This window comes from Xiphophorus couchianus, chromosome 7 (assembly GCF_001444195.1).
Source record: "Xiphophorus couchianus chromosome 7, X_couchianus-1.0, whole genome shotgun sequence".
NCBI classification, from domain to species: domain Eukaryota; kingdom Metazoa; phylum Chordata; class Actinopteri; order Cyprinodontiformes; family Poeciliidae; genus Xiphophorus; species Xiphophorus couchianus.
In genome coordinates, this window is record NC_040234.1 from 26,547,200 (window position 1) to 26,669,095 (window position 121,896).

Below are 121,896 nucleotides of genomic sequence, written 5' to 3' on the forward strand. Positions count from 1 at the left end.
AAAAAACAACAGAAAAGTGATTTTCCTACAGAGAGTTACGGCAGGATCAGCAGATATAAATCTATCTCCAGTCTACAGTGTAGTTTTGGTCTGCTGACTTTGCAGCCAGGAGGAATGCGTGTGTGTGTGTGTGTGTTTGTGTCGGGGGGGGGGTGCGTGTGCATGTGTGTGTGTTTACATCATCTTTCTGTGTGGCTCACTGTGTGTGAGTGCGTTCCATCTGGGTGGTCAGCCAATACATTAATGAGTGCAGATGTAAACAACAACCAGTTAATGAGGCACGGTAGCCATTAAGCTGCTCTTTATTTCTCCAGTGATACATCAGAATGATAACCTCAGCTGCTGAATCACTTCATGTTTATCTGGCAGATCTTTTCATATCTTTGCAGAGCAGCTGGGGCTGAGATTTTACTTTATGGCTCCTGTTAGTATGAAACAGGTAAAACCAGAAGGGAAGAGTCCCAGTACCTTTAAGAAGAGCAAAGCGGAGGCTTCTGATGTGAGCTTAGAGGAAGTTAAGTCAACTTATTAGTGTTTTATTCAAATTTCCCCACTTACAAGGAAGACGATTGTATGTTTCATTGTAGATACACCTAAACCAGGGGTCTCAAACTCCAGTCCTCGAGGGCCGCAGTCCTGCAACTTTTAGATGTGCCTCTGCTGCACCACCTGAACAGAATAATTAGGTCATTAGCAAGACTCTGGAAAACTGATCTACACAAGGAGGAGGTAATTAAGTCATTTCATTCCAGTGTTTTGTACCTGTGGCACATCTAAAAACTGCAGGACTGCAGCCCTCGAGGACTGGAGTTTGAGACCCCTGACCTAAACTGACTGAAACAGAATAAAAAATAAAACATAAATCCAGAAAATCACATTTTGTGATTTACAAATAATGACATAAAATAAGTATTTGATACAATAACTTCATATTTGGCAAAGAAAGCTTGGTTTATAATTCAGAGGTTCTAAGTTTCATGTTCTTGTTCTTCACCATATTTGCACTCGTTGCTCCAGCAGGGACTCCCGCTCCTCCATTCAGATCTTCTCCAGATCTTTCAGGTTTCGGGGCTGTCGCTATAGGCAACAAAAAGTTTCAGTTCCCTCCAAAGATTTTCTATTAGGCTATGTTCACGCTGCAGCCAGAAGCAACCCAAATCCGAGTTTATTTTTTCTTTTTTGTGAAATCTATTTTTTTTTTTAGCGCGATTGTTCAAACTTCCATATATATGCGACTTGTATGGGTTCTCCAGTGTGAACTGCAAACGTCTGGAAAAGTGTCCAGCATGCGCAGTAGAGGGCGCAATAATGTCACTCATAGAGAGCGTGCTCACAAAACCAACCGCCATTAAAAAGAAGAAGAAGTGCTCAGTGTTTGTGAAAGTAAACATGGATGCTAATGGTGGAGCGTCTTATGATTTTGAAGTTGTTATGTCACTGGAGCCATCACATGATCAACTCATTCTTCACTATAATCCGTCATGGTTGTTGTTTTTCTTTACACTTGTGCGTATCAAGACGCAGAATAGTGACATTTGTCGAGTATCGGTGACGTTCATGTCGGATGAAAGTGACCTGGACCTTCAGACTCAGCTCACATTCGATAAGATCCGATATGGATCAGATGTTCAAGTGGTGTGGGTTGGATTTGAGAAAAATCCGATCTGTGTCGTTCAGACTATCATGAGGAGATCAGACGCAGGTCACATTAAGGCAAAATAAACAAAACAAAAAAAAACAACAACCTCAGAATCAGGTCAGTTCAGGCTGCAGCGTGAACACAGCCTTAGTTTCTGGTCTGGAGACCGGCTGGACCGCTCCAGGACCTCGACGATCTTCCCACAGAGCCACTCCTTAGTCGTTTTGGGTCACTGTAATGCTGGAAGGCACTACACATTTCCAATGCTCTTACTGAGGAATGGTTGTCCTCTCCTTAATCCAGCCGACACTCATCCTGTTCCCTTTTGCAGAACTTTAACCCCAAAGCATGACGTTTCTGTCCCTTTGCCTCGCAGTTTTTTATGGTGTTCTAGGGATTGTTCTCATCATTCTTCTCCCACATGACTTTCTGCTATGCTTCATTAGGATCAGCCAAATTGATTTTCTGTTATTATTGTTAATCCTGGAAGAAAACCTGTTAGGAGAGTGAGCCTTCGGTGGAGGTTCATCCTCCAGCAGGGAAAGAACCCTGAATGCTTTAAGTGAAATCATATTCATGATGAATCTCTATTTTCTGTTGGTCTATTGCACATGTGTCAAACTTAAGGCTCACTCAGCTTTTTATGTGGCCCTCTAGACTCCAAGTTCCATCAATAACTTTAACCCTTTTTAACAAAAGGGTTAAACAAGGATAATAAAACCGAGATGCGGAAGTACAACAGTGAGACAAAGAAAGGAAATTCTTAGTCACGCTTTCTGCAAAAATACCCAAGCAGAGCCTAAAGTGTGTGTGAGACGTGGATCGAGGCGTTCAAACAGCGCTGCAACCCAGACACCAGATTTTCTCTGAGCTCTAAGAAAATAAAACCTCACCTTCTCGCTGTTTGCACCATCCCAGGTTTGAGATGATGTCAGAGGGTGACGCTGTGAACGACGGGTTGGTTACCCCTCAGTGAAAAAACTCAATACAAGTGAATGATGTGGCAGTCAGACGAGGCTGCTGCTGAGCCTTTGCCAGAGTGATTTATCAGGTGGAATCACATCAGTCAAATCCCAGCATGCTTGCAACTGGTTTTCTTCTTTTTTGTTTCAAAATTGCAAGATTATAATTTTTGCGCTAATGCGATTATCACAAACAGAAACAGACGTTTTGAATGCACTATAAAAGCCAAAGGAACACTTTGGTTTTTATTTCTCTGGATTTGAGGGTTGATCTTTGGCTGAAACGGATCCATCTGGTGTTTTGTTCATGGGATGAGGGCTCGTCTGATGTAACGCAGAAACTGCTTTCAGTCTCTAAACTGACATCTTGCTTTATCAGTCTGTCTACGTTCCGACTCTCCCCTATGACCATGAACGTTTCAAGGCAGAAATAAATCATGGATTCAGGAAATGAAATTTGGCTCCTGCACAGGCTGGCCAGGGTTCTGTCTTGGGAAAAGGTTGAAGAACATCATCTGGAGGCTGCTTGTTGTCAGGTAAGGTGGTTTTCTGGCCACAAACCACCGGCAGGAGAAATGCAGTGGAATATGCAGGAGGTTCAATGATTCACTTGTGGCCTGGGAATAGCTTGGGATCCCAAAGTAATAATCTAATAATCGTCATGGAAGAAACTGGAATGGATGGATGGACTGTAGCACAATTTTTATCCACCTTATTCCTGTCGCTCAGAGTAATCGTCTCTCTAACACTCGATAACATAGTAGCTTTTTTTTTTAGTAGATAAATGTCAAATATGACTTAAAAGAAATTTTACTTCCTGATTTAATGCCTCGCTATCATGAGCTCAGCAGTTCCACCAGGTGTTTGCTGCTTGCTGCTTGCTGCTGGCTAGTCTGAAGGAGCTGAGGGGAGGGCTTGCTCTGTGTGGCAGAAGCCTGGGAACTGCAGCCCTGAGGAGGAGCTTCATCCTTGAAGGCGGGGCTAGCTCCACCCAGGCGTTTTACACATCTGAATGGTTGCCATGGGAGATTAAAGAATTTCTCAAAAGCATGAAAGAATCAAGGCAACACTCCAGGTATGTTTCTGGTGAGGGAATAACATTATAACATGATGTAAAGCTCATAAGGTCAATTTTACATAATAATTCCCCTTGAACATTACGAGGCGCGTCAGTGATTGGTGTCAGTGTCGTGCGGAGGAGTGTCATAACGTCTTTGCATTGTTGTGAAGTACAGGACAAACTGTTCAACATTCTTTTAACCACAGGATATTTTACAACGTTGGCACTTTACTATTAAAACTAGGTGCTTCTCATGCTATGGGTTTTTTTGAGCCAAATCAACAGAGACTGTCTATAACGTCTAAAGGTCACAGGGCCACACCCATCCACCCTGAGAGTTGTTCGGGTTGTTCTCAGTCCAAGAATGCTTCCATCATGTGAGGCGTACTGGTCACGTTTCAAGGCGTGGACGTACGATCTGAAACTGCCCAGGGAGAAAAGTTAAAGCTGCACTGTAGACGTTTGGAAGAACTCAAGGCCGCCGCCGCCGCCTCCGCCGCCTCTGATCTGTACTGCTGTGTTTTGATTCACACACTTCTCTTTTGATCAACTTTATCTTTTCTCTTGTCTTCTCGAGTTGTAAATGAACCATGACTGTCGTTTGGGATCTGGTCAATAATTGCTGTTTTGATTTGAACCTGTAGAACAGGTTTCTCCAACCCCAGTCCTCTAGGGCCCAGTCCCAGTCAAATAATTAGGCCATTAGCAGGACTCTGGAGAATTTGACTGTATATGAAGTCATTTGATTCAGGTGTATTGAACCAGGAACACATCGAGAGGTTGCACGGCATGAGATCTGGCAACTGAAAATGCCATTTTCAGTTGCCAACTCTTACAAGTTTTCTGTTCAAGATCTGTTTCTCTTTCCAATAATTCCTGACACCAGGCACTCATAGAGTTTATGCAGAGCGTCCGTCTTATTCAGCTGGCAGAACACATGCTGACCCTGTTCCAAAAATAATATCCCATCCTAAAATCATTGACGTTCAAAATGGTATTGCAGTTGGAATAACAGCCCAGATGTACACAACTGAAATGCAGCAACAGGACTTCCAGAGTTTGTTGTTGCTTTGTTCTGTCCAGTGGGAGCAGTAATGTCACTGCGTTGCTTTGTTTAAACCCTCCAGACTCTAATGAGGGTCCGTTCTGGCATCAGAGCATCTTACAGTCACACAAGATGAGACCACGTCTTGCTGGAGGGATTCTCCTCAAAATACATTCATGTTCCTTTAAAATGGGGAGAGAAAAAAGACAAAGACAGAGTAACACTGTTTGTTCTGTAGCACAGTTTGAGGAACAATCAGGAACAAAATTGCAGCTGACTTGATGGATCTGCTGGATTAAAATCCTTCATTTATTTATTTTTTTAGGTTTGACATAATTTCAGAAATCTCCCATTTATATTTTGATATGGATGATTTGAGGAGTATTTCATATTGTTCGGTCTGCAACTCAAATATGTCAGCACAACCTATAGACTGTGATCACGTCAGTCAGAAATTGGCTTCTGTTCAATTTCACCAAAAATATGAATTCCATTTCACACAGAAATCATTTCTAACAATGGAACACTCGATACAGCCCTTCTTGTCGAAATGAGAGGAACCCTGATCTGCCATCACAGGAAGAGTTTCTGACGTCCAACCAGGACGGACCTACAGGAGCCGAGCGAGGAACTCGGGGTGAACCTCATCCAACACAAACACAAACTGTTGACTCTCACTCACTCATCCAGCCCCATTCCTATCTGAGTTCAGCAGTGGACAGCCTGACAAATGGCCACAATTAGAGCTTTCTCATTAAAGTTGTTTTTAATTCAGCCTTCCCATGCAGCATATCCATCATCTCCACAAGATGACCGCATGTGTTTGTTTGCATTTGCATATTCTCTATGTGTGCACTTTGTCTCTTCAGAATAACATGAAGAAAGAAGGATAGACGAAACTCCCTGTTCTTCTTCCTGGCAACATAAAGCCGAAAGCTTTGGTCTTTCTGTGAGTTATTTACATCACCTTACCTTGTCCTTGCCTCACACAGGTATTCATGTATTTTGAACCGTTTTGTGTGTAAGGTTACAACAACAAAAGGGTTCCATAGCTCACTGTTATGCAGATGATAAATGAATCTATCTGTGCTTAAAAATGCTATCAAACAAATCATTACAGACTTCACTGAACTGGTTAGCCTACATGAAAACGTCATCGAGCTGCCTTCACCACTTTGATATTAGGAAGTAGTTGTAGTTTGTTTAGTAAAGGAAGTAGTTAAAACGTTTCTAAAGCATCTTTTCTTCAATTTTGATGAGCGCATATAATACTCATGCACATTGTACTATAAAGAGCTTTTCTGGGTGTAGTCGTTCTCTGCTTACTCAGGTATATGAAGATCATTTTAGTGTGACCTTCCTGGTAGATTCATCAAAGTAACCTGCTTTGATGCAACATTGGGTGAAGAGGATATTTTGTAAAAGTACAGATGATGTGGTGAGGACAAACACATGGTGCTCAGTGTGTAAAGAGAAGGAAGGAAAATGTAATGTAAGTTTGTTTTTTTTTTACTCAGAAAGTTCAGCTTGAAGGCTTGTCAGCCTTTACATAAATCATTCATTAATTCTTTTATTAATGTAGAATTTCATAGAATGCACCTAAAGTACATTCTTGTTTAGAATAGATTCTTTTCCCAGGGTGGTCATGACCCTGGATCCCACAGGTCAGGCTGTTGTATCGTACAGCATCAGCTGTACATATGCTACATTCTGTTTCAACTTTATCAAATTATTCTCATCTGGTTTACTGGTTTTCCCTGTTGCTGGGAAACAAACTTTTCCATTCAGTTTTCTGTGATTATGGTGGTACAAAGCATTCTGGGAACAAGCAGCTTCTTTAGCGGTGACCTCTGGTGGCTTCCCCTCCTGGAGGACATGTCTGTCTTCTGGATGTCTGTCCAGTCAGCGGTCGTCCCCAGGACAGTGTCCTGCTCACCCAAACTGAGAAAACATTTACAGATTCTGGTGTTTTAGGTTCATTAACTGATTGGGATGTGAGACGAGTTATGAAACGAGTTATTAAACATGTTCTATTTGTTCTTCAGTCCAGTCATTTAAGCCCTACTCAAAACTGGGCTATTTGACTATTTTAAACCTTTCTATAAATATGGAAAAAAACTATTTCTATAATATTAGCTGAGTCAGACATTACAGTTAATTCAGTTCAGCTCAATTCAAATTCAATTCAAAAGTACTTTATGAATCCCAGGCAAAAACGGCAGGTTGTCATTATTAACCCTCCTGTTATGTTGCGGGTCATATTGAGCCGTTTTAAAGTTAACTTTTTTTTTTAAATAGTTGGAAGCATTTTTTTTGCATGAAACTTTTTCTATTTGTCTTAATAGGTGCACTCTACATGTAAATTGAAAATGTATTCAAAAGATCAATTTCAAGGAAATGATTGTTTTTTTTGTTTGCAGGTTTTCTTCAGTTTACATAAAAAATGTAAAATCAATTTTTTATGTCCAAATGAGTAAATGAGCAGGTTGTCGTCATTGATCCTTAATTTGCAAGAGATAAAAAAAACATCATTGCACAAATATTGATTGAAATGGTTAGTAATCAGCTATAAAAATCTTTTGGAGGATTTTTTTGGTTTCTGACACTATTAAACACTCCGCGGGTCAAAGTGATCCAGGAACATTATTGCTGTACCTCAGAAACGAACATAACAAGAGGGTTAAAACCCTGTCATGTCATCGACCTGCTCCTGCTCATGAGAACATGTTCAAGCTTTAACGTTGCCCGTAGCAACCGGCTTGTACACACATTCCTCAAGGTCAACACGGCATGAAGCAATCTCTAGTATATAGAAGGAATAATAATAATGTTTCCTGTTTGAACAACCCTTATTACCACATAGTTAGCATTTTGGCCTCGGGGCATGTTCGCTGTAATGTTGTGACTTTGATCCCTGAGCGTAATAAGTACTATCACTGACGCAAGCATCAACGTAAACAAAACAGGTTCTCAGTCTGACAGCTCCTGCCTTACCTTCACTTCAATGCGTTTCAGCAGAGTTCCCCATGTCACGCTTTTATATGCGTAACATTTTCCGCTGCAGAGAAGGAACTGTTTGCAACGGTTGCCAAGAAACACTCTTGTACACGCAATCGTCAAAAATAAAAAGGAAGGGCTTTTTAAATTCCAACTTTTACCCAGTAGGCAGACATAACATAATCTGGTCCTCCTCAAAGTTTTAAAATTAGATCAATAAAATTTTATTTGGAATTCTAACATCATTATACAAAGTCAAAGCCAAAGCACAAAATCAGTGAGAGGAGAACAAACTTTCTTGGTGGACGACTCTTACTGATTCTAACTGAAAGTGTTAGTAACAACCAGGAAGTGCCAATCAAATGTGTTTCAGTAACTAAGGGTTACGGTGAGCAAAAGCAATGATAAATCCGATATTCTGGCAGATTGCTGGTTTGACGTTGTCGGCCCAGACGGTTGGCAAGCTGCTCAAGCGATGACAGGAGTGTTGGTTGTGCAACCTTTGGGAAGGTAAAAATCTCCATGAGCTGCAGTTTTGGTCTGAAGTTTAAATACACCAATCTGTGCATGAATGGCATTGATTTGTTTTGACGCTCTAGTGTGTGTGTGTGTGTGTGTGTGTTCTTTTTTAACATTTTGCATCCTGGGTGGCATATTTATACAGCAGAAAACTGCAATCATTTTCAATGATAAAAAAGTAGGTGTGCAAGTTTTAATCTAGTTTTCTCTGATCTGTGCATTGGGTTAAAAATATAAATACCTGCTAAAAAATTTGCATCCATGCTCACCGATATTGGGTTAAATCTTTTTGAGCAAGTTGCAGCTAGACCACACACTTTTTGTCACCATCAGCAAGTCCTGGCAGAACTCTTGGTGGGTATTTTAACCTGCAAAAAATTTGATTTGGTAGAGTTCATGATTCAGTGTTCCTAAACAAAAAACAGTTTTTAAACAAAAAACAAAATTACTCAACGACGCTGAGGTCTGGGCTCTGGGATCGACGTTCCACGAGTTCAGCCTTTTCCATTGTAAAACCAGTTTTGATGTTTCCACAAAACATTTCACCGGCCCTGAAGCTGGAGGATCTAATCGGCTCTCTGTCAGCACACAGGACGATCCCCGGCCCAAAGCTCGTCTCTGGTGCCAACTGCAGTCCCATAACCATCAGACGACATCTGCGAGAGAAAGGTTTTGAGCAGGGATGAACGACATTGGATTTTTTTAGTTGATATCCGATATGCTGATATACTAAAACTCATTTGGCCGATAACCAATACCGATGCTGACATTTATCCAAAGCTTGTAGAACGGACTGCTGGTGAGGCTTTTTTCTTCTCCACGGTTAACTGCTCTCTTCCCTTTAGGCCACCATGAACTCATCGTAATGGTCAGAATGGTGATTTTTGAGATGGTTAATGAGGTTCCAAGTGTTGCAGGACGTCGTTGTCGCTCCTCCTCGCATCGCTGAGCAGTTTTGCTATCAGTTTCCGACAGTTTGAAAAACGTCCATACCGCTGACATTTTCACCTGGTCCTGCTCTCACGCTGTCATCAGATCCGGTTGGGGCGCGTGATGTCATGACTGCTGTGCTGCAGGCATCATTGGCGCTGATTTGTCATCTAAAAACAAAGCCTTTGAGTTATTTTGATGGAATGGCCAATGTCAGACATCAAATGTTACAGCTAATATCTACTGATACCAATACCATGCCGATAATATTGTGCATCCCTAGTTTTAAGAAGAAAAATGTCTTCCAAGGCCTTTCAACGGCACAAAATTGCCCATTTGGAGTTTGGATGAAAGCACCAATCATGGGACCCGGAAAGGTGGAAGAAAGTTTAATACTCTGAAGAGAAAAAATGTAACCTTGACAAGGAGATTCCACTTGAGAAGTTTGCTACACGTCTCAGTGAAGAGGTGGCCACCATGGCCTTATGGGCTGAGGGGTTCCCATCAAAGGAACAATGGAGCCTGTTGCAAACCCGACCAGAACTTTGGGGCCGGGTTGGGCCAGAACTATTTGAGTGATGGTCGGTTTTGGGTTAGACTCAGACTTCTGTGGTGCATTTGATAGGCTTACAATACATGCAGTGTATTGTAAGCCTATTTCAATTTAGTCATTGTTTGCAATAAAACGAAGACTCAGATTTTTTGATTTTTTTTGTCTCACTCAAATTTCTTCTCTTTGCATCTAGAAACTCTACGATACAAAATGTAAATTATTGCCATTTTCCATTTTCCAGCTGGTCTTAAAACATATTATGTGGAGTGTATATGGCAAAAAAAAGTTCTCAGTCCTAATCCTTGGGGAACACCTGCTGCAGAAGTGTGACCAAGCCAGAGATGTCACAGCAGAAAAACTATTAAGCCAATAGCAGCAATCTGAAGGTCAGAGCATCAGCCCCCTCTGGAGGAGCTGCAAATATCAAATATGAGATTTAGAGTATAGCTAAATACTGAACTCTATAGTATAGTATTTAGAGTAAATCTCATACTCTAAATATGAGATTTAGAGTATAGCAGCAAGGAGAAAGTCACTGTTCTGTTTGCAGTTTGACACCAACAGGTGGTGTGTGGAGGAAAACTAAACCTCCAAACCATGAAACAAGGTGGTGGCAGAATCATGACCTGGGCTTTCTTTAGCAGGAACAGGGAAGCTGGTCAGAACTGGTAGTAGTATGAAGGATGGAGCTAAATAAAGGACAAAAACCTTTCACTCGACGAAAGGGAAGAATTTCTAATCTGATGCATATCTAAACACAGCATGGACACACCCAGGGTTATCACACCAGCCATGTCATGTCCCCTTTATTTTAGGAAATGCGTTGTTTCGAGGAGGAACCTGAGCCCAACAGGCCAAACTGTAACCTTTTTTGAGGTCAACTAAGACGTTGACTCACCCTCCAACTTTCCCTATGTAAAGCCATCCCAGCCTGTCTGTCTCTCTCTCTCTCTCTCTCTCTCTCTCTCACACACACGCCCTGCTCGCTCCCTCCAGTCAGACTCTCAAACACAAACATATCTAAGGAGACACACGTGGGCGGGTTGACGCCACGCTGTCTGCAGCGCGTCGAGGAGTATTGTTATTAACTGCAGTGTGAATAGACGCTGCAGCACATCCCTCCACTCTCTGGCTGCTGCAGGGCTGCAGGGCTCGTCTTTCTTCTGCACGCCATAATTACAGTCTTAGCAGCGAAGGCGCACAGGCAGCGTTGACCTCACCTCACGGGGGCAGGAGAGGTGCAGCACTTTGGTTTTTACATGTGATTTCTTATTTCTTTTTTTTCCTGTCAGTCTCTGTTGAGCACATGATTCTCACTGAGCCATTCAAACAGTTTGCGAAAGAACAGCACCGATGATTATGTCACAGAGGACATCCACTCCGCGCACACGATATCCTCACCTAGCTCAGGCTGTCGTTACACGGAGCCGCTTCTCAGCGCAGCCGTGTTTTGTTGCGATGCAGAGACCCTTACCAGAGTCTCTGACAGCGGCGCTTTGTGGGACCAGGAAAACATTTCAGGCACATGTGAAGTACTCTGCAGGCGTACGAGCCCATACGCCTACAGAATGCAGAGTGCAAGGCTGCAGGATTTGTTCTATGCTAGCGTACGTAGACAAAAGGAAAACCTCTGGTGGATAGCGCTGTGCTGCTTAACCTGGTCAGCTTGAAGAATATATGCTACATGAGAACTTTGTTTATGACACATTACTGTTTTCTATGAGTTGGGAGGAAGTTAAATGTCAAAAGCGAATGGGCCTTTTGATGACGTGCTAAAATCACAGTGCCACCCAGTGGCCTGACATGACAACTACAGCCTCTGTGGTTTCTTCTAAACTTGGAACTTTACCCCAATCGATATCCGAAAACACTATGAGCAAATGGGTCAGGTCTTCTCTGACTCGTTTAAGGCTACAACTTTACACATTTAATTTGTTTTGCACAAGAAAACTCTTTTTTTGCATTTTGTTATTCTACAACTAAAAAGTAGTGTATAATTGTGAAGTGTATGTTTTGTCATTGTGCAGCTGAAATGTGTAGTCAACAGCTTTTCTTTTCCAGCTTCCATGTCTCTAGTTAAATCATCCCCATGGTATGATGTGCCATACATGTTTTGGTAAATGTCTTCTTTTTTTTTTTAGGTGATTCACTGTCAGTTTTCTAGTGAACATAATATTTTGTCTGTAAGCCAAAAAGTTCAGTTTTGGTCTTGTGTGTCCTGAACACCTTCTTCCTTCTTATCTTGTGGCTGAAAACTGAAAACTGGACTTGAAAACTTGACACATAAATGGACTAACATCTCTCCTGTCAACAGATTCCCTCAGCTGAGCTGCGGATTTCTGCACCTCTCCCAGAGTTAACCATTTCTCTGTTGGCTACTCCTCTGATTGATGTTCTCTTCAGTACCAAACGAGGCCAATTGGTGGCAATAGACTTTATTTAGGGGTACCCGAGTGGGAGACGAGTGAATGGAAAAGCACAACACACTTTCTAGATTTCAATACGAAAAAGCTGCACTTAGAAACCTGCAATTTTCATTGCACTTTATAACTGAGCTCTACTTTATGTCGGTCTGTCACATAAAATCCTAAAATATACCGAGCTTTATGGCTGGAGGCTGATAAAAACCTGAAAAGATTTATTGTTTTTTTTTTTAAACCACCTTTCTGTTTTAGCATCAACATATCCACGCATTAGGAGGTCAGTTTCTCCAGATTACCGTTTTTCTGCACCATCTTTTCCTAAAGGTGTAAACCGACCTTCAGCTGTTCCACAGTATCTCATCTCCCCAAACTGACAGCAGATGACAAATGACCTTCCTTCAGGGCGACAAGTAATAGTTGCAGATTTTCAAAGCATAGACTGCTCTTCCTGCGATGCAACTGTTTTAACCACAAGAAGACAAAAAAAAAAGTATTTGAGAGGAATGATTTTTTTTTTTTTTTTTAATGCTTAGAGTCCTTTTTAACTTGGATCTGGAGCTGCAGTATTGGCTAATAGACTCGCACAATTTAGTTTCAAGAGACGTATAATTTGCGCTCACACTGGCTGTCTCTGGCTCTCCCTTCGAAAAAATCTCTCCCCCCCCCCCAAAAAAAAGACCAAGTAGAAAATTTGCAGTAAATAACAGCGGTGGTACAGTAAGGCAGGGTTTCGCCCGGCGCACTCGGAGGTGAAGAGAGGGAGGGGGAGGAACGCTGGCATCGGATAAAAGCCGGGGAGCCCGCTGGGATGTGTAATAAGTCTCCACACATCAGCATGTTGGTATAATAAGCTGGATCTAGAAGCTGGAAAAGAAAGCAGGAGGAACATGCCGTAACACTGCACAGTGTGTCAGACCTGCTCGCTCTCCTCCATTTGTGTTGCTCCTTTTGTCGGTGGCGCCTTCAGGCTCCACGCAGCGACTGCTATTTTCCAGCTAGCATGAGACACGCTACAGCAATAAATTTGCTTTGTCGTTCAGCACAACAACTACCTCTGTGTTTTTCAAATTATTATTTTTTTACCAATAAAAAATATTGTTTTTAAAAGTGCATTTTATAGCAAGCTCAGTCAGTCAATGTTTGGTTTAATCTTTTATTAATCCACCAAAAACTAGGCATTCAGTACCAACTATAGGACAGGCCGTTTAGAGCTGCAGTATGGAACTGTTGTGAAAAATAGATTATTTTATTTTTTACATATTTGTTAGAACGGTCACTATGTGTTGACAGTATGAGACAAATAATCTGTGAAAAAATAGAGCTCCTCTGCTTTCTCCTGGTGTTAACTGCAGATACGCATTACTCAGTCAGAAACAACCAATGAGAGTCAGGAGGGGGGCATTAGTGCTGTTAATCATCCTCGTGCATGCGCCACTCATACCTCTGAGCAAGTCATGAATGCTAAGACCAGTCAACATGGCCACCAACGATGATGGACAAACAGTTTTCCTGCAGCTGTAAGGTGCTTCTCCACCATTAGCACACTGAGCCATGGTTACACAAGGATGATTGACAGCACTAAGACCCTCCTCCTGGCTCTGATTAGTGTATTTCTTCACTTAGTACTGGGAGCACTGGGAGAGGGCAAAACAGATCAACTTTTCCGCAGATTATCTGTGTCATATTATTGTGACAACATAGTGACAGCTTTAACAAATATGTTAAAAATGCAAATATTTTTCAAATAAAAGTTACATACAGCTATTTGTTCAAAGCTGGTTGTCCAACATTTCAGAATTTTATCTGTAAAAATATTTCATGTGTTTTTCTTTCACCTCACAGTATTGTCCTGCGTTTGTTAGAACTGTCATATAGAAGTGTCAAAAATAAAACAATTTCAGGTTTGTGGTCATAATGTGAAGAAATTCAAGCGGTGTGAATGTCTTGACAAGATAATTATAGTTATATATATAGTTATATATATATTTTTTTAAAATAATAGTTTTGATGACATGGCCATAATCTGAAAACTTGTCAGTCCAAGGATTCTCGTGTCCTGTGTGGTTATCCACCCTGGGATCTCTACAGAAACAACAGGCTGACGTTTCCCCTGACGACTTCTTGGAATCAATGTGAAATAATGACATTCTCACGTAAGTCAGAGCTCAGCTAACACGGCCTCCATATTTAACAGGAACTTTAAAATCTGCTCAAAATCTTGTAAGAAGCCACAGAAGAGAACTTCTGTCGGCAGTAATGTTCAGCTCTGGTGAAGAAAGCTGAGTCTTCAAGAGATTTCCAGTCGTCAGACAGATAGATCTGATAATTAGATTGAAGAAAAGGTACACGGAGAAATGTTCAGTTTATGATTTATAACACAATAATTGCTGGTTATTATTTGATCCAGAGTGACTGGGAGACAAATCTTGAATGCTGCTCAAGACAAAAAGGAGGCCCTGATGTTATCTGATTTTGAAATGAGACGACTGCAGGCTGTCCAGAGCTTTATGACAACATGTCATCCTGTGACTAAATGTTGAAAAATTGACTGAGAATCCTTTAAAATGGCAACATTCCAAGTACAGGTCCCTGTGGAACACCATCATTAAATGACATGGGGTCATTTATGTACAAACTGGAATCTCTCCCATAAATATGTTGTTGTTTTTTCCTTTGATCTTGGGTTATATGTTTAAGTTTTCAAGTCTGTTTGCTCTGAAACATCCAGAACAAACCAACAGGATTTTTTTTCTCAGACTGTTTTGGGTCAGATCAGCAGTACTGTGCATAGATATCAATCCCAATGGGATCTGTTCTTAATAGCTTAAGGCATTTTGGTGCGAGTACAGTATTTTCAATATATTATGCAAATGTGTTGCAAAATCAATATATAAAATGTCTACCGCAAAACAACTCAAAAATCAATAACAGCGTCTAAATTCTTCTGTCTGTTAGGACAATTACAGTATTTTAAATATGACTGTTTGAACATTTCTTTCTTACAGTGCTACATTTAATGGTCATTTTTTTCTCATTTATGTAAGGAAAAAATTTGGATTTGATTACAAAACCTATTAAATGAGACATAATAAATAAGCTCAGCTCATTTCACTGACTTCACAAAATATGTTGCTTTAAAAACCAACTGAAAAAGTAGAAGAAAAGTTCTTCTAAAACAGAGAAGGGACGCAAGTAAATAAAAAAGAAGAAGCTAAAAGTTTAAATCACACCAGTGAAAAATTATAATTACAATGTAAATGAAGAGAAACACATTAGAGATAAAAAGCTGCAGAAATTTATTTCTGTAGTGTTAAAAGCAAAAGTTAACTGGTCAGATGTGTTGAAAGGAGAAAATGCAGTGAAGGATACACTTATACATCTGTATAAAAATGTCTCCCCCTTTACTCTAACGCCCCTGAATTCAAGGCCTTTCAGTGGAATTTCGTCTGAATTGTCAAAAGCGAACCGTGTCTCCTTTAGGCTTCTCACTGCTGACCGAACACGACTGTGATTTTAACTTCTAGGGAAAACTTTACTTCTAAAACAATGCAAGACATTTTTCACTCTCTGTGTCTAAATGTCTGTTTCCAGAACTGCATCGTTCTGACTGGAAATCATCAGCTTTTTTAAATAATCAGGGTTTTTTTTTTTGTTTTTTTTCACTGACATCACCTCCTATAGATTTTTTTCTCTCTCTCTAGGATTTCTCTAGGCCTTCACACACTCTGCAAAAAGACAGACATTTATTATTTTACTCAATAGCAAAGTTCTGACCGGTGAGGACGTCACATCGTTCAGCAGAACTAAAGGACACAACTATCTCCCACTGCATATTTCTCTGTTGTGCATTTGCATTTTTTAAAGTTAACCTTTTGCCATTTTATGTTGGGACGCTCTTTTTTTCTTTTCTTTTCTTTTCTTTTTCTTCGAAGTACAAAAAGTTCTGAAGAAAATCCTTTTATTTGGTCATTTGTGGGCTTGAATTTTCTTTTATCGGAGCGTTTGTTCATAATCTCCAGACAAAGTCTTTTGTCTCAGATGCTCAGAACGGTGACCAACACTTGGTTCTGTTTCATTTATTTTCAGCTTTTCCTGCTAAAACCAGGAGGGTCAAGGCGAGGGCTGGGAAGGAAAACATTTCTTATTTTTCCATGTCACAAAATGGACGATTATAGATTATTAAAAAAAATGTTCATTTCAATTTAAAAGCCCTCTTAGTGTTTCTTCACAACACAAAGGCCCTAAATGAACCATAACTTAAGAAGAAAACTGGGGGCAAAATTCCTTTATGCATTTTCAGATAGCATACTCTGCTGGAACAAAATAGTTATGCAAATATGTAAGTATATGTTTAACCATCGGTTTGAATTTAATTACTTATTTATTTATGTGCCCTTCAGCTGTTTGACAGATTGCTGCTCTACTTTTAATTAGTTAAATGCCAGCAGTTTGCTCTCAGGCCTCCATAATGGGCCCTGGTGGCCTGTTACTGCAGCTCCGTTATTGGAAAGAAGCTGCTGGTGAATTTGATTAAAACCTGAAGGAAGCACAGGATTAGAGATTGGATACATTTATAATCAATTTGACAAATTTCCTAAGTAATTTATGGAAATCTACATGCACCTTCAGAATAATGCAAAGGGAGATTTAGATTTATTTATTTATTTTCTTAATTTATTTATTCATTTTTTTAAAGCTGAATTTGAGAAAAGGCCTACAGTCAAGGGATTCCTCTGTGACTTCAGAGAAATTACAGATTTCGGGCTTTCAATTAAAAAAAAGAACAAAAAAAAAACACTTTGAGTTTCTCTATAGAGCATCGATGCAGAACCACAGGCGACGCGCTGAACGTGTGTGTGTGATGTTACATATAGCCTCAGTGCATAACGAGAAGGCTTTTATTTTTTGCTCTGAAATTGAAAATAAATGTGCTAAATCATGAAGGAGACTGTTTTCTTAGAAAATATTTTCATATTCTCGTTAGGCTTCGCTGATCAGATTTTCTTTTTCTCCTTTTACTCCTAATTCTTTAAATCTTTAAAGTACAAAAATGCGAGAGGAGAAATATCCTAAACAGAAAGAAAAAGAAAAAAAACACGTCGGTTTTAATGCGCCGAATGTATTTATTTACCTACTTATTTATTTAGTACCTCAGTCAATGTGTTGTCGATTGTGCAGCACTGATCCCTGAAATAATTTAGTCGACAATCAGCGCGTCTCAGCGCCGCATCCCGCCGGTTCGGTGCTGCGTGTAATTTGTTCTCTCCGGTGACGCGCTGCAGCCAATCAGTGCAGTGCATCTCTGCGCGTGGAGACGGAATATACATGTGTAAACGCGCGCGCGTGTTTGTGTGGCGGACTGGGCTGTGATGAAGAAGAGGATCACACGCGCCAGTCCTCCGCGCGGCTTCAGTCCTGTTTACAACACCGGACGAAACGAACGTCAGTGCAGTAAAAGTTGATTTATTTTTTTATTTATTTTTTTTTTTTTCTCTCACCAGCAGAAGGAAACTTAAGAAGGATTGCTTGGAGCTCCTCGTCTGACTGACTGACTGCTGCTGCTGCTGCTGCTTGTTTTGATCCAACTTGCACTACTTGACTGGACGTAATGGCTTTTCCACGCAGAAGGTTACAGGAGCCTTCAGCCGGGATATAGCGGAGGACGGAGCCGCTCAACGCCGCAGCTGTAACCGCCTCGTTCCCTCAGCAGCTCGGCTCGTCGTTAAACAGTTCGTGTTGATGAAACTCTGCTGAACATCTGAGCGTCGGTGGACCGTTTATGATGCCTCCCGCCTGGAGGTAGCTCTTTTTTCTTTCTTTCTTTCCTTTTTTCTTTTTCTTTTTTTTCGCACCGCATCACAGCCCCTCACACCAGCGATGACTATGAGCTCTATATCGGACGCGTTAGTCTCGGCTGATCCTTCAAAGTCGGCGTTTTTGGAGTTCGGCGGCCACGGCTACCCGGGACACCAGCAGCCCCCCTCGGGCCTGGCCCACAACCATTACCCGGTCCACAGTCTGCACGCTGTCGGGGGCCACGGTCAGCACGACGGGCCCTTCGCGGCCGGAGCCTCCTCGTACGGCCGCTCGCTGGGTTACCCGCCTTACCACGCTCCGGTGAGCTCGCATCATCCCGGGACTTACCTGCCCTACCAGCACGGCGGCCACGGCGGCGCGCTGGGACACACGAGGCTAGAAGACACTGGTAAGTCCTGTGTGTGGCTTATGTGTCTTTATCAACATTTTTGCATACACACACCCACGCGCACACATTTATGAGAAAACTAAATTCTTCCTTATAAACATAAAATTGGATTGAACATTGAAAAGTAACAATAGGATTTCTTACAGACATAGTGGGTAAAATGGAATAAATAATAAATTAAGTACACTATATATAATAATAATAATACTAATAATAATAATAATAATAATAGTAATAATAATAATAATAATACTTATTATTATTATTATTCTGCGCTGTATAAAGGCCACCTTATAAAAGTCTGGCGCTCTAGCATGTTGACGTTAAGCATGATGCCATGGATAGGACATGATAATAATAATAATTATTATTATTATTATAACAATGGTGGTAGGGTAAATGAACAAACAAAAGGCTTGCGGGTCTCCAGTCTGTACACCATGACAGCAGGCCGCAGTGGAGCCCGGTAATTGGATCCACACACAGGTCGGCCACAGCGCCGTGTTTAGGGGGCTTTAAGGCGGGTAGAAGCTCTCCACACCAGGCTTGCGGTCTCCCGCAGCGGCCCTCATATTCCTCTATCATCATCCAGTCCATCATCTTCTACCCGCTGAGTGATGTGGCCGGCTGCCTTCATTTGATTTAAATTAACGCCGACGAAAAAAAATTGAAAACATTAATATTGTGATTTTGTATTTTTACTATTATTTTTTCTTAGTTCTTCCACAGTCCCACGAAGAGCTAGTAGCCTGACATGATTATGAATGTGCCTTATATAATAACTAGGCTGCACCCTCCAGGAAATTCAGCTGAATAATCACGAAAAGTCGCCCCCCCCCCCCCCCCCCCCCCCCGAAATTACATCGATCAATGAAAAGTAAAACTATAGGTGTTTATTAATACATCCATTCTAATCTTTGGGGCGATCAGAGGGTCTCACCGAAATCAACCAATTTCTTCACGTTGTTTTGGTCAAATTTGGACCAAGTATGGAGCATGTCATGTATGGTTTCTGGCCTAAAGAAGCAGCAGAACTGGTCAATCTGCAAAAGTCATAAAAGAGGCGCACATGAAAGTCCTGGGTATGTAGTAAAAAAAAATAAAAAATAAACATGAGTAATTCTGCGTCTGATAATATCCCATGACCCTTGTAGCTGAAGTTGAAATTCAAAGTTAAATAAAATGTGACATTTATTTATTTCACATTTTGACATATTGCAGTGAAAAACAACAACAATAATAATAGCATTAATAATAGTGATACTGTATTTAAAAACTGTATTTATGTTCATTTAATTTACATTTTGGACTCATCAAAATATTATTTTGTAAATTTCAAAAATGTAAAATCACTAGAAATCCAAATTTCTAAGTAAAGATATGAGGCGATTTGACAGAAGTATTAAAAAGAATAGAAATATTTCCTCCTGATGTGAAAACGTCAAGAGTTTATCAGGATTTCATAAATTTGTAAGGCACTAAGCAAGATGCCTGACCAAGAGTCATTTGAGGTTTTCTGGGAACAAAACGTTTTTCATTGATCTCTCTGTCTGAGTCACTGTGATCTTTGGACTCAACGTAAAATAAATGAAACTGACAATTTTCTAGAACAGAAAAAAAAATAAAAATTATGCAAATGTTTCTATAAATGACCTATATCCTGATATAATTGATATAATTGTTTCTTTTTGTATTTTCCTTTCATATGTGATCATCAGGTCTGTGGAATCCTGAACAAAATCTGTAACCACACTAAAAAAGAAAAAAAATTCAATCGAACTGAAAATGATCGGCTTTAAGGTTTTCCTCTAAATGAGAAATGGAGTTGAGGATTTTGCGAGGCCGCTCTTTGTCTCCTGGTCTCCTGCCCATCGCCGCAGCAGCTCGGTTACCCAATCTGACCTCTTTTTGGGGCCTCGGCTCCAACGCAACTGTCCTCTCCTCCCACTGCAGGCGTACAGTTCACGTCATGTAAACGGATCCTGGGAAGACGTGCTCAGAGCGACTTTCTACGAGGAACGCAAAGTAAAGAAGGAAAGCCCTTCCAGCTGAGCCGTGTGTGTTCTCGGTATTTGCTTGGCACACCGTTTTTAAGAGGATCAGCAGGATTCGTGGTCCATATGCTCTCCAAAATATATCTTCTTTAAACATTCTTCAAACATGCATAAGAGCAGAGTTTAAATCAGTGTGACTGTATTGAGGGCTGAGCAACTGTCTGGGCAAACACAAGATAACCTAGAATTTATTTATTTTTGTTTAAAGTTTGGAATAAAATGATAAATATAGTTAAAATCCATGTAGGAATGTGATAAGTAAAATAGGATGGAAGTTTCTTAAAATATAATAATGTAATGCGTGATGGTTGAGACTTCCATGATACAACCTCGAGTAAAGATATCAAAAACATAAAACAAATTTATCTCGTTATAAGCGAAAGCAACAATTACTGCTGTTGTGGATAAAATAACGTTCTGACTATTACAGCTGTGATAACGTTACCGTATATTTATTGTTCTTCCCGTTGAGATAAATAGGGAGTATACATAAAATCTCCCAGGGTTTACACAGTTCTGAACAGGATTATAACTTTTTGTCATTCTGGGTGATATTGACTTAAAAAGTTAGTATGATATTTTGTGCTATTTATTGATACGACAAAAGTGACAATTGGAACTGATTGTAATAATGCTGCTCCCGACATAAAGAAGTGTGATTAGCATCACTGATCTGCACACAGTGACTGTATTTAATCATAATTTTAGTTTATTGATATTTATTGACGCTCTCATGGAACAAAGGGGACAAAACAGTGAAATATATATTCCCCTTTAGAGCTTTCAGCCACCGCTAATTGCAATATATTATTTTTACAATAAATCCAAATTCCTGACACCATAAGAAACGTTTCATGACGATGATGAATCCCTGTTCGTACTGTGAGAGGAACCCTTAAACGCCCCACCAGAAGTTATCTGGTTAATGCAGGATCTTAGTTAGCACAAGAGCCTGCAGTCGACGGCTTAACAGTCAAGCCGCGTTCGCAAATATGCTCACACACGGCTAAATTTGTCGCCATGGAAACAAGGGTAATTCATTTCGATTCAGTCACACACAGATTCCAACCGATCCCAGTTGTCAAAGAGTGCAGCATGGTCAACCCATTATTCAAAGTCGATTTAAAAAGTCTTTATCGCAGGAAACCCAGCAGATTGTAGCAGCTTCTTCCAAGGTTTTATCTGGAGGAGTGCAGAAACAAGTGGGGGAGGGGCAGCACAACTTTACTTAATCCTTTACATAACACAAAAAAAAACACAAGTGAGTTCAGCACTTTCTCTGCCACGTCATTCACAGGATTTTGAGACATAGGAACAATACGACATGAAAAAGTACGTGTGAATCTATAAAGCCTTGATATGCCTTCAGAAACAGATTATTGATGTTTGGTAAATAGAACAGATAGAACAGACTCTGGCAAAAATACTTGAAAAAAAAAAGGTTTATGTGGCACTAGAGGCCTTTACTCATTAATAACTGGACAGGCACAAGACATGATAATAAAAGAAATACATTTTGTTTTTATGAGGCTTTTCACTTCACACACATCAAGTAAAATGACAAACTCAATCTAAACATGTCAAACAAAATCTTAAATATGTTAAAATTTTATGTTAAGAAAAATAATAAAATAGAACAGAAATATCCCTTTTGTTCAACAGTGGAAAAATTCAGGTGTAACAGCAAAATCAAGATATAAAGATTCACACAAAATATCAAAATAGTGGTAAATTTATGCTTATAAAAAAACATTATATATATATATATATATATATATATAAAACGATTAACAATAATAGTAATGTAATGTACAAGATTATAACATAAAGAATCAGACAGAATCCCAGAGATGTGCATCCGAGTAGGATGACATTTTACATGTGCAAAATGCACATGTGCATTGAACAATAAAAAATTGTTGGCTGTTTAGTAGACAGGATATCAGCGCAGAGCAGAAAAACAGATGTGAAATAACAGCAGAAATGTTATTTAAAAATGAGTAAAAACCAGAGTAAATGATCGTTCTGATGCCAGCATGTATGGAAACAGTTCTGAGGCAAACGGCCCGAGCCAGAACCGGTTCCAGAACAGCGACGTGTTCAGGGTGAGAAGTGGCGGCGTGCAGCAGACACACTCTGTGTGTGTGTCGGGTTCTAGGGAAAGATCTGCAGGGTCAGAAGGACACATGACATCATCAAGCCTGAGATGTTTTCATCAGCAATTTAAGACTTTGAATTTAAATATAAGTACATTTGTGTAAAACTTGTAGGCAGGGATTTATATAGTTACATTATTTTAAACTGGTAATTCTTAATATTTCCTAAATGTGTGAAAGCATAGCTGATAATGGTTAAAGTATAATATTCTATCAAGGTGTAATGAAGTATTCTGATTTAGTAGTGTGCTGGATCATCACAAAGATAATGTGTGTTTTTTTATTATAGCTATATAGTTTATTGATATAGCGCAAACTTACAACAAATGTCATCTTCAGGCACTTTACAAACAATAAATCATTTTGATTAAGTCACAAACATTCCTATTGATCTTAGTTCTCAAACAGCACAGTGTGCTGAATTAATTACTCAGTCAATTAAAACGTTTCTAAGGAAACCCATCAGATTGCATCAAGTCGTTTCTTTCATATTATTATTTTTATATATACACACATTGCCTGCTTTGTGTTTAAGAAACATGATTAACAATAATAATAATATATTAGTAACCGTATCTATATGGACGGTTGATGTTTAATTGCTTATGGCAGTGAATTGACTTTTGAGAGAAGAGGTTTTTTCTTCCAACTACTCCTTTTCATTCAAGATGTTGTTTATGTCAGCATGTGATTCAAACTGTAAGTAAGATAAATAAATAAATAAATAATGGTTCAGTGTATCTCAAAGATTGCTAGTCCGTTTAAGAAGCTTCATTCATTTTAGTTTGGAGACTTTTAATAAAAAAAACAACAACATATTTTTCTACCTCTCCAAATTGTGAAACATTTCCATATTCTGCCATTGTGCTTTAGTTAACGTTTCTTTTTTCTTTTTATTTTTTTTTGCATTTGCTTTGCGTCGTAAAGCTAAAGCTAGTTCCAGCTCTCCTTTGAAGTGAGGCATATTAAGCAAATTGCTCTCTTCCCTTTCGCCTCGCAGAACACGAGAAGCCCACAGCGGTGATAGAGAACGGCGAGGTGAGGCTGAACGGGAAGGGGAAGAAGATACGGAAGCCCCGGACCATCTACTCCAGCCTGCAGCTCCAGGCCCTCAACCAGCGCTTCCAGCAGACGCAGTATCTCGCCCTGCCCGAGAGGGCCGACCTCGCAGCCAAACTGGGCCTCACACAGACCCAGGTACCTGGAAACACGTGCAAAATATGGACGCTATTTATATTCGCTGTATCATTGTTTGCTTGCCCTCTTAAAGCACAGAAAATGAACGCAAAAGCGTTCCCAAACACATTTTTTTAGAACAGCTCTGATGCCTCTGACAATTCTACGTCATTTGTGTTGTGAAGCTGCTCACACACTGCAAAAACACAAACTCTTATCAAGTGGTTTTTGTCCCTGGTTTCTAGTGGAAATGTCTTATTACACTTGAAATAAGATGAAGATGACTTACATGTATCTTTTTAGCAAGATATAGCAGGTTGTTTTTAAAAACACAATTCCTTAATATCGATGAAAAAGTTCTAATTCCATCAGCAGATAAATTTACTTATGACAGGACAATTTTCCCATGTTATAAGTGAAATAATCTTCCGATGGAACTAGTACTTTCTCATCAATATTGAGGGTTTTTTTTAAAGAAGCTTCTGTATCTTGCTGATAAGTTACTTTTGAGTTAGTTTTGTCTCAATTCATCTGCATTAATATAAGTGCACTAGCAGCTAGACAAAAAATACTTAGTAAGATTGTGTGTTTTTTTCCAGTGCATTGAAGGATTTTAACCCTCTCCCTCAAATTAAAAAATAAAAAGTAAATAAATGAAACGAGATTTCCTGTATGAGCTTATATCAATCACGCCTTTAATTGTTTCTTTTGTTCACATTGAAGCAAATCAAACGCCTAAATAGGCGGCGGCACATTCCTCCACAGGTTCCTCCCGCTGGAAATAGATACTGGTTCTTTTACTTACATAAATGTAACATGTCATGGGGCGTTCATGTTCCAGCGTAAACAAACCTTGAGCTTATCTCCAAGCAGGTTTATTAGTCAATGGTTTGATTTCAGTTGATTTTGTGGTCACTGTGTGGTTTGGCTCAAAGCTGCAGCAGAACTGCAGAGAAGATCGTCAGGCAGGACTTGAATAGTTCTAGAGTCAGAAAAAGAGGCAGTTAACATCTCTGCAGACCCCACACATGCTGGACGCAAGTTGTTTTCATATTCAGGCCGGCGCTACAGAGCTAGCAAAAGCTAGCCACTACGGAGGCAGTTTGTTCCCCCAGGCTGTCTCTGTGATGAACTCAGGGTTCCATGCATATTTACACTAATTACACCTTCTGCTTTTGTGAAAACGCTGCACATATACATATTTACAATGAAGAAAAAATGTATTTCCTTACTTTTATTTACTTATATTCCAAATGTCTACATTGAGAGAAAGCCAAGTCAAATTTTAAGATAGGATTTGAAGCAGATTATTTTCCTCTTAAAGTCATGTTTTCTTTTGTTTATGCTTTTTCTTAACGTATGAACTCACACTCGCATATTTGTTTCTGTTAAAAAAGTCAGTAAGCCACTGAACCATGTCTACTCCAGGTTATTTTATTTTAAAAAATTTTTTTTTTAAATTTGATATTTTAGTATGCTAGGACAATTCAGACCGTCCTGTGGTGCAGTGGTTAGAGCGGGCGCCCCGTATACGAAGGCCACTGACATCAACGCGGCCGTCTTGGGTTCAAATCCCATCCTCAGTTCCTTTCTTCTCTCTACCCTAAAAAAAAAAAAGTTCACGTTTCCTCTAAATGTTCCCCACACCCAGGTATAAATTAACAACTGTAATTTAAGATACTGGACATTTACCATATAAACCTTTGTGCTACCATTTATGCTGGATTACCTGCTGTAGGCGGGTCGGCTGACTGCCTGATGCAGTCGTTACTAACAAAAATGTAGAGCAGACTGAAAAACCTCTTTTTAAAAAGAATATATCGTTATAACATAACATTTATTAAAATATGTATTTTTTTTATGGGCTAAAATATAGAATAAACACCTGCTAAATTATGCAGTAATTTTCTAGAGCAGCACTGGGAGTTAATACGTCAGTCTGTCTGCATCCGGCTGCTTCATGGTTTACTTGTCCTCTGTAGCTTTAAAATGGCGTCACCTTTCCGTGGCTCGACTGTTGGTGTTTTCAAGAGGGAGAAAATCTCTGAACTCGCTACTTTGTCCTTCTTGGAAGCAATGAAACAAAATTGCTACTGCCTTACTGTGAGCCAACTGAGCCACTGGGTGACTGAGCTCCCCAGAGCCTCGTCTTTCATCACATGAAAAGGTCTTTAAACCACAGGAACAGTTTTGAAGAATTTCTTTTGGTAGTTTAGAAACTAATAATAATAATAATAATAATAAACAACCAACTAAAATATTATGAAAGTAGTTTAAAGAAGTTGCTGTTTGTTTGGGATGGTTTTTGCTGCTTATTTTTAAGATATTCGAGAAAATACTTTTTTCTATTACTTAATGATTAGGGTTGTAAAAAAAAAGAAAGAAGCACTTGCTGCTTATCGGTCTCGTATTTATCAGTATTTATAAAAACCCACAATTGCATTTAATTGTTGAAAGATTTAAAAGGAACTGCCAGGCAGAGATTTTGTCGATATTGTCTCACAGCTTTAATTAGAAGCTAAAGACGATTTTTAACGTAAATTAAAAAATTAAATTAAACAATTAAACAACTTCTTAATGGTGAACTTCGTCTTGTCACAGACCAGGCAACTTGTTGTTTTGTAATTCTGAATTTTATATGGTAAAAAATAATAAGAAAAAAATAAGAAACAATAATAATAAACTTAAATGCTTTAGGTTATGGCTTGTAAATGACAGCCTATATATTCCCTTTCATTTCCTCTAAAACTAGGAAGGCTCTACAATGCAGAGGGCTCCAAAATGTATTTAACACATACAAATTCAACAGGCTGCAGATTTAGCATTAATCTCCCGAATATTCTCAGTCTTTAAAAATGAATGATAATTCCACAAGTAGTGAGGAGACTTTATATCTGCAGTTCTTTGTAATTAAGAGTTCCTGTAGCTCAGGGCTCTGCAATCACAAACCAACGAGCTGCTTTCTTGCCTTCAGTGCGGCTGAATAAACGCCGTTTAGAGCCACAAATCTCACATAACCTTTTGTGAAAAGATAACATAAAAATATTTCATTGAATATCTATAGTTGAAAATTTGTGGTCATGTTTTTAAAGAACCGCCGTTTTAGTTTGCTTTGAGGTTTTAAAACCAAGAAAAGCGTAAAACATTTACAAAAAGAGGATTGATACATTTTCTTCTATGGAATGTTGATGTTTGTGGAAAATGATAAAAATAAAAAAGTCTCCAAAGTAATGATGGGAAAAAAGTAATAAATATTACCCGTACTTGTGTCAGTCTGTTATGGAAATCTAATGCTAGATTTGTTCCATGCAAAAGTAAAAAAAAAACAACAGCTAAATCTGCGTTTGTTATATTTGTATTTTTTTAAAACAAAACATGCTGGTTCTTCACTTTTTTGGGGTTAAATTATTATGAGCCACTGCGGAGAGTTCATGGAGCCTCCTGCGGCTCTGGAGCCACAGTTTGCGGGCCCCGGCTCTGGCTTTAACAGGCAAAATGGCAACAGCCACAAACTAAACTCTCGAGTTGAAAAATCCATCTGTGGAAGCGTTGACAGTTTATGGGTGTGACTCGGTTCTTTGAACAGTAACTTCATTTGAATAACTCCAGTGGAAACAAACAGTAACAGAGCTGTATTATTAACATGACCTAGCATATTACTATATGTTATTATATAGTCAAAAAAAATCATCAGTTAATATACATGTGGGATGTTTTTTGACACATGGTTAGGCTAACATTTCTATCTACAGTTACACCAGATTCGTCAATAAAAGTGAAAGATCTGGTTCTGAGCTGAGAACAGGTGTAACATTAACTTGGACTGAGTGGGAGTACTTCAGCTGCTACACGCGTGTGCGTGTGTGTGTGTGTGTGTGTGTGTGCGTGTGTGTGTGTGTTAATGTACTGGCTACACATTGCACTTTGTGTCATCAGTTGAATGGTTTTAATCTCCAATGAATGAACAGCCACAGATATGTTTACACTGGGTGAATTAGATGATCCATCGATTTGCCTCTGCCTGTTGTGGTAATAAAGCTCTGGGGAGGCAGCAGTTCGCCTGTAATTTACACGTCTACTGAGGAAGCAGTCGTAGAAAGTGGACTGTAACTGACATTGGCAAAGGTTTGATAGGAGTTTAACTGCCATGCTATTAAAAGGAGTTATGAGGATTATCGAGAATACAGGCCCAGTTTTTTTAGAAAGGTTTTTTTTTTTTTAAACGGGCAATCATGCAATTATTTTGCCACGTTTTTACATCGTGACATAAGAATGCAGTGTATGATATTATCGGCGAGCAGAATTTCTGAAATATGAATGAAACATCATGAAAGCAGGAGGGTGAGGCATTCTTTGTACTAGTTTATTAACCTGTGTGGTTCACATTTACAGGAAAAAATGTTTCCCACTAAAATCTTCACACTGCTCAGCAACAGGCAGACAAACCAAATCTGCTCCCCTGTCACTTTGACAACGACGCCTTGCAATGAAGAACTAAATCGATTATGATCACCCAGAGGGTAAAACTGGGAGAACTGAAACTGAACCTCAATTTGTGGCGACCTGCTAATCGGGCTACATCTTTGACAAGCTAATGTTTCCCTTATGCAGATGCGTGTAAGATAGCTTGCTGAATTGTTAACTTGCGTCCTCTCTTTTGCGATATCTCTTCTTTAAGAAAACAAACAGTTCAACTTCAATTATAGAGTTTTGTTTTCCAACCAAATTAATTCAAGTTTCTTATCTAGCCTCAGACACTTAAATATGAAAAAATTAAGCTTTTTTGTTAATAATCAAGTCTTTCAAAATGACTAAAAAGTGACAATTGTGCAGAGTGTAAAAATTTACAGTGTCACAATTGACATCACTGTCTTGTTTTTAACCTTTGTCTATTCGCAGTTCAGTATTTGCTAATTCACCCATCGGCAGATTTTTCTGTCAAGAGTAAATTTGCCTTTTTTTCTTTCTTATTACTTCATTCTTTCTTGCCTTCTTTTTCTTTTTTCTGCCTTTTCTGAAATATTGAAAAGAAAAAATAAGCCTTAGAAAGTGAAGAACAGAGCTCCAATGCTAGCTGACATGCTATTGGGTGGTGTTTCCAAAGCAACCAATCCAGTAGTGCCATTCATTTTTCTTTGCAGTAACAGACTGTCCCCATAAAAAGCAGAGATAAGGAAGGTTGTGGTGCTTTCCATGATACGTATTAACACACTATACACATATTCAGGTACGGTTGGTGTTTGAATGATTAAAATAGGCAGTTAAAACTTAGTCTCAAATGTTAATTTTTTTCCTTGAGTCTTGATGGGTTCAGAAAGCCTCGGTGTGTGCTGTGTAAGGCTGGAGGTGGAATTTTACCCACTGAGAGAAACTCACAGAGCAGTTTGCTGATTGGTGTGAAACCGATTCCATTTCAATGAACTGCATGGCTGTCATTTGCTTCCATGATGATTTTTACTATATTAGAACAAATCACAATCTGGATAAAGTTAAGTTTATGTTTAGAGGCTTACCTTATTTTGAAAGATGAGTATGCCTTTTATCCAATGTTTTTGTTGCTTGTTTTTCATGTTTCTTTCTACAAAGTGATCAAAAACTTCCGTGCTGTGGTTTTTGTGGACGTTTTACTTGATCTAAGTCTAATTACATTTTAAAAACTGTATTATAAGAAAATACAAGTTAAAAACATTATTTTTAGCTACCCTGCATGAGCGGTAATTAGTTATTCATTCCAGTATTCGCTATCGCATAAGCAATGTTGCTATTGTGTAAGAGAGCAGGAAATAGGGTTTGACTATATTTTTAAAACTAAATAATTAATTATTAATATAATGTTTTCAACTGTTTTTAGCATTATGCATCAGAAGTTGGTACAGTTAATTTCTCACAGGCTGTTTACATTTCCAAACCCAGTGTGTTCCATAAAACACAGATTTCAAACACAACACTGGGCTTGGTTTAGTCTTCCTCACACGGCTCAACATGTTGTAGGAAATACAGTTCCTTTTAAAACAACTTACTACACCTTGTGTTTCCTTTCACTTCGCTGACACTGAAAAGAGCGAAATGCATTTTTATTCTTCTTCTCTCAGTAACAACTTCCACCGAAAAGAGTATTGTGGTTAATCTCACCTGGTAATTCCTATTTATGGTACGCTTACAGATCAGAAAACGATCTGAGTTTCCAACCCATCCTCACTCCCTACTCGTCATATATTGACGCTTGTGCAGGTCCCTCAGCGTCACATGTTGACGCGTCAGGTACACCCTTTGCGTCAATAATTGAAGCGTAAGCCTAACCGTAACTTTTCCCCTAACCCTGCCCAGATCGTCGTTTTTTGACGCTTAGGGAGCGCCCTTCGCGTGAATTGTTGACGCAAAGTGGTTTCCCGACACGTCAACATGTGACGCTGAGGGAACCTTCCAAAATCATCAACATATGACGCTTTCCCAAATCGTCAAATATTGACGCGAAGGGGGTACCATGTGACGCATGGTCAGAACTCGTCCCAACTCGTCAATATATGACGAGTAGGGAGTGAGAATGTATTGGAGTTTCAGTATGAGGGTCGGTTGTGCTGCCACCTGTTGGTCACCAAGGGATTTCAGAGGAGGCTCAACTCCAGTACGCTTAATTTTACCAATTGTTGGAGCAACACAGATGCATGAAAGTTGCATTCAACTAAACTGTCCTTATTTGTCATAATAGATGCACAACTAACTAGCTTTGAGCATTTCTGGTGTTTGGCCAGTACCATAGCAATAAACCACCAATGAATATGACAGATTTTAATTAATCTCTTGATAAATAAAAATGAGCTTCAATTTTGAATTTTGCAATTTTTGTATTTTCTCTTCTGATGATTTGTATTTTTAAAGAGCAATTAAAAGCAGCCTGAAAACTGATTTTGAGACTTCATGATCCATTTTATTTATGCTTTCAATTGTGTGTGTGTTTATTTATTTCTGTTTCATTCAATATTTGTGGTTGCTGTAGTTTAATTTAAATATTGAAAATATCCTCCTGTCCCAGTGTTAAGTGTTCTCTACAAAATGAAAGTTTATTGGTCTTCGAGAGATCAAACTGGAAAAGGGCCTCAAAAGAGCAATATTGTCATTAATTGCGATAATTACGTGGACAATTTATCGTCCAGTAAAATTTATGATTGTGACAGGCCTATTAACCGTCTCATATATTTTCAATAAACAGATCGACAGCATTTTGCTGTCTCACGTGAGGAATAGCTACTTTATACTTATCTGGTTTGTGCATTTTTACCTCCCTCTTCTCTCTTTACCTCCTTGTTGTTGTTTGCGACACACACATCATCTCATTATTTAAACAAATTGAGTTTTAGAGATGCTTAGGCATGATAAACAAACACATTACAATTTTAAAAAGCCCAGCTGCTCCACCTGTGCACTTGAACCTTACATGTGCACATCCACGAATCAGTCAATCTTTACAAGCCTTTGTACAAACTCTTTCCTCTCCTTGTGGTCACATGGTCAACTGTAATTAGCTCAGTCTGCGAATGTTAATACTGTCTGTGTGTGTTATGTACCGGCCACATTCTTCTCAGTACCCTGGAGCCCACACAGTAACACACCAATACAAACATATGCATCTACTTAAATACATTTAGCCCGAGTGGATGCTTTCATACACATATAAAGAAACACACACACTTGGAGATAGTGATCATACACCCCATCGCCATCCCTCCTCCATGCCATTAGGCCGCCTGCCAAACACTGACCACTTTCCACTGAAATCGCAACTGTTCCCAGACGCTGCTGAGAAATGGCACGTAGCACATTTCTGATGTTTTTTTTTTCTTTTCTCAAAAATATATTCATCATGTACATATGCACACACAGGCGCACCCCCACACGCGCGCACACACCCACACACACACACACACACACACACCCACACGCAAACACTCATTCATGTAATTCTGGTTTATGACACCATTATGACTTTTGGGGTGTTTATGGGGACAGACCTCTTTCTCTCTGTCTCTCTCTCCCTATATCTCTCTCTTTTTCTGTCACACACACATGCACCCCCCCCCACCCCCCCACCACACACACACACACACACATACAAAAGCAAGTAAAGGTTGCTGAAGATTGTGGAATATTTTGAATTTAGTGTGATTCACTGATGGTTCTCATACACACTCAAATATACCTGGAATGCCTCTGAGCTACACTCCCTCGTTAAAGTTGTGCACTGCAAAAACACAAAATCTTACCAAGTATTTTGGTCTAGTTTCTAGATCAACAAAACTAACTGTTACAAGTAACTTTTTAGCAAGACAAAGGAGCTTGTTTGAAGTAAATAACTCCTTGATGTTGATCTGACAGTGGAACAAGTACTTTTTCATCAATATTACAAAATTATTTACTTAAAATAAGCTCCTTTATCTTGTTGAAAAGTGACTTGTAAGTTAGTTTTCCCTAAAAAACCCCTCTTGACTAAAAACCCAACTGTTTGGAGTTGCTTTTGAAACATAATCAATGAAACATTAATCAACATGTGTAATGATGGCACTTGACAGTTGTTGGCTGTGTGCTCTACAACTTTGTATTTTTTTGTGTGTTTTTATGATGTAAAGCACTTCGAACTGCCTTGTTGCAAGAGATGAACTTGATTGATTTATTGATCTAATTTCAAGTACAATCAGATCTCTGCACCAGAAACTAGACAAAAAGACTTGGTAAGATGTTATGTTTTTGCAGTGTGGTGTTGGTAGTATTTAGTAGTTAACCTCCCCTGAATGCTGTCAGTTGTCTGCTGCTTTGTGAATATGAGAACCATAATCACTGTAGAAATCCTCGCACCTGAACTGTTTTCCCTTCACAGGCTGTTGATTGACTGTTGGCTCAATAGACTTTCTTCACTTGCTTTAGGTGTTCACTCACTGCAGTTAAGACATTTCATTAACTGCTGACACTCATTAGTATCTCTTTATAATTGCAATGTTCTAATTCTTATGCAAACACACAGTGAGCTTTAAAAGCAAGTCATGATTTGTTAGATTCACTTCAATGCGCAAAATGTAGAATCTGAATAATTTTGGAGATTTTAAAAAGCAGAGGTTGTTTTTCAACAACATGTGCTTAAATCAAGTTGGGTCTCTATTTTTATGGAGTGGTTATTGTACTTTATGTGTTTACCATCATGCAGTTTAACTTCAGAAGGACAGTGTGGTCAGCAGATACTCTTGAGGAACAGGGATCTGTCAAAGTTTTACTGTCTGTGATTTTGTGGCTAATTAGCTCAAATGCTGGGTGTGTAAGAATTGTTCTGTTTTGATCATCAAATAAAGGGATCATTTTTTCCACATATTTAAGTCAATTTAAGAAGTCAGAGGTTGGATTGGATTTTTATTTTATAGGATTAAATATTTGCTATAAAAGCACTTCAGACATCAATATAAACAGCCATAAACTCCCACTGTAACAATACCAAGCAACCCCACTGCCAACACTGTTGTCTACTTTATTCCTTTGCGCTTTTTCCTCTTTTTCTTGTGCCAGAAAATGTTCTGCTTGAAAAAAGTTTCACTTATGAATGTCAGAATCAATTGCAGACAAATGTTTGAGCTGTGCTATAGTTGGCGATTTGTTTATTTACCGTAAGAGGCTATTGTAATTTGATGCTTCACTGGCAGGCATACTGGAACAAAAACGCGGCAATTATGTTAACAACAGCATGACTGAATAATCTTTGACCACAGAGAAATGAATGGAGTGATAATCAGCTTCATTATCTGAAGGCTGATATTCTATCTCTAGCCTTGCTTTTCCTTCTTTTAGTTAGAACCAGCGTATTTCACAAACCTCAGTGCCAGCATACATTAAAGCTAAGTGGTAAATGTTTCAGAATTTGTAAATGCAGGTGTTTAATACTGTTGCTTCGTATTACACCTGTTAGTCAGGGGTAAGATCTTTACCTGGGTTCTATATTTTTGGATATTCTTCCACTAGCTTCTCAAAATAGTTCCCTTTATTCCTTTCCTCCTCACAGAACTGACTTTGTCAACCTTAAGCCACTTTGTCACTAATTTGTGGCACAATTAGGGTCACACTTTAAGTTCCTAGCTGATGTCTTGAGATGTTGTTTCAATATTTATATCTAATCTTCTGTCCTCATGATGGCTTATGTTTTGTGCCAAGTGTCACTGTGGTGCTCATTATAACAATTGACTTTTAGTTTCATCAGATAACAAGGAAAGTTTTCTACAATTGAAGGTGATCGTCTCTGTGTGTGTTTGAAAACAGCAGTCTGGCTAATCTGGCTGAAGATGGCTAATGCACAAATGAGCAAGGAATAGTAAAAAAAAGGCACATTTTTTGAAAAGGGTTTTCAAAAACTGCAAGAGGAAATTTTATATTATACAGACCAAAGGCTTTTTGGTGCCCGTCACCCCCAAGTCCCCAGAAAAGAAAAACTAATTAAGTATTAGTCAGTGCATTTCTCTTTATTTGGTAGTGGAAAGTTAAGGCACACAAAGACATTTTAGTGATGTTTCCACATGTTGTATTTGTTTGATGTCAACCCCTAAAACAACAAAAAGGTCTAACTTTACAAAGGAAACTGACTCATTTATTCATGACAAGTTTTGTTGTCCCAAGTGAGGTTAATTAGGGGGAGCTTTTGAAAACCAAGAATCCTCAAAGTCTGCAGAAATTCTTCCCATTAAGTTACATATTTTTTTAGATTAACAGTTTAGCTCTGCTATTCAAAGTAAATCTTGTTTGAAGCAGGATAGATGTAACAGGCTGGGCTTACGGTCATTTTTCATCATAAAAACGGAGCCAGCGCTCGTCATACAGGGAGCTCTGAAGTTATGACTGATCATTTTCTTCTAAGGTACTTTGAGCCCAGCAAAAATTAAATACGCAAATATCTTTAGGAACTTATTAGGAATAGACGTTACATGTTCAAATCCCAGTTGGGTCAACAAACACCAGAAAGTCACTTTTCTCCGGTGCCGATAACCAATAACAAAAAAAAAAATAAATGCAAAAACATTTTAGTGACCTCACAGAGCATAAACCAAAGAACAACATGAATTATTTCGAAACTGGAATGGACAAACACTTTTGGTAGATTCTATTTAGTTATTTTTTGTAGTTAGCATTTTTCATGTTTTTCATTTGTAAAAAACAATTTAGTTTTGCTTCAGTAGTGAGTAACTGCATGTAAAATGATGCTTTGCTACAGTTTTTTCTCTATAGCAGTAAAATAAATATTTTACTTTTGTGTAATTTCTCACAGAAAATTACACAAAGTTGTAATCTTTTTAACATGTAGAGCATGCGTTACACTTTTTTTTTTATTATTTCCATAATTATGATGAATTTTCATGAACCTGATTTTTTGGTACCTCATGGTGATTTTTCGGCACACTGTGTAATTTCCGTGGACTTTTGGAAGAAAATGATTTTCCCAATTAGGCTGGAGCCGTTTATTTTTGTTTCACTTTTATTTCCTTTTAGTTTTTTACAGAGTTATGTAAAGGCAGAGTTTCATAAAATATGAACATAAAAACAGGCTGGAAAATGAATGCTGAATGAGAAAGAACGCGTAATACTAAATGCCTCGTGGAGTTACAGCCAATAAACTGTGAAAAGTATAAACGCAGGTCTTCTCAGAGCTTACATTTTAAACCTTTGTTCTCAGCCCATTTCTTTCTTCCTTTTTTTTTTCCCCCAGGTGAAAATATGGTTCCAAAATAAACGGTCAAAGTACAAGAAGATCATGAAGAACGGTCCTTGTGGAGCCGAGGGAGATCACCTCGCCCCGCCGCCACCAGCCTCCTCCTCTCCATGCTCTCTGTGGGACATCAGTATGGCTGCCAAAGGCCCGCCTGTCCACTCTGGAGGATACATGAACAATTTTGGACACTGGTACTCTGGACATCAGCAGGACACCATGCCAAGGACTCAGATGATGTGACTGACGGAACAGATGCCAGACCTCTTGGATCAGTTGTGGATATTATACCAGCATGCTGAACTGGAAAGTACATGGCTACATGTGCGTTACATTGCTTACAGTCTGAGCCACTTTGGAGGTAAAAATAGTATTGAGTGGCACATCCTGCTCTGCCTAAGAAGACATATTGAGCAACTTCTTGCTGAACACTGCAGCCCTGCCAACACAGGACGATTAAAGGAGTTCAGGAGCTGCTGAAGTGTCCCTTTGTAGCTGTTGCTGAAATACACTTATGGACATGCAATGTGTGTTTTTCCACCAAAACGTATATAAAAAATAATTGTTTTTTTAGGGCTTTCTAATATTTTTTTTTAAGAACTGTAATAATTCAGTTAACCTACTTGTTGCGGATGTGGACAGTTTGAAGAGCTGAATGAAATAAAGAGTTCATGGGGAGCTGAAGTTTGAGCATCTTTTTTTGTTTGCTTAAAAATCTGACATTTATTGAATATTGACCCGTTCAATAAATGAAAACATCACTGAAAAGCCAATTTATTTCAGAAACTTTATCATTAAATGTAACACATTATATAGACTAGTTACATACAGACTGTTTACTGCTTGCAGTTAATGAAGATGTGACATTTAAAATGAAAACATTACAATAAAACCAATCAGGAAAACATTTTATATTACAGCAATTTGGGTTTAATAAAAAAAAGTACATTTAATACTTAACAAAAGATTGTTTTCAAAAATGTACTTTTGATCTGACAGAAAGTCTCATCAGAAACCATATTCTAATTTACTAAATATTACTCTAATCTCTTAACATCCATCATTTTTACTCTGTATTCTAATGGGTCTTCTTGTTTGATGGTGAGTATCGAGCTGGAAAATAGACAATTTAATAACAATTTAATGTTTTATTTTTCCTTTTCATTCTGCATGGAACTTTAACAATGTTCTATCAGACATTTCTCTGTTTTCTCAGTTTCTTTTCAGATACTGCAGGGCGTGATTCTCTCTCTGTGTTTCCAGTCATACGTATGTAATGTCACGACGTGTTCAGTGGAAGTCGTTCTCCAGCCTTTGAAATAAAAAAAATAAAAAATCAGTGCTTTGCTGTCTGAGAGAGGAAATCGCTCCTGTAGCTTCAACCTCGAATTAGAACCTAAATACTGTTTGCTCTGCTGCCTACTTCCACCAGTCAAAGAACATTTCATCATAGTTCAGTCAGACTGAAGTTTCTGTCCAAAATGAAAAGGTATTTTCTCAAAATAATGTTTTATTACCCTTTCAATTATTGTGCTGCTGTTTACAGTAAAATCATCTAAAGCTGCGTTACGTTATGAGATAATGAAGATGAAACATTTGAAATCCTTTGAAAAAATACACGATTGCTTATACATGTTGGAATACTGGATGATATATTGAGGTTTTTATTATCCTGCGCTAAAACCATTAATCGCATTAATCATGCTGAACTGATTATTGTGATCGATTAATTGCAAATTGGGGTGTACAGACTAAAAAAAAGAAAAAGCCATTTGCTGAAAGAGCAACAGTTTCAGCGCAGTAATAAAGTCAAAACTCTGCAAAAATATTTATACATTTTGCATACAAGATAAAAACTATGTTTTCTCTGTACATCTGTTCCACCCAACACTCCTCAAGAGGCGTTTTAAGCTTCACCTGGTTCAAATTTTGCAAAAATAAATAAATAAAAATCTCAAACGAAGCACGTTTTGTTTACACAAAAGGTAAAGGTGAAAAGTTTTATCCTCAATAAAAATCAGACAATATTCAATCAGATGACAGTAAAGTAGCTGATATGTGCTCCAGTTCATGTTTGAATGTTTTACTTATTTCAAATCCTCTTTTACACGTAGAAGCATCGGATGCAGACATGAGAAACATTTTGTTCCTCAGTGTTAGCTCGGTTGGTTCTCCGGTGGCCTGAGGCAGTTTTGTCTGAAGTCATAAATCAGAAGATGGAGGTCACGTCTCTGCACCCAGGCAAACATCTGGAAACGCAAAAAGACTTGTCAGACACTGCCGATGATTTTTTTTTTTTTTTTTTAAATGACCGCGTCAATTAAAGGTAATTTAGGATACAGCTTGTTAAATAAAGCCTTCGCTCTGACGGCCTAATTATCTGTAATTGTTAGTGGAGGGAATATCTTCCCGCCATTGGTCCTGAAGGAGAAGCCTTGGAAGCTCCTGCATCAATCTGGATTACTGAAGCGTAATCCTTTCACTGCTTACTGAGCTGGTCAATTATTACTGCAGAAACAAATAGTTTATCAGGTTTTTTTTATTAAATTTTTTTGTAATATTTTGTAGAGGGAAAAAAACATGTAACCATTGTAATATTTTTTTATTTTTTACTCATACATATTTAAATGGATGTAGAATAATGCAGCAGTGACTAAACCGACAAACGGTGCTGTGAGCAATTTAACGTTATATGAATAAAAGTTACTCCTTTGCTCATATTTACAAATAAAAGTTTGTTTTTATCTTAAATGTAAAATTTGTATGTCTTCTACATGTTCTGGGCTACATTCTGAATTTGTTCTTTCAGGAACTGTCCTTTTGTTCACTGCATACTAAATTAGTTAACGATTACTTTTGGTCATCGTATTTTCTCCGACTAATCTTAGTTTTTACTCCTTTCCCAGGAAAACCAAAAACTATACAGAAAATTAATGCAGGATTATGATTGATAAAACCAACGACCTTTGCCACTGATCACATCTATACAAACCCTAGATGGGCTTGTAATGGGTTATTCAAGGTAACTTGCTGATAGAAAGCTTTCACAGCAGCTGTGGATTTGTTTGTATGCAGGATCCAAACATCCAGTGGAGTTCCTCAGGGCTCCATTTTGAGTCCAGATGTATTCCTGAGTTTCAGCTGAATATCTTGATTAAAATCTTCTCTAGTTATCATTGGCCCAATGTAAACATGTTAACTCACTCACTTTAATCACTTCTTGTCTTAATTAAAGATCAGAGATTTCCACAGTGATGTGTTGAAGGGTGAGTTTCCTCCCCAAGATACTTATATATTGCAAACTTTTACTTTTTATATAAAGATTTTCTTATTTTGTATTTTTTTTATTTTCTTTAAAGTATTGTTTAAAAAAATCATAGGACACACTGACTCTCTGAAATGTGATAAATCACCCTTTTGTTTGAAGGAAACAGTTTCTATTGCAGTTTTGCAAAACACACTTTGTCCTAGCACAAAAACGTTTTAGCAAAAAATAGTTTTTTACAAAATGGCCCTGTTTCCATTGAGCAAAATTTTGTAATTCCAACTTGTGATGAATTCCATCAGTGGAATTCATCTGCGGTCCACTGATGAATTGATCAGTGGGTCTGGAAGGGCCAAAAATCCCTTTCCTAACATCAACACCATCAAGACATTCTGAGGAGATCTCAGTAAATTGATAGTTTTTCTTTTGGGTTGAGGTTCAGCTAAGATTTGAGGATTGAGGTTCTTGATTGGTTCAAGCAGGACAACCCAGTAATGAACTCGAGAAGAACGAGGAAGTCTGTCATCTGACAAAACGAACCTCCTCACCAAGGCGAGGTTAGCGACGGCAGGCTGCTTGTTCAGATTCCTCTAACACTTGTGCTCCACATGCACAAGTGATAAATACGCCTTTGTCTTCTTTGATGGATTTGTAATGTTTGCCTCCTGTTTGATCTGTTTCCTCAGAGCGACATCTATCACCCGTTTTTGGACAGTTCCTAATCAGGAAACAATAACAACGTCTTCATAAGGCCGACATGATCATAAAAACGGAGCCAGCGCTCGTCATACAGGGAGCTCTGAGGTTATGACTGATCATTGAATTCTAAGGTACTTTGAGCCCAGCAAAAATTAAATACGCAAATATCTTTAGGAATTTATTAGGAATAGACGTTACATGTTCAAATCCCAGTTGGGTCAACAAACACCAGAAAGTCACTTTTCTCCGGTGCCGATAACCAATAACAGAAAAAAAATAAATGCAAAAACATTTTAGTGACCTCAGAGAGCATAAACCAAAGAACAATATGAATTATTTCGAAACTGGAATGGACAAACACTTTTGGTAGATTCTATTTAGTTATTTTTTTATAAACAAGAAGATAGATAATTATTCTGACCATTAGTCCCTTTTGATATTTCAGTGGAAGGCAGTGATATTCTATCTGAGACAGATCTATCCCCAAAGACCATTCTTCAGAAACTGAATCAACTTGTTTAAAGTGCGTGTGTCAACTTAGCATTAGTTGGCAAATAACTACATTTTAATGAAAAGTTGCATTAAAACTGACATTAAAAGTTAATTAAAAGAGTCAACTTTGCATGGAAAGTGTCATTATTTACCAAATGACATTTCATGAAAACAGTCATAAACATTCATGAAGACTCCTTCATGTTCATGACAGGTGTCATGTCAGTCTTATGCAAATACCTTCAAATAAAGAGTTACCCTTAAAAGTATGTTTTCAGCAAGCTATAGGAGTTTGTCTTAAGTAAATAATTCCTTAATATTGATTAAAAAGTATTAGCTTCATTGGCAGATTATTTCACTTATGAGAAAATGTCTTGTTATAAGAAAAATAATCTGCCAACAAAACAAGTACTTTTTAATCAATATAAAGGAATTATTTACTTAAAATAAACCTCAACATCTTGCTCAAAAGTTACTTTTAAGTTAGTTTTGTCTTATTTCAAGTTTTCTCTGATATTTGCGCTAGAAACGAGACACAAATACTTGTTAGTATTTTGTGTTTTTGCAGTGGCTCCTGAAGGCCTCAAAAACAGCAGGCAGCCACCAGGCACCGCCCCGGTGTCTGCCGGGGCCCACATGCCGGGGCCCACATGCCGGGGCCCACATGCCGGGGCCCACATGCCGAGGCCCACATGCCGAGGCCTGCACAGAGCAGGAGCAGCAGACCCCAGGCCAAAGAAAAGCATAGAGACACATGGCACCCACCCACCACCTCCTACAAAATATAGCTTACATAAAATTTAAGTGCAATTTTGTCCAAAATACTGATTTTTTTCCCAGTGCTACAGACCAACATGTTGATCTGAACCTCACATGCTCATATATGTTCAGAACATCTCACTAAATTTAAATTCAACAGGGAACAGAAATGTAACTGCTCATTGTCCGTTCCAGCAGCGCTCTGTCATGCTTGTTGTAGTGTGAGCAACAATACTAAATATGAAGAAACTCATCTTCAATGATAAATCCTTTAATGCCTTTATTAAGTTCTTCCTCTGAATTTTCTTCCTCTTCCTCTCAAACCGACAGTTGACTGTTGCTTCTCCAGTGAGGAACTACAACATAAACTGGCTAACACAATGCTAATAAAGAAAGAACTATGTCAATGGCTCATCGCTTCAGTTTTGCTTATGTTTTTTTTATTCTTCTGTTTTTTTGTTGTTTTTTTTTAAGGATCAAAGCACTTTTCTAAAAAAGGAATAAAGAAAGAGGGTCTAGACAGCGGAATGTTTAAAGCTCTTTCATTCCACCACCAGGAGCTGCTTCCTGTTGCTTCGGGGAGAGTTCACACCGGAGAGTTTTATAGAAAACTTGGAGTCCTAATGAACTGATGAAACCCTGACAGAGGCTCAGTAACCATGGCAACCAAGTACCGTCCACTTAAAGGGGCAGAAGCAGCGAAAAAGCACGGCAGAGGAAAATAAATCAGATCGTCACCTTCATAAGTCCTTTTGTGCCAAAAGGGATTTTGGCAGAAAAAAATATAAAACATCAACACTTTTTTACCAGCAGATAAATGAGGCAACTCTTGGCAAAAAGAAAATGAAAAATATGGTTTTGATGCAGATATCTTCAACCATATTATATTTAGTGCTTAAAGAACTCCCGTCCCTTTGAATGTTTTACATTCTCTCATCTTTCAGCCACAACTTTCCAAGTATTTTAATCAAATGAAATTAATTACCGTTGTTCACTGACACTCCAATCCAGTCAGACTCAGTTTGAGCTATTTTGCAAAGAAGAAAGATTGAAAAATGTCAGTTTCTAGATATGCAAAGCTGGTAGAGACAAATCCTACAAGACTTTCACAGCTGTAACTGTAATGAAATGTTGTTCTTCAAAGTATCGACTCAGGGGGTTGAACACAAATGGACAAAAACAAAAAAACAAGCAGCATGAAGGTCAATTTTCCCTTAACTTTGCAGTTATCTGCTAGGTTGTGCTGTTCTGTAACACACAGTCCTGATAAAATACATTAAAGTTTGTGACTGTAACTTGACAGGAAGTGGAGAAGTTCAACAATTCTACTTCCTTAAGGCTTTTTAAGGCCCCATAAACAAACCTGATACAATCTGACAGGGAAAGCTGAAAACTGGGATTGGTGTCCAGTAGCTAAGGTTTAGACGTTAAAACTAATCAAACAAGTTTAACTATTAGGCTAGTTTTTCCAGGTGGAGAACAAAATCTCTCATTTATCACGAGACAGTCACAAGTAAGTCTCAACCGCTTCTTCAGCACGCAGTCAGCTTCTACAGAGTCAGAGGATCTGAGAAAAGTCACAAGTATTCACATTTCATGCTGCTTGTTAATATATGTGTTCATTTATTTAACCAGGTATAGGATCTAGATCTCTGTTGAGATCTAGATCTCATTTTCAAGAGGGACCTTAATCATAATCAGAGCTCAAAATGCAGAAAAAAGACAGTAAACATAATAAAAGGCTCAGACATCCTGATACATTTAAAGGCAGAACAGTGTGTATGCCTAACAGAAAATGATGTGAAAGTCAGATTTAAAATTTGTTATAGATTTTTCTTTTTTCTTAAGGCAAGGGGTCCAAAGCGCCGCTCAGTGGCCATCTGCAGAACCCCGACTGTAAAATGAAGGCTGGACTCATGGACCTGGAGGTCACATCTAATCGTCACATTGGCAGAAGACTTAAAAAAACAAAACAATTTGGACAGCAGCGTGTACAGAAATTCATAACTGCCACAATTCAGTAGTTTTAAATGTCACAAAGCTGATATTCATGCATTTGAAAAATGTAATATAACAGGAGGTGCAAGCAGCAAACTAAACTCTGTTGCTACACTCGATTTTTTAAAATATCTAAATCTGTAGTAACTACAGATAACACAATAACACAATATGTGCTTCATCATTTTGTCATTTCATCATACACTTTAGTACAAGAAGGGAAAACTAATTTTTTAAAATGCCACTTATGTACATGTGTGATTCAAATTTTAATTTGAGTCGCCATTTTAACCAATAAATTAAATAATGAATTGAATGAGGATCTATGAAATATATTAAAAGGAATATTTATTTTTGAATTATATATAGATTTCCAATTTTATTCAGATTATCACACATATCACTGTTAGATGACAATGGCAGGAAGGTAATGAGATAATGTAAGAGTAATGACATAGATGGATGATGTCTTTAAATGGTAACTATTCATTCATTTTCTACTAGTTCCAGAAGGTCGTGTGCGTGGGGCCCATCTGGTCTTATCTGCCCCAGGCCCAGGCAGAGCTGTCAGCTGGCCTGGAGGAAACCGCAAATCTAGAATGGAGCGAATCTGGCCTCACATAACATTAGGTACAAAACAAATTATTTCTCATTTATTAATCAGGTTTACACATTCGTCCAAATGGAACAGTACAACATTAACTGTAACTTACCTGATTAAGCAAAATTCTCATTTCCATCCGTACAAAAATACAAAAACCCACAAAAAAGACCCTCCAGATGAAGGAGTATCAGTTTTAGAAAAGCTAAAAAAAAATGTAAAAAAGAAACAGATTATGTTTACGACAGACAAAATAATTCTGGCCCAAAAAAGAAAACAATCACCCCCAAAATTTCTGAAATTATACACTTTGTATTCTAATAATAATATCAAGACTCTTGTTATATTTTCAACGTTAAAAGATCTTTGTTTTTAATATAAATTGTTCAATTAAATAAAATATTTCATGTTTTGTTTAGTATTGAGCAGATAAAAATAAAAACGGCAAAACACATTCATTTTTACATCTTTAGTTATCAAAGTTAACCTTTGTGACCCCTCATGGCAAAATGTTTGTCCAGAATTTGCAGTTTAAATTTTGAGCAACTTGTTTAAATTTAAATTAAGTTTGAATTTGCATACTTTTTTTGTTGATTGCTTGTGTGTATTTCTTTCTTTTTTTTTTTGTTTTGTTTTACATTTTTAAGCTCTTCTCACAACCTGATAATGAAAACAATTTATTTGCAGGACTTTATCTTAATATTTATTTAATATTTTCTTTAAATCTTGTTAGGTGGCACCGCATCGTGCCATTGAGTCTTTGTTGTCTCTTTTCCTACATGGCTGAACAGATGCAGATCATGCAGGGAATGGAAAGCCAAGTCAGCTCTCAGTTTTTGTGACACTTTCAGAGGTTTTCTTTCCTCTGCCGAGTTTTCCTGTCAGCTCTGCTTGCGGAGGCTGATGTCATCACCTTGTCTGGCCAACTTCAGCTCACTCGTCGTGAATCCGTGATGATTTTTATCATCTCCGGAGGAAGGAAAACACATTTGATTTGCATCGTATGAGAGTAAACGTGAATGCGCCTAAACTTCACACTCCACCTGGTATATTTGTTTTTTGGCTATGAGAATATAATCTACTGATGAAAAGTGTTAGCTGACGAGTAGAAACTCACAATGGCTTGTTTTCTCTGTGAAGTATCAGTCACAGGTTGCTACAAGTCCTTATTTGCCCTCCCTGTCTGCCTTCCTGTGATGTTCAGATGCATTCCTCTGTGACACCTGGAAGCTGAGGGGATCAGCACAGGAAGCCCAGAGCCTCAGCACACATCGTTGCTTTTCTCAGGGGAGCCGCAGGTTCCCCAGTCAGAGGCTCCAGTAAACCATGATTACATAATGATGTGCACAGCGCTCTGCCTTGTCTTATAAACTTTTTACCAACTGCGTTTCCATTACGAATGTGCTCAAAACTTTGTCAATATTCCACTAATGCTACTCAAAAAACTAAAATTTTGCAATTGCAGTGTGTCCTTTGAATAAGAATAAGAATTTGAAAATGTGAATACTTTTGTTCACACATTAAGTCATTTAAAAGCACGCCGCGTCGTAATCCTTCCTGTCATCTTCTCCTTCGTCATTTCTGCCTGTAGTGACATCCGGCTGTTCATCAAGTGACTCGTGTGATGTGAAAATGGTGTTGCCATTGCAGTTTAGTGAAACACACTAATTTCATCTGAAAAGCAACTTCATCCTGGCTTAGTAACGCGTTACTGACGCAACGGCATGGGTGTCAACATAGTAAATACCAGATCTGAATAGTTGCCTTGCCATCAACAGATGCTACAAACAACGCTGTGGTCCTCTGCAGGAAGAAATGACTCTTCTTGTGAGATTATCGTCAGATTCTTACTGGAGTTGAAGACATTAATTCTTGTTCCTTTTAATCTTTTTCCATATTTACAGTCACAGCTGCATCTGTGGCTCTCCATTCTCCATGCTACACTGTATTTCCCTCCACAGTAACAACTTTGCTGAAATAAAGTTTTTTAATAGCTAAGACTGGTGCTCGACCACCATGTTTAAAACCAACAAATTTACACTTACCCATGATAGATGCAAAAAAAGCTAGCTAGTGTGTATTAGCTACTTGTTAGAAGTACTTCAATCACCTTTAGTCACAAGCACTGAAGATGTCTGCCACGCAACTCAAACATTTATGTAGCAAAAACTCCTGAAAGAAAAAACAAACACTATGTAGCATGTATGAGATTAAGTAGTCTTGTCGTGACAACATTTATGACCAATTTTTAAATTGGATTCAAAACATTTTAAGATCTTGTCTTTTAAAACTTTTTAAGGACACGTGGAAACCCTGTAAATAAGACATACAATATCGGTAAATTTGAATTATTGGCCAAAGCAGAAATGTTGAATATCAATATTGACCCAAATTTTAAAATTGGTAAATCCGAAGTTGAAGTGGACTTTATTTAGGGATCTCAAAGAAAAGGTTTTTTTTTTATGTCTGGTGACGAGAGCAGAAAATAAATCGTGGCCAGGACTTAATAACTCATGGGAACGACTTATTTCATGGGAACAATTTAATTATAACAAGTCATGGCCAGGAGATATTAAGTGGAGTTTTTTTTTCTCCCGTGTCACCAGATGGGTTCCGTTGTTTCCTCTTTCTTTCTTCTTTTTATGCAGAAATGATTTATAATGATTTATTTTACTTCCCACTCATCAACTACTTCATGTTGTCTATCACATAAATTTAAACAAAATTTGAAAAAAAGAGACCAATATGCATTATCTAGCTCCATTTATTAGTTAGGCTAATGATGAATATTTGCACTTTCACAATTTCACTCTGAAAACAAGAAAAAGAAAAAAAAAATCAGGACTAAGAAGTTGCATAGAAATATTTCAAATTGTCTGTCTACATGTTACCTCGTCACACCCTTTTTCTGTCAAGTGTTTGCAAGTTTCTCTGCACAGAACCTTCTCTCTTCTCCAACTGGATCCCACATGAAAGCGCTCGGCTCCCATCTCTGTCGGTGTCGATGGTGTGTTATTAGCATCTCCTGACTCCGGCGTGTCTGCAGCATCGTCACCTCCCACAGCCTGCTTTACACGAACGCTGCATGTGAATGTAAAATATATAGCTGGGTGCAACCTGCCTCTGTTGTCTGACTCACTCCAACAGGTTTACCGGGAAAGCACCGTCAGCACAACACTGCGGTGTGTGTGCACGTGTGTGTGTGCGTTTGTTTCTAATACCTTGTGGGGACCATTTTTCCTGACATATACTACATTGTGGGGACACGCTGCTCTTTGTGGGGCCTGAAGCCTGGTCCCCACAAGGGAAAACATTGTTTTTGGGTCAGGGGTCAGATTTAGGACTAAGGTGTGAATTGAGTTTTGGTTAGGGTTAGGATTAAGTATGTAATGGATAGGGTTAGGGTAAAGTAAGGGTAAGGTTTAGGCTGTAGAAATGAATGGAAGTCAATGGAAAGTCCCCGCAAAGATAGCTGCGCAAACAGTACGGGAAGAAAATACTTAAAAGGCATTTAGAATTTTATTTCTTACATCTACAACTTAAATAGAAAACTTGAGTACAGATCAGAATTTTTTCAGAAATCTCCTAGCGCCAGGCTCCAGCTTTTATTTACTTTTTTAGTCGCCTGGGCCTATTTTCACTGTTATGAATAAATGGGGTGTTTTAGTGATAAAATACATCATAATAAGTGAGTGATTTATGATTGATAATCAAAGTTAAGTAAGAAAAACACATTTCATTGTGATGTGATCTTGTTAACTGTTATGTCTCATTTCAGAAGTCAAAAATTGGAAATTAACATACTAATATTTCACCAGATGGTTTTAAAGTTCCGCAAAAATATACCAGAGTTGCTTGTCTTGCTTTCCCTTCCAGTCTTTTTGCATGTCGTAACCAGCTCTGTTTATCTGCTGCTCACACTAATGCCACGCAAATATTCTATCAGAGCTGCAGCATCTTACACGCCTCACATGCATGTCTTGGTATTCAGTATTGCATGCGCAAAAACCTTTGAAGATCTTCTCCTGTGAAATGAGTTGATGAGGGATCAGGACAGACAGCAGGATGTCCGCTCTCATACAGAAGCTCCTCAGGATGTGACTCAGGTTCTGTTTGCTCTGCATCACATCCAGACGCTTGGACATGGCCATTAGACTGCTTCAACTGGAGTTTTGGCGCTTTCATGTAGAACAGTGACAGAAATAAATCCATACTAGCTAGAGTTGGGTAGTAACTAGTTACATTTACTTGAGTAACTTTTTTGACTATGGAGTAATTTTATTATGAAGTATCTCTACTCCTTCTTGAGTAAAATTTCTGGATTCTCTTCCCACTGAATGAAAAACAAACATGTTTTAACCAAAAAATCCACCAGACAAAGACACACACCTGCAGTTTTTGTTAAAATTTTAGAAGTTCTATATTGAAAGAAACTAAATGGAAAAATTTCTTTTTGCCTTTTCTTTTTACTTATATGAAATATTGTCAGTTTGGTTCTTAAAATAACATAATTTCCACTTAATTTTATAAAGTGAACAGATTATGTATCTGATTATGTAATTTTTAAGTATTAAATTATTGCTAATTTGATCAGTTACTCAGTACTTGAGTAGACTTTTTACCAAATACTTTTTTTAACCCGTACCTGAGTGACTTCTTGGACGACTACTTTTTTTTTTCTTTTTACTTGAGTAAAAATATATTGAAGTAGTGCTTCTTTTACTTGAGTACAGTTTTTGCGTACTCCCCCCAGCTCTGCTGCTGTCCTAAAATAACTCTGGTCTATAAATCTCATGACTCATGTAGATGCTTTCCTGTAAATTTTCAAACATTACTGCTTTAGGCTGAAAATGATTTATATCTTTGTAGAGAAGCAACACGATTTAAAAAAACCCTGAAAAATGTCACATTTGTAAAAATGCTCAATTTTATTGCTGTTCAGAGAGACGTGCTATGATAGACCCTTATGTCGTTCATAATAAAGGACTCACAGAGAAAGAAAGAACCAGGATTTTAACAATGTTCTAGGAAAATCTTACCTTAATAAGAATTGTCTTTATTACTTTTACAAATAGCGTAAAGGTTTCACACAAAAAAATTTGTAATTAGTTTAAGCCTGTCCAAGTGCCAAAAACAGACTAAAATATCTTTTTTGTGTTATTCATGAATGAAATGGTGGCTTTGTGAACCTAAAATTGTGTCTTGGAATTTTTTCTATTTAGGTTACAAAAATCCCGTTCAGGTTTGGACCTGACCTGGATTTTTATTTAGTCTGTTCAAGAGGTTTTTAAACAATTGATGAATTAATGCTGTGCAACTTTAAAGGAGAGTCTAGAAAATTCTGGAATTTCATTTGACCAGTATCCAATACTGGATAAGTATGGGACATATAATACTGAGAACTGAAAAACATTGGCGTTTCCAGACTTTATTCTTTGTCCCATTATCTAAATTCCAAAATATTTTAATATATTAAAATTATGTGGGCAGATTCGTGATTGACTGCTTTCTTGTCCTCTAGACCGTTATAGTTCAGGCAAAAACTTTAGATTGATCAGTTATTAGTGGGCAACTTGTTCCTTAGACTGAAAAATCCCAAAGTGAAATGTCCTAAAACACAATGTCTAATGTGGGCTTAATAAAAAATATATTTAATGCATGCTCAAAGGTTATTTACATTTCTTTAAAATTTCTTTTACAAAATAATTTTGATTTTTTAAAATTGAAATATGGCACTTCGACTTCCGGTTTAGCAGAAAAATCAGAGCTGAAAACTACAAATTAAACTCCACACAAAAGACACATCGACGTTGAATAATAAAAAAAGTCATCTTCTTTATGGGGAGATGAAAGATGACAACAACGACTAGCACGAAGACTCTGAAACCAAACAGAGGAAGACTCAAAAATGTAAGAAAACACTGCAGACGACATGGCAACAGCCATTGCTAAAGGGGACATGCTAACGGCTAACGCAGCACCATGAAAAGGAATTATCCATTTGCTTTGGGATTAGTACTTTAGTTTTTGCTCACTTTAAATATAAAAATGTGAATTTGGTTGGTTGTTTTTTTCAGTGTAAAGTTGATCAACAGTAGATATTTTTCACTGGATATTTTTTTTCTCTGACATCTACTGTTTCTAAAGCTTTAAGCTTTTCTATTTATTTATTTTTCACCATTCAGTTGTCATTGCATTGTCTATTTTCCATTTAATCAGCGGTCACTGGTGGTTGTCATTGCCAGGAACCTCCAGAAGTTTCACTTTGCACATTTGAAATGTGTTGTTAATTGGTGAGATGAAACAAAGTTGAAACAAGTTGCATCTGACAGAAAATTAGAATGATCAAAAGTGGGATAAGCACAAAACCTGCATTTTTACTGGCTCCATTACATGACTCGTATATTCATGAATTTTTCCTCAGTTGGAATTACTGTGAAATGTGTTGTCAAAGAAAACAAACAGTAAATAACTGTAAACTTTAATTCTGGGCTTAAAGGAAATGAATCAATGTGCAAATGTGTTCCTTATTTAATTTATTCACATAATATTTACATGAAATACTTTACAGTATGTTTGGTACAGGCTAAAAGACTGGCTAGCGTAGCATCTTTGGGACAAATTACTGTTAAATGTGACCACAGAAAGCAATTGTCTTTATGTTCCCTTTTTTGTTTAGAAATTCAGTCAAGTTGACTTAATCAAAGACAAGTTGTTTTTAAGTCTGTTTAAATAATAAAGATTCAAACATATCTATTCTCCTCATGCTAACAGGAGCGTCTCCACAGTTCCAGGTTGGTCCATATTATATGCAGAGTTTGCTTCATCGTTCAGGAGAAGAGCTCTCCTGAAAAAAGTGTCCGCTGTGAATAATTTTCTTGAGCCAATTCATGTTTTTCTCTGAAGGGGGAACTCTGGGTGGTTGTTGGAAAACTTTCCAGCCCCTTTTGTTTGAACATCAAACCGCTTGTTTTAAGATTTGCTCTCAGTGAGAGAAGTGAATGGAGAGGCAGAGAAAGAGAGACGGTGACATGAGGAGCATCAGGCGAGGTGTGGGGTGAGTGAGTTTAAAGTTCCCCTGATAAATTCCAAATGTCATGACGGCTTCGAAAAGAAATTAAATTCGACTCAGAAAAGGATATTTCTGACATGCAGAATGAATGACTCATATTCTGTTATAAAGAATATTGAGTTAACAAGTCGTCCCTTAGAAATACAGTTTTGGTGTTATCACTTAGTCCCGTTCCCTCTGCGCCTGCCCTTTGTCCGTCACCACCAGCAGGACTTGTCCTCAACTGAGTTGGAGGACATAATTAACTTTATACCCAAAAACATTGTTAGAAAAGATATTTTTCTCCCTGCGGTGTTAATAGTGTAATGTAAGGCTCAGGATTTTAGAAGGAACTAGAAAATTTCTGAAGAAATTTAAACAGGGCCGGCCAAAGTCTGCCCATCGATTGGAGCCCAGTGTTCTGATGCTAAAAATTAGCTTCAATGCTAAAGTAAGCTGCTATTGTGGATGTTCACCAATACGAAAAGACTGGGCTGATCAGTGCTGGTCAATGTTCAAGCACAAAACAACAGAGGAACCATGAATACAGAAACCCCTCCCCAACCTGTTGCTGGTGGGTTTTGTTACTGTTGTTTTCCTGTCCACCTCTTATTCAACTTTGTAGCAAATACAAGTAATTGAGTAATTAGTTACTATTAGTTCCATTAACGATTTTTAATGCCACTTTTTGAAGTACCACTGTAGAAAACTCAAAATAACTTCGAGTTTTTTCCCTGGTTTGAGTCGGTTTTAGGCAAAAAGAGTTAATGCACTCAGAGGGAGATGGAGACATGTTTGCAGAATAAGTTCCAGCGTAACAAACTCTCCCAGTCCAAACCTCCAGCGCAGATGGGAGGACTCTCTCCTGTTTTTCTGAGATGTCGGGTCCATGCTGGTCTGCAGCCATACGTAGCATCAACACCTGAAGACGTCACACTTTGATTCGCGCCAAACCAGTAAATGGAAACACTCTTTTCTTCCTTCCTCATCTTTGTTTTAAAAGTTTGCTCGAAATTTGCTTGACATTTAGAAACAGAGCTACCGTCTCAGTTGGAAGCTGAGACTCTTTTCCCTAAATACACAAGGTTTTAATATTGTGACAGTACTTACATTTGATTGCAGTGTTTCTATACAGGAGGATATATATGAGAAATAAATAAGAAAATCTTAGTTTGAGTCTTAGTCAGTTTAACATAAAGACGAGTCCATCAATCTGTACTAAGTTCTTTTTTTAGACTGATAGATAAAAAAAGGTTTACCTTGATAGTCTTTATGTTTGGTAAAGTCCAGCAGTGAGTTTCAGTAGCACGTTGTTTCAGTAGGGAACAGACAGAGGACGAATCCAGAACATAATTTATTGGAATGACCAAATAATTAAAAGTTTTTTACGTTAAATACGGAGAAATTTCAAATAGAAACAAAAAAATTAATTCACAAAATATTATCAGACTAAGCAGTGCAAAAACACTTCAATCCACGTGATCTCCCACAAAAATATCAGTCCGACTTGGGAGAAACGGAGGAATAATTCATATATTTGTAGTTTCTACCAGTCATTGCTTGAGTCTGTTCTCTGTCAGGTTATTTGGGGTTACAGCAACGCTGAAATTCCTCTCAAGAGGAGAAAAACAAGCAAACAAAAGGTCTGGTTTTTCAGCACCAATGGTGTTGAGCATCCAGATTGGTGGCTCAGTAGATGGCTCGCATACTCTGTGCGTCTGATGGCGCTGTTGGTGGCGTGTGGTGTATCTGGCCTGACTGCGCCAAGCCTAAGTGCGCCCCTGGCTGCTGGTACCAGTTGTGCTGCGTAAAGTCCTCCATGTACGCAGGAGAGGAGCTGATCGGGGGCTGATACGGAGCCTGACCCCTGCTGGCGGGATCCAGCATTGCGCTGTTCTTGAGGCCGCCGCCGTTTGTGTCGTTGATGCTGCTTATGCCGTTGCTGCTGCCGTTTGTGTTGCTGTTGTTGTTGTTGTTGCTGCTGTTGCCAGAGGCGTTGTCCCACACGGCTGGAGAGGGGGGAGAGTTGCAGGCCATGGAGTCGCTGGCGTCTGGGCTATGTTCACAGGGCATGTCGCCAAGCGGAAACTCGCCGTTCTTGTAGAGCTTCTTGAATTTGGAGCGTCGATTCTGGAACCAGATCTTGACCTGAAACAGAGAATATTTCAAAACAAATCAAAAGGATTTTTCCAATACACTTCACTCTAATCTATAGGAAAAAGCAAAGTAAGTTGTGTTAAGTGCCTTTTTTATTCAAATTTATAAGGGATGCACCGCTATTAAAGTTTGGGCCGATACTGATAACCAATATTACTACTTCTGTTATAGCCAATAACCAATATGTGTCAGCATTATACACACATGACATGAATTAAATATATTTTCCTATCCTCGGACACTGTGAAAAATGACCAAACCGTTAGTATTGCGTCTCTGTGAAATCCTGCACTGCATCACATGACCACATGGCTAACCCCACGCCTTCCATAAGCACAAACAGCAACAAGATGGAAATAAACATCGCTTGTAAATATCAACCCAGTTTTAATTATCAGACTGGTACAGAAATGTTTTTAAAAAAAGGCTAACATCGGTCGATACCGATGTTAACGCCGATGTATTGTGCGCCCCTCAAATTCAATCATAACCTCTAAATCTTCCTGATTATTTTTAGCTCCATTCGTAAAGTTTACTTGTGACCTGAACCTCCTCTCCACTGTCAGGTAACTCACAGTATCAAACAATACATCTTCCGCTCTGCTCTGTTTAGCTTCCCTTTCCTTGAGAAGACAGCATCCCCTCAGCATGATGCTGCCACCACCATGTGGCTCTGTGGAGACTGCTTCAGGATCCAGAAGTAAGTTACTGTGTCTGCTGGTTGCTGTCTACATAAATAAAGTTGACCAGGGTATTTCATATGCTTGTGAGAGTCACTCAAGGATAACATTGAACAATGATCTACAACGGCCACAATAAAACAAACCATATGTTATCACTCCTGAAGAGATGGCTGGTAGTAAATCATTGGTGTAAAGATTATGACTTCAGATAACAACAAATGAACATAACCATCAAATGCTGAGAAACAGTCCTTGCATTTTGTATCTTACATATTATATTGTAGATCGATTCGATATGTCTTAACTATAAAATAATACATTTTATACTTCTTGTCATTATTTTTAATATTATTTCAACTACTGTAACTTTAATTTTTACAGTGCAGGTTTCATCTGTCTAGCAGCAACAAAACAGATAAAAGACATCAACTTTAATTTGAACAAATAGCTAAATTTGTGCATTAAAATAGCTTAAGCAAATCCTGAAAGTAGTGTGTAATATATATCTATATATATCTATATCTATATCTATATATATAGAGATATAGATATATAGATATATCTATATCTATATATCTATATATATAGATATATATATAGATATATAGATATATCTATATATCTATATCTATATATATATATACAGTACAGACCAAAAGTTTGGACACATCTTCTAATTCAGTGGGTTTTCTTTATTTTCATGACTATTTATAAGGCAAGAAATCCCACTTATTAACCTGACAGGGCAGGTTGACCTATGAAGTGAAAACCATTTCAGGTGACGACCTCTTGAAGCTCATCAAGAAAATGCAGAGTGTGTGCAAAGCAGTAATCACAGCAAAAGGTTGCTACTTTGAAGAAACTAGATTATAAGGGGTATTTTCAGTTGTTTTACACTTTTTTATTTAGTGCATATTTCCACATGTGTTATTCATAGTTTTGATGCCTTCAGTGTGAATCTACAATGTCAATAGTCATGAAAATAAAGGAAATTCAATGAATTAAAAGGTGTGTCCAAACTTTTGGTCTGTACTGTATATACTGTATATATACAGTTTAAACTGTCACCATGTTGTGACAGGACAACAGGAGACAAATAATCTGTGAAAAGATCAATCTCCTTCACTTCCTCCCTGTGCTGCTATTGCTGTCTGAAGCAATGCCCCACTACCGGTGAAGAACAGCCAATCAGAGCCATGGGGAGGGGCTTAGCACTGTCAATCAATCTCAATGTGTTAATGGTGGAAAAACAACCAACCGCTACAGGAAAAGTGTTTATTTGCTGTCATCAGTGGCCATGCTAACTAGCCTTAGCATTCAGGACTGGCTCTGCTAGCTGCAGCGCAGCAAAGAGCAAAAGAGGAAAGGAGGTGAGGGGATGAGCAGCGCCATACAGAAGGATGATTGACAGCACTAAGATCTGCCTCCTAGCTCTGACTGGTTGTTTCTAGTTAGCACTGATTTTTTTCACATTTTATCTACCTCTCACCACAATGTTATAACATATTTTTAATAAAGTTGCATACTGCAGTTGTAAGTTAAAATTATTTTCCCTTCAAACCATTCAGCAAATATCCAAATACATTTTGACATTTACACGTTAATTTTTAATTTGTTCGTTGTGAGCGATGTTCAGTGAATCAGAAGGTGACTAAGTGAACAGTTCCAGCTAACAGATGACTCCCATCCCTTCATAAACGTCAGACCAGGTTAAAAACGTCACCAGGCGGTTTCAGTTTGGTCGTTGCATCGTTTTCCTCGGAAGCGCCTTTTGATTCCACACACAACTGAACAGAACACGGCGGCTGACTCGCAGCGTTTACCTGCGTTTGGGTGAGGCCCAGTTGCGCAGCCAGCTCAGCCCGCTCCGGCAGGGCCAGGTACTGGGCCGACTGGAATCTCCTCTGCAGCACGGCCAGCTGGTAGCTGGAGTAGATGGTCCGTGGTTTGCGGACCTTCTTGGGTTTCCCGTTGACCATCCGGACTTCCAGGTCCGGTTCCTCTTTCACTGCACCGGTGAGGGGGACAGGGAGGGAAGGAAGACAAGACAAAAAAATAAAAATAAATCGTAGTCCTATGTCTCCTGCTTTGTCACACAACGTTTTCATAAGAGCGGTCCGGAGCAAAGACTCCGAGTTGAGAAGTTGTGGCACAAAAATAGCCGCGGCTTCTGTAACACAGAACTTTCAAAGAAATTCCTCCCGCACTGTGAACTTATAATTTGGTCTCAGAGTTTCCCACAACTGGGGGAAGGAGACAGAGATTTATAGGTACTTTTGCAGTAGCCCGAAGGCCTGCCTGTGTAGAACACTCCCAATTTGTTCTGGTATTCCAGCAGCAAATGTTCCATGAAAAACAAATTCTTCAGTAAATTCCTGCAGAATTAAAACAATCGATCTGCTTGATTGGGAAGAAACTCTTCACCTGGAGACGACAACATCAAGTCCCTGCTCAAAGTCAGCATTTCAATATGCTGATGGAAGCTGATCTTAATCCCTAATATGTCACGTTAATGACATTTATAAGATTATAATTATATTCTCATGAATTGAAGTTTACACAAGAGAGAGAAAAAGACAAGTCAAGCCTGTGGAACACTCTTAGAACAGCTGCTTTTTTAAGCAGTGTCACTTCCTGCTCCCTCACACGTGATACCATGAGACGGTTTCTGATTTCAAACTGAATGTTGAAACTTTCCAACACACCGCTGCTACGGTTTAGAGTCCTTTAATGAGGTTTCAGAGAAAGGACACCTGATAATCAGATGTTCTGAGGGACAATTTGGGCCGTTTCTAAGTATTTTTGGTTCTGACATGTAGACGTTCGTGGTGCGGTAACTGCAGCAGCAACAGTCATCACTCTTCCTGAGGTAACGCTGTTTAAAAACAGTGCTGACAAGCTACCTGAGCTAATAAAGCTGCTTCCTCTGGATGATCAGAGCAATCAAACATGGTAACATCCGGTGCCATTGAATCTTGAAAACCATATTTCCAAGTCTGCCCATCAGAACTAAAATAATAGCAAATAAATAAATATACATTACACGCTTACAACTGTATTATTAAAATGAAAAGAAACATTCACACATAAATGAAAAATAGAAGGGTAACGTGAATATTTACATACATATTAAAAGACTGACTATTGAGAAAAGTGTCTGTATAAAGAATATTACACTGCAGAGTAAGGGTGGGCAGTTATCGTATCGGGTATCATTTATCAGGAAAAATTTCTAATCATGATAAGGATTTTGATTTATCGTTGTCTTAGTAAATCACAATCATTAATGTTAAATAAAAATGTTAGCAACAATGTTATTTTTTATGATATTCTCCACTGTTCATTCCACAAGAGTATCAATAATTATCTTCATTCTAACATATTATTAAATCTGGGTACTGTGTGCAGCTATAAATCACGCTGCGTTCAGGAACAGGCGTATTCCAAATGGGAATATTTTTCAAGAACAGAATGTTTAATGTTTTTGGCACTGTGCCACAAACATTCACAGTCATAATGTTACCTAAGCAAAGAAGCATTATGTAGTAGTTTTTAATCATAATTTTTATTGTTACAACAAAAATATATCGATAAAATTCAAAGTTCATATCGCCCACCCCTGCAGCAGACTTTCCAGAAATCCTTAAAGTGGCAGTAGAGCAATAAATCGCTGGGATTACTGGAAGTAATCCTGTCAACTAAAAACAGAGCAAATTTCAGCTTTGGATTCATTTCAAAAACTTTTTTTGAGAGGCGTGTTTTAGCTTTTCTCTAAAGTCAAAATTAGTTGTTTGCTAAATTGTATTTCACGTATTAGAAGCTTTGAAATATTTGTAGGTGCAGTTGAGTTTATAGTCTGATTAAACTCAACTGTGACCTATAAAAATCACTTAAGAGAAAAAAAACAACCTGTGTGAAAGACGAGACCTTCAGGAAAACCTGAACGTCAAACCAGTCTGAACGCTTTGAAGCAAAAGATCCTGACAGCGGTTTGGCTTTTATGATTGCAACGTTTTGTATGACACAACGCCCCAGAATGCTCAGCAATATTCTGCCACATTATTTTTCTTTTTTTAACGACATGCTGTATAGTCAAAATTCATTTTAAAATGTTGGACCTCGAGCCAACGTTGGATTTCCGTCCACATAAACATATACGGCATGAGACACGGTAGGGCTTTCTCGTTGGCATTGTTGTTTGTTTATTTATTTGTTTGGGCGCGACGCCCGAGCCTCGCGTGATAAGGAACTTTTCGAAGGTGGATGATTCAAAGGCCAGGGCTGGCTGACATGCCGTGACACCTGATGTGCCGTGGCTGTGGGCCAAAGTCCCCTGGGGCCATTTCCAGGAGTCAACTCCCAACTGGAATGCCAAAAACACAACACCAGTTCATCTAGTTTGTTTTCCTTTCTCCCGTGAGCCGAGGTGCCCAGTAAACCTTGAGGAAGAGACAAATAAAAAAAGCTTTTGGAGGGAAAGTTGAGTTCATGCTCTGCTGTGCAGCTTAGAGGAACACTTGGATTTTTGTACAACGTTACAGCTTAAGTCACTGAGTCTGTCTTTGGTTGACGTGAACTAGTTTTGTGGCATCCTCTGCCTTCTTCTTACCCTCAGGCTAAGAACTAAATGATAAAAAATGGTGTAATTAATACATCACCTAACAGTCTTAGCCTTGGCCTGTCATCTTCTCTCCAATTATTGGATCTATCAGCATCAACAATGAACTACAAGCAACTACTAACCCTCAATTAGCTAACGAGCAGACGATGCAGCTCTAATTTGGCGTATTTAGATGTTGTACATTTGGATGGAGCAGATAATGGGAGGGATGGTGGGCTGTCAATCAAACTTTTCCATGTTGGATAACATTCACCTCAACAGACAAGACAGCTCACTTTGGTATGTGAGATGAGAGTTTAACCGCACCTTCGAGAAAACTAAGAACCCCCTGTTTTTAAGAAGCAGAGGTTTCATAAATCACAGCAACCAAGATAAAAATACAATTTGTGTCTGAGTCAACCAGATATTACAAATTTATGCTTGTTTTATTCTAAATCTGCGCTCAAACTGCAGATTTTGTTGCTTAATTCAGATATTTTTTTATCCAGAAATGCAAAAGCAAGAGTCAAAAAAATCAGACTCGCGTGAGAACGGTTTACGATCCCACAGCAACAAGCAAGCGCTGAATAAAAAACAAATAACACTGTTTACAGATCGTTAATGGATGGATCTAAAAGTTATTCAGCAATGTAACAAAGTTCTAACCAGAAGGAAAAACGATAACAGGACTAATAGCGGTGGTTTGGATGCGTAGTCAGAGCCATGAATGGTGGGACTGGGATGTGACGCACTTCATAATTTTATAATTATAGCTTTCAACCATTGTTTACATGTGGATGTACATCGTCTGGCTACCGGTGCAGAATTATGATGCATGTGTCTCATCAGTAGCTGCGTTTCCATTACAAATCTGTAAAAAAAAATGTTGTATTCCACTAACGTCAAAAAACACAATTTTGCAATTGCGGCAGTTCCATCTGATAAGAAACACGATTAAAATCACACATGAATAAGTTTGTTCATGAGATAAGTAACTACAAAACATGCTACGCTATCATCCTCCAACTACTTCCTGTCGTCGTCTTCTTCGTAGTTTCTGCCAGTGGCAACATCCGGCTTTTGCTCATGTGGCTCTTGTGATGTGAAAAACGTGTTCCTATTCCAGTTTTGTGACATAAACCAGTTTCAATATGGCCGAAAACCTCGTCATCGCAGCACCAAAACTTTTTATAAAAGAAAAAAAAATAAAACAAATTACAAAATTGGCATTTCCATTAAGCAAATTTATTTTCGAAATGTCAAATTGTGCGACTGTCTGGTCAGTGGAATACAGCTGTGGACCGATATAAATGTCGGACAAAATGTGACTCCTTGTTGTTCAGATGTCTAAAAAACAATCAGATATGAACCCGACTTAGTGCCACATGTGGAAGTGGCACAAATCAGATTTGTTGGGGGGTGAAAAGATCGGAATTGGGCCGATCAGACTGGCACAAAAAACTTGAATATGGGGGGGGGGGGGGGGGGGGGGGGGAATTGGATTCGGATCATATTTCTCTGCTGTGTGAATGTAGCCTTAACATGGCCTTAAAGCCACGACGGAACTGAAAACCCTTAGGAAACACGATGACTTTTATTAAATAGAATAACTCAGACTTTGTCTTAAGAGATCTCTGTTCGGTGTAGAAGACCAAACTCCATCACAAACTGGGAAACAGCCCTTCAGGAGGGCGTAGCAAGTAGACGATAACTTTGATGCTAACAGTTAGCCAGGAGTTGTTTTATTGCAACACTTAGAAATCCCTTGTATCTTTTCAGTCAGTCTCTCATTATTTCTCCAAAGCGCTGCCAAATGATCAGTTTGAAAGAGGTGAGGGCCTTCTTCTCTGTTTTTGTTTTTTTTAAATTGTACTTTTAGATAATCTGATGAGCAGTTTGTGAGCAGACTCTAAACAATGCGCAGCAATCCAACAACCACTTCCTGTCTTGTTTCAGTTGACATGCGTCACCGGTGATATTATAAACCTACTTCAGCACACAAAAAACGTGGAAACTTAACAGATCTTCATGGGAAATAATTTCCTTTGATAACTACTGCCGTGACATTTTAATTAGGCCGAGTCTCCAACAGCATATCAACTATTGTTATGCATTTTATTGTTAAAGCGTTACATTTAAACACAAGAGATCCCTGTATTATACGTTTAGACCCAGTCAGAGCAGAAAGTTTCCTTTGTCCTAATTCACAGCACAAAGGAATGAAAACTTCTGCATATGAATGGAACACATTCATTTTCAGAAGTCCACATTTTTGAGTTTTAGGAATGCTCCGCAAAAGTCCGACTTCATGCTGAAGAGTTGGACGTCTCCTCACATCCCCAAGTTCAAAATCCAAAATGGCTGCTGCACATATAACACGCTTGGTTATATTTCTGATATTTATCCGCATCAACTTCTCTTCGCAAATACGTTGCTGCGAACTGTAAATCCACGATGTACTGAACAAGCTGTTTTATTGCAATGGCCTGATCACTGGAAATAGCAAATCTCACTGGTTTTCCAATTCTTTTTAGTTCAACATCTAAAATACTTGCAGTGGCCCAATTTATGTGGATAGGTCTAGATTGAACAGAGATTCTTTATGTGACTGATATTGATGATTTAAAAAAAAACTATTAGTTTATTTGGAAAAACAGAAAAAAGAACAGTTTGAGTTTTGTTTTAAGATATGAAAACCACTTTCAGAATAAGACAAGCATGAAAACAACAACACAGACTCATTACACCTGGACTGAAACATTTTACACTGACTACGGAATATTTAAAACACTTTGTCTGACCTGTATGTTAAAAAAAAAAAACCTCTTTGGATCCTTCGTTTTCCTTTGGATTTTGTTAAAATCTTGTTTCAGGTCGTTCTCGTTGACCTGCCTTGTGAAAACTGCACTGCTACCTCACAACATGTAATCTCATAAAACCTCACTGATTTAAACTGCAGCTAAATTTAACCTATACTGACAGATATAACCACTGTTTACCTTTAAAAATTAAGATTTTTTTTTTTAAGAGAGGTTATATTGTTTCCTGAAGACCTCAAGGCCAACAGAGCAGCAGATCACAAACCACTTCCGTTTAGAGACAAAAAGAATTAACTTTGCTTCAGTAATAAATATCTACAACAAAATGACTCCTGACTCTGCGGACTTTGAAGCTTCTATGAAAAAAAACAAAAACTAAACGTAAACTGTAATAAAGACACTCAGGAGAAAAGACTTGACTTACTGAAAAGTTAAATTTAACTCTTTTCTTTTTCAAAATTACACACTAACTTATTTACTTTTTTTTTATTAATTTGATTTTTGCTTTGTTAATGTAACATGTAAAATAGGTTTTGTTTTATTTTTTTTTTAGTTAAGAATTTAACAAGTTAAATGATGGTCCCTTTGCTCAACATTCTTTAAAGATGTTCATCCAAAATATTCAGTTTGGAAACAACTTGGAAGAACGGATTTGATTTAGTCGCGTCTAGAGCTGATGCGGAAACATGAAGTGAAACTCGCTGAAGCGCATTTAGTTGAATGAAGCGCTGGTTCAGTCTCACCACGTTCTTGCAGCGCCGTCTGAACCTCCCTGCCGAAGGCTCCGTGATCTCTGTACGCCGCATGCGGGTACGGGTATTCCGCCTTGCCCACCGAGTACGCGCCGCTGGGCGCCATGCCGTTCAGGTTGTAGTGGTGGTGGTGGTAGGTGTACGGGTTCATGTGCGGCGCTCCGTACGGCTGCTGCGCCGCGTAAAAGTCCTGCGAGTCGTGCATCGCGCTCTGCCCGCCGTAGAAGCCCGCGTCGGCGGAGGAGGTCTCCGGCAGGGTCGGGGGGGAGTCCTTGGTGGAGATGGAGCTCCCCGCCGCGCCGGGCAGAGACGGTTTCTTGTCCTCAAAGACAGGCGACGATTGACCGTTCATTTTTAAAAAGCGATCTTTTCAGCCGCTGTTGGAGTTGGCCCCGTTCGCTCTAAACTCCTGCTGCCCTCAGTCAGTGTGGAGCTGGCGTTCCCAAACTCCCTTGACGCAGCAGCCAGCCAGGCTGTCCACCGTGGCGGGCGGCGCCCAACCCAGCAAGAGCTCCTAATTACAGGGCGCGCCGAGCTGAGCCAAGCCAGGCAGGACAGAGAGGAGTGGATGTCTGCTTCTCATTGGCTCCCGAGCCTGTGCCCTAAAGCCAAGACCGTGTTCACTGTCGCCTGTCTGGCTCCCTTCTCCTCCCCGCAGAAACGCACATAAGCCTCTTCATGAGCCGGGAGCCGCGCGCGCACGAAGCTGTTGGCGAGACCTGCAGAGACGTTTCGGACCGGTTTGAAACACACGGCGTCGTGCAAAATCACCGAGACTCGAACCTTTCTGCATGTGACACCCAGCATCTTTTGATGCATGAAAAAAAAACTTCGGTGGTTTTTGTTTTCTTAAATTGCAGCCCTAAATGAAACCTCCAGAAGTCCCGCCTGTGTGAGAACTGGTTAAGAAAGGCAAGAAAGTTGAGAGCAGGATCAGATCATAAAGCTTTGAACATTTCAGAGTTCTGTTCAAATCCATCATCTGAAACTGGAGACAGAAACTACCAAGACCAAGTCAGTGTTATATAAAAACAATATTTTTGAGCTTTACATCTTGCTATAAAGTTATTTGTCAAAAACATATCTGGAGGGTTACCTTCCATGATTGAGAAATCCCTTAATCTCCCATGGCAACCAAAACGCCTGGTTGGACCTAGCTCCGCCTTTGAGGAAAAAGCTCCTCCTCAGAGCTGCAAGTTTGCAAGCTATGGAGTTTCCACCCCTCAGACAACGCCGCCCCCAAGGCGTCTTCGCTCGGCTGCTTCAGAGTAGCCAGCAGCGATTAGCAACTAGTGGAACTGCACATCTGCTCAGCTCATTACAGCAGCTACTTCTCAAAATGTTGTTTAAGGTTAATAGAGGAGCCATTTTGTGATGACTTCCTGAAGGCAGAGTGTCAGAAAGAGCAGGACTTTTTAAAGAGACAGAGGCCCAATTTCAAGTCAAATTTCTTCTAACATTTTGTGGAAAGAGTTGAAAATCGAAATTAAACATTTTCCATCCAATCTAACCAAATGTAAAGTATTTGGAAAAAAATATATAAAAAATACTTTGTGACTATTGGCAAAACGTGGTGGAAACACCCCTGAAAATAACGGCAGCAGCTATTGCAGTGAAAGACTCAGTGGGGGGTTAAGGACAATTGCAAGTATGTTCAGATTTTTATTTGGAAAAATATTTACCTTCCACCGAGCCATTCTGCTTTTCCTTTGTGTTCATCTGTCACCTTCATCCAAATAAAACAAACTGAAGTTTGGAACAGTAACTCGCAAAAGTTACTGTTACTTTCGCAAGTTACTGGGGTGTGGACACTTTTGCGATTAAAACTGTGCCCTGCAGAACATAAGTGAGGCAGATGAAGGTTTTTACATGCATGGTGACGTTCTGATGAGTGTTTGCACACCGGCCTGAAGGTGCTGCCTCTCATTCACATGCAAATCCATCACCGCGTGCTGCCGGCAGTTACTTAGCTAATCGAGACTCTTTATTGGGCTTTTCTTCTTTATGAGTGGGTTGATGGAGCCTGAGGGAAGTCAACAGTTCATCCCAGAGGATTTGTTGCATGTTGTCCCAACAGGCCAAAATAGGAACACAAGATAGTCAAAGAACTTTGAGAAATTATCCAAAAATATAAACTGGAAGAGAGAGGAAACCTTTCCTGAGTGCTGAGGGTTTCCTCTGCACTCTGGAACAGTGTGGAACCGCAGTATTTTCCAGGTCTGGATAAAGTGTTAAAGGAAAATGAAAGTCTGGAAAACTAATAACTACAGACTTTATCTCCATCATGTTCTGTTCTCAGTCACCCAGTACTTTGGGTAGGACATGAAGCAATGTGGGAATTACAACCAAGGATTTTCCACTGCAAGTATATCCATCTACAGACTGCCAGTGTCAGATGTGAAAGTTCTGGTCTGTTTAGCTGCTTTGTTGTTGTTCTTGGTGAGACAGTGCTCTAGCTTTCTGGTAAATCCACAATCTGGAGTTCTAGGGACTTTCTTAAAGAGTGTTGGGCCTCCTTCTCACGTAACCAGGAGTTATGGATCAGTCTGAATACATCAAAATGCTTGAAGAGGTCGTATTAGTTTATGACGAAATTGAAACTGGAGGAAACACTGAAATGAGTGTTTCATCCAGACAATGACCCATAAACAAATGAAAATTAGCAGAATCTTGGTTTCAGGCAAGCAAGATCGACGTTATGGAGAGACTGGATCAGTCTGGGCCGGAAATCTGTGGGGTGACGTCACACCTGTTGTTTCTAGGGGGAGGAATAAAAAAACAAGAGCTGCAAATGTGGAATCATTCTGGGCTGGACTACCTGTGCACAGGTGCCAGAAGCTGGTAACACAGACATGAAGTAAGTACAACATGCAGCAAATATTGGAATTTCTAAAGAAAACTGAAGACATTGCTTTAAGCCAAACATTTCTTCCTCCTCACATTCTATACTAAAAACAACCATAATACATTTTATTTCATGAATTAATTCGAAATTGAACTAGCAGTGTTCTTAAGACATTTTGTCTAAGCAAAAGCTGCTATAAGGATTTGAACTTAGTTTTCCCAAGTACGATATTTTGCTCACAACTACTGTATAAGCAAACTTCCAATTTCTTCTAGTAACTAATTCATTTCGCAATGTGATTTTGCCTCACACTATGACCAACTTGATCACTTCTTTCTTTAAAGTGCGCACCACATCAGCGATCCTCAAAAATGGTTTGGACTCTGGCATTCTACGGCCAACCTATACTCACACCTTACGTTTAGGGCCACGTGATTTCCATGACGTGTATATAACGTCTGTCAAGAACTACAGCTGCAGTTTTTGCTTTAAGGATGCTGATGGCAAAGCACAGAGAAGACCAAACTGAGCCGCATTGTGTCTTTCTAGAGTTTGAGGAGCTGTGGCGTTACATGAGGTCTGGAGTGGCAGAGAAGTATGTTTGAGTGGAGCAGGACATCTATGAGAGCCATGAGACAGAAGTTCAAGAAAGAGGTGGGATGGCATCAAGGATCGGCTCTAAGCCCCTTCTTGTTTGCTTTGCTGATGGACAAGAGTCTCAGTGGATTATGTTTACAGATGACACTGGTCTGCAGTGAGAGCAGGGCACTGGTGAAGAGTAGTTGCAATCTGACAGAAGACATTTCTGTAAACGAGGGGGCACCAGTGGAATGGTGACGTTACAGGGAGTGGAAGTAAACGGTCACCAGTCCAGAGCAACGGTTAGAGTGAAAAAGAGGTGAAGAAGAGTTGGCAGGCAAGTTGGAATGGGTGGAGAAAAGTGTCTGCTGGGATAAACAATCAAAAGAAAGATGTTCAAGACAATAGAGAGACCATGTTGTATGATGTAGAGATGATGCCAATGAGAAACAGACAGCAGAACTGGAGGCTGTAGAGCTCAAGATGTTGAGGTTCTCATTGGGGATGATGATGATGATGGTCAGGAATGAGTACATCAGATGGGTGTTAGATATTAGAGATAAAGGCTGAAGTCTGGACATGTTCAGAGGATAAACATTGATTGTATCAGCAGAATGATGCTGAGGTTGGAGCCACAGTGAAAGAGGCTGAGAGGAAGAACAAAATAGGGTTTTATGGGTGAAAGAGGACATGATGTCACCCGGTGTGAGAATAGAAGACACCGAGATTAAGAAGGAATAAGAGAAGACGGATGATTCTCTGTGGCGACCCCCAAAGGGAAAAGCCAAAAGAAGAGGCCATCACTCGTGGTTTAAGTTTTGTGTTCTTTAAATGTTAGTGTTTTGTTGTAGCTTAGCTGAATTATTTTCATGCCTAAAGAAAGTACTTTATCAAATGTTCGAATTCAGATTTCTTCTAAAATTAAGACTGCTTGTTAAGCATTGTCAAAAACTATAGTAGTTGAAGGTTGTAAATAGATGGATGTGCTGTTTGCTATTGTTTTTTTTTCTTCTTGTAATTTTTCCTTTACTGATTATGCTCTATTTTTACGTCTTCTCTTCCTCTCATTTATTGATCTCGTACATTTTACCAATTGAAGATATTTCGTAGGTCTTATATTAAATACGTTTTTCCTCCACTACATATTTACAGTATGTTGTCTTTTTCTGTTTTTAATAACATCTCCCATGATTCCCCATTTCATACAGTTACCATAGTTACCATGCCATTTACAACTCTGCATGTGCTAATCTGAAATCCTTCAACCAAGAAGTTAAAACCCTTAACTACTAATAGGAGGTGTTTTTTTTTTTTCCTTTATCAAATTAGGGACAGTGGAATACATTCAGGACGGAAAGCAATTTTGCCACATCATCCAACTTTGGAAATCTTTTTTTTTTTTTTAGATTAGCTGTGCTTGAGTTATCACCAGCTGCGTTTCCATTACAAATATGCAAAAAACTTAGATCCCAAACACAATTGCGCAATTGCTGTTTCCATTAAATAAACGCAATTAAAAATCACACGTGAAAAAATGTAATGCAATAAAAACCATTCAAAAACATGCCGTGCTGTTATCCTCCAACTACTTCCATTCGCCTTCTTCTTCGTGGTTTGAGCGAGTGGCAACAGTGTTGATCATATGACTTGTGCGAAAAATGAGTTTCTGTTGCAAAATAAACCAATTTTGATACAGCCAAAAATAACAAACACAAAAAAAACCCCACCTCGTTCTACTGCCAAAACTCATAGAAAAAGAAAGTTCTCAAAATTGGTGTGTTTCCATTAAGTTAATTTATTTCAAAATGTTAAATTGCTCAATTATATGGTCAATGGAAACGCAGCTACTGATTCAGACTCCTGGCAAAAGAAAACAAAATAAGCAGCTTCAGAATGAGGTACAAAACAAATGTAGCTAGAGATCACTTAAAAAAAAACCAAAAAACAGTGTTTGCAGTATCTTAAATTGACAACTTATCGGTTTCTTTTTTTTTTATTAGCATTTGTCTTTCTCTAATTCATACAAGGTGAACCCATAAGTCTTTGCAAAATTCAGTTCCCAAAAAATTTACAGCTCAATTTTCTCCAGCAAAGCCAACTTAACCCTCAGAACCAGAAAAGTTCTTTGAGGGAGCATCCAAGCTTTCAGAGGCAAGGTTTATTCTGTTTTTACACATTATAAAAAAGAAAAAAAACAAAAACAAAAAAAAAAGGTAAGGGTGGGTGGAGTGGACATATCCAGCCTTGAATCAACAGACGCGCTTGGAAATTGGAAATTGTATATACAAACAGGTAGTGGTAGTACATGGGGAGGAAGTTTCGTGGTCTTGAGCGGACAGAAGAGCGGTTCCCCGTGTTTTCCACAACCCCACTATTCCATGTGAAAGAACGAGTGACAGCGGAAGAGGTGGTGGGGGTCTGATGCCCTGCAGACTCAGAGATTTATCTGCTGGCCTGTAGTTGGTGTTCCACAACTATAGAAAAATGCAAACATTCAGTTTCAGCGCCGGCTGGCAAATAAAGACATACAGACAAACCAAGCATCATTTCTCCCGCTCTCAGAACAAACGGAACATCATTTTTTTTATTTTTTAGCATTGTTTATCATAGATGTATGTATAAGTACTGTATATTTATCCTCTACTGTTATTTTACAAGATTCCCTGATGGCCAGCACAGACAGAAACTGGAAGGGAAAAAAACAAAACAAACAAAAAAAAAAAAAGGAAAAGTGAAGTTTGTCCAATTTTACATAGAGTAGAAACCAGCCATGGGAGGAGAGGAGGAAAAAAAAAACAAACAAAAAAAACGCAGTGCTGCGATTGGTCCACTAGGAGGAGCACTGTGTGCCCTGATCAACCCCAAAGGAGGAAGAGACAGTGAGAAGAAGCAGGGAGAACAGAGGGCTGATAGAGGAGTGACCCTGTTCCATTCTTCTTCTGTGTTGGGGTGGGGGTGGTTCGTCTTTATCTGGACAACAGGTTGGTTTGCTCACTGGGTTGAATGTTAGTAATCTCCCTGTCCCCCCTCCTCCGTCCCTTCCAGATCGAGGTGGGAGAGCGAAGGAGATCTGACTGGCCCAAATCCCTTCCGACAGGAGGACAGACGCTTTCACTCTCTCTGAGGAGACAAAGACATCCTGATTAACGTCGGTGAAACTCCGCCAATCAAATGCAACAACGTTCTTATTTACGGCACCAGGCTGATACCTGTTACAAGCTGCAGTGGGGAAACTTTTATAAATGTCTTTCATAATAGCAGTATCAACTTTATTGCTTTAAGTTGTAACATTTTGCAGTTTTGGATGGCAAATGATGGATGTTTTGAAAGCTTTAGCATATCTGTTAGTAGAATAAATATCTGCAGGCTTGCTAACAGGGCGGCTAACATGACTACTGAAATAGCTAGCAACAATTGCCAGACTGTCAAATTGCTTTACAAAGAGCAGAATGGTAATAGTGTAAAAAGCATAATATTCAGAAAAGCAGACCTACAATTTGGAAACAAATATGGGAAGTGTTTCTTAAGCTCTTTAACTATTCATATTTTCAGTGTTACATCCACAAGGTATACTGCATTTTACTGGATTTTTATGCAGTAATCATTATGAGAAAGGAGAACACGTGGCTTTCGACAATTTTTCAGTTAATATTTGAAGAACAAGGCATGCATTTATATTATCTAGTCTTACAATAATTTCTGGGATTATTTATAATCCAGTAAAATTTGTTATGACATTGCAACTTAAGAGTCAGGAGGCTGTTGGAGGCTACACTAACACAGTAAACATTACCGGGCAAACCGTCCAATAATAAACTCTCATTGTTTACGTTGTCAATAAAGGGCAAGTCATTTGTTTTGTATTCTGATGTCTTCAGGCCGAGTCCGATGTCTTCTTCATAATCCGCTCTACAAGTTACTGCTTTTAAATATTGATCATTTCATTTCCTGGAAGCATTGTGCTGTAACTATTTTTAAACAATTGTCTGCAGGAGTGTTAGAAGAATTCCTGCTCTAACATCCTGTGAAGACAGTTTAAGAAGGATCAGACTGCGTCATGGTTGCATAATAGGGTTGAGCATTGATACTAAGCACACACAATATATCGGCACTAAAATATCGGTATCAGTCTGGTAAGTAAAACTGGGCTGAAATTAATAACCGGTGTTTATTTCCATTTAATGATTGAAATAAAAACACGTTTTTAAGGGGGTGTGTAAATATGTGCTGACCTTATGTGAGTTTCTTTGCTTTGTTGTAGAGCGAGTCCACCACTTTGCTCATGTTCTGAATGGTCTCCAGAGCCGCTTCGTACGTCTTGTCCACCACCGGCTCGTCGAACACGATCAGCACGCCTTCGCCTTGGTCCAGAATACCTGCAGAGGGAGACGCAACACGAGTGGAAACCATGGGAGAAGGTCCATCAAAGCAGAGAGAAACCCCAAGCAAAGCAAAAAAACTCCTACCATGAAACTTCTGATCCAGAATCATCTGAGATAGTTTCCTCTCTACGTCTCTCTGCAACACACACAGTAGCCATTTCTCAGAAAAAACAAAAACAAAATGACGACGTGAAAAGGGATATAAAGGAGCTCCAGGTTTATTCCGGTGTGTCATAAGCCTGGCGGGCCACCAGGCTAAGCGTAGTTTATTCTAAACAGGGTTTTTTAAAGACAAATTAAGCGAGGTATATGGTTGACTCTGAACTGGGCGAGGGGTTGTGCAACAATAGCGCTGTCCCTGTACATTGGTGGTTTTTTTCTTTTTTCTCTAAATTATGATGCCAGCTCATTCACATCTTTTGTAACTTTTAACATTTTTTACACAAAATCACAGTGGTGATTGCCCCGCCCCCCCTGCCACCGAGCTTGGCAGGTGTTCTATGGGAAACCCTGGGAAATGGAAAACCTAAAGACTGGCAGCAAGGATTACCTTAGGGAGCTTGATGAGCGAGGAGATGTGTGTAATCTGTTAAAAAAAAAGAAAAGAAAACAAACCCACAAAGTTTCAGCAGCAGTAAAGATATCAGAAGCTGGAAAATTTCTGCCTTCGGTGGAAAAGCGTCTACCTGCACCCTGGAGAAGGGCTCGATGACGCGGATGAGGTTCTGCTCCAGCAGGTTGTCGTACAGCTTGGTCAGGTGGGTGCTGATGATGGGGTCATTCCTCAGCTCCGCTTTGTACTCTGTTAGCGCCTTAAAGTCGAGCGGGAAGAACATCGTCACAAACGAGGGCAATGGTAAAAGTTTTCACAGTGAAAGAACAAGAAAAAGAAAAACAAAACAAGGAAGACGCAGCAGAGAGGCCAACCTGTTCAAAGTCTGCGAGCGACCGGTTCTTACTGGCTTGTGCCACACATTTCAGGGAGTCTGTCTGTTGGGAGGAGAAAAGGAATGAATCAAAGTATATGGAAGGAAAGTAGTTTATTCACTAAGATGAATACAGGAAAACAGCAAGTCCAAATACGATTCACAGGAAAATGGCGGATGGGTGGAATGTGTGGTAATCTAGGTGTGTTAAATTGTTCTGTAGACATATTCATACTCTGAACATATTTGTGCTGTTTGTTGACTGATTGAGATTTTGTGATGGACCAACACAAGCCCAGAGCTACGAGAAGCTGATTAAAATATTTACTTGTGATTAATCGCAAAGTAACTACAGATTTTTTTTTTTTTTTCCAAATCTTCTTAACGTACCCTAACAGAATATTTTTAATGTCTATAATATTCTTATAAGCAGTGGGGTGGAACAATCTACATGTGTAACACAAATGTATGCTGATTAAAACTGAAGCAATACAAATCATGACAAATATTGTACAAGAAAATCTATAAAGACACCACAATCTCTACAGAAATGTTTTTTTTAAATTGCTCTTGTGCTTATACTCCCACACACAACAAATGTAATTTACCATCATGGTGATACTTAAAGGTAACAAAGAGACTGAGTGCAATTAAAAGGAATCAAAGTACAATGACTGAAATGCTACAATGATAAATGTAATACAGAACCAGGACTATAAAGTGGTGTTAAAATAAAACTTTTTATTGGGCTGTTATCACATGTTGCATGTTTGATGCAAAAATAATAAAAGTTTTATTTATTCATTAGGAGGAGGTTCATTAAACCAGGAGTCCTCAAACTCTGCAGAACTTTTTCACCTCAAGTTACATATCAGTTCAGATTGAACGAGACATGCAATATGACGAAATGTGAAGAAAGTCCTGGCAGTATGGATACTATTGCAAAACATAAAGAGAACTGAGAAAAAGGTTTTTATAAAAACTGAACCGAGTCGTACCTGTCTGCCTGCGTATCGTAGAGCAAGTTTGCCACTGATGAGGGCCTGGACGTCTTCTGGGCTACAGAAACAGAAAAAAAAAAATTTACATTTTCTTTTACACTAAAACTTAGTCTCAAGTCCTTCTGACAACTTCACAGAAAGCCATTTTTGATTTGTACGGCTCATGAAGAGTTCCTGAGTTCAGTTTAAGGAGCTAGATCCCCTCTGCGGTGAATGCAGCACTCACGCATTGAGCATGATTTTGCAGAGCAGCATGTATTTGAGTGCGGTGATGGCTCTGGGGCTGTCGATGGAGTCGTAGCCCTCAAAGGCCTCGTAAAAGTATGAGTACGCCGTCTTCCAGTCTTTCTCCTCTGCTGCGTGAATGATCCCTGGAAACACACACATCAGGTTATTGCCAGGCCTGTTAAGGCAACAAATTTAGCTGGAGGATAAATTGTCCCAAAAGTTACTGTGATGATATTGTTGTTTTGAGACCCTTTTCAACAAATACAATGATAATGGCTTAATAATGTGATTATTAAGCCATTATAATAATATCTTGCTCTCTAAGAACACATTCTCATAGACCAATCAGCTTTAAGTTCTAATGAACATTTAACACTGGAACTGGAAAACAATTAAAAACAACAGAAAGAACAAATAAAATGAATTATGAAGTCCCTGGAACAAGACAAAAAAAAAAGTCTAGTTAAAGCACCAGACTGAAGACTTTTATCATCTAGTTTTTAGTAAAAAAAAAGAGAGAAAAGAGAAAAACGAAAAATAATGCTAATGGAAATTAGATTTCTTTTTTATTTATTATGCGATTAATTGATTTATTGTCACAAGCCAAGTTATTGCTTCACACAAAATCAGGTCTGTTCCATTAGGGCCCCTGCAGGCGTTCCTCAGGGTACCTGACTGCATGTCCAGAGCTGCTTGCAGTTTGGGCGGGCAGTAGATGGCGTTGGCGGTCGTCCTGGCTGAGGTGAGGGCGGCGCGGGCCTTGGGCAGGTTGCTGAGTGCGTGGTACGTCTTGCTCTCCAGCAGCTGGACCTCCACCAGCAGCGCCTTGTCGTCCATCTTCTTCAGCTCCTGGAGCAGCTGGGAGCCTGCGGGGGCCAATACACCGGGGGTCAGGGGTCAAACGGCAGCTCAGACTTTAGAGACAGGCCGCCCTTTCTCCTCTGAGGATACGGACGTTGCCAAACAGCGTGCAGGTATACCACTCACCGAGTTGTAGTGCTTCCTGGTAGCATTTTGTGTCAAAATACAGAGAGATGAGTCGAGCCTGAGGAGAGAGGAGACGGAGTTAGTGTGTGTCTGCGTTCTGCTGACCTCTCACCTCCAAAACCTTGTGAATACTCAGCTCTGCCTTCTGTTTAAAACCCGACAGCAGAGAGGAATTCACAGTAGGGCTGAACGACATGGCTGGAACATGAATCACCATATAAAGGATAATTATTGACTAGTTTTCTGTTTTTATTATCTGAAATAAAACCGAACTGAATGTGACCTTTCCTGTTCTACCCATGATTTTCTCTCCACGTCGCTGATTTTTTGGTTTTAAGCAGTTATGAGTGACTGTGGTGAAACATGAAACTGATGCTACGCAAAATAGCAGCTTGTTGCTAGGTAACCAAAGAGTGAGTGAGTTAGTTGATGACAACCTCGCTTAGAGAGAGGTTGAGCAGCTAATGCTATTTCTCTGCCTACATTTCCCAGAATGCTGTGATCGGCGTTCAATTAAATTATTGAATATCCTATCAGACGTATTCTCGATTGATATTGATCTCATGTCTATATCAATATATATTGTTATTGATTTATTGATCAGCCCTAATTAACAGATATAAACAGGAAGTTCATGATGAATCCAGCTACATTCTGACAACATCCTGGTGAGAAAAAATCCTATTTCTGCTCAGACACTGACTGCACCAGGTCACGCTGACAACACTCTTCAGAGTGGACATCATTACTGAGGGAAACAGATCTTAGAGACTTTCAATTACACATATTCAGGATTTATTCAATGCCAGACTTTCACCAGAAAACCGGGACGCTGAAGGCATTACATCAACATCGCTCTTTATTCGTTTTTAGCTTTTGACGTGTTTGTTATGGAACATCCTGGATTCGGAAATATAGTTAATGTAAAGGTTATGCGATTGCACATGTTTTCAGTTGGCAAAATTAAAAAAAGAAAACAAAAAGCCACTGCACTCTCGACTGTATTCTGACAGTAAGTGGTGAGGTGAAGACATAGTTTGTTCACATAAGCGAATTAATAGCGGTGTACCTAAAGCTCACTAGACAAAATGAGTTATATCAAGTTCACAAGAACAAGATGGGATTTTATTTTAACTTTCAAAAAAACTTCAGCAAACAAATTTGCGCAACAAAAATGACTTTATTCTGCATTTTCATAGATTTCTGCCACAAACTCAAATTGATGCGTCTCTTTTTCTGATTTCTTTTCATCTCTACACATGTTATTACAACTATGCATGGTTTATAGATCAACATTTCTCTGTTATGCGAGTAGTGATGGTGATGTAGCTCAACAACTCCTAGACGTCCCGCTATTGGTTGCTATAGCGATGATTTCTGCCTCTTGCTGCCATTTATCGTTCCTACTTCGACCTACTTCTGTTTTAATGTAGTGAGAACTTATTTCACCCCTAATAATTAAGCATGAAACACTGCAGCCTAAGTAAAATAATATTCTTAACCTGGTCCTAATACTCCATCATAGGGTACTGAATCTGAATTCAACAATAAGTAGAAGCTGTAAAACATGCTCGTCAAACAAAATGGCGGCCTTGGACGTACTCATATCCCTCTGAACTACAAAAATCCAAGGAGATCCAGATTTTTTTTTTAAATTAATCTTCAAACACAATTAAAATTGATTTATTTTCCCACCTTAACAAGACCTGGAAAGTAGCATCTGAAAAAACGAGCTGGAGCAGGACAGCGGGCCGCACCGGGACTCACCTCGAGCGCCTGTCGGAGGAACGTCCTCTTCTCAGCCTTGGCCCACTCGATGCACTCCAGACAGAGCTCCACCTCCTGACCCGTGGCTGCCTCCATGTCCAGGAACAAATCCAGCAGGGAGCGGACCAGCCGGGCTGCTTTGGCCTTGGAGATGGAGTTGAGGAAAGGGCGCACATACTTCAGGAGGCCTCCGAGCTCTGGGAAGACGAGGTTACTGTTCACAGGGTTCCTCCACAGTTTTCACAGGTTCTCACTTCTTTTTCAGAAAATCTTAAAACAATCTTATGGAGGACGGACGGAGAGTGAACAGATGGATGGCTAGCTATCTGGTGGAATGAGTAAACTGACAAATAACCGAATGGATGAACGAATATTTGTATGACTGGATGGAAAAACAGATTTCAAACAGACTGACAAATGGGATAGCATAACAGATGCTGTCCCATTTTTAACAATAGGATCTGAAACAAAAAAAATTTCAAAATCATTTTTGTCTTTCCACACCAGGTAAAAACTAATTCTATATTTTTTCTAGCCTGTGTGCAAAGTCAGTGTTTGTTTTTTATTTTAACAGAAGGACAACTTAGAATTTTTGCTAGATATCTACTGTAAAAACTCTGTTATCTACTGTAGAAACTCTGTTGTCATTTTAAAGAAGTGCTTTGTATTTCTATTTTTAGATTTTAAAATGAATATAAAATTTTTTATCATTATCTTATGAAGTAAGAAAATTATGCTAGAAAATAACTCATATGTTGCAAACTTTTTAAAATTCAGCTGTTAATTTTAGCATCTGTAGCAAAAACGGAGTCTAAATATTCCATGACAAAATAGAGACACTGCTAAGACATGCATTTGTTATTATACCCATTTTAAAGAAAAACATTAGAAATATTAGCTAAAGTTATTAAAATCCATGTTAAACATCCTAAGAGCCACTTGTGGCTCCGGAGCTGCAGGTTGCAGGCCCTTTACCCCTGACCTGGAAAGCGTCTGAGAATCATGTATGAAAACCTTCTACACCAACCTGACCTTTCTTTTCATGGGGTTTCATTGCATTAATGATGCTAACTAAAAAGAAAAACTGAAATCAAACTTTTGGAGGCAAACCGAAACAAAACACTTGATGTTCTGGTTGAACTGTGGTCAAAACAGCTAAACAAAACTGTTTCCCTCCTCGGTGTGCCTGAATAAGAAAGTGTTCAGGAATACGACCCCAGGCTCTGGTTACCTGCTGCTTGTCCAGTCTTTGCCAGCAGCCCACCCAACTCCAAGATGCTCTGCTCCTTAACACGCACCGCCTCTTCATCGCTGTCCTGGATGTCCCGTTTCACTGAAACACACACATACACACACGTTTACACAGCAATTTTATAATGTGTCTGGTTTCAACATGAAGCACCAGCATGTCCGAGCGCTGGGGTTAGATTCTGTAAGGCACCGGTACGAAATGAAAGTATTCTATCCCGGACTGACTGGGATATATGGCAAAGAGCCAAGCGGCTAACAAAGCTGCGAAACACCACAGGAGTCAAAATTGGCAAGAATATGCATATAATCCACCACGAGAAAATAAACAACACACATTAGCTTGTTATATACCAGCAAAACCTGAAAGGAACTTAGTTGTGTCATTCTACAGGGCTGACAAGGAGTGTTTGTAATTTCCCTGACGGCCCTGAAATCTGACAGACTCGGGAGAAGTAGCTGCTAACAACATTAGCTGTCAGCTAACGCAACTAGCCGGCTGTCAGCGAATTTCCAGCCAAATCAATGAGACCGGCTAGCTAGCGTTAGCTTAAGCACAAAGCTACCCGGTATCCTGCTAACCGGCTAGCCAGGCTGCTGCTGACTCACTGTCCAAACAGTACTGAAAGGATGACGGTCTGCATTAGGCTAACTCGTGTAGCGTAGCTTTGCTGCTAACTAAACAGCGTACGGCTGATGGACACAAGTATAGACTTCGAGTGGAATCGTTCAATGAATGTATCCCTACTGTCCGGAAGAGTCCGTTCCGTTTACCTATAGAGTGTAAGATATCGATAGAAGCGTTCCGGTCAGTTCCAATAAGAGACCGAGCTCTCTGAAACTCAGCCACAGCCGCGGCTGCCATCTCTCCGCTACCAGCCTCTGCTCTCTGCGTGGTTGTCTTCCGGTTCGGTGGGTCACATGTTCGGTTCGCTGCTGCCCCCTAAAGGCGGGTTGCAATACATGGTTGTTTGTCATGGTGAGAAGGAAACAGGTTCATTCCAGGCCACGTCTTTTAAACCAGGGGCCTCCAAACTTTTTGTCACGTGGGCCAAAAATGGTCAAATCCGAAGTTCACGTAGGCCTAAACAAATGTAATAATTGTAAAAGCTAAAATAATTTAGTAACATCGTTATTTTTAACCTACTCAACAATAAGCTACGCAACATTATTTTAATTAAGCCAATAGTTCACTGCACAATTGAACATTAAATGTTTTGCATGTTGGCCTTGAGGGTTATTCCCAGGTATTCTATTTCAAACTCGAGACAAGTGGCAGAGTTCAGGCCAAGCAGATGTGGGGAATGATGGAGCTGAAATTCACATACAGGATTCTGGCAAAAGCATCAGTCTTGTCCAAATGAGAAGACAACCATCCTCCAAATTTGCAGCATAAAATGCGTTGACTGCAGTTTCAGACTCAGTAATATCACCCGTAAGGTGATATTATTGAGTTATTACTTAACTCAGTAATATCTGGTATTACCTTACTGGTATTATCACCAGTAAGGTGGTAAGGTGACTGGTCACTGGTTGGCTGTTAAACTCATCCATCTTTACCTACCTGGTAATCCTGAGTTATGGTTGCACCAAACGCTCTTCTGTCTCCTTCTGGACTTCAAAGTTAAACCTTTTAGATTTTTCTAGATTAATAAATTTGACACAGAGAAACTGGCTTTGTTGATATGTTTTAAAATGCTGGGTTAGTGGTCCTGCGATGGACTGGCAACCTGTCCAGGATGTACCTCGCCTCTCGGCCAAAATCTTTCGTTGGAGATATGCAACAGCACCCCTCCTAATCCCAATAGGGACAAAGGTGTAAGAAAATGCATGGATGGGTTAGTGGTCCAAGAGAGGGGTTTAAGTATTAGGTTCATCTCTATGCATTCACCAAATTACAATCAACCTTTATAAAAATAACTTAGAAAAAACTTTTTTTAATGTATTTGTTGAAACTGTCACTATGTTGTGACATTATGTTATGAGACAGACAATCTGTGAAAAAAAACAACAAACTCTTCTGCTCTTTCCAGTGCTGACTAGAAACAGCCAATAACAGCCAGGAGGCGGGTCTTAGCACTGTCAATTGGGCTGTGTATGAGTCACCCATCTTCTTCTTTCCCAGGTCTTGCTAAAGCTCCTTCCTCATAGCAGTAAGCATGGCCACTGACAACGGCAGATAAACAGGTAACTTGTTTCTCCAACAACTTTTCTGACACTTAACAGCGAGTACACAATCTTGATTGACTGCTTTAAGACAATCCTCCTGGCTCTGATTGGTTGTTTTTTCCATACGGCAACAGCGACTCAAGGAGGAGGTGGATATTTTCACAGATAATCTGTCTCATATTAAACTGTCATGACATGGTGACAGTTTTTACACAAATGTAAAAAACATCCATCCATCCATTTTCTGTTCACCCTTGTCCCTAATGGGGTCAGGAGGGTTGCTGGTGCCTATCTCCAGCTACGTTCCAGGCGAGAGGCGGGGTACACAATGTAAAAAACATTTTGTTATAAAAGTTATACACAGTAGATTTAATAGGTCATTTGTAGTTACCATCCTCACAGGACAATAAAGCATCTTAGGAACCACTTGGAGTGAATTTCTTTTCATGTGATCTTGTAATTTGCGATCCTTCTCCCCACCTCACTTTGAGTTGTTTATTGTAAAGGTGATAAAATATGGAAAGGCTCAAGGAGAATGAATACATTTGCAAGGTATGGTAACGAGTCAAAGCCTTGGGGGTGTCCAAAGTGGGACCCCTGAACTGTTTTCTATGGTCCCCAACTGCAATTTCAAGAAGGAGATTTGGCTCCAAAAGCAGAAGTGCTTGACAAAGAGTCATTTTTAATTAGGACAAAATGAGACAAAATAGATCACATATGATACAGAATATCCACATTTTGATAACCAGGCTTTTTGTATTTTCTTTAATTTCATAGTAAATCTGACCCACATTTATCCACCAACTTCTACTCTAAAGAAGACTTTAGTTCAGAATCACTTTTCTGAATACTTTAATTCACCCAAATCTGCATTTCATTTATTTGTTAAACTAAACCAAACGCACCATGTCTTTCCAGAGATAGAGTGCCCCAAATCCTGTTATTGTGCTGAGAACAGATTTTTTTTTTTTTCAAGAGTGTTCAAACAGGATGTTTTTTTCATGTTTAATGAGGCAAACATGAAGAAAGCCTTTTCAAGTTTTGCCTCAACATTGATCTATATGCTTGGTTTGCTTGCTTAGTTTGTTGTTGAGCACGCATAAAATTTCTTTAAAGTGTTGTTTTTAAAAAAAAAAAAAAAAGATTGTTTTTGGCCAGGAAGTACTTCTGACATGATGATTTTGCCTCACGTGACAAAAAGTTTGAACACTCCTCCCTTAAACATACAAGACGGTAGCATTTTATATAAAATGTCTTTATTTCATAAAACATTTACAGAGCAGAAAAAGGAACTGAAAATTTAATTTCACATGTGCATTCCTGACAGAAGTGCCGCTACAAGACGACAGACAGGTAGTCACAAGCCTGGAAGCACAGAGAAAATATCTTATTAATATTTGAAATGAACACCAACTGTATGGATGAAGCTTCTACAAACTTCTCCCTCTAATTGAAACAGAAATGCTAGCACAGCAGGAGCTCCAAAATATGCTCACCTGGCAGCTGATCATCAGGGAGGCGTGGCTGTCTGTGTTGGGCGTTACGGAGAAAACCGGGCTGTGCAGACAGTCCTCCATGTGCTCTGACACCCTGGCCTCCAGGAGGCGCTGCAGGACATCTGGACTGATGTTCCGCTTCTAAGCAGAAGAGGAAAATGAGAGAAGTGGAATCGCTAAACATCACATCCCACGTAGGGTTTCATTCTACAAAATTCATTAAACAGACGAGGACGAAGGTTTTTAACTGGGACAGAAATGTCTTTGATTAGTTTAAGATTTTGTCATTTACTTTGATGTGTTTTTTTCCCCCTTTTTGTTAAGGGCATAAACTTAAGCTTTAGAATTTGCAAAACAACGGCTACAGTATGTCAGTGCCAAACCTTTAGTCCACAACTGCACAACGCTAAATTCCCATGACAACCACAGATTTGAAAAAAAAAAAAAGTATACAAAAATATAACTGTGCGACACAAACCTTAGTGTTGATGTAAAGTCCACACGGGCAGGAGATGAAAGAGCTGCTGAAGCTCAAGTTGTTCCTGCAAGACGAACAAACATGCCAACAATCGTCTTTGCGCCAGTGGAAAACAAAGAAATGCTCAAATCTAACTTTCTCTGGTTGCCTTCATATTGCTTAATAGTCACACTTACATGTGACATATGGGGCAAACGATATGCATCTCATCCATTCCCTCCACCAGAGAGGAGATATACTGCTGTTCAAACTGCAGGTTCCTCTCATACTCGTCGATTATAGACATCTCTGCAGCAGACAGAAAAGCACACACACACACGAATCTGATCAGGTTCACATACTGCAAAGTACCAATCTTTGTATAATGATTGGTGAAAGTCAATCTTTTCCAGATAAAAATCTGAAGTGTGATTCATGTTTCTATTCAACCTCCTTTACCCCATAATGTCCCCTACTCCAGCATCTCTCTGCTCAGCTTTCTAACCGTACGGCCAGACAGATATTTAAAGAGGAGGTGCAAAAGCAAATGAGGAGGATTAGCAAGGGATGGCATCATCCTAGACATGTTACTATGGAACATCTTCACCGCTAGCTGGACAGTGAGCTGTTAGAATGTCATGAGACTGACTAGTGACCAGACCCGGGGATCTTGGGCCTTCAACAAAGGCTCTTAGTAAGTAATAAAGGTAGTGTTTCCGTTTCTTATGAAAGAATTGCATTTAATATCCACAAGAGAACACTAAAGTACCAGTATTGTAATGTGTTTCCCCCCCTTGTCAAAGTTCTGCAAAGCACCTTTACTTTTGCCACTCCTCTTTAAGTCTCTCTGGTGGCATAGTTGGATCTCTTTTTATGTTTTCTTTATTTTAAAACCTAACATTAAGAATAAAATGGTGGTTCTCTGAAAATTATGACAAATTTCCTAAAGTGGAAAATCAAAAATTTCACGCTGACCTTTTCAGTAGGTCAGCTAACATGACTTTTCGAAAACACATGGATGACATAGTCACAAATTAAAAAATGTCCTTTGGGTGTTTCTGAATTGGACTCACTCCGCTTCCCCTGAATCACACACAGTGCACTGATCACCTTGAGACATGAGCTCCCGGTGGATTTCCTCCAGCACCGCCAGTTCATCACACTCCTTCATAACACTGAACATCTGCTAGAAAAGTAAAGACGTCAGGCGTTGTTAGAGACGGGTCAGCTGTCTGCGGCGGAGCCCGACCTGTGCCACGCCGTGAGGGCCCCACAGTGAGGGCAGCCTCTGGTCATCAGGCTGCAGGGCGCTCCATTCCTCCTCCATCACCTCCTGGACGATGATGGAGCTGCTCCGCGGCTGCTCGTCTCCCATCTGCCGGTATCTGTCCAGCAGCCTGGAGCGGCTGTTCTTCAGCCGGTCCACACACCGCTTTAAAAAAACAAAAACAAACATAAATGTCAACAGGAACAAAAGTAAAACAATTTAAAGACAGCATGACAACAAGCTAACGGAAGCTAGCGTTAACGTCTTCCAGCGAACCTTCCGGTAGGTTTCCTTCCATGGCGGAGTGGTTCCTTTGTAAAGAGCGCGACGTCGGTCCAAAGCGTCCATGAACAGCCTTATAACAGAACACACGGTTACATTTTAATTACGGGGAGACTTCTGAAACAACATTTCAGTTATTTAACCTCCTGTCCCGGAAGTAGATCTTCAACCATGCGAACGACGTGATGGAATATGTAGTTCTTTTCTTTCTTTCGCTTTCTACCTTTTTCTTTTTTTTTTATCCGGAACTTTATTTAATGTTGAAAACGATACAATTACAAGTTTAAACAAAGAAAGGTGAAATAAGATGAAGGATTATGGAAAAACTAATAAATAGATCAATATAATTAAGTCGATCAAGTCCATTCAGTTCTCATATCAGCACGCGGCTGTGGGTTTTCCATGAGTTTAAGGTCCGCCTAACATCTTGAAGAAATTCACAGCAGTCTCAAGAATAGTAAAAAAAAAAAAAAAAGAGGCCAACAAAATAGAAAATGATTCATGGACTTCATTCAATCTCAAGCTATTTTTACATTTTAAATCTTTAGTAATATACAGGTTTTTATAAAAGTTGCATTTACTGTTCAGCAGATAAAACTAAAAAAAGAGAGGAAAAGAAAAATAACACTAAATACTGATTGGAATTTTTATTTAATGAATTTTGTAGCATGCCCGTAGTTAAAACGTCTCAATTTCGACCTTTAGGACAAAACGTTTGGACATCATTGGTCAAATTCTAAGGAATCTATTGTTGTGTATGAAAAAATTCCATAAAATGATGGAGTTTATTATCAGATGAAGGGTGAATGAAAGAACATGAAGGTTACTTGGACATTCCCCACATACCCAAATGTAAGGAAAACTTTTTAGTTTGATAGAAAACATTCCCTTGAAGCTGCAGTGTGTAACTTTTATAAAAAAGAAAATATATTTTGTACAATTTTGTTAAAACTGTCACCATGTTGTGATGGTAAAATATGAGACAGATAATCTGTGAAAAAAAAATGAAGCTCCTCTGTTTCCTCCTCTCTGTGTTCCTACCGCCATCTGCAGAAATACAACATGCAGTCAGAAACAACCAATCAGAGCCAGGGGGAGGGTCTTGGCACTGTCAATCAACCTCATGCATGTGCTGCTCAGAACCTTTTCAGAATGTTCACAGCGTCAAATTTCTTTAATGCAGATTATAAATGTCGGCTGAAATATGAACACAAATCACCATTAATATTTGGTTGAATGTCACTTATTAAACTGCGCTGTAACCAGGTGCTTTTGGTAGCCATGGACACGGTCCAGGCGGGGTTTAGTTGGGTGAATGAACAAACAACCATGCACACACACACTCACACGTACTGTGAGAGGAAGCCGGAGTACCCGGAGAGAACCCTCGCATGCACAGGGAGAACATGCAAACTCCATACAGAAAGACCCGAGAATCGAAACCCAGGACCTTTTTGCTGCAAGCCAACAGTGCTACCAACTGTGCCACTGTGCAGCCCTACAATCTGAATAACTAGGAAAATGAATCTATTACAGAAATAAGGTGACTAAGGTCAAACGGAAACCAGGCTGATCTGATCAAAGAGACTAAGGAACACGCCCTGATAATGACACTAGATTCAAACTCCATAACAAGTCAGGACCTGACACCCTAGAAAAAGAGACAAAACACCAAAAGTTAATCCTGACCTTTAACCTTAGTATATCTGGTTAATTCAAGTGAATGCCTGACGTGGCATTTTTGTTTTGTATGTTATATTTGTATTAGTTAGTTCCATTTATTTATTTTTATTTCAGTCATGCTGCTACAGGCTTACGCTGCTGGAGGACAAGCTATCCATTTTTCCTTACTTCCTGTTCTGCTCATTTGCTATTATTTCAACTACTTTTATGTTTTCTTTGCGTGTTTTTTTTCCTCCCTCCATAGAAGCTACACCTGGTCTGGCGTTTCATCAGCGAGTCGTTCTCCCTCTTCCATTAGCTTCTTACTTTGGATGAGCATACAAAGTCCTCCTCCTTTCAGTCCTTTTGTCTCTTTCTGTGTCTCTGCTCCGTCTTCTCAAACCTCCAGTTGCTCTCGGCAGATATCTGGTCATATAGGTTCTGGTTCTGCTGGAGTTTTCTTCCTGCTAAAGAGGCGTTCTTCCTCTCCGCTGTCGCCACCTGCATGTTTAGTATCGGGTCTTTACTGCTGCGAAGTCGACAACGCGATGCAAGCGATCGTTGCTGTGGACGTCCAGGAAGAGTGAATACTGCAAGTCGACGCTCCTCTGGGTTTCCATAGAAACATTTGTTAACTACTTTGAATAATGAACTGAGTTTAACACACCTTTTGAACCCCAGCATCAACTGGATTGTGTGTGTGTGATTAAACTGAAATGACTTTTATTGTAAAGTCCCTCGAGACGACGTGTGCTGTGAAATAAACTGAATTGAATTTTACCATCTGTTTAGTGAAATTTTTGTTATTTTCCTATGAAGTGGGCTTTCAGGGGAATAACATGAATTAGTACAAAGACATAGAACTGCACAGTGTGTTCCAAAGTATTCACTCCTCTTGGAATTATCTTGTTGCCTTGCAACCTTCTGCAGGGACGAGAAGGGAGTCAGACAGTTGATGGTCAACGGAACAGAATAGTCCTTTAATATTCTCACAGAGGGGAAATTGACTTCTTAATATACCCCAGTGTATAAGTATATCATATCAATATATCTAAAACAGTATAAACAAATGAGTATTAATAAGGTATACTGGAGATGAAATAAAATTGCCCTAATAAACGCTGCTTTACCTTGGGAATTTTGTTTTACAAGTATAATGATAATGGGGGTTTCCAAGCAGCATGTTTATTTGCTTCTCATTCTGGATCTGTCAATGATTCCTAAATTTAAGAAAACAAAACAAAATTGAATAAAATAATGTATATCACTAGTCAACAGTCAAATAATTGTCTCGGGTTTTTCAACAGTTCTAGAGTCATTTTGATTAACTGAATCCAAAAATCACCTTGGTTTAGCTCAATCAGATCAACTCTCTGAACTATGGAGCAACATGAGCATCAAAATGCACGACTTGTTCTGACATCTGGATCAGTTTACTGAGAATCTGGATCAATGAGTGAAGAGCAGGAGGAGAGATTCCATCAGGAGAGAGAAGAGACGGAGAATTTTACACAATGAAGACGTAATGTTCACTTACCCTGATCAGTGATCATAATTTAATTTACATAAATTCAAGTTTGTGACATTTAATTAATGCACTCTGTTAGAACACTATTTTTGTCTCCCCCTAAAACCTGTTTTGGATGCGAAATATTAATGGAAATTAACTGAAAAAGTCACAAAAATGTCATCAATTTAGTGAGAAGATCCGATTTCTCTAAATCCAATTAGAATAAAAACCTGACCTGATTGGGAAAAAAAATCAATGTCATTTTTTGGATTCGGCAGTGCAAAATAATCCTAATTCAGTTGAAAAAAACAGACAACTTCCCCAAAAAATGTTTCATAACCCAGTGTAATGGAGAAATGGGGGAGTAAACCGATCAAATTCCCCGGATGAGGCTGTCTAGTGATCCTCTGGTGGGGTTTGACACCCACACGGTGTTCAGTGGGTCTGATTCATAAAAACCTGTCAGCTGCTGCCCCCCCGCCCCCCGCCTCGGCGCAGCAGCAGCCGCCGCAGTTTCAGCACCGCGGACAGCGAAGCTCCCGATAGGCCCCGGCAGCCAGCGGCGGGCCAATGGCTGCGGGTGAACACTGAGCACCAGCAGCAGCATCAACAGCAGCAGCAGCATCCCGGCAGCAGCCAATCAGAGGCCGCCGCTTCCTCTCCCACATCCAACCCGAATAACTGCAGATGTCCGCATCCAAGCAACGATTCTCTCTCTCTCTCTCTGGCAGCTTTACAGAGAGAATATCTGCCATCTATTTTTGGATTTCATCTATTCCCCTCCACACACACACACACACGCGCGCGCGCTTTCCTCTTCTTCCCCGTTTTCAGCTTTTGTGTCAGTTTAGGGATCAGAACCTGTTGTGTCTCCGTTCCGTCCGAGCTGTGAGCAACAGCCTCGACCGACCAAGGTGATCTCTTCTTAATGGAAGACATCTTCTCTCGCGCTCCGAGGCGCATTTTCGCATCTATCCCGGGCCCCTGTCCCCATCGACGAAGGAGGGGCCCCCAGTGAGCGAGGCAAAGGGGGGGCCGACCAGAGAGACCACCGGCTGGGGGAGAGAGAGAAGCGCGTCAGGCTCTGTTTATGTAGGCTACCATCCGGGACGGAAGCCGTTTTGAGCCGCCGCTGGTGGATGCCGATGGTGTGCACATTTTATTATTTTTTTTCCTCCTTCTTCTTCTTTCAATCTGAGAGCGCCGATCCGTCGAGAAGGAACACATGGATCCCAGAAGGAGAGAGGATTAATTAGAAGGTAGGAGAACACAGAAAGGACAGAGGCATGTGTTTTTTTTCTTCTTTTCTTTAAATGAAAGGCAGAACGCTGATGAAATGCAGATTTTGCTTCAGCGTCACCCCTCTGCAATCATTCTGATTGATTCATCCAAACAAAACAAAACGGGAAAAAAACAAACCCTGAAGATAAATCAGCATGTTTCTGTTTATTATCTGTTTTTTTTTTTTTTTTTCTCGGATGGGTTGAGGCGGGCCTAGCGGGCGCAGCGGCTGCTGATGTCTGCTGGTGGGGGCGGATTCAAGGCTTCCATTTTGAAGCTAAGATGGATGCCTGCGCACATTTCTTTTTACTGCCTCTGCATGTGGCCTTTTCTCGCTCCTTATATAACGCCGATGATCACCGGCTGCCTGTGCCATGGCAACGAGAAGAGCCACATGCCTCCAACCTGCAGCGCCGACATGCTTAACGTGACCTTGTGCCGCGAAATGGTGCAGTTTCACCATTTATCACCACAACACCTACATGCCTGCATTGATTGCACAGCACGTTTATTTCCAGCATGTGGTTTAAAAGTCAAACTGTGCACCGGAATGTTAATGTTGAATACAGATATTTAGCTGTTCTTAATAAATAATTACAAATAATTTTATGCAGTTACTTTCATATGCAAAAGCTTAAAATGTGTCCACATTTTGTTACAACCCCAAACTCTGACATGTTATATTGGCGTTTAATGGGAGAGAGGAACACACCATGCTGGAAGAAAAGTTCTACATGGTCTTCAAACATTTTCAGAAATTCAAAGAAATCTTAAAAATCCGGCACATGTTTGTCTTCCGTCATTGGTCTGTTAAATGACTTGTTGGCATCGCAATTACAGTAGCAAGTAAGATAACGTAAGATAACTGGAATATTTGGTCTTTAGAAGACAGGAGACAATGTTGCATGGCAACAAGGACTAAAACAAAGAAGCGCAGTGGTGCACAATGTTAATATGCAGGAGAAAAACTTACCTACTTCAAATAGAGATACTTTGTTTCCCTGTTTAGCGCTCGACTAACAGTTGGCTTCAGGTATTCAGCTACTATTTGATGGCTGACAAGTAGTTGACAGATTCTCCTGATCCTATCGGAACTTTCCTAAAATAATGGTCCAACAGACGTCACAGGTTCCCTCACAACACAAGACCCAGACATCTTAGCATTACTGCCTCCATAAAGACTTCTCTTACATCGGCGTTAAAATGTTATGGAAAAGTTTCTTTACTGAAGAATTCTACTGAGATGATAGTAGAAAGACATTGGCCATTGGCCCTTTTTGGGGTTGTGGCATGAGCAGGAGAAGGACTGAGAAAAACACAATGCATGTAGCAAGAACATGTAGAACCTGTTGTCAAAACATAGCCTGTGTGCATTCGTTTTCCATCGATTGGGACAGTCATCATATTTTGGCCAGCCCTCTTGCCGACACATTGACAAGACTGTGATGTCACAAAAAGTAACTCACCTTGTTACAAAGCAGCAGGACACTGTGAATGTAATCCCTGTCTATATCTCCAGGATACATGAACGTTTGACAACAGGAGCTCTTCATTAGCAGCCCGCATACTTCACTGATACTTTGGGACTTGATGTTCCAAAAAATCTCTGTCATTTCTTCGCATTTTGTTCCACATAACAGCTGATTTGTGGAATTCATCATTTCTGCTACAACAATGACAGACTCCTATTTGTTGTAAAATATCTTCTTTAGTAACTTTGCCGTCCTGTTTTCTGTTTACAGGTTGTAACTCCTCTGCAAGTGAGTCACTCTGGCCCCTTCAGAGCTCTTTGTCCTCACCAGTCAAAGAGCTTCTCCCTGTTGAGCCCGGTCCGTCTACGGAGTCTGATCAGACATCATGGGAACTGTGCTGTCGCTTTCTCCAAGCTACCGCAAAGCTGCTCTCTTTGAGGACGGCCCGGCCACAGTGGGCCACTACACAGCTGTTCAGAACAGCAAGAATGCCAAGGAGGCTGCGGCAGCTGCTAAGTCCCTCAAGCGCCCCTCCATTATTAGCGCTTTGCCATGGAAACGGATCGTTGCTGTATCAGCAAAGAGGAAGGGTTCCAAGAAGCTGCAATCAGAAGTCGGGGACGGCGGGAAAGGGAGCTCCCCGGACGGCCATGCAGCCACTACGACCAACTCAGCCTCCAACAGCCTAAAGCTAATAAAGTCTCAGTCCTGCGCTAACCTCACGTCATACTCATCCGGTCAGGACCCCTCGGCTGCCACCACCACTACCTCCTCCCACCTGCCCACCTCCAAGACCGTTGCAAACGTAGCTGCTGTAGTCGCCAAAAAGAATTCCCTCACAGGACCTGGAATCCCGCCTTCCACCGCCGCTGGAACGCCAAAACGGATCATTGTTCAGGTAAGGCAAAATGTCACATTTTTAATCTATTTGACTGAACCCAACAGGAACAACAAGTTGAAGTTGTTCTCCAAGATGTTCTCAACTTGGCCAGAATGCGGCCGCCCGTCATTTAACCAACACCTGAGCCTGTTCTAGCCTGTTTACAACGGCTTCCTGTTCATTACAGAATTGATATTAAAATGTTACAGTTTGTTTTTAAAGCTCTTAATGGCATTGCCTAACCTTACTTATTTGAACTTTTTAGTCCTCCTGTATGTGGGAGGTCCCTGAAGTAATCAAATCATCTTTTACTAGAAGATTACTTTGGGATGACTGGGTCATTTCAGTGTCAGCACCCCAACTCTGGAACAATCTCCCTCTAGACCTTTGATCCATCTTTAAGTCCAAAGCTCAAGACTTGATTACCTTAGTTGACTGTTTTTACAGAGGACTTATGCAAAATTTTCATTTTGCACATTTTTGTACTTTCATTCATTCAGCCATTTTCTTGTGCAACTGTAAATGCTGAGTTGGGGTTGAGGAGCAGTAGTTGTTTATTTGGATTTAAAGTGACAAGAGCCCGTAAAAGAGATCATTCTCAAAATAGGCAGAGCTGGCCAAACTGAAACCTCATTATCTTAGAAAGATTTTGTTCTAAAAATCTTGTGAAAATCTTATGAGTCTTATGAATATGTTTCGTGTAGCCCAAAGAGTGCGCTACCCAAAAAAAATCATGTTCAAGGAAGCATGATGTGTCACCTTTAATTAATTAATCAATCAAATCTATCTTCTGCCGTGCACGTTCTGTTTCTTTCCATTGACTTGTATTGTCTTTTCTGAACCCCAGGCTTCCACCAGCGAACTGATGCGTAGCCTCGGAGAGTTCCTCTGCCGCCGTTGTTACAGACTGAAGCGCTTGTCCCCCACAGACCCGGTGCTGTGGCTGCGCAGCGTGGACCGCTCCCTGCTCCTGCAGGGCTGGCAGGATCAGGGCTTCATCACTCCAGCCAACGTGGTCTTCCTCTACATGCTGTGCCGCGACGTGGTCTCGTCCGAGGTGGCCTCGGAGCGGGAGCTCCAGGCCTCGCTTCTCACCTGCCTCTACCTTTCCTACTCCTACATGGGCAATGAGATCTCGTATCCGCTGAAGCCCTTCCTGGTCGAAGCAGAGAAGGAAGCCTTCTGGGATCGCTGCCTGGAGATCATCAACCGGATGAGTGGCAAGATGCTTCAGATCAACACCGACCCACACTTCTTCACCCAGGTGTTTGCCGACCTGAAGAATGAGAGCAAGAAAGAGGAAGAGAAGACTAAGCTTCTCATAGGCCTTGACCGATAGAAGGGATCTGGAAGGGGAGTAAGGAAAGGTGGAAGGATAGAGAGGTCGCAGTTAGGGAAGGCAAATGGGAAACAAGTTGTCTTAACTTAGAGAGATACAGTCACCTGGCGTCTCTGTTAGTCCACGATTTACCAAATTTATTGTTTGTAGCCCCGAGGACAAAACATTTCAAATCATAAATAGAAATGAAATCACCAGAGTCAAGTAATGAATCACTTATACACAAACAGATGGCCTGGGGGACAGATTTACCACGTCAAAGTCAATACAGTGTGAGACCCTGAGGAGGTTCCTACATCCTTCATACCAATTAGTCCACTGGACTTGATCAAAATATGACCTCTTAGCCTGAATAACTAAAGTAACGTGGCTAGAAAAAAGAAACCTCAAGACATTTTCACTAACTACAGATAAGCACTTAACATCATTCAAACGGGGAAAAATGTCTCTATTGGGCCTCGCAAAAGTATTCATGAACCTTTACACATGTTGTCATGCTGCATCAAAAAACTGACATATTTTAATAAATTATTTTATTGTACACAATAAAATAATTCATTTTTATTGGGACATACATGGCTTACAACAAGACGATATGGCTGTCTCTAGAGTTGGACAATATCAATACAATAAGTAATTGAGATACTATTTTGGGAAATTGCAATGAGAATGTTGGCTACAACCGACCCATGTTCTTAGACTCTTTGATCGTCTTTCATCACAATGTTTCCACCAATCGTTTTGTGGTAGAGCATTTAGGCCAACAAGAATGTCCATCCACTGTGGGAGCAGAGAACAGAAAGGTTTCTGGCCTTCAAAAATTGCATACATGGCACTTAAAATATAAGATTCCTCCAATTAGTGCATCAAAGCATTCTTATCATATTAATTGTGACATGGCACGCAGAATTATTTTGAAATGTTGATACGTTGTTGAGTTCTAGTTATGTGACAAAATGTTGAAAAGTACTGGAATACTTTTGCAAGGCACTGTATAATATCTCTTATTTAGAAAGCAGAGTTCTTTTCATGATATTAACAGGAAGTATTTCAGAGATATTTTTGATATCAGTCTTTAGCCTCAGGCACCGCATCAGTCTGACCTGGAACTTTTTCAGGGGACACCGTCTGAAATCTTCCAAACTGGTTCAGAGACGCCAGACATGGACCCACATTCACTTACAGCACCAATCAATAGTACACATTTTGAGTCAATGGCTTGACTTCTGACAAATATGATGTGTTTTACACGCATTGGCACGAAATCACTCCATGAAACCCAAACACACAACCAACAACTGGCCTCTTGCCCAAGCTCCTTAGCTAACACCATGATGTGGGAGAGTGGAAGTCGAGCAGTAATATTTCTCCCCGGTGAAATTCTCGGTGTAATTAAATATTCCATCAACAATATATCTATAGTACTGTATTTTAAAGGAGCATTCATGTTTTTATTCAGGAAAACTCCACGAGCCAACTACTTATATAGAAGGTTAAGTGAAATCTTAGTCCTTCTTGCACAGATCATTGATCATTAAGCAAACCTACCCGCCCTTAAGATGTTTACATTTATGAAAACATGACAAAGTGCAATACTCAACCCTCCAGGGCACATATTTACATGGGGAACAGATTTAGTTGTTTTAATCGCTGCATGTCGGTGCTGAATACTGAAAACATTAGTAGGGAAGGAAAAAAGGAAAGAAGCAAGGATGGAAGGAAGGAAAGAGAGAAAGAAAAATATTGCATTCTTGATGACTTCTTGTGTCATGAGGGACGTCCTTAAGCATAAATACTGAAACATCTGAAGAAAACCTAATCATATCAGAGAGTACATAGATGTATTTCCTCTTCCAAGGCAGTTCTATGACTTCACCGTTTGGTTCTATAGACCCGGGCTGCCGGTACCATCCTCTGTCTCCACTGCTCAGTGCTTTCAACAGCAACACGGACAAAACTTCTTTCCCTTCACCTACCTTGCGCCGAGCCAGTCAATCTAATCCAAACCAGAGACTAGACACACTTTTAGGTCAGGTGACCCGGTTGGCTTTATGTACTGACCAAGCTGTTTGACATGCATGTAGGTTCTGTAGGTTCCCTAGCATGCTGCTTTGTGTTGGATACGCCGCACCTCAACAATGCAAAAGAAACTGAGGGGTGGTCATGCTGAACTACTGAAAGTAAGACACCATGTTGTGGCATCAATTTGACATCGCTCTCATGGGGGAGACTGAGTGTCTTATTTATTCATGAAAGAGCAGGGAGCAGCCCTTCATTTTAAACTTCTATTATGTGGTAACAGCACCGGCGGGCAAAAACGAGCCCACATGATTTCCAGTAACTGAAGTTCGCCGTAGAATAGACAGGCCTCGTCTACACCTCTCCAGATATTTTTTGAAACAGATTTTTTTTCTTCTTCAGTTTGGAAAAAGTCTGCTTCTGCATTGGCACGGTGCCGTAGGATTCCATATCATAATGCTGTAATGCCTATTTTGTTCCAGCAGGTGGCGATAATGACGATAATAATGATATCAAAATTCCAAAGCAGGAGATCCTCTTAACTCTTATACCCTCGTAACGCCTTGTTCATGGCTTCCTTTCTGTATACGCAAATGGCATCTCAGAACTGAAATGCCCTTACATGAGCACCAACTTGTCAACTCATTTTGGGCCTATAACTGATCAATTAGCAGGATAACTGCCACTTAATCAGTTATTAATCAGTATTACTTCAAAGTGATGTTCATGACATCAGAATGCTCAGTAGGCATCTACGACAAAAAATCTGGGCCTCAACACCACTCTAATGTCCCCACATTCCAAAACCCTTTCTAGTTCATTCATGCGAAGTATAGAATATGGAAAAGTCTTTCCATATTCTATACTGGTACAGAAATGTGTTTGAAATAAAAAGAAATTTTACTTAAGGCCTGGTCAATGCTAAATGTGTTTTAGGGTTAAGGTTAAGTTTAGGTTTTAAGGAATGATGGGATTGCGAATGGTGGGTCCTAAGGCTGTGCTTCCACGAGACCACTGCCTGGACAGTGATTGGGGAAAAGTTCTACATTTAGACGAGACCGCCCAGACACCTTAATCTAGCCAGGGCGCTAGATGGCAAAGCATGTTAACATGTTGACCTTTAGCTTCCAACTCACTAGCTTCCAGCTCAATTAGAAAACAGTAACCCGTCTCTGATGAATCAAGTAACATACAAATTCCGAAGTTGTGTTAAACCGATCAGGTTAAGTAGCACGCACAGTACAATGCTGTTTGCCACTGTTTATGTTATTATCTGATTACAGTAGTGTGTTCTGCACATGTGTTCTTTCACACCTGTGGAATACTCCACACCTCTGTGGCGGTGGCTTCAGAAAGGTTTCACTCTGATCCCTGGCTTCAAAAAGTGCCAGTGTCAGAAAGTCTGACCACTGGAGACGTGTAAAGGAGCGGCTGGATTTCAACAAGAATGTTACGGTTTAGGTGAAAATATCGGCTCCGATGTTTCAGACTGAAAGCCTCTCTGATGCTTTTCCATCAATAAAAGATTCAAAATATTCTTCCAAAACTATCCTAACTCAGTGTGGACATGCACAAGACGGGATGATACATCGTCATTTTTAATATTTTCCGTGTTATCAGATCATATGGATGCACCACAAACATTCTAAAGTTCACGGTTTTTAAAACTCGTCTTTGGAAAGTTTTTTTTTTTAACTGAGCTGAAAATATTTGGTTTGCAAAATATCTGGTTTGTATGGACAAGCTGTTGTTCATAAACTTCTAACTTGCTACAGAATTTTCATCTAATTTGTGAGACACATGAAAGGGTACAACTCGTCAAGGTAAAGTAACAGTAGTAGAGACACAGAGGATGAGGGTTTGACATTATCATCCCAGAGGCTTTACCTTGATAACTTTATGTCATAAAGTCAAACTGTAGCGAATAAACTGTCTTCAGTTGTTAAAATCCTCTGCTTTCTCATAAAGGTCAGAGATATTGTGCCATATCATTATGAAGACTCATTATTTCATATAAAACAAAAAATAAAAAAAACACAAAAGAAGAAAAATGAGCCAACTCAGAATATCTGAGTCCAGAACAAGAGAGACTGTAAAAAAATAAAAAAAAGTTTTATACATTCTGTATCAGAGATGTAGAGCAGAGGAGAAGGACTTTCTTTGGTGGATTGCAAAAACATGGAAGCTTGTGATTTTGTTACACAATGAAATTGTACGATTACCTTTGTTAAATGTATGCCAACTTTGGAATCACGTGACTAGAGCATTCAACGCATCTATGTGGATTTTATGATCTCTGAAGAATAATAACAGGCTATTTGATGTTTCAGAGTACTGAACAAAATCAGAATGCCATTCGCAGGCGGTTTTGAAAACAAACGGAAACGGCTTTTTAAACATGATAAATGACTATGAATGATTTGCAAATTCCAGACGAGATGTGTCCATGATGCAGATATTTGTCAAACTCTAGTTGCAGTTTGGAAGTATATGGTACTTAGCTGGGCTGCAGCAGCAAAAATGATGAAAATCATGTAGCCCTGTTACCACAGCAGACCTCACAAGTCAAATATGCAGACAGAGGATGAAATTAGGCCAAAAGAGCTTATTTATGTGTCACTCTACCTAGAAGTTTCTGATGGCTTAATCAGACCAGTAGCATCTCTTTTAAAGGCATTTCCAACTTGACTTTCCACATATTGTTTTCTCTTTAGCAGTCCAAACTCCAGGAGGTAATGCATCTGTTGCTGCAGGGTAATGGAGGGTAAAGGTTGTGTTCAAAAGGTAGAGATGCTAATTTTCACAAGGCCATCCAATGAAGCCACAGAAGTCAAGGTGAAAACAAATACCTTGTTTTTCTAGATTTCTATGATTTTGGCAGGTCCATCATTTCAAAGAGCGATAATGAATGTGCTGTTATTTGATTTTGATTCTTGGAAAAAAATGGCTAAAATCTTAAAGGTTTGTCAAAACTGTACAAGCTTTCTGTTTTCCTGCAGTGATTTTGCAATAGCTATATCTTATCACCTTCAATTCACCGGTAAGCTAACTTTTCATTGGTGCCAGGTAATTTATTTCTAATTGACCTAATGTAGGCCTATTTTACAGGCAACAAGGTAAAACTGTGCCGGAAGACTTTAGCTATACCAAATTGGTCTTTGGCAAAAAGTCAATATCTTAACAATATTGTTCTTGGAATGTAGTGTTGGTGAATCTTGGCACACTAATTGTCATATGATAACACATGAATTTGCTAACTGCTTTACATTTAATATGTGACAGAATTTAAATGTAAAATTATGCTAGTAGCTTTGCTAAAGTATGAACCTCTTCAAAGAGAGCTAGGTTTTTTCAGTAATTTACACCTAAACGCTCTAATGTTCGGCACCAACACACAGAGTATGTTCAACAAACAGTTGAGACACTCATTTGTCAGGCATTTGAATTAAATGCTAAATGCTAGCATGACTGTAGCTTAGCTAGCCTACCTGTCTGTATACTACAAATTCATGAAATCCCATTGATATATCTTCAGTTTGAGAAACCCAAAGCTTAATGAACATTTTGTGCCAAATTCCAGCTGCCAACCTGTGACTGAACAATCACTCTAGAAAGATATTTTTTTTGCTAGAAGCTAAATAGTTCATGTTGACATCTGAAGTTTCCACAGGGCCTGTCACATAGAATAAATAAGCACCCAGCCGTACGGGGCAGTCAGTTTACACTCAGAAGTCATAACTAATATGTCGTATGTTGGGAAAATCAATACTAACAGGTTACCAATAGCTGCCACATGTTCAAAATATGGTGACAATTCTAATAAGAACATATTTATTTCCACTTCTGATGGTTTGTATGTCATGAAATCAATCACTAATCATGATACTCATATTGAACATTTTTACAGTGTTTTCACCAATAAGATGTATTGTGGACTTGTATAAGTTAGCCTGTTCACACAGTGGAACAGTTCTTAATTTCCACTGGTTTTGCATCTGTCAGATGGAATATATAGTTAAATTCAGGGTGACATCAATTCCAGATTAAGCTTTGACTTCAGAGATAAATGGACCATAGCAGCATATTCAAAATATTAGAGCAACTATGTAAATGACAGGCGATGATTTTTGTCAGACAAGAGTGTTGATGTGTTTTCCCTGAAAACAAAACGATTCGTGAACATTTATCCACATTTTTGCACCAAGCTGCTCCCATCTGTTAGGGGACAGTAACCTGACAAGCTTAAGGCGCCAGAATGATCAAATAAATGAAAGCTTTTGTGAGAGAAAAGTGTGACTCGGCAATTCCCGCCCAAATCGTCATCGACGATCCACTTGTTGCAATGTGCCATATTTTATCTTGTGTCATGTACAAGACAAAAACTATTGTGGAAGCTTCTGATATGATGAAGTTGGTACACTTTTACTCCCTTTTCATTTGTGACTCATATGTAAAGAAGAATCTTTGTTGAACAAAAGTCAAGGCTACTAGTGTTACTAGAGTGTTAATGCTGCAATATGTTACTATATGGATGTATGAATATGTATGTGAGAAATAAGAATTATTTGATCAACTGTTACAATGACTTTATATAAAAATATTTCCAAGCACTGTGTTTTTGTTTATTTCTAGGTTATAGAGTTGTTTTCTTTTTCTTATTTTATTTAAATAGACATTTTCAAAGTTTGGCCACAAGAGGGCAACAGGAGATGTTTGAAGGAGGAGATTTTTGTCATTATTGGTCTCATCTCATGTACAATAAGACAACGTTTTTTTTATTATTGTTGCTATTAACATAAACATATATCATCACAAAAAAAGGTACCATAGCGCATACATTATGTGTTCACACTACATACTAACAAAGAAGAAACACAACAAAAGAAACAAATAACCCAAAGTGAATCAAAAACCTAGCAGGGCAAATTGTACATGCAACAGAAAAATCCAGGGCAGTACAATGAAGTAAACATATTTTCAAAAAAGAGGTCAACTTAAAAACATTTTTTGACTTAACAAAAAATAAGGACTTATGAAACAAATTCAACTAATTATTCCACTGCATAAAATCAGAGATGGTTTTAAAGAATCAACATTTGTGCTTGGCCAATGGGAGAATGTTCTTTGATGTAAAGTCATTAATGATGTCACCACATGAAATCTGCTCAGCTCCTGTATGGTTGATACCGATGGCTGCAAGGCCACTGGGGCGCTCCTGAGACATGGTAGACCTCAGATATGTTTTTGTAAGATTCTACTTGGAGAAACGTCTCTCTGCTCCAGCCACTGTGGCAGTTTATGGGACTGACCACAAGGAAGAACCAGCAAGGAGGAATGAGAGAGAGGTAATTAAATACTGGGGGTGTGAACGCTGGAACAATAGACTGGGCTGATTGACTAACAGGCTGCAGGTGTGAAGGGAGAGAGAGAAAAAATGGCACAGGGGGCGAGATAGAGTAGACAACAGGGGAACTGGAAAAATAAATCTAACACTAAAGAATAACTAAGAAACACAAAGAGTAACAAAAAACGGAGCCCGTCCTTTTACTGTTTGATCCATCAAAGCAACATTTGATGACGTGTGAAAGAAGGATTCTTGATTACACTGCAAAACGGGATCATTGTTTTGATGCCATAAAATAATAGTTTTGCTCATGATCTGTTACAGCAGGGGTGCCTTAAGTGGGTCCTTGAGGGCCGGCATCCTGCATGTTTTAGTCCTCTCCCTAGTTGTAGTAACAACCTTTTCAGCATGTCAGTGTTCTTCTTAGGTCTTCTAATCATTGGATCCAGGTGCGTTAAACCAGGGAGAGAACTTAGACATGCAGGATGCCGGCCCCCCAGGACCCACTTTGGGAACTTTCCTGTCACTGAGTGACTCCATTTTTTGCGAGAAACTTTACTCTGCCCAAACTTATATCTAGCTTTGAAAATACAACCCACTGATCACCAGTTAATTCCAAAACATCTTTCTTTACAATGAGTTTATTTTAACCATCCTGTTACTATTACTCTCCCTCTGGCTAATTCTGTAGCTGTTCATTGTGCTCTCGTCTTGTGTTTGTTTTTAGTATAGTTTTTTTTAAAAAAAGTTTAGTTTTATTTTGCCGCAAACCAAATCTTTATGACGGCCAGGATTAGCCCAGTTCAAACTAAACACTTTGATTCACACATACTGTATCAGGTCAGCTCCCTTCGAAGCTGCTCAAAACTCCAGCTCTTCCAGCTTGTTGTCCTTCCTGGCAGCGCGCGCTGCTCTTCTTGATTTTTATTGGCTGTTGGCTCAGCTGCTCTTCTTCTCTGTAACGTTAACAGTAGCGCGAGCAGCTACCGTAACTGCTGCTGTTGCACGCAAGACGCTCACTCGCGCTTTCTACTCCCTGCCATATGGAGTCTCCGGCTACCGTAATAACAATCTATAGGAAACTTTTTTTTCTCATTCATAGAACGATAAAATCGGGGACGTCTGGTCACCCCATCTTAACGACTATAAAATACTAGCTCAAATTTTTGCGATGCGGATGAAAAGTGTTCTTAACCTTATAATTGATGAAACTCAAAATGGTTTCATGACCCAAAGACATGTAGCTAACAACATCAGGCTAGTGTTGGATCTGATTGACTATGCAGATTTGTGCCATGATGACAGCCTTATATTAGTTTTAGATTTCTGTAAAGCTTTTAACACCATTGTAGATAATTTTATTTTTCAAACATTAGAGACATTTGGTTTTGGCCCTTACTTTTGTGCAGCAATCAAAACCATGTATATATTGTTCAATCAAGCTTCATACTGGTACCTCTCCCAGATTTGATCTAAAGCAAGGAGTCAGACCAGGTTGCTCGGTGCCCCATACCTCTTTTTGATCTGCTCTCAATTACTTTCAGATTTCATTAAACTCAACCATTTGAAAGGTATCACTATTGCTGAAAAAGACACTTTATTCTTAAAAGACACTTCTCAGGTTTCTTTAGCAATTAATACAGTTGAGAAATTTTCTAGAGCCTCTGGACTCTACCTTAACATTAGTAGATGTGAACTTTTAGCCCTTAAAAGTTGTAACACATCCTCCATTTATAATATTCCTGTTAAAGACTCTGTCACCTACAGTATCTCGGCATAAAGATCAACAAAGATCAAAACTCTAGAAGTGCTCTGAACTTTAACCCTATTATAGAAAATGTACAAAAGAAACTAAATTCTTGGCTTCAAAGAGATTTATCAATTGAGGGAAGAATTTTGTTAGAAAAGGCAGAAGGTTTCTTGATCACAAAATGTCATAAAGGAATTGTCGGGCCCGGCCCGGGCCCGGAGGCCCCAGGGAAGACCCAGGACACGCTGGAGGGACTATGTCTCTCGGCTGGCCTGGGAACGCCTCGGGATTCCCCCGGAGGAGCTAGAAGAAGTGGCTGGGGAGAGGGAAGTCTGGGCCTCCCTTCTGAAGTTGCTACCCCCGCGACCCGACCTCGGATAAGCGGAAGAAGATGGATGGATGGATGGAGGTTTAAACACCTATTGAGACAGATTTAACAAACACAAGAAAGACAAGAGAGTTAGATTCTTTTGTACTCGCGAGGAGAACAGCCAGAGATGTTTTCAGTCACACATCTCTTCCGTTCTCAAAACATATGTGTCCGTTCTCCCTTTTTATTGCTGTTAGGATCCCTGTTACAGAGAGCATCTCAAAGGGGTGGGGAAAACACTTCAGTCACATGATTGCAACGCAAATGCTAGTCACTAACAAAACACATGGTATCTACACACTGGATCATTCTGTTCCAGACACAGGATAACACAGAGCAAGTTGTACGTCTTCACAGCGATGGTTTTATATCTATCTAACAGGTCAAGGATGCAGAGGTTTCTGCTGAGCGATAACCATTTTGAAAACGGTTCTCTGCTCTTCCTCAGAGAGGCCTTCTGAGAAAGGAATCAAAGTAATTCAACAACACAGAAACTTTCTTTATGCTAACATGAAACAAATAAAAGCATTTAAGACAAGAACATTATAAAGGCGCATGAACCAACAAATATTTGATAATAATATACAATTTACCTAACAGGAATGGTCAATAACATGGGGATCCTCATTTTGGCCCCTAAGGAATAAATTCAAGCTTGCATCATTTTCTGCTGAAAACTCCTTATTCATTTGGGAGGACAGAGTTTGAATCGTTCTTGGTTGACTCCACCCCTGAAGCCATCTTTGACATTAGAGACCATTAGGTCTCAAATTTTTGCCATTAGAGATCATAAGTTCTCTAATGGCAAAAATTCAAATACAATAAAAATAATAATAGACAGCCATCAGGTTCACTGGAGTACTCAAACCCCTCCACCACGTTAAGGTGACGATTCCCCGGAGGGGTCCTCGGCGAACCCCATCAAATTGATCATGAAACCAATTTGATGACATCCCCCATCCTGAGCAAGCATATAGCGACAGTGGAGAGGAAATCTCAGTTTGAGCTGAGAGAAACCTCCAGCAGAACCAGACTCAGGACGGGCAGCCGTCTGCCTCGACTGGCCGAAGAAAAAGATGATAGGAAAGAGACACAAACACAAAGACAGGGACCTGCAGAAACACAAAACACAAAGTTAGCAAGAATATTGATACATGATGTGTGTGTAAATCACAAGATACAAAATTAAAGAGAAAACTCAACTGTGCATGACAAGCATGGGAAGAAATCCAGCAGCAGAGCAGCACACAGTGGAGGGGTGAAGAGAGGGATGGCACAGAAAAAACAGCTAGCTCCAGATCCAAAGCATCATAACCTGTAAATAGTTAATGCAAGACACACAAACACAGGACAACAAACATAACCCAGGCAACATCCTCCAGGACCCAGAACTATTAACAACCAGAGTAGACAAACAACCATGAGAAAAAACCAGGCCAAATACCCCAACTAAGACGACCAGCCACGAGAGCCCACACAACCATAGACAGTGCCCAATGGTTGCCAAGAGCATAGCCCCCCCTACCCCCCCGGTCGCCCCCACCCCGAACCCCCCGACCCAACCCAATTATATAAAAAATATTAACATTCTGTTACAAATGTTCAATTTAGTTGTATCCATCCATCCATCAATCCATTTTCTTTTGCTTATCTGGGTTTGCTTGCAGATAATGTCCTCTTTACTGTAGACACTGCACCAATCTGCCTATTGATCGCCTGCTCCACTTTTCCCTCAGTTGTGAACAAAATCCCACAATATTTAAACTTCTCTGACACCGGTCATACAGTGACCTAACAAGACACTGATCCCGATCCTAGCTGCTTCACACTCGGCTGCGAACTGCTCCAGCGAAGGCTGTAGGTCACGCCCTGATGAAGACAATAGGACCACATCGTCTGCAAATAGCAGAGACACAATCCTAACGCCACCAAAACGGATACCTCAACTCCACAGAAGGACCAAGAGATTCTGTCCATTAAAGTTAGAAACAGAATATGGGCAACCTTTACGGAGGCCAACTTTCACCAGAAGCAAGCCCGACTTACTGCCGGCAATGAAGACCAAGCTCAGACACCGGTCATACAGTGATCTAACAGGTCACCGATCCTCATCCTGGCTGCTTCACACTCGGCTGCGAACTGCTCCAGCGAAGGCTGTAGGTCACGCCCTGATGAAGACAATAGGACCACATCGTCTGCAACTAGCAGAGACACAATCCAAAGGCCACCAAAACGGATACCTCAACTCCACAGAAGGACCTAGGGATTCTGTCCAGAATCCAGGATCTGGGCAACCTTTGCGGAGGCCAACTCTCACCAGAAACAAGCCCGATTTACTGCCGGCAATGCAGGCCAAGCTCTGACACCCACTGGGAGAGCCTAGCAAACCTCCCACAGGGTTCCCAGAGGAACACAGTCAAACGCCTTTTCCAAGTCCGCAAAGCAGATGTAGACTGGCTGAGCGAACTTCCATGCACCCTCTAAGAGCCTGCTGTGGGTGTAGAGCTGGTCCAGTATTCCACAACCAGGATGAAGACCTGAATCCAAAGTTTAACTATCCAACGGACCCTCCTCTCTAGAACCACTGAATAGACCTTACCAAGGAGGCATAAGAGTGTGATCCGACTGTATTTGGAATACACTCTGCAGTCCCCCTTTTTGAACAGGGGAACCACCACCCCGGACTGCCAATCCAGGGGAAATGCCCCTGATGTCCATGCAATGTTGCAGTCATGTCTACCAACACAACCCCACAATATCCAGAGCATTAAGGAAATTGAAGCGAATCTCATGCACCTCTGGTAGCTTTTTAACCAACTCAGTGACCTAAGCACCAGAGATTGGAGAGCCAGACCAAAATCCCCAGACTTTGAAGACATGCACTAAGGGGATTGATAAGACCGTCAAAGTATTCTGCCCACCAACCCACACTGTCCCAAGCTGAGGTCAGCAGCACAGCATCCCCACTGTAAGCAGTACTGCTGCTGTACCACTTCCTCTTTCTGAGATGCCAGGTGGTGGCCCAGAATCACCTTGAAGCCATAGGGAAGTTGTTCTCCATGAAGTCTTCAAACTCCTCCATGCCCGTGTTTCTGCCCCGGCGACCACATGAGGTGCATGCCTACATATCTATAATTTAGTTGTAGTTATAATAAAATGCAGGCACATGTAGTCCAGATATGCAAAATATGTATGAATGAAATGGATGTCTACACTGTTGAAATTTTAAACCCCTGTTTTGTACCCTAATTCTTTCTTCTGCTTCTAATTTTTACCCATTAACAAATGATTGTTTTCTACTCACAAAGGTTTTTGTGGGTAGAAAAACTTGTCTGTCAATTAATTTAATTAATTGGCAGGCATTTTGAAAAATAACAATTTTCCAAAAGAAATGTAATAATTTGAGTCTCAAAACTTACCTCTGTCCATACTTACCCTCTATCCATCCTCTTTCTCCACCTCTTCATTATGCGATCTCTCCGTGGACTCTGACGTTGTAGAGGCAGGTGTACTTTGTGTGGCCCCAGTTACTGTTTATCTGTAGCTTTATGGAGCTAAAGGCCATTTTTTCATGGCTCTGTAATGATAAAATGATGTATTAGTTTAATATAGTACAGTAGAGCTAAGAGGGAGTTTATTAGAGGCAAAATAGTTTGAGATTTCAAAGCATTGCAAGAGCACCACCAACATTGCTTCAATGTTTTCCCATTTTGTCATACGTCCACAAATGTTCATGTATTTAATTGGTATTTTATGTAATAGTCCAACACAAAGAAGCATATAATTGTGAAGTGGAAGGTGATGAGGGTGATCTTCATCAGCTGATGGAAATAGCTATAAATACAAATCAGTCCTGGAAGAAAACCTGCAGAAGACTTAAAGTGAAACTCATCCCCAAATCAACTTTTTATTTGCTGACAAACTGTCTAAATATGTTATTTGGCATTCTATCTAAATAGATAGCATGTTCTGTGCAAAAGGACATTTTTTGTGCAAATCTTTCAGCTGGGCATTAATTTGCCTAAAATCATCTCATTACTGGTCTCATCGTCATCGGTCAATCGGCTCTTAGGGAATGAAATTTTTCTGTTGGTTGCAGCAGTGGGGCTTGGTACGATTTTGTCATTAAGGTAACCAAAGCACAGCGCCCCTAAAACCAGTGGCACTCAGGAGTTGTTGCCAGCGTTACCAAGGCGATTGGTAAGCATTGACCGATAGCATTATTCAGTTTTACAAATGTGTGATTTGTTTGCGATGTGGACACAGAATGGGATGGGTCTCCTCTGCTCTGAGTGTTGGTGAGGGTTTGGTGTTGAGGATGACTGTATGAGACCAGCTGAGGAAGCCGGAGAAGCTTCTGGCAGCTAATGGCCGCTCTTGTTGCTCGCTCAGGGCAGACAAGCTGTCTGCAGCCGAGCAACAGAGAGTTATTGCCATTAAAGTCTCCAACAACAGAGAAAAAGACTCTCTAGATTTACCAGCTTTAGAATACGATGACGTTTATATTTTTAACATGAAAACACTGAAAAGTTCAATGGATATAAATATGTTGCAAATGATTAAGTAAAGTAGCAATAAAAAAAAAGCAACTGGGATAAACATACCGGTAGCTCAAAGGTCTGAAGCGAATCTCCATCCTGCTCATAGATAAAAGTTCCCAGATGAGTCCACTCCTGTTCAGGTTCCCTCATTCCCTGCAAAACAAAATTAGACAAATATTCTTATAAATATGTCTGAAAGTTAGACTGAGTGTTGCTGTTTAATATTCAGATACTTGTGGCTTACATAGACAGAAAACTCCTTGGGAGCACTCCAGATGTTACCAGTCGGGGACAACATTTTAGGCAGGTGACCCAAGGTGACGTGACTGATAAGGACTCTGTGGGACAGGGCGATGGCTAAATGTCCCTGGGAACCTTCAAAAGCCCAGCACTCTCCTGGATTTAGGCGAGTCCTCCCCTGAAGAGAAAACCAGTTCAAAGTTTCAGTGGGATGTTAAAATGATAAACAAAAAACCTTCTAACTGTTACATCACATACAAACACCATTCTGCTTCGTATTCATGTTGCATTATGATTGCAGTTCAGTTCATACCTGGATGACAATGTCTGGGTGGATAAATGGCTCTTCTAGTGCAAACCCAAACCAACCGCATCTTTGTAGTTGGCCAGGATGTGCGGCTAATGGCCTCCACTGTAAAACCTTTGCTCCTGTTTTCAAACACACACAGAAAGTGAATTAAAACCATCTAAGCTTAAAACATTCAGTCAGATTTATGATAGCAATGACTTACCTTGTGATTTCAGAGCAAAGTTGGGCAACAAATCTGCCGATGGAAGAAGGTAGTCCATCTTATTCTGCAGGACTATCAGTACATCCTTCACTTCCTGTATTTGTCTTCCTTTATCTTCACATCCTGGGACCGAAACCTAAACACAATTGAAGTTAGATGTTGGGTCATATCACTAAAGAGGACATTCATATATGGGTTTTGATTAACAGAAAGCTTACTGTGTTTATGGTGGGGGGTGAAGAAACCAGAGGGTCCATGGAAAGAGGAGCAATAATGCAGGCAAATCCTGACAAATGAGGAGAAATGAGAAGAAGGTGGCAGGATTAGTGACACTGTTTTCAGACTAAAAACTCTCTACAAAACTTAGAAATATCGGTGCTTGGCTGTTTGTAGAAGAAAATCATTTACCATAAAACAAGACAAGAAATGTGACGCTGACAAAACAACGTTTCAGCGTGAACTTCAATAGGTCCTCATTGCTGCAGCTGCTGCTGCTGCTGCTGCTGCAGCTGATGTTTCCTGAAGACGTCTCTTTTGTTGCTGCGTGGTTATACCGACGGTATGTCCACTTCCTGTTCAGCCAAGGTAGAACAAATACAAATATGTAAACAGATTCATAGATCCTTAGATTATTGAGTTAAATATGCAAAGTCATTTTTGCAAAAATATTCACTTCCCTTGAACTTTTTCACATCTTGTTTTTAATGACCCTTTACTTAACCAGGAAGTCACCATTGAGAATAAGAATCTATTATTCAAGGGAGACTTGGGTTATAATTCAACGTTATCACATTACAAACACAAACTTTGTACATTTTTTATCAGTCATACTTAGTTCTACATCTCTTTTGATCTGAGTTTGCTATTTTAATTTATGTACAGTATTATTTTCCTATGCTGTAAATTAGCCCTTCCTGCACAGCCTCTTATTTTTATTTTTCCCATCATATATTTTTAAGTTAGTTTGAATTTGCATTCAAACTAAGGTCTAAAAAATAGACTAAAGACTTTATAATATCAAAGTGAAAACTAATCTATATAAAAATAATAGCAACAAACAAAAATATTTTACCTAAAGAAAGTGGCTGCATAAATATTCATGCTTTTTAAAAGTGACTGACCTAATTCAACAAAGGTCCAGCCAACATTAAAGTTTTTTTGTTTTGTTTTTTTGTCACAATCCAAATTTTGTTGTACATTATTTATTTCAACAGTAATAAAACAGTAAAACATTCAAGGGGATAAATACTTTTTACAGTCACTGAACACTGAATTCCTCCACTGTGTCTATTCCTAACTGAATCCTAATTAGTGACATCAGAAGGCAGTTGTGATGTATGTATGGAACATACATCACAATCATAATTTAGATGCATCACAATTGGAAGGCTGAAAAATAAACTGCTACAGAAATTTGTCAAAAAAATAACAATTTCTTTCTTATTTGCTAAATTGCTAAATAGTACACATGAGTTTGTGGTTTTTACATGAAAAGAAGTAAAAAGTTCAAAGGGGAAGAAATATTTTTGCCATGTCTTGAATTTAATACTTCTGTTGATTCTGTTTACCTGATGCTGGTCTCATGATAAGAGATCGTTGGTTTTCCATCAGCTCCATAGTAACCATTTAGCACCAGTCGAACACTTCTTCTCAAAATGTCTAAACCAAAACAGAGGCATGGAAAGTTGGTCAGTGACTTTAACACAAAGCAGATCAAACATATGACAAGATCACATAACTTTTGATCAGTTTCAGCGTCCTAAAACCATTCATGAAATTTAAAACTATCATTTATTTGAACTTTATTCCCCTGCAAATCAAAGGATTATTTCTGGAAATTATCACAGTCATTGATCTTCAAATGAAATAACTTTAAATAGCTTTTCAATTTTTCCAGATTTGATTCTTGTCACCATTATCAAACGTGGAAAAAAAAATACTTTTTTTTTTATTTATTTATTTTTCTTCTATCTTTGCATACGACTGAAAACAAACTGTTCCGTCTTAAATTAAAATTTAACTTTAAACAGCTTTTAAATCTACAGTTGGAGAAAATTTGTCAAGATTTGGACCTTCTGTTTTGGTCATTTCAAACAAATTGTCAAATATACAAGACTAAAAACAATCTTTTTTATATTTTTGCATAAAACAGAAAACAAACTATTCAATTTTAAATTATAAAAACTTATTTCTCATTTATTGAATGTTTAGAGCCAAACCAGTCACGGTGTTATTTCTGACAATTATCACAGTCAGTGATCTTCACATTTTCACATGAAATCACTTTGAACAAAAAAGCTTTAAGTCAACTGTTGGGGCCAATTTTTCCAGATTTCTTCCATCTCACCTTTATCAAACATGCAAAAAAACTAAAAAACAACAGTCCTGATATCTTGAATCTTTACATAAAACAAGAAGCAAAACTATTCCATCTTAAACTGAAAAAACTTTTTTCTAACCAACAATCTTCATTAACAAATCACTAATAATTCTGTCAAACCAAAAATAATATCTTTCCAAAATTGTGATCAAGTTATCCTTGATAAATATTCAAAGAAAATACTTACGTTTCATTCTTGTATTTTTACAGTATTTCAGTTGAAATGTAGTAAAAGTCTCTTGAACTCTTGGACGTGTCTCTTCTCTAAAATCCACAAGCACAAATGAGAAAATTCAGTTAAAAATTTCTCCTTTGATGAAAAAACTCCAAGACGCTTGTGATGTATGTTTCATACATTCATACAAGTTCCATAGATGTGATGTCAGCATCAGCAAACACAATGGAATTTCTGTGTTGATTTAACATAATGCAGCTTTAAATACATAAAATGACTAAAATCCTGCTTAGTTAATAAGTTCATTAATTTGTATGTACAAACATATGAGACAACTAGTCAATATTGAAATTACAGTAGTACTTTATATTTAGTGCAGTTCAGAATTCTTCTGAACTTCTACTTATTGAAACTTAGGTCCAAAGATACAGTAGTATCTTTCATCATTTGTATCATTTCATCAGTAGTATCATTTGTACTTCAACAACGGACCTCTAAATAAAAACTACTGAACGTGACAAGTCTAGCACAATAAAGTTCTGTTATTAAAATGTAATTGAAAGTGAACAAACATACTGCATATGTAACCCAGGGTAAAAACTGCCCTTAATCCCACCTTTGGTGCTCCATTGGCTAGAGTGACAGTCAGTCACACCGTGCATTCAGCCAATCACTGCATCTTGAGTGGTTAATCAGGCCTGCTCCAGCTTTCCCAGTCAGGTGTGAGGGGGAGAGCTAGAGACAAAGGAGCCACAGGTTTGTTCTTCCAAACAATTAGTTTATCTCTTTGTTTATTATGCACTTTTAAAACTCACAATATAAAAAAATCATGTAGATCTGAACATTCAGTGAGCTTGGAGCCATGAAGTTGTCATGCACTGAACTATTTATGGAATTGGTGAGTAGTGAACACAAATGTTTGTTTGGTTGGCATGTTGGTGGTGGTAGTCAATGCTAATTGTTTGATCATCAATTGTAGCTTCTTAAATTCAATATGTGTTTAAAATAATGAGATGAATGCTGATATCTTTAATTCGTCTGAAAGATTAGATTGTGGATATAATTGCATTTATTTCTGTATATAATAACTGAAACAAGTCTAGTTAACTAGCAGGCTGGTAATTTACTGGTCCTGTTTATTTCAATACAGGCCAGGTGACCCTGTTAGGGTTAAAGGATGGTGAGCTTCTGACAACTGGCTGGAGCCAAGAGAAGCTGAAATTTACTCCATACTGGTCTGGTAGGAGTCTGATGGTCTGTACTGGTTCCCCCTCCATCTCACTACCTAGACACACAATCCATTATTCATCTCTTTTCTGGTGGAAACAAATTGTGCTTGGACATTTTTCATCTCAAATAACTGGACAATTAAAACATGGACTTTTAAATGTGTGTCGGTCAGACAATGTGCTGACCAGCGGGGAAAGTTAGGACTCTTTGTACACATCTATATAGAAGATCTACTACAGTACTGTGTGTATATATATAGTATTTATTTATTTATTTTTTTGGTTTCCATGTATGTTTGTGTCTTGTGGTGTTCACTTAATTTTTTTTCCTTAAAATACATAATATTGAAAGCACTTATTCTTTTGTATTGTTTTATTGATTACTGACAACAGCTCCAGTAGATGAATCTAGTCTTCTGGTGTTATGTGCCATCTAGTCCCTTAACTACATTCAGTAGTGCTACACATAAGTTCCAGAAAACTGTTGCAGCGAACAGTTGCCACACTAAATGATGTCATCAAACACCAACCAATCAGGCTCACTTCTATCTAATTTTCCGGACTATAGAGCGCACCATACTATAAGCTGGTTGGGAAACAAATACATCATCATCATTAGGCTAGTTTACCGCCATAAACGGTAAATCAATTAATCGTACGATAAATTAAAACTATCGACGTCATTTTAATTATCGGCTTTATCGTCTCTTCCGACCTTTTTCTCTTTCTGTTGATGAAACTGAATGAAAAAAGGCTCAACTCCGGTGCTCTCCACTGACCCTCCCTTCCTCATTTCCTTATGGTAAAGCTCAGCGCACTCCTGTCGGCCGATTGTCGGCCCATTTTCAAAACCTGACAGACCAAACATTAGTCAACAGAAATCCTTGGTATAACGGTTCGATCGGTTCGATCCTACCATGTGATGTCCAACAATGGGAACAAAATAATGGCTACAAGTCCAGTGAACTAATTTTAAAACCAGGTATTAATCAATGCTTTACTACAATCTACCTGCAATGCATGTGGCTAGTGTCAGCGTAAAGTCCTGACTGAATGAAAATCATTAGAACCTATAGTATTTATGTCACGTTAACGAAGAACAGCTGAAAAGTTACCGGGTTTATCAACTGCAGTAGCAATTTAGCTCCAACTCCTCCTCTTGTCATTTCTATATTCTTTGCATGTTAAATAAACATTAATGTTGTTTCCACATATTATCTCCAATATCCGCTGGACTTCGGGTTGCGCCGTGTCAGCTGTTTGGGATTCCCCTCCGTAATTTCCCCTCAGAAAGCGCTGAGGAGAATCCTTGCTTTCTGATTGGCTGCCTGTCACATTCAACAGGCTGCTTTAAGCTCCCAGTGGGGAAAACCCCTGATTTAGATCGGAGCGGCAACGATGATCTACCGTAACACACCACACAAGTTTTAAAATTGTTGTAAGGGGAAAAATAACAGCAAAAACCATGTAGTGTGAACTATTGCATCAGGTAGTCGATGTGCCCATCTTCTCTATTTAAATCTAATTATTACTGAAGGGCAACATAATATACAGACTTCATAATCTGCATTCTTTTGGTTGAATGCAGTATTTATTTCCACTTTGGCTTTATGTTGTTTAGTTTTTTTTTCAAGTGCGTTTTTTGTTAATGGAGACTGAGAATCCATTTTATTTTTGTTTTTGGTTGTTTTGTTTATTTTGTTTATCATCTCCAGTGTTAAATATTCTTTTGAAAATAAAGCGTATCTATTTTTGGCAGGAAATCACATGCATTATTATGTCATTTCCATTAAATCAGTGTAAAAAGGTCTTCAAACAATATTATCGTTTATCACAATAATTTTTGAGACAATTAATCGTTGAGCAAAATTTGCTATCGTGACAGGCCTAATCATCATCAAATGTTAACTGTTAGGTTTATCATTTAGGAAAACTGGGAAAAAAAGACTAAAATCAAAAAGATTCATGTACTGCATGGCTTTATGGCTTTTCTTTTTGTTTCATAACTCGGCATGGTGACTTAAAGGTTTGTAGCTTCTGTCTTGGTTCTTTGTTGACCACAGTGTAGCGGTCAACAAAGAACCAGACTTAATCACTTTATGATTAAGTCTGGTTGTTTTTTGTTTAGTTTTTTTTCGGGGGGGGTTCATATTTCTCAGTCGTTGCCAAAATATTTCAGCCAAACTCTTATTGTAATAGATTATTTTGCCGGTAATGTCCGTCTCATGTCTTCATGCCGGGCAGCTGGACGGTGTTGCTGGTGAAAGCCGTCCTGACTGGCGCCGTCTCTCTCTGCTCACTCCTCCTGTTTGTCACTCTGGTTCACAGCAACTGAAGAAGCAGCAGGCCGTAAAAAAAAAAACAACCTTCCACAGTCTCGGCTCAAACTGGAGGAAAGGTTTTCATAAGTCAGAGTCGGAGCTGTGAAGCTTCAAAGGCGATCGGTGTTGGCTACTTGGAGTTGACCGACTTGATCCACCAACTGGTTCAGCTTCCAGTTCTTCCAGTTTGTTTCACTGGTTATGAGTCCATGAGGAAAAAGAGCGTTCTCTGGGTAACATTTCTACCCAACCCTTCAGTGAAGCTAAGGGTCGAAGGTCAACATCAGGAAACTTCTTCAGTGTGACTGGCTTGTGTTTGTTTTTAAGATGTGAATTTTGTATTTATGTAACTACAAATGAATTTACACTAAAAAACATTTCTTTTAAACCTGTTCTCCAGTTTGTGCTTTGATCAGTTATGAAGTTCTATTAAAAATGTGGGCGTTCCTTTAATATATAACGTTTCCAAAAATGATTATGGTTCAAATAAAAAGACTCCAGAAATAACAGATTGAAAGAAGAACATTTTATTCAACTCAAGAGTTACAGCACTGATGAATTTTGTGTTATGGAGCATTAATAATGAAAACAATAACAAATAGAAAACAAATCTGCCTTCTAACTATTTATTCTGACGTTTTGTTTTGGCTCTTGAATAATCAGAATCTTGTCTCCAGCCAGGCACCAGAAACCTCGCTGTCCACTTCCAGAGTCATTGATGTTTTGATTGACAGGAGAGTCGAGCTAAGGAAACAGAAGAACAAATTTGAGAAACGCAGAGTCGAACGCACGTCATTAAATGCTGAAACTTTTCTGAGATGTCTCAGCAGCTTCAGTTTCTGCTCACCTACCTGTTACATCCAGAGTAATGGTGCCAGGTGAGGTCCATCTCCCCAGCGGTCGGTCTGCCTCAAACCTGTCACAACGGGGGGGAATTTAATGACAATTGTTTACTGCACTGTATGTATAAAAGTGTTTTAGCGTTGCTCACTGTAAATAAACTTTTTGCACGTTAAAATTTGTTTATTTTTTTGCTTATATGGAAGGAAAACCAAGGTTTCAATTCTTGAATAATTAAGAAAATAATTTCAACTATAGAATGGCTGAAAAGTTAAGGTTGTAAAAAATGTATTTAGTACCAGCAGATGGTGTGTAAACCTGGGGCCACTGGATCGTCTGCCTTTTTTGGCAGGCAGAGTATTTTCGTTTTAGTCCTCAGTCCTCTCTGTCTTCTCTCGCCTGATTGGTCCAGTGATGCTGGCGAATCATCACATGATCAGACACACATTCCTTAATCTCTGTCTAAATCACGGATTATTGGAAGAGACTTTCTGATCAAAGTCATCATCATGTCCTCACCTTTCCCACAAGCTGTGACAACCAGTAGATCAGCAGGTGGAGCAGGTCTTCTTCTGCTTTAATTGTTGGTCAACTCCAGTCATCACATGACTTCACAGAGAAATGAAATAAAGAGAGAAGATAAAGTTAAGGAGGAAAATATGCGCAGACAGCAGACAGCAGACAGCGACAGTTTCTAACTTTCAGCTCAGCTCTCCGCAGCTATATTTGAAATGATTAGTCATGTTGCGTAGATATAAATGTTCTTACTTTTTTTTCTTATCTTCCTCCACCTAACTGGTGGTGTTGAAGGTGGAGGATTCCAGGCGGCGCTGGTCTTCTGCTTTAATTGTTGGTCAACTCATGTCATGTGACATGAGTTGACGTAGAAAGGAAATCCAGAGAAAAGACAACAGGGTTAACAAATAGAATATAGGTGGACAGAAGGAAGAACAATTTTGAAATTTGAGCTCAATTTCATCCATATTTAAAATGAAAATAAGTTTCCTTACGTTTTTGTGTCAACTGGGTTCTCTTATCTTCCTCCACCTGACTGGTGGTGCTGAAGGTGGAGGATTACAGGCGGAGGAGATCCAACCTGGGACGATCAGACATCATTGATCTGCAGAATCTGAATCTAACAGATGACTGAATCAGACTTTCTGATCAAGTCATAATCATGACCTCACCATTTATAAAATCTACTAGAACCAGTAGATCAGCAGGTCCTCTGCTCTATTCCTGATCCTCCTTCCATCAACACAAAGCTCTGCTGTTATGAAAGGACTCAGTAAAAAAAAACACACACACAAAACAAAAGTGTCAGTGAGGAGAAAGTACAGCAGGAAATAGGAAATAGATTTGAATATTGACCTCGACGTTCTGTGTGTTGAACATTTTTTGTTGTGTAAAAGTAAACGTTCTTACTTTTTTTGTCAACTGGGTTCTCTTATCTTCCTCCACCTGACTGGTGGTGTTGAAGGTGGAGGATTCCAGGCGGCGCTGGTCTTCTGCTTTAATTGTTGGTCAACTCATGTCATGTGACATGAGTTGATGTAGAAATGAAATCCAGAGAAAAGACAACAGGGTTAACAAATAGAATATAGGTGGACAGAAGGAAGAACAATTTTGAAATTTGAGCTCAATTTCATCCATATTTAAAATGAAAATAAGTTTTCTTACTTTTTTTGTCAACTGGATTCTCTTATCTTCCTCCACCTGACTGGTGGTGCTGAAGGTGGAGGATTACAGGCGGAGGAGATCCAACCTGGGATGATCAGAGAATCAGAAATCTGAGAAGTCTGGACATGGGTCGGGTATTTTTTTAATGTCTATTCTTTTGTGATTTTTCTGTGTTGTAACACATGAACATGCTATTGGTCATATAAACTATTTGTTTCATGAGATTAATAGTTTATCTACATAAAACTTTACTCCACATGCTCTCCATTTCCTTTCCTCTGTTCCTGTTCTCTAGTGTCTCTCTGAATAAAAGCTCTTAATTAAATCCTTCAATCATAAACTATGTTCTCCTTTGTCTTCTAATTTCTTATTGTCCTGATGCTTTAATTTGGTTTCTGATACAATGTATTGTCAGGCAAGCATTCCTTACTTAATGTAAATTTTAACTCTATGTGGTTGAGCACTTTGTAAATTACTAATAACTTCTATTTCTATTTTTATTTAGTAAAGCTGATGGTCCCCACCACCAGCAGGAGGCAAGCAGTATCATGTGAATGTGGAAAAACTTACAAGCAGTGTGAAAAACAAGGGGTCCAGAAGGACAGGAACCACATGGACGACGACGAAAGGATCCAGCGATGAGCAGCTAAAACCTGAAAGATTAAAACCTTGGAGAGTGGATTAGTGGAGGAACAGAATAGAATAATTTACTATATCGGAGAGCACCGCGTGGGGAAGAACCGCTATTTCACCCTGAAACATGGGGAAGATGAGAGGAAGACACAAAGACGAAGAAAACTCCGGTGCAAGGCGCTACCTAAGGCTTCCTGAGTCCTGCCAGAATCCTCAACATCTAAAATGCTACATCTAGCAGCGGGATAAAGAAAAGCCCCGGTGCAAGGCGCTACCTAAGGCTTCCACAGGCTTGCTAGAAACCCATTGGCTTTAATAAAACAAACAAAAAAAAAAACAGAGAAATGATGATATGTCCTAATGTGACTTCCCACATAGGTCCTCAGTTTTTACGGATCCCAATCTAATCAGAGTCACTTGAAACGTAGCGAGGTCTAAACCACACGTGTCTGGAACTCACTCTTGCTGTAGTTCCACCAGATGTTGAAGGTGTTGGTTCCTCTTCTATGTCCTTTTCAGTCTCCATCCGGAAACGGAAGTCAGGGGATGACAAAGTTGGATTTTCACGGTGTGTTGATGGTGAAGGACTGAAAACGCGGGGTGACAAAACGGGATCTTCACAGTGCGTCGATGGTGAGGGACTGACGTCAGGGGATGAGAGAAAAGGATCCTCTTGCATCATCCCTCGTAAGGGACTGAGGACAGGGGATGACAAAAAAGGACGTTTACGTGGCATTCTATACGAGGGACTGAGGACAGGGGCTGAGAGACCAGGATCCTCACACGACGTCCTTGCTGAGGGACTGAGGATAGGGGATAACAAAACAGGAAGTTTACGCGCCATTCTATATGAGGGACTGAGGACAGGGGATGACAGACCAGGATCCTCACACGCTGTCCTTGGTGAGGGACTGAGGACAGAGGATAACAGAATAGGATCTTCATGGTCTGTCTTTCGGTATGGAATGAACAGAGGGGTTGACGGAATGGGCTCGTCCTCCCATTCTTTACCATATCTCCATGCCATCCTTCTGCCGATACTTTGAAGGACCTCATCCCAAATGGGATTTTCATTATACCACTGTGCAGTCTTGGCTGGGAGCTCCTTTTCAGCAAGTGTCCTTACTCCTCTTGGCTGGGGGCTCCTCTTCAGCATCACTGTCCCTGGTCCGCTTTCCGTTTATGCCAGTCACAGATGTCGCATGAGTCACGTCCTCTTTCGAACCTACCTGATCACTAGGCTTTGATGGTGTATCATCCTCCTTCGCATCATCCACCTTCTTTGGAATTCTAATGGCGCGGCAAAAAGTCACTAAATTTCTCCAACCTGCCAGAGGTTGTGGCGAGGCACTGATAGGAATGGAGTCCTCTGGACGCAAAATGGGCTCGTCCGGTTTGTCAGGTCCAAATGTGAATGTAAAGCTGGAAGGAAGCACTGTACCAAAACTAAGTTTTAATGGTGGGTTGTCCTCCTTCGCAGCATCCACCTTCTTTGGAATTCTAATAGCGCGGCAAAAAGTCACTAAATTTCTCCAACCTGCCAGAGGTTGTGGTGAGGCACTGATAGGAATGGAGTCCTCTGGACGCAAAATGGGCTCTTCCGGATTGTCATGTCCAAATGTGAATTTAAAGCTGGAAGGAAGCACTGTACCAGAACTAAGCTTTAATGGTGGGTTGTCCTCCTTCGCAGCATCCACCTTCTGTGTAATGCTCCTGGCGCGGCCAGAAGTCAAAGAAGCCCCGTCCTCTTCCAAACCTACCTGATGGTGTTGCGAGGTACCAATAGGTCTGGAGTTCTCTGAACGCAAAATGGGCTCTTCCTGTTTGTCAAGTCCAGACGTGAATTCAAGTGAAGTACAAGGAGCCGTGTCTTCTTCAGGCTTCTCATCTACCCCAATGTCTTGTATGTATTTGAAATTTGGGGGAAGAATCTCAAGAATCTCAGAGTGCCAGTGCAGCGACGCAGCACTGCCACGGTCCACAGCGGAGCTCAGCTGATCAAACCTCAACCCCTCTCCGTAGTCTTCAGAAACCATGTCGGTTTCATTTGACCACACCTTACCGTGTTCCTTACCATTGTCTGGAAGTCCCTCCAACTTTGGGGATCCATCTGCTGGAAGCGCCATGGTCTGAGCTGCAAAGGAAAAAACAAAGCAAAAAAAAGCTATAATTCAGAATCTAGACCTTCACAAAAGTCCAAAGCAATGTTTTGAGGGAACTGAAATACCAACAATACAATAACCCAGGTTTGTGAATGTGTTTGTTTTTCTTGAATATATTTAATTAACAATATTATTGCTATGCCATTGTATTTGATTATACAATAAAGACGGGAATTAAGAGATAAAACAAATATAGCTTATCTTTAGTCACAAAAAAAACAGCAAAAAATACAATTTTACATAAAAACCAGAACACACTCTAAAACTCAATGATCAAACATGTACGGAGCATCGCCACTCAGACAAACGAACTTGCAGCTTCATCTTGGTACCAATCAATCATTAAAGACAACAAATCAAATTTAGAGTTATTGGCAATTCATCCCTAACCATAAACTATTAAACATTTGGAAACATAAATTAAAGAGCTATACACTGTGTTTAGAATGTCTTAATAGCTAATGAAACACCTGTAATCTTAGATTGTGCCATAAGTGTGAATAAAATAAGACTGCAACAAGTTACTCAGTTTACCTTTATATAACAACCCATCCTCACAAATCTTTGATGCTCAGGTACATTTGATCATTCTTAACAATAGCCAGGGATAAGATATGTGATCCATTCATAATTATTACACTTAAATCACTGCTTACACAACTTTGATACTTTAAAAGTATCAAAGTTTAGAAATATATGTTTCCAATAGCATTTGTAAATTACCAAAATGTTAATTCTAGTTAATCAAACTAAATTCCTTTGAGCTCCACAATTTTTCACAATCACAAAGACAGCAAGTCTGACACCTCATCAGTACTACCTTCATACTCCCACATATAGCCAACAGCAGAAATGTAAACCTGTAAAATTAATTAAGTTTAAAGACTGGGGATCTAAATAAACAGGCCGACATAAGTGGCCTTTCCTCCGTTTCCAGGGGCTCCCTCCTACAAAAATAAAACTGTTAATTTGGTTTAGAAATCCATATCCAGTGTTAAAATGGCCATTATATTTTGTCTGGAGATAAGCCAGACAAAATAATGAAAATAATAATCTGCATCCCTTATGTGTGCATGATGCCTCAAAGTCTTATTATCACATGTTAATATTACTCCAAATGGCTCAGTTATGGTTGAAGGTAGTGTTATGAAATTCATTACATCAGTCTGAAGATCATGGCTGCACACAACCTAGCAAGAAACTCAGATGAATGTTCACACAATTATTTTTCTCCAAATGCTTCTTTCAATATTACCATCTCCATGGAGACAAAATACATCAACAATGGATTCTCTAAAAGTAATTCTCTCAAACTAAAATAAAATGTTTTCCAATCACCACACCACTATTGATATTGCCGACTCTTTCTGAAAACGTAATCAGCGTGAAAATATATTACAGCTGCCAAACATGCAAAGGACCAACACAGCATTTCCTAAACCACTAATTATTCAAAACTCCTCTTTCTTAGAAAAATTAAATGAAACAATAATAAGTTTAAATCTAAACTACTTAGAGATAATCCAGGAGAAATACATATCTAAAAACTTTTCTAATATTCAAGTATTAAGATTTTATTTCAAGCAACGTATCCAAGGAGACCAAATGTGTTTTTGAGGCATTTTCTGAAACCTGGACCAGACACTGAGTCTCATTCCAAAGATCTGAATAAATCAAAACCGATCTTCTAAAATCAGAAGTAACTTTTTAAACCAGATAAGCAGAGTTAAACCCCCACATTCTCACCAAAAAATCTTAACTAACGAATTAATCACAACCAGAGTAACTGAAACCGAGATCAATGTTTTTCTAATGAATTTTAACATTCAAGTAACTTCTGAAAATGATACGTCACATAAATGCAATGGAGCAAAACACTGTTTTTCTGGTCTTGAGTAATTACAATAAACTAAATAATTGAGTTACTTTGTGAAATCAACAGGTACACATTGATTGTTACCTGTATTCTTTTTTCTAAGAATAAAGTTGTGTGTTATTTATTCAATGTATCCATGGAGACTACAAACATTTTTCAAAAAGCTGGTTCCAAAACTTTTTTCAAACCAAAACAACTCCAGTCAGCATTACTGACATTTTCCAGAATTTCAAATAACCAGCATATAAATCACAAAACAAATTCAATTAACTCACAAATACGTTGCACCCCAAAAATGCAAATTATATTTTCCTAGACAGAGAGTTGTAATTTCCAAAAACTGAACACCAAAGTCATCAAAGCTGACTTTAACCAACTCAAATAATGTTTTTTTTATTCTTTTAAAATCAGTTCACCCATGTAATAAAACTAAACGCATATATTAAAGTCTATCATTAGATAGGAGGAGGCACATATTTGAAAAGTGTTTCTTAATTTTTTATTGAAGTCATTTAAAATAATATCACCAATGTATCCATGGAAACTAAATATGTTTTTCTGGGCTTTTTAAATTTTTTTTTAAATGAACAAAGAACCATCCAGTTTACCAAAAGTTGGACACCAAAGTCATCAAAGCTGATTTTTTTTTTTTTTTTACAAAGAAATCATTATTTTCTTTGTTAAAATCAGCTTTAATTGATGATAACTACTGTATGTCTATACACGATTCATTGCCTACTAATGTTCTATCATTAACAAACACAAACACACACTTATAATGCTTATTACTGGGGCAACAGTGGTAGGAGTTTGCCCTGCAATGGTCCGCCTCTGTCGTTGTGTCCTTGAGCAAGACACTTCTCCCACCTTTAGCTGGAGTTTATTGCTGGCACGATATAACATCTGTGGCTACAATCCATTAGCTTAATATCATCAGTGTGTGAACGTGTGCATGAATGGAAATTTTATGTAAAGCGTCTTCGAGTGTCCTAATAAACCGCTAGTCTGATGTGATTACCATGGAAACCAAGTATGTTTGTCAGGGCATTTTTCAAAAAAACAAAAAACAAAAGTAAAGCCAAGAATTGGACAGAAATCTTATTGTTTGTTTTTTTTTCAAACCAGCATAACAATTTTTCTCAAACACTAATGTTCATATCCCAGACATTTATCCACAAATGTCAATAAGCTAACACATAAGTCACAAAACAATTTAAATTAACACAAATGCAAGAGACCTATTAAAGCTATATGCTTTAAAGAAGTCATCAAAATTTCAAAGAATTGGACACCAAAGTCATCAAACCTGATACTCTTAGATTAAATATCATCATTTCTGTTTTTTCAAATCAATTCATGTTTCCTGGCTATGCTAAAAATAATAACAATAATAAAAAACAGATCAACATGTCCGTTTCTTGAAAAAATAATGAAATTAAATAATTAAAGTATAGACTATTATAAAGGTAAATACTATTTTTTTGAATGTGTTTTAAAAATAATGTTAAATATTTAAAGTATTTCACTTAGCGTATCCATGGAAACTGAGTGTTTACATGGCATTTTTCAAAAAATAACGGTCAAAACTTAATGTTAAATATTTAAAGTATTTCACTCAGCGTATCCATGGAAACTGAGTGTTTATCATGGCATTTTTCAAAAAATAACGGTCAAAACCCATGCTAATTTTCCAGAAATGTGACGTTAATTTAACTAATTTGACTATAATTCAGTAAAATGCATATATTTCTTAAATTATTACACCACAGTTTAACATTCCTGACATTTCCAGCGAAATTCAGTTCAGAAAAAGCCTCATTAGTTAAGAACGATCTATGCTAGCAAAGAATGCTACTTGTCTTTTTTTTTCTACAGCAGTCAGTATTTCTTTAAAACACACACACACACAAAATAAACTAAACAAGTCACTAATGTCTTAGTAATAACTTGCTTTGGTTTATTAAAAAATAAAAGAACGATTTTAACCTTCCAGCTGGTCACCCTGTTGGTGCTTCTCCTGGCCAGGAACCGTCTTTCGCAGGTTTCTTATCCACGGGCTTCTTCAGCAAGTGCGTATTTCAGCAAGTGCTTCTTTAACAAGTTTTGCACAGCAGACTTTTCAACAAGCTCAAACCTTCCGAGGCTGTAAAGGCTCCTTCAGGCGTCTCTCTCAAAAGTCCCGTCGCAAAGGGGAAAGAACTCAGAAGGTCAGCGTCATTTATAGGCTTGAGGACGCTAACGTCGTTTCCATGACTTTCATTGACGAACGCACGCACTGATGCGTCAGAGAAATCGGACTACAAATAATGCAGGTAATGCAAGTATCGCGTTGTCATGTTTATCACTCCTTATGCTGCCACCTACTGGCCAACCAGTCTAAGTTCACAATGACATTTTTAAAACTTACACGACTGATGTGACATTATATTTCTGCTTTCATTATTAACAATCAATCAATCAATCAATCAATCAAATTTTATTTGTATAGCACATTTCAGCAGCAAGACATTTCAAAGTGCTTTACATCATTACAAACACAGAATCACAATGCAACATAGAATCAATCATTAAGTCAAGTTACATCAATAAATTTGTAATTGATTACATTTCAAATACAATTCTAAACAGGAGGGTTTTCAGTTGAGATTTAAAAGAAGTCAGTGTTTCAGCTGTTTTACAGTTTTCTGGAAGTTTGTTCCAAATTTGTGGTGCATAGATGCTGAAAGCTGCTTCTCCTCATTTGGTTCTGGTTCTGGGGATGCAGAGCAGAACCAGAACCAGAAGACCTGAGAGGTCTGGAAGGTTCATACAACAACAGCAGATCTTTAATGTATTGTGGTGCTAAGCCGTTCAGTGATTTATAAACTAACAACAGTATTTTAAAGTCTATTCTTTGAGCTACAGTGAGCCAGTGGAGGGACTTTAAAACTGGTGTTATGTGCTCTATCTTCCTGGTTTTAGTCAGAACGCTAGCAGCAGCCTTCTGGATCAGCTGCAGCTGTTTGATTGATTTGTTGGACAGACCTGTGAAGACGCTGTTGCAATAATCAATACGACTGAAGATGAAGGCATGGATGAGTTTCTCTAGATCTTGCTGAGACATTAGTCCTTTAATCCTGGAAATGTTCTTCAGGTGATAGAAGGCCGACTTTGTACCTGTCTTTATGTGGCTCTGAAGGTTCAGGTCAGAGTCCATCACTACTCCCAGGTTTCAGGCCTGATCGCTGGATTTCAGTTGTAATAACTGAAGCTGTGCATTGACTCTAGATCTATAACTCTAGATCGTTCCTCTTTAGGTCCAAAAATAATAACTTCAGTTTTGTTTCTGTTCAGCTGGAGAAAGTTTTGGCACATCCACACATTTATCTGTTCTAAGCATCTGTTCAGTGATTGGATGAGCTCTGAGTCACCTGGTGACATCGTAATGTAGAGCTGTGTGTCATCTGCATAGTTATGGTAGCTAATATTATTTCCTGTTATAACCTGAGCTAGTGGGAGCATATAAATATTGAATAAAAGGGGTCCTAGGATTGAACCTTGGGGTACCCCACATGTGACCTTTGACCTCTTTGATGAAAAGTTTTCATTTGAAACAAAGAAATCCCTGTTCTTTATGTAGGATTCAAACCAGTTAAGCACTGGACCGGAGAGTCCGACCCAACTCTCCAGTCGATTCAGTAATATGTCATGGTCAACACTGAGGTCCAACAGAACCAGCACTGTGGTTCTGCCACAGTCCGTATTTATATGGATGTCATTGAACACTTTTTCGAGGGCGGTCTCTGTGCTGTGGTAACCACGAAAACCAGACTGGAAGGAGTCAAAGCGGTTGGTTATAGTTAGGAAGCTAGTTAATTGTTTACACAGCTTTTTCAATAACTTTGCTGATGAATGGGAGCTTGGAGATCAGTCTGTAATTCTGCAGTAGTGATTTGTCCACTTTTTTATAAGTGGTTTGAGTACTGCTGTTTTCAAAGCCTGGGGGAAAACGCCTGATGAGAGAGATGAGTTTACTATTTGGATCAGATCATTAGCAACAACAGGCAGGACTTTCTTAAAGAAATTTGTGGGTAAAACATCCAGGCAGCAGGAACTGGAGCTTAGTTGACTTATAATTTCCTGTAGGGTTTTATAATTAAGTAGTTGAAATTGGGTCATTTTTCCTGTATTTGTTTTGTTTGGGCACAGCATTGGTACTGGCTTTATAGTGGATGTGCAGATTAATCCTCAGATTTTTTGAATTTTCTCTGAAAAGAAGCTGGAAAACTGGTTGCAGGCAGCAATACATTGGAATTCAGGCGGTAACGTCACAGGAGGGTTTGTGATTCTGTCAACTGTTGCAAATAAAGTTCGAGCATTGTTAATGTTTTTGTTTATGACATCTGCAAAGAAAGCCTCTCTTGCATGTTTTAGTGTTAAATGATAGTTACGTAGTCTTTCCTTATATATGTCACAATGAACATGGAGTTGAGTTTTACGCCATTTTCGTTCTGCCCTACAGCAGAGTTGTCTTACAGATCTAACTGTTTGTGTATTTCTCCATGGAGAATTCTTTTTACCAGACACAACCTTCATTTTAATTGGGGCAATGGAATCAATAATATCTGAAACTTTAGACTGAAAATCATTTACCAACTTATCTACATCATTACAGCTTAAGGGTGAGGAAGAAGAGTAGATTTGATTAAAAGTTTCTGCTGTGTTTTCAGTGAGAGAACGT

At 39.2% G+C, this 121,896-nt stretch overlaps 7 protein-coding genes across 11 annotated transcripts; 2 read left to right on the forward strand and 5 right to left on the reverse strand.

The window, feature by feature from the left end:
* Positions 1 to 17,430: 17,430 nt before the first annotated feature.
* Positions 17,431 to 36,134, forward strand: LOC114148843 (homeobox protein Dlx4a-like). The gene is made up of 3 exons (XM_028024328.1): positions 17,431 to 18,333; positions 23,544 to 23,740; positions 35,451 to 36,134. Exons 1-3 carry the CDS (start codon positions 18,006 to 18,008, stop codon positions 35,691 to 35,693), a joined length of 768 nt encoding a protein of 255 aa, XP_027880129.1. The 5' UTR covers positions 17,431 to 18,005; the 3' UTR covers positions 35,694 to 36,134.
* Positions 36,135 to 49,787: 13,653 nt separating this feature from the next.
* On the reverse strand, positions 49,788 to 61,986 carry LOC114148183 (homeobox protein Dlx3b-like). 2 transcript variants are annotated; one of them, XM_028023247.1, is made up of 3 exons: positions 61,321 to 61,986; positions 54,979 to 55,163; positions 49,788 to 52,463 (listed from the first exon to the last, which is right to left on the reverse strand). In XM_028023247.1, exons 1-3 carry the CDS (start codon positions 61,676 to 61,678, stop codon positions 52,005 to 52,007), a joined length of 1,002 nt encoding a protein of 333 aa, XP_027879048.1. In that variant the 5' UTR covers positions 61,679 to 61,986; the 3' UTR covers positions 49,788 to 52,004. The 2 variants fall into 2 exon arrangements, with proteins under 2 accessions (XP_027879048.1, XP_027879047.1); XM_028023246.1 differs by having other exon boundaries at positions 61,318 to 61,983.
* Positions 61,987 to 66,711: 4,725 nt separating this feature from the next.
* Positions 66,712 to 76,211, reverse strand: LOC114148559 (26S proteasome non-ATPase regulatory subunit 11A). The gene is made up of 13 exons (XM_028023926.1): positions 76,064 to 76,211; positions 75,273 to 75,374; positions 74,042 to 74,238; positions 72,275 to 72,332; positions 71,959 to 72,153; positions 71,286 to 71,430; positions 71,057 to 71,117; positions 70,060 to 70,122; positions 69,819 to 69,944; positions 69,683 to 69,718; positions 69,217 to 69,268; positions 68,983 to 69,126; positions 66,712 to 67,870 (listed from the first exon to the last, which is right to left on the reverse strand). The coding sequence occupies exons 1-12, from the start codon at positions 76,152 to 76,154 to the stop codon at positions 68,984 to 68,986; spliced, it is 1,269 nt and encodes a 422-aa protein (XP_027879727.1). The 5' UTR covers positions 76,155 to 76,211; the 3' UTR covers positions 66,712 to 67,870; position 68,983.
* A 2,484-nt stretch (positions 76,212 to 78,695) lies between these two features.
* rpain (RPA interacting protein) lies at positions 78,696 to 81,144 on the reverse strand. Of its 2 annotated transcripts, none has more exons than XM_028023449.1 (7): positions 80,955 to 81,144; positions 80,661 to 80,843; positions 80,522 to 80,597; positions 79,609 to 79,720; positions 79,433 to 79,496; positions 78,955 to 79,095; positions 78,696 to 78,823 (listed from the first exon to the last, which is right to left on the reverse strand). In XM_028023449.1, the coding sequence occupies exons 1-7, from the start codon at positions 81,024 to 81,026 to the stop codon at positions 78,794 to 78,796; spliced, it is 678 nt and encodes a 225-aa protein (XP_027879250.1). In that variant the 5' UTR covers positions 81,027 to 81,144; the 3' UTR covers positions 78,696 to 78,793. The 2 variants fall into 2 exon arrangements, with proteins under 2 accessions (XP_027879250.1, XP_027879251.1); XM_028023450.1 differs by having other exon boundaries at positions 80,522 to 80,594; positions 80,955 to 81,142.
* Positions 81,145 to 84,639: 3,495 nt separating this feature from the next.
* LOC114148283 (cyclin-dependent kinase 5 activator 1-like) lies at positions 84,640 to 95,733 on the forward strand. Its single transcript, XM_028023448.1, has 3 exons — positions 84,640 to 85,391; positions 87,156 to 87,783; positions 88,613 to 95,733. The coding sequence occupies exons 2-3, from the start codon at positions 87,271 to 87,273 to the stop codon at positions 89,102 to 89,104; spliced, it is 1,005 nt and encodes a 334-aa protein (XP_027879249.1). The 5' UTR covers positions 84,640 to 85,391; positions 87,156 to 87,270; the 3' UTR covers positions 89,105 to 95,733.
* A 7,525-nt stretch (positions 95,734 to 103,258) lies between these two features.
* Positions 103,259 to 106,518, reverse strand: LOC114147566 (sperm-associated antigen 4 protein-like). Its single transcript, XM_028022048.1, has 7 exons — positions 106,448 to 106,518; positions 105,449 to 105,539; positions 104,289 to 104,452; positions 104,099 to 104,166; positions 103,881 to 104,016; positions 103,682 to 103,797; positions 103,259 to 103,546 (listed from the first exon to the last, which is right to left on the reverse strand). The coding sequence occupies exons 1-7, from the start codon at positions 106,452 to 106,454 to the stop codon at positions 103,328 to 103,330; spliced, it is 801 nt and encodes a 266-aa protein (XP_027877849.1). The 5' UTR covers positions 106,455 to 106,518; the 3' UTR covers positions 103,259 to 103,327.
* Positions 106,519 to 111,505: 4,987 nt separating this feature from the next.
* Positions 111,506 to 119,520, reverse strand: LOC114147510 (uncharacterized). Of its 3 annotated transcripts, XM_028021964.1 has the most exons (5): positions 119,163 to 119,520; positions 113,076 to 115,272; positions 112,251 to 112,590; positions 112,013 to 112,095; positions 111,843 to 111,921 (listed from the first exon to the last, which is right to left on the reverse strand). In XM_028021964.1, exon 2 carries the CDS (start codon positions 115,262 to 115,264, stop codon positions 114,248 to 114,250), a length of 1,017 nt encoding a protein of 338 aa, XP_027877765.1. In that variant the 5' UTR covers positions 115,265 to 115,272; positions 119,163 to 119,520; the 3' UTR covers positions 111,843 to 111,921; positions 112,013 to 112,095; positions 112,251 to 112,590; positions 113,076 to 114,247. The 3 variants fall into 3 exon arrangements, with proteins under 3 accessions (XP_027877766.1, XP_027877765.1, XP_027877764.1); XM_028021963.1 differs by having other exon boundaries at positions 112,013 to 112,590; XM_028021965.1 differs by lacking the exons at positions 112,013 to 112,095; positions 112,251 to 112,590 and having other exon boundaries at positions 111,506 to 111,921.
* Positions 119,521 to 121,896: the final 2,376 nt, after the last annotated feature.

Coding starts and splice junctions, on each gene's coding strand:
- LOC114148843 (XM_028024328.1), top strand. CDS start 18,006: ATGACTATGAGCTCTATATCGGACGCGTTAGTCTCGGCTGATCCTTCA. Junction 18,334..23,543: donor CACGAGGCTAGAAGACACTG/GTAAGTCCTGTG, acceptor TTCGCCTCGCAG/AACACGAGAAGCCCACAGCG. Junction 23,741..35,450: donor TGGGCCTCACACAGACCCAG/GTACCTGGAAAC, acceptor TTTTTCCCCCAG/GTGAAAATATGGTTCCAAAA.
- LOC114148183 (XM_028023246.1), bottom strand. CDS start 61,678: ATGAACGGTCAATCGTCGCCTGTCTTTGAGGACAAGAAACCGTCTCTG. Junction 55,164..61,317: donor GACGGCGCTGCAAGAACGTG/GTGAGACTGAAC, acceptor TCACCGGTGCAG/TGAAAGAGGAACCGGACCTG. Junction 52,464..54,978: donor TGGGCCTCACCCAAACGCAG/GTAAACGCTGCG, acceptor TCTCTGTTTCAG/GTCAAGATCTGGTTCCAGAA.
- LOC114148559 (XM_028023926.1), bottom strand. CDS start 76,154: ATGGCAGCCGCGGCTGTGGCTGAGTTTCAGAGAGCTCGGTCTCTTATT. Junction 71,431..71,958: donor AGCTCTGGACATGCAGTCAG/GTACCCTGAGGA, acceptor GTGTGTTTCCAG/GGATCATTCACGCAGCAGAG. Junction 71,118..71,285: donor TGCAAAATCATGCTCAATGC/GTGAGTGCTGCA, acceptor CTGTTTCTGTAG/CCCAGAAGACGTCCAGGCCC.
- rpain (XM_028023449.1), bottom strand. CDS start 81,026: ATGGACGCTTTGGACCGACGTCGCGCTCTTTACAAAGGAACCACTCCG. Junction 79,497..79,608: donor GTTTGCCCCATATGTCACAT/GTAAGTGTGACT, acceptor TTCGTCTTGCAG/GAACAACTTGAGCTTCAGCA. Junction 78,824..78,954: donor CCCTGATGATCAGCTGCCAG/GTGAGCATATTT, acceptor CTGTGCTTCCAG/GCTTGTGACTACCTGTCTGT.
- LOC114148283 (XM_028023448.1), top strand. CDS start 87,271: ATGGGAACTGTGCTGTCGCTTTCTCCAAGCTACCGCAAAGCTGCTCTC. Junction 87,784..88,612: donor CAAAACGGATCATTGTTCAG/GTAAGGCAAAAT, acceptor TCTGAACCCCAG/GCTTCCACCAGCGAACTGAT.
- LOC114147566 (XM_028022048.1), bottom strand. Junction 104,453..105,448: donor TATCATGAGACCAGCATCAG/GTAAACAGAATC, acceptor TTGGCTGAACAG/GAAGTGGACATACCGTCGGT. Junction 104,167..104,288: donor ATTTCTTGTCTTGTTTTATG/GTAAATGATTTT, acceptor CTCATTTGTCAG/GATTTGCCTGCATTATTGCT.
- LOC114147510 (XM_028021965.1), bottom strand. CDS start 115,264: ATGGCGCTTCCAGCAGATGGATCCCCAAAGTTGGAGGGACTTCCAGAC.